The 144,179-nt window shown below is 34.1% G+C and overlaps 1 protein-coding gene across 4 annotated transcripts; it reads right to left on the bottom strand.

Moving 5' to 3' along the window:
* Positions 1 to 52,262: 52,262 nt before the first annotated feature.
* Positions 52,263 to 112,802, bottom strand: LOC146993053 (uncharacterized). 4 transcript variants are annotated; one of them, XM_085808009.1, is made up of 10 exons: positions 112,649 to 112,801; positions 88,188 to 88,230; positions 85,862 to 85,912; positions 82,706 to 82,772; positions 78,354 to 78,391; positions 75,748 to 75,802; positions 61,276 to 61,304; positions 60,453 to 60,485; positions 59,061 to 59,126; positions 52,263 to 54,114 (listed from the first exon to the last, which is right to left on the bottom strand). In XM_085808009.1, exons 1-10 carry the CDS (start codon positions 112,696 to 112,698, stop codon positions 54,100 to 54,102), a joined length of 447 nt encoding a protein of 148 aa, XP_085664135.1. In that variant the 5' UTR covers positions 112,699 to 112,801; the 3' UTR covers positions 52,263 to 54,099. The 4 variants fall into 4 exon arrangements, with proteins under 4 accessions (XP_085664135.1, XP_085664136.1, XP_085664137.1 ...); XM_085808010.1 differs by lacking the exon at positions 61,276 to 61,304 and having other exon boundaries at positions 112,649 to 112,802; XM_085808011.1 differs by lacking the exons at positions 61,276 to 61,304; positions 75,748 to 75,802 and having other exon boundaries at positions 112,649 to 112,802.
* Positions 112,803 to 144,179: the final 31,377 nt, after the last annotated feature.

The following is a 144,179-nucleotide window of genomic DNA, read 5'->3' as shown; positions in this document are numbered from 1 at the left end:
TTTTCATTACAATTATTTGGTACGTTTTCATTAGCATCATTATTTGCACAAGACAGTTTTCAAATTTATTGGCCAAAGGGAGATCAATATTGTTTTTAACTAATTTAACAGGGCGGGAGGTATTCTTCGGGAGAATCCCTAGTATCATTTATTGATCTTTTAACTCGTTTGACCGAGTTTTTTCTAGCCTTGGGCTTAAGTTTGTTATCATTGTTAGTAGTATTATAAGCATCAATAACATTACACATATTCAAAACATCAGATAAATTACGATTCCTATTAATTACATTTTCCTTAAATCGATTAACAAAACCAGGATCCAGACTACTAAAGAACTGGCACTTACCTATGCATGCAGAAATAAGTCCTTCGGCAATCGCTCTGGTCTTTCTGTAGTTTTCTTCCACAATCTGTTTCTGGGTATCATCCGTCATAATCCTTAGGCTGTTTGCACAATATCGACCTTGTGAGTTAATATCCGCTTTGATTTTGTCACGAAATTGCACACAGGCGATGTAATCTCTAGGTCCGAAATCCTCTTTATGAAGAATGTCACACCAGTTTCCACCTAATACCGAGTTACCGTAATCGATGTAATCCTCAGAGAAATTAACAATTTGCCGAGCAGCCTTTTCCATAATTTTCACACAATTATCACCTTCACTCATGATGAGTGAACAGAATTTCACAAATCACACGTTGTAGATTCGCAAAACACACTGAAAAACTTGTAATCACATGGCGATCACAGTAATCCAGGCACGAAAAAAGCACGAGTAGCCAAGCCGCCAGACGCCGCCGCAGCCCGGGCGAATAAGTGTAATATATATTTTCTTTTTAATTCTCACATTTAACTTGGATTTTCTGCCAATCAAGGGTTGAAGAGCAATTTTTGCGACAGTCGCTTTTCTGAGTGCATATTCGGAATGTTCTTTAAAGAGCAATTGTGAATCAAAATAGATACCTAAATATTTAGTGCTGTTAACCACAGGAACTTCTTGATTATTAATTTTAATGTTCACTTCAACTGGGGTGAATTTTCGATGTCGGCGAAAAAGTAGAATGTTGCTTTTAGAGGGATTAATGCTGACTCTCCATGATTTAAGGTAATACACAACGTGATTCACTGCAATTTCAAGCTTATCAACAGCAAGTTGTGGTTTCATTGATCTGGTCAATATCGCTGTATCATCAGCAAACTTAACTATTTTTGAATTAAGTGGGACGGGCATGTCATTTGTATAAATGCAAAAAAGACTGGGTCCAAGAACACTTCCTTGTGGAATTCCGCTTTTGATATATTTATTCGTAGAATAAGTGTTGTTAATTTTTACTTGAAAGGTACGGTTTCTCAGATAACTTTTTAGAAGTTTAATGAAGTTAATTGGCAGATGAGCAAGGTGTAGCTTGTAAATTAAACCATCATGCCACACCTTGTCAAATGCTTTTTCTAAATCCAAAAAACAACTTGCAATTGTATTCTTTTTAACGAATGAATCAGCGATATACTCTGTTACATTAAGCAGTTGATGAACAGTACTGTGTCCAGTTCTGAAGCCGAATTGTTCACTATTTATGGTATTTTTATCTTGAAGGTGCTTTGTAAGTCTTGTTTGTATGACCCTTTCGAAAACTTTGCCCAGCCCAGGAAGCAGACTAATTGGACGATATGAGTTAAGCTCTCTTGGATTTTTCCCCGGTTTAAGGAAAGTAACAATATTTGCATGTCTCCACTGCTGTGGAAAATAGTTTAACCTGAGACACGCATTTATGATATTAGTAGTTAGAACAATGTAGCTTTTGGGCAGAATATTTAGGATTTTATTTGAAATCCCGTCGGAACCCGGAGCTTTTCTGACTTTTAGATTTTTGATGATGTTTCATTAGGTGAGGTGGGATTAATATGCTCATTAGCAATGCGGTCCGGGAGGTGAATATTAAAATTATAAACATCCTCTTCTATTTCCTCAATGTAATAATTGTTGTTAGTAAAAGTATTTTCCAGATGGGGAGCAAGAGCTTCTGCAATATCTTTTTCAGAGTAGGCGATGCCATAATTAGTGTTAATAGAACCAATATTATAGTCTTGATTTTTACGGAGTGTTTTTGCAATTTTCCAGACAGTTCCTGGGTTAAAGTCCATGGAATCGAGGAGATCATCCCAAGAATTTGACCTATATTCAGAAATAGCTTCTTTAATTTCACGGATTTTTCTATTTAATTGGTTTTTAATAGTAGGATCAGCCGTCCTTCTCCATTGCTAGGCAGTCCTATTTTTGTCTTTGATTTTATCAATTAAGTAGTCAGGTAATTTGGGCTTCTGATATTCTTTAAAAGTAGTAGAATTGATAATAGCAGTGTTAATTCTTCTGTTGATTTTAGTGATTTGTTCTTCGATGTGTGAAATATCAGCTAAAACCGGATGTGCAGGTAGTGTTTCAAGAATTTCCTTAAATTTAGTCCAGTTAGTGATGCTTTTGAGAGGAAGTGACCTTTCATATCCATAAAATGTGAAATTGACTGGAAGGTGATCTGAACTCAGTTCATTATTGACTTTAAGATATGGAATTTGAAGAATATTTTTCGTAATGACAATGTCAAGAACATCAGCTGTACCTGTATGGTGGTGTGGTGTGGTGTATTTAATTATGGCAAAGCACACTAGGGCTATCTGCCTAAGGGGAGGGATGCCTTTCGTGGAGGACTTTCTAAGGGAAACTGGCTCGTATACACGTTACACATGGGGAAAACCACGAAAACGCCCATGCAGCCAGCCCGTTCGCGGGATTCGAACCTCGGACCGAACTACCAGTGTTCAGCGACTTTACCGCTCGGCCGCTGGTGGGCCCTGTATGGTGGTAACAGGTAGGGTGAGTAGGGCCATAAATTCTGAGATCGGTATTTAGTGCGAAACTATAGAGTATGTTACCATTAGTGTTCCTGATTCTTGAGTTCCATGAATTATGTTTGGCATTAAGGTCGCCGGCTATGACAACCGGAAAAGCGATGTTGCTAAAGCTGATGAGATCGTGACCACTGATGGTGTTCCTTGGTGGATTGTAGGCAGAGATAAAAACCACTGGTTCGTTGGTACGAGAGTGCACAATGATAGCTGTGTGTTCGATGCTGGTATTGCCGCTGAGGCTAAATGGAGTGGAGCGAAGATAATTTTTAACAAGAATCAAAGTCCCGCCTCCTCTATTATGAGAGCGGTCAGAACGATAAGTTCTAAATCCTTGTATTTTAAATTTGTCACATGCTCTGAGATGAGTTTCGTTAGCGAGAAAAATATCAATATCATGACGATAAATTTGTCACATGCTCTGAGATGAGTTTCGTTAGCGAGAAAAATATCAATATCTTGACGATTAATGTAATTAAGTATCTCGGTATTTTTATTTTTTATACCATTTGCGTTAAAATATGCGACATTTAAACTACTCGAGGCAGTGATATGATAACTAGTAACATTAATATAAGGATTAGAATTCATAGTTCATATTGCTTAAGAGTTCAAATGCTTCAAATCCGATTTGGATTTTGTCAATTAGTGATTTTGCTGTCATAAATTTCTAGAAAAGTAATTTGGCTTGGTTGAATAAGTTTTTTAGCCATAATATGAATCCGGGGGCGGAGTTTTGTGCTTCTCCTGAACTTTCTGGGTTCCGATTGGTTTGACTTGTATTATTTTCGTTGTTATTATTTTCAACATTTTGGGTTTGATTTTGAGTAGGAAGCGGCGGAAAATTTTCTAAGTCCCTTGGAGGTGGAGGTGGGTTATTTCTTCTGGTATTACGATTTTCTTCTCTTGATTTCTCTTTTATATTATCAGGGTGCATTTCACACCCACGATAAGAACTTATATGCGGACCTCCGCAAAGGGCACAGGTACCAGGTAGCTTTTTGTCTTTAGTACAAGTATACGTAGCATGATTTTGGCCGCATTTTAGGCAGCGCGTTTTATGCTTGCAGTGCGTTTTACTATGACCGTACCTTTGACAGTTGTGACACTGTGTCGGACCTGGCGTAGTTTGGAAGCTAACAACTTTAATTCCTAAATCTAGGATATGTGTAATTTTATAAATATTTTCCCCTTCAATGCTTCTTTTTACTTCCACTAAAAAGGTGGGCATTTTGACAGTTTCGCCATTAATTTTCTTGGTGAACTGCTTAACAGCTTTAACTGTGATTCCTTTTTCAGTTAACGCTTCAAAGATGTCTTCTGTTTTAGTGTGTGCTGGGAGTTTTTTAATCACAGCGCGTATGGGTTTTTCAGTTGGCAGAGGAAATGTGTGATACGGAATAGTTTTATCATCTAAGAATTTAGTGATTAATCTGTAATCATCTGAACTTTTAACTTTGATGTGTATATCAGTGCCTTTAAAGTTGCATTCCATTTGAGAAGTTAGTTTTTTAATTTCATCGCGGAGTTTTTTCCAATCGTTTACGTCCGAAATGATTATAGGAGGTATTCTATTAGCGGTTTTTCTGGGTTTAACGAATCCTTCGCTATCTTGAGAGTTCTGAGAACTGATGACTTGAACATCCATATCGTCTTCGTTAGGGAAAGCGGAATATTTATTTTTAACAGATGTGGTTGAATGATTGCTATCTTCGCTAAGATTGCGTTTGTGGTTTTTTTTTTTTTGGGGGGGGGATAGATCCATTCCTCTTTCTGTTTATCAGCAGTAGCCTTCTGAATATTATCGGGAGGTATTATGCTTTGCATATTTTGAGAATCAGTTGGTTTACTAACAGAAGATTCATTATCAATGGGAAAATTTTCATTAAGTTCATCAACATTTTTGAACATTTTCATGCCTAAGTTAAGGACTTCAGTGAGTTTACAAATTTCATCAAGAATATCAAGAGCAACAGTAACCTTTCCATTTAGAATTTGATTGCGATGCGTATTTAAGTTAATCCATAACTTATACTTATCCTCCGGAGTGCCATTATCAATAATATTGTTACGAATTTGGTATTTAAAAAGCTAATGTTAGTTCAATTATAAATTAAATGGTTTTATTTCTCGCGCAGTGCAGCGCGTGACGAATATTAAAAGAAAGCTAAGCCGGAAAAATTAAAAATACAAGAGCGCGTGCGTTAAATAAATAAATATCTCTTTTTGATTTCGAGAAAGTACTGGAAAATTCTAGCGCGTGATTTTAAAATCTTATAAAAGGAGGAAAACATCTCAGTTTGTAGTAGTTGCTTAGTTTGTTGTTGTTTAGAAAACTGCCGTTGTTGATTATAGCGAATTCGCGGATTAGCGTTCTTTAGCTGTTTTGAATTACGTTCTATTGTACATTTGAGTAGTTAAAAGTTAACTACATTTGAGTAGTTCTATTGTACTACTGTGAGATATTGTAATACTGCATGATAATTTGAGAAAATTTAAGCATTTTTTTGTTGTGATAATAATAAATTTTTGTTCATTTTGCATCGGACTTGTGCATTCATTTCATAACGAACCCGTACGCACGCAACAATATCATGAATTAAATCTCTATTCCTAAGAAAATCTAAATCCATAACAAAAACCTAAACTTTACGAGATCTTTAACGTAACTCGAAGCAAGGCATTGTTCATCAAAAGAAAACAATCGTAAGAACAAAGCTTGAAAATGCTTACCAAGAATCCGGATGCGTGAAAGACAACCAGCTCGAAGCAAATCCAAACCAAAAGTGCGATAAAAATTATTTATCGGCGGTTTATGTTTATAAATTTTTTTTAAATAAAAGCCCTAATTATAAAGGAACAAAAACTGGAAAACCAAAGAAACCGAATATATATATTGACAATCACAGATATGCTCTGGTGAAAGATCGAAATTGGAGAATGTCGACTTTCACCGGAGAATGTCAACATTCACCAAATACGTCCGTGAAAGATCGAATATTGCACTACATTCTTGTATATTCGGACCCTCACCGGTGTATGTCGACAATCACAGATATGCTCTGGTGAAAGTTGAAAAGAGAGGTTATAAAGTGCCATAATAGTTTAAGTTGTTGCAATAAATAAGATTTGAATCACATAATTTAGTAACTTTTTTATTACTGTTATTTTATTTTCTCATTTAGAACGTACTGTATAATTAAGTAAGTTTATAACTTCTATTATTTTCCTTTCTCATTTTGAATGTATTGTGTGTTTTAGGTTCTCATGTTCTTAAGTTCTTATTTCAAGTCTCAAGTGCGTTTATTCGCGACTGAATGACGGAGAAGAAAATCTAATATTGTTATATGTTCAACATTCACCATTAGTACATGGTGAATGTAGATATTGACCGGTGTAAGTCAGAAATAAGAGTATTTGGAAAATATTTCGGACATACACCAAGAGACTGTGTGAATGTTGACATTCACCGGTGAAAGTCGACATTCTCCAGATTTCACCGTAACATATATATAAATTATTATAAATAAACGCATGTATATATAGTGTTACGGATTTGGCATTTAAATAGCTAATGTTGGTAGAATTATAAATTAAATTGTTTTATTCCCCGTGCAGTGCTGCGCGTGACAAATATTATGAGAAAGCTAAGCGGAAATAATTTTAAAAAAATACAAGAGCACGTGAATTTAACATTTAATAAACAAATATCTCTTTTTGATTTCGAGAAAATACAAGAAAATTCTCGCGCATTTAAAAAGCTTATATAAGCGGCATGGAAACCTCTCAATTGGTTAGTTATTTAGTTAGTAGTTGTTTTAAGAGTTTGTTTAGAAAACTGCTCTTGTGGACTGTAGCGAACTCGTGAGTTTTCTCTCTAGCTGTTTTGAATTAAGTTCTGTTGAACGTTTGAGTAGTTAAAAGATAACAATTTCTGGGGAAATTTAAGCTTTTTTTTATAATAATAATAAATTTTGTTCATTTTTCATCGGACTTGTGCATTCAATTCATAAAGAACCCGTACGCACGCAACAATATATATAAACTATATACTAAATATGAATTAAAAATATTAACTTACCTAAAACTGGTTAAAAGGAAACATTGAAGTTAATGGTGAGGAAAGTGGTGGGAAATAGCTTTTGAAATAGTCAATCAATTCGAAAGGAGTTTCGTGTTTTTCCCGCCAAATAAATTCAGCTAAATAGGTATCCAAATGATGGCGGCTTGTCCCACGTTGTCCCTTGTTCTTTCGTTTACCTCCTCTATGACCTATGTTAGGATTAACTTGTAAAACCTACAAGGGTCGCCAGTTTTGGCGAGATATCTAGGTAGTCGTCATAGTACGTAAGTACCATCAAATCTATTGATTCTTAAGGTGAAAAAATTATGGCAGTTAGCATTGTTCCGTCGATCATGCAAATTGGCTAGAATCGAACCATGAAAGCTGGCAGAAATCCCGTCAAACGTCAAAAATTTGTCTTAGCGCACTTTTTTCAGTTTGCGTCAAAGAATGGCGAAACAAACATTATCAACATATGAAAAGAAAACATACTTTAGCAATTTAAAATGCAAATTTAGCTATAAAATAAGGAATAAGGATTACGTGATGCATTAAAAAATAAAACACTTACATTCTTCTTCAAATGCGCTATTTTCTTTTCCCGAAGTATACAGCAATCTGTTTTCGTTTAAAAAACATTAGAGAATTGTAGAGACTCGGCTTAGCGCAAACCTTGGCAGCAGCGACCATCTGGAAAACGCATATCTTTCTTATTCCCTTCAGAAAATTTTCAGCAAAATTTTGCATTCCTGCAATAATTTTACTACAATTTCTTCTATTGCTGGTAAATTAATTCCCCAAGCTCATATTTTAAAACTAATGTAAAACATGTCACGATTTATTTATAAAGACCGTTGGAACTTGGAATAGGACAAAAAAACAAGACATACGAAAATGGCGGCTCTGCTTGACTGAAGGACTGTTATCGGCATATTTGCCAGTCGTTAGGCGCATGGTTGCCAGGGTGTGGCTGAAAATTTGGCGATTTCTATTAAAGTAGTTGCATTAATACATAAGTACCTATTATACATAATATTCGTAATGCTTAGAATACATACAATTTTAAAAGAATCATGCTGTGTATTTTAAGAAAAATTAATCTTTATTAAATACAATATTACTTTTGTAGTTCCTTCGTACAATGTAACTTATAAAATTTAAAGCAGGCGCGTCTAAAAATAACAACAAAGGTATTTTGAGTACTGTTTATGCTCGTGGCGAATAAGCATTCCTCTGAAACAACATTTTGCATTATATCGAGTATAACACAATTTCAGATCGACCAAGTAATTAGTATGTTTTGCTTGCGGACGAATGAAGACATTTTTTTGGTGGAGGTAAAGCGGGATTTTTTTTAACTTACTTGTATAATGAAAATTTTAGAGTAACTCTATTTAGTAAGTACTACAGCTTAATAAATGTAATGTTCCAACTTAAAAAACATGCTGTATAATTTCCTCAAGATTAAAATAAGGTTTTGCACAGTGTAATATCTTGTTATTTAATAAATAACTATATTTATTGTTGAAGTGGCAACGCCATATTTGTATTATGTAACCGTTGCTCAGCAAGGTGAGAAATTGTTTTAAAATTAGAATTCTGAAGTTTTTCCAGCTAGTAGTTGTATGAAATTTTTGCCACAAAATAATTTTCTTGAAATTATCTATCTACGTAAAAGAAAAAGAAAATTTATGTTCTACTAAGAAGATTATCTGTTTTGTCAATTACTGCAAAATACATTACAACGGGTAATCAAATTTGAATTGCTATGCCTTGCATTTAAACAGCTTAACTTTCGATCACAAATAACTGATACTAGACACGGCTGAATCTAAAAAGAAAGGCAGTATACAGTTCTTTGCTTAAAGTTTGGCTTCACTCCTTCATTGTAGGGCAACCACCTGCCCATGTGCCGTCTTAACAAAGTGTGCAAAGTCTTAAGCAATGGCTCTATGAAACCATCCAAGCTGGAGGATCATCTGAGAATGTAGTACCCTGACACTGTTGCCATATCGTGCGATATTGCACAAATTTGCGACTTTTGACGAACCTGTGCTACTAATATTTTAGTATTTGCGAAATCTATCATTTTCTTATGCTACTTTTTGCGACTTCAAAGATTATTTTAATATATCGTAAAATGCTTTTATTTTAAAATAATTTATCAATTAAATATATATTAAAAATAGTTTATTTAGGCTTAAAATAGAAGTTGACATCTAGCAATCTTATTTAGATGTGGGCTTCCATTTTCAAGACTACACAGCCTGATGCTGGTATAACAAGAAAGGGGCTAAGGGAAGTGAAAAAAGTAAAAAGAAAGAAAAAAAATTCTTCGGGACATCTCACCACCCTCCCTAGTCCCCCGTGAATTTTGTTTTTCAGTCAGCCCCCCCCGAGCTCTGTGGTGATGATGAATCGAATCAAAGAACTTGCAGCTTGCGCGCCATATATTGGGTACCCAAAAGAGAAATAAATTCATACTCCTGATTATAATATTGCTAAGAACTAAGCAATGGAAATGACTTGAAAATGAAAGCAACGGCATTTTTCTAAATAACAAGAAAAATAAATTTAACAGTGAAAGAAAAATTCTTTAAGTAATCAGGATCTGAAACAGATCCACCACACAGAACGGAAAACTCACTAAAAAGCATGCCTCAAATAAACTGTTTACAATTAAGCAAAAAAAAATAAATTAAAAAATTAACTGCCAACTAAAAAAATTTAATACAAAAGAGCTAACAGTCTAAACGTGAGGAATCTCTTAAGAATGGATATCTGCAAATTAATTTAAAAATTGAAACTAAATTAAATGAGAATTAATTAAAAAAGAAATGGATATATAAACAACTGAAAATGAGCAATATAGTTTTAAAATTTTCGTTAAAGCTAAGTTATGTAATTAAAAAGACTAAGAATTGAATAGTCTGTAACTTACAGAACCAATAGACGGTAAATTTGTGATGACATCAGAGGTCATATGAGCCTGCGTAACTATGACGTCAAACTTCCGTGATCTCTGACGTCATTTGCCATTTTTGGAGACTTTTTGAGTCTTCTTTTGCTACTTTAGTTGAAAATTTTCTGACAACACTGTACCCCGATAAAATACTTTAAAAAAACTGAAAGAAAAACTTCAAAAGAGACCCACGGGAACAACATGCTGCCTTCGAGGTCAAAACGAAACGGTGATGTTTTGCAGGCTCATACAATATCTCACAATTTACAGCTACTGAATTTCCAACATCCGAAGAACTGTCGGCGAAAGATCGAATATTGCATTACATTCTTGTACATTCGGACCCTCACCGGTGTATGTCGACAATCACAGATATGCTCTGGTGTAGGTCGAAAACAGAGGAGTATATGTACACGCTGTCATTGCAAAAGGAAGTGTTCCGCAAATAAATGCAATTGCAAAAGCAAGGGACTCTTGTGCAATTCAAAGTGTCATAATAGTTTAAGTTGTTGCAATAAATAACATTTGAATCACATAATTTAATAAGTTTTAAACTTCTATCATTCTCCTTTCTCATTTTGAATGTACTGTGTGTTTTAAGTTCTAATATTCTGAAGTTCTTATTTTAAGTCAAAAAAGTGCGTTTTTTCGCGATTGAATTACGGAGAAGAAAATATAACTTTCTTATATGTTCAATATTCACCATTAGTACATGGTGAATGTCGACATTGACCGGTGTAAGTCAGAAATAAGAGTATTTGGAAAATATTTCGGACATACACCAAGTGACTATGTGAATGTTGACATTCACCGGTGAAAGTCGACATTCTCCAAATTTCGGTGTTTCACCGTAACATCTACATTTCGAACTTTAAGCCTAAAATGTCTCCCAAAACGCGGTTTTCGCACATGCAAAAACCATGTTTTAAACACACAATTTAAGCTAAAAATTTGAAATAAAAACAAAAAATTTATATAGCCAAAACGTAAAGTTTCTAACCAAAAATATCTGACAAGAATCCATGTACACAGCGATATGATTTAACTTTAAAAAAATCTACGAATTGCACAATCTGGACAACGAAACAAAATAGCGAACTACGCACACCACTTTTTAATAAATTAGCATAACAATATTAAATTTCAAAGAATATCATGTACACAGCATCCTGTTATCTAGGTAACGAACGAATAATCTACGAACACCTCGCTTTAATAAATTAACATAATAATAAGCTTCAAGAATACCGTGTACACAGCGTTCTGTTTAAACTTTAAAAAACATCTACGAATTGCACAATCTAGGCATTGCGCACTAATGAACAAAATAAACTAAAATAAATTTCGAACAATTAAAAAACCACAATAACGACAGAAATTCATACTAAAAAAACAATGAACATAACATTCTACTAGATTAAAAACAAGAATAAAACAAAACGCACTTACCATAAATAAATGCTTCTTCGAACAGCAGAAATACCAATTTCAAACATCACCAAAACAATTTCACCACAAGTTTGTTAAAAGCCTCTTCTCTCGTGTCAGAACAACGATGGAAAATATACCACCAAATAAAACTCCAAATTGCATTTCCTATTTTCTGTTGACAACGTCGCTTTAACCCGCCGCCACGTAATCTATTATGACATCGTAATTTTAATTTATTATTTATATGACAGCCAGACTCACTATCCACAAAGTTCATACTATGTTTCACAAATTAATGTTCAAAACCTTCTTCTAAATACTTGTCGAATTTCCAGCCAACCGAAAAAATAGTTGTACTAAAACTTTGCTAACACATCATAAATCACTTAATTACCATACGAACCAACTACACTTCGCGACAAGCTAACTTGAGAACACATACAAAGCTAGAACGACCTTTTCACAGCTTTTCACCCTGTTCTTCAAGTTATCAATGCGCAGTAAACTGCCCGCGGATATTCAATTCCTCCAATTTGCTACACATTTGGCGACTTCTTGCCAAATCCAGCGTATTTAGATAATAATCTTTTTATGCAGTGAAGCTGCAGTTGAAATTGATAGTTCATCATAGTATGAAATGTAGGGCGTGTTATTCGTTATCTTAATTTATGTGAAATATTTCACTATTATCTCAACGTGACGAATACTAATTTAATGATAATTAAAACTTGAAACCGGAAGAGCTAACAACGTATTCCTTGCAGTTTGGGTCAAATTCCGTCCCCCCCCCCAAGACCGTTCGCTTAGTTAAAAGTAAAATATATAAATTAAGAAAATCTGGTAGTAAGTTATTTTCTTTTAATTTTTAAGAGTTTATGCGGCTTTCTGCTACCAAAACAGTGAACGAGGGGAAATTTTTTATTTTTATTTTTTAAAGACGTTAATTTGATTTTAATTTGCGATTGTTTAAAAAACTCTGACAATATTTTATAGCAGACATTATGAAAATTATATCCTGTATTAATTGTCTCCTAAAATACACACGCATTTCCAGTCAGTCTCAGAAAATCACCTTTCTACAGTACGTTTTATCCTATCTTACCGATTACTGTTTAAAATCAAAAATAAAATGAATAAAAAGACTCGAAATTGAGATTTTCAGATTGCTGTCTACTAAAGAGCTTACCGTTAAAAATTTCAAGGCATTAAAAAATTTAATAATTAAATTTTATATGCTTGAAAAATGTTCTGCATTAGGTTTACGGAGAAAGCGTATATATCAATACTGAGGTTATTTCGAGTTTAGTTTCTTCAATGCTAAATCCTGTAAACATTCTTCTCCACGTCTTATAGTTAAAAAAGTTTAGAAGTAGAAAGAACATATTTTACTTCTAAAAATACGGTAGATGAGAATCCGCTGACATCTTTAGACATCCGAGGGCACAACTATTAAAGAAAAATCATATCCGGCCGTCACATATTCGTGGCAGTGTCTTGAAACATTTTAAGAACTACAAATTTTTGCCACAAAATGGCATTGCATGTGCATAGGATTTGAGATACAGTGGTGGCCAAAATTGTGGACACTTTTGGAAATTTTTATGTTTTTGAACTTTGTATGCTTATAGAAAACGTTACGTTTCACAAAATGCAAACTTGTATATATCATTTTAAAGAGAATTTATTACTGAATTCAATACAAAACACAAAATTCAATTATTTGCAATACAAAAGAAGTTAAACGATAATAGTTATCGATAGTGATGATTGCAGTGAGTTATCAGTACTTAGTAGGGTACCCTTTATTTTTGATTACAGCTTCACTTCGACGTTTCATTGAGCTGACAAGAGTTTTAAGCTCTTCTTTCGTTATTACATGATGCCAGGAAACAATTATAGCCTCAATTAGTTCCCTTTTATTTGATGGGCGCCTCATTCGGACAAGAGTTTTCAAACGGTGCCACAAATTTTCGATAGGATTGAGGTCAGAACTGTTTCCTAGCCATGACAATTTAATGCTCTTTGTACGAAACCACTCCTTCGATATTTTGGCCGTGTGGCAAGGAGCAGAATCCTGTTGAAAAATAAACAAAGCATTGTTGGGAAAGAGATCTCTGATGGAAGGTAGAAGTTTTGGTTCTAGAATAGTGTCAATGTATTTTCTGGCATTTAGGGTCCCATCGATGACATGAAGGCGGCCAATACCATCTGCTGACATGCATGACCAAATCATAACACTAACTGGGTTGAATGTTTCACAGTTGCTTGAATGCAGTCAGGATGTAGCTCTTCTCCTATTCTACGTCTTATATATTTTCGCCCATCACTACCGAATAACGATATCTTAGTTTCATCACTCCATATAACTTGTGACCACTGATCATCTGTCCAATTAATTTGTTCCTTTGCCTACTGTAGTCTTTTCTTTCGTTGCTGAAAATTAAGATAAGGCTTTTTTCGTGGAATTCTACCTCTCAGTCCAACATCTGTTAATCTTCTCCTTATTGTTCTTGAACTGACAGAAACACCAGCATCATTCAGATCACTTCTGATTGCCGCTGATGACATTTTTCTATCTTGGAGACATAGTCTTTTTATTCTTCTGTCATCAATAGATGTGGTGCACCTTTTTCGGCCTTTTCCTTCTTTGTTTTTTATTGAATTTGTCTCCTGATATCGTAAACAAAACTTTCGGACTCCAGATGTAGTCACTGAACCCCCCACCTGTCTTGCAATTTCAGCATAGGAAAGACCACTCTCTCATAACACAATAATATTACATCTTTTAGATGTCAGATCTACTCTTTTATTTGATGTCATTGCTTCTTGACTAAATATTAAACATTTTTACAAAAATTCCTACTTGTAATTGCAGTGTATAAGAAACAGGTCCTCCTTCTACAGAACAAAGTAAAATAATGAATTGTTTCAAGTGTAAACATGATGTCAGCTTCTACTAGCAGTTACTAACATTTGATTGGTTATCAGAACAAGAACAGTGATTGACCAGGAAAGCTAGACATTACAAACCACTTCATAACTGTGTTTTTTATTTATATTAAAGTACATATAACTTTTTTTGTATTGCAAATAATTGAATTTTGTGTTTTGTGTTGAATTCAGTAATAAATTCTCTTTAAAATGATATACACAAGTTTGCATTTTGCGAAACGTAACATTTTCTATAAGCATACAAAGTTCAAAAACATAAAAATTTCCAAAAGTGTCCACAATTTGAACACCACTGTACACGTAGATTTGACCTTCTACTAAAAATGAGAGAAACATGACTCAGGATTAGAAAAGAAAGCACAATCTAAACAAACACGGGGCAGCCTGTCACGTGTCGTCAGAGGTTGAGCTCTCTGTGTTATCGCCCTGTATTATATTTAAAGAAATTAAATAATGATGAATCTGCATGAATGTATGTATGTTTATCGCATTGTGATAAAACAACGATACCTAGAGCCATCCAATTTCGAATAACGTAATCCTCCTCTCAATATGGGCATCTGAAAACCAAAATTCGGAATTTGTTTTACTATCGCTTTCATATTTTGTAACAATTTAACGAATTTTTAATTAACAAACTCAACGATTTCAAAGAGAACAATGGCAACACTGTACAAAAAAATTTTTTTTTTTTTTTTTTAATCCCCAGCGTGCGACACTATGTTTTAGAGATTCTAAAAGATATGCCCATTTTAAAATTATTTTGCGATATTGCTTTTGAATTTAATTTTATGGCTTAAGTGCAAACAATGTGATATTTAATTAATAAAAGTAAGGTACAACCCCTCCTTTGGGCGTAATATAAAATCTGGAAACTTTCAGGTCTTTTTTTTTTTTTTTTTTTTTTTTTTTTTTTTAGTCCAAAGGCATTTGTTTCTGAAGGACTATTGTTTTCGTTTTGCGATTTTGCGTCGGACTCATAAACGTCGGTTCACTTTTCAAACTGTTGCCACAAAATGTTAGAGTCCTGCATTATATTTGAAGAAATTAAATAATGAAAAATCTGCATAAATGTATGTATATTTCTCGTATTGTGATAAAACAACGGTACATAGAGTCATCGAATTTTGAATAACGTAATCCTCCAACGAATATGAGCATGTGGAAGACCAAATTTGAAATTTGAAATTTGTTTTATGATCGATTTCCTATTTTTTAAAACTTTGACGAATTTTTGATTAACAAACTCAAGGATTTCAAAGCGAGCAATGGCAACGTTGTGCAGAAAAAACATTTTTATCTCCAGCGCGTGAGTCTCTGTATCGGAAATTCTAAAGATATGCTCGTTTGAAAACTATTTTGCGATATTGCTGTTGCACTGGATCTTATGGTTTAAGTGCGAGGAACATGATATTTAATAAAGAAAGGTAACACACAAAATGTTAAAAAACGCCCCCTTTGGACGTAATTTAAAATCTGAAAGATTTCAGATTTTTTTATTATTATTATTATTATTATTATTTTTTTTTTTTTTTTTTTTTTTTTTTCTCTCTTGAGCATCTGAAAAGTATAATTTCATTTACATCATCCATCTCAGAACGTGTTTAATTTGTTGATCCAATGGATTTTCTTTATCCAACAAAGCGCATATGCATCTGTTGCATTTTCAAATTCGTGTAGATTTCATTTTTATGTTACATTGCCATGATTTAGATTTCTTGGTCTGACGGTTTGCTTCATTCAGAACGGAACGTGCTTTGCTTCTAAATTAACGGAAACATAAATGTATGCTTCCTAATACTACTTGGTAAGCTGTTCTCGACAAAATACTCGTTATCAAATGGATTTCGATTCTAATCGTCTGCTTGTTGCCCCACCGTCACATATTCGTGTCATATTCGTCACATATTCGTGTCATATTCGTCACATATTCGTGTCATATTCGTCACATGTTCGTCACATATTCGTGCCAGTGTCTTAGAACATTTCAAAAACTACAACTTTTGACACAAAATGGCTTTGCACGTCCGTAGGATTTGAGATACATATAGATTTGACCTTCTAAAAATGAGATAAACATGACTCAGGATGGGAAAGGAAAGCAAACAGGGCGTGTCACGTGTTGTCAGAGGTTGAGCTCTCTGAGTGCCTGCCTTCCACTTTCCGTGAAAGATTTTGTCATTTCTGGTAAATAATATTTCTTATACTATCTTTTAATTACATTTTAAGTTTATCAATGTGTTTTGCCAATTAAAACTTTATTTAAATTTAAAATTTCTAAAGTAAGAATCGTTTAAGATTTTTCATGTAAATTAAAGAAAAAACTATTAAATTTTAAAGTACATGATAGCTTAAGTAACAATCTAAAATGGTAAAAATTATGATTTGAACTTTTTTTAATTATTTCTTTTTCCTAAAGTTAGGCTTAGCGCTGTAAAATCTCCTGTCCTGTGGAAGCGTTCCTTTAGACTCTCGTCCGTCCGGAGAGAACGTCTTAAACACAGGCGCGCCGTCTCGAAAGGGTTAAGAAGTTTGGAGCCGAAATATTTGTGTGTGTGTTATCTCAAAATTATGATGGAGCTTAGACATTGCTCGCACACTTTTAATAAATTATATAAGAAAATTCACTACCTAATAAGCTGTAAGGGAGCTACCTAATAAGCTGTATTCACTACCTAATAAGCACAATGGTTGATCTGCATATTGATTGACAAATACGCAGGAGCGGTATTGCAAAAGACTAGTAGTGTTCTTCTAAAAGATTATTTCTCGCTCTGTTCGATAGAACACCGAACGGTGTTGTGGTGTGGTGTATTTAATTATGGCAAAGCACACTAGGGCTATCTGTCTAAGAGGAGGGATGCCTTCGTGGAGGACTTTCTAAGGGAAACTGGCTCGTATACACGTTACACATGGGGAAAACCACGAAAACACCGATGCAGCCAGCCCGTTCGCGGGATTCGAACCTCGAACCGAACTACCAGTGTTCAGCGACTTTACCGCTCGGCCGCTGGTGGGCAGAACACCGAACGAAATTCTGCTAAACTGATGATTTTCAAAACGGATTATAAAATGGATTCAAAAGAGATTCAGAAGACTTTTTCGTGACATCGGTACGTACAGAGGCTTTTCGTACATTTTTTACCCTAATTACAGAAATAGTTTACCTAAAATTGTTATGTTTTAAATGACCTATTTGATATTTCTTTACTGTTTTTCTACACCGTCATTTCCACAACAATAAAGCGCTTACCATTATCGGAAGAACTCGAACATCTTTTCCAAAGTTTAATTAGGTTGTATGTCGACGTTAAGAAAGACCGCTTTTTAACCCCTTGGACTACACGATATCTGCCAATTGCGCGAGCTATAGTAAACAAGAAAATCGGTCGCGTGCCGTGCCATTCAATTGTTCAGCCGTGTACCCGAACTGGCGCAAAATGTATATTTTTCATGACATATACATTTCAGTGTAACGAAAGGAATGGTGAAATAATAAACAATGTTTAGGTACAAATAGTAATTTTAAAACATAATCAATTGTGTGTAATCGTAATCAATTGTACAGTTGAAAAACATAATTGCACGATGGATGTGATGGGTATAAGAGTTTTTTAATTCTTTATACGAAATTGTATATGAAATGTGTGAACGTAACGAAGCTTTACGGGGAACTAAAGTAACAGATCATCCAATTTCGTCAGAAATAACTGAAAAAAAAATACTGACGTTACAATCAAAGGAAAAATATTCGATGTAGAATAACTCCAATCGCTTGTTGGGCCCACCAGCGGCCGAGCGGTAAAATCGCTGAACACTGGTAGTTCGGTTCGAGGTTCGAATCTCGCGAACGGGCTGGCTGCATGGGCGTTTTCGTGGTTTTCCCCATGTGTAACGTGTATACGAGCCAGTTTCACTTAGAAAGTCCTCCACGAAGGCATCCCCCTTAGGCAGATAGCCTTCGTGTGTTTTGCCATAATTAAATACATCAGCACCAACCGCTTGTTCTAATAATACGCGGCATTTTATGCACAAATTAATCACCACGAGTCAGACACGTGGCTTTTGTTTATGACACAAATTCCTGACGACGAGTCAGACTCATGGCTTTTGTTTATGACACAAATTCCTGACGACGAGTCAGACTCATGGCTTTTGTTTATGACACAAATTCTTTACCACAAGTCAGGCTCGTGGTTATAGGCCAAAGGGTTAAAAGTCCAAAAGCTCAAAAACACATTGGTGATAGAACAGGAAATTTAGTAGGGATATGTCCTAGATACTCGTTTTTTGTTCCATTTTTTCCAGGGAAGTAACACTTGATTGCATGGAAAAACGCATACGAAGCTGTTATTCACTTACACGATTTTGTTCCAAAATTCTTGTTAAATTAGAACACATTCGCATGCTTTCTGCAGAAGAACACAGTATATTTCCGTATATACGGTAAGAATTTTAGAAACTTTTTTTTATAAAGCTAAATTAAGCTGGTCGGCTTATATACCGATACGCTTGTATCAGGAAGATATAGATACTATTCTGTTAGCCGGTCACAATTGGTAAATTCTTAAATATAGCCTTTTTTTATTTATCTAGTATATATTTATTAAGTTTGTTAAAAACTATTAACTCTAAATGAAATATATCATTAGATTTGTGAAAATGAATTATTTAATTTTCGAAACGGTTTACATTTCTGGTTTGTGTAACTCCATTGTCAAAACCACAAAATCTGACGTTGGCAAAATTTGTAACTGCTTGACTGAAAACTATCCACGTGCTTCCACCTTTCTGGATTTTGGCATCCCCGCCATTTCGAAACATTTTTTCTACACTCTTGAACTTGTTTTTTAGTTAAAGAAACCACAGATCACATATAAGACAACATAAGAACGGTAAGAATGCGTTAGCTTCATATAAGGTCACCACAATTAAAATTATCGTTTGGCGTTTTAATTTACAGCAAATGAAATCGATAATATTTCAGCCCTCTTTTCCTGGGTAGCAACATTTCTGCCGTCATTCCAGCATGATTGAATATTAAATAAATTTTTTTCTTTTGAAAAAATTTCGTCAAGTTACCACCGGTTCTGTAGATTGAATAATCTATTATAAACCCATATGCACGTAATAATACTTTTTTCAAAACGATTTTCCGAGGCGTCTCTCAAGGTTCAGTTTTAGGACCGAAATATTTTAATATTTTCATAAATGACATGCCTGTCCCACTACACTCAAGTATTTATAAATATGCTGACGATACAGTTATCTTAACCAGTTCTAGAAATCCACAAAATGCTCTTGACAAACTCCAAATGCAAGCTAATCTAATCAACAAATACTGTGAAGATTGGAAAATTAAACTTAACGCAGCTAAATGTTGTGTTGTTTTATACCGCAGATATAAGAAAAATTATCCTATTAACTACTATAAAAATAGATAATTCACCAGTTCCTGTATCAAGCTCATATAAATACTTAGGAGTGTACGTCGACAAAGCTTTAAATTTCAAGGATCATATCCAGTATACCATCAATAATGCTAATGCAGCATTCATGTCTCTTTACTTCCTGCTTGGAAGGAAATCTAAATTAAATCTAAACATCAAGAGAAAACTTTATATCACATTCATCAGACCAATTCTGCTTTATGCAGTTCCTGCATGGGCGACTGCTGGAAAAACTGAACGCCAGAAAATAAACGTCTTACAGAATAAGATTCTTCGAAGCATTACCAAAGCACCTTGGTTTGTGCGTAACGCGCAAATTCATAAGGATTTAAAGATTCTGCCGATTCGTGATCAAATACTAACTACTGCACACAACTTCTTTGAAAAAAATGAAAAACTCGCAATACCCGGCTATTAAAGAACTCACAAACTATGATCCCACTGAAGAACATGTAGTAAAAAGACCGCGAACTATCCATCCTAATGCATTATGGTGGTAGTGTACAGTATATATATATATATTATTCTACTTATTTCACATATTTTAATACTCTTCATTGAATCAAGTTTTGCTTATGTTTTGGACAATGCTCTGACAAAGCTTATGGACTTTGATTGCAACTTAGATTACTTACTTATTTTACTTATTATTTCTATTTAACCAAGAATTTATTTAGTACTGTAAAGTGCTTTATAGCAAAGACTTTGCTTACAGGGAAAAATTTTAGTTCGCGGTCTTACGACTCCTTCACTCGCTACGGCCATCTCGCATCACGTGGTGTTACTTCTACAGTCTTATTTTACGTTTTATTCAGCAATTTTATGAAACTTAGGACTTATTTTGCACCGACCACTGCTAATGACATGCCATTTAATTGCATTTAAAAAATTATATTTACTGAGTTCATCTCATGACTTCGATCTTGCCTTCGGGTGTGGTGTATTTTTCAATACACCTCTTATTTTATTATGATTACTAAGGGCCTTTGGTAAAATGTTTAACTACTGGTTAGAACTCATAGAAGTTGATGCCAGAAGAAAAGATACGATCCTAGATCCTTAGTCCACATAACGTCGAGTTTGCGGGACTGTGCTGTATGTATAAACAGCAACGCGGTAAAATGTAACGATCAACTTCCATTAAATTCCATCCAACAAGAGTGAGCTTGTGACCATTAAAACGGTCTCCAAGAATCATTATTTATGATATCCCAAAGGATATCACAAAAGAAGAGTTATTAACATCATTAAAGGCTCAAAATGAAGAACTTGACGGGGAAGGTTTAGTAGTTAAATTCCCCATTAAACAAAAGCATAAAAACCACTGGGTATGCGAGGCCACTCCAGAATTATTCAAACAACTCCTAAAAATTAAAAAAGTATGTATTAACTGGGAACGATTTAGCATCAAAGAATATTTAAGACCTACACAATGCTTTAAATGCTGCCAATTTAGGCACATCTCAAAGCAATGTCAGACGGAAGAAGCATGTGGTCATTGTGGTGAGGTGGGCCACTCTCACAAAGACTGCGATAGCTCAACTCTCAAATGTATTAATTGTGCGGAACGAAACGCCAACAACGAGCAACAATATGACGAAGGACATTCAAGCTTCGATAAAAATTGTCCATGCCGCATCTTAGAGATAGACGAACTTAAGAAACGCATAAATCATGGATAATTTACCTCAAAAGAACTATTTAAGAGCACTACAAATTAATTTAGCACGCTCTCATGTTGCAACCGCACAACTTAAAGTGCACATTTTTGACTATGATCTGGTCTTCGTGCAAGAACCATACTGTATTGACAACAAACCAGTTGGTTTCCCATTACAAACTAAAGTCATTTCAACAACCGACGGACTACCAAAGACGGCCACTGTGGTCGTAAATCCTAACCTCACGGTTCTTAACACGCTGACCACTCCAACTTTGAATATTATAAAACTGAAATTTGAACAAAGATCATTAACGATCTTTAACTGTTATAGCCCACCAATCACGGACCTTACAGACTTAACTTCTCTCCTAGACTTAGTCGATAGAAATCTATCGGATAATACAGACAATATTATCCTGGGTGATCTTAACGCTAAAAGTGAAATATGGGGTTCTCCATTTGAAGACCCTAGAGGCAGAATGGTCAGAGAATTTCTGATTTCTAGACAATTTATTATTGAAAATGACCCAAATTGTCCCCCAACATATAACTGTTCCAGAGGAAAGAGCTGGATAGACTTAACAGCAAGCCAAGGAAATATTATTCATGATTGGCGAGTTTTGGATGATTCATCGCTCAGCGATCATTGCTATGTATCTTTTGAAATTTCTCGTGACAAAAGCACAGATCAGATTATACGAAGGAAGTATAAACTGAACAAGATGGACTGGCTTACACTTAAGGAAAAGCTCAGTAGTTATTTTTCTACCTTTAATCCTCAATATGTGAAAGATACTGTTGACTTAAAAGCCTTAATAAAAACTTGGACCCAAAAGATCCAAGATATCTTCGACCAAGCAATAAAAGCAAAGGGCAAATTCCTCAACGTACAGCACAAAGAGGTCCCTTGGTGGACTCAATCGCTTAATATCATGAAGAAAAGAATTCTAGCAGAAAGAAAACGCTATCAGCGTTGTACTCAAGACGACAACTTAAGAGCTTATTATAAGACTATCTATAAGAAAGACTTAGCCAAATATAAACGAGAAATCCTCCGTTCCAAAAGAACGTGTTGGAAAAATCACTTAGAAAGCATAGATCCAAAATCTCCATTTGGCATTCATTATGATCTGGCAAAAGGAAATATATCCTTGCCTTTTCAAATCAAAGCGCTTCTTAAACCTGATAATTCTATGACTGAAACCATTGATGAGACTCTAAAATTGCTGTTGGAGCACCACTTCCCAGCTGATGACCGGAGCACAGATTCAATAGAACATAGTCAAATTAGAACTCAAATTAAGACCCGATTTGGTGCTAAACAATATCTTCCGTTCACCAGACAGGAAGTTGAATTCACGATTAAATCACTTAATTCTGGTAAAGCTCCTGGCTTGGATAACCTTCCTAAAGAAATAATTCTAGAAGCATTTTACGCCAACCCAACAGTACACACGGCATTATTCAATGAACTTCTTAGACGCGGTATCTTTCCTGAATGCTGGAAAACCGCTAAACTAGTTCTCTTTTCTAAAGAAGGCAAAAGCTTGGAACTTCCACAGGCATACAGACCAATATGTCTATTAAATACATGGAGTAAAGTTTATGACAAATTAATAACTAACAGGCTCAACTATTACCTATTTTCAAACAGCAAACTCAGTAACAGACAATATGGCTTTACGGCTGGAGTTTGTTCCACGGACGCCATTAAAGATATAATCGACACAGTTGAAAATAACCGGAAAAACAACTGCTATACGAACATTATATCTCTCGATATTAAAAGTGCCTTTAATAACGTTTGGTGGCCTTTTCTTTTACAAGAACTGAGAAATATCTCCTATGTCCAATCAACCTATATAAAGTAATAGAATCAATGCTGGAAAATAGAAAAATCATCTATGAAGCAAACAACACTTCTCTTACCCACTCTCAAGAAAAAGGCTGTGTCCAGGGATCAAACTCCGGACCACTTTTTTGGAATATTGTCATGAACACTGCACTTCAAATGGAGAGGGAGTTCAAATACAAGCTTATGCAGATGATGTACTATTTATAGTATCAGGAGCTACCCACCAACAAATCCATAATAGAGCCAACAATGCCCTGATTCAAATAACTGAATGGGCGAAGAAGAGCAAACTTAGCTTCTCCCCGGAGAAATCTAGCTCAATGTTTATTGCCGTCAAAAAGAGGGGCGCAGCATATTCAGCCCCCACAATAAAGTTGAATGGCACTACTATTAAAAGGCGCAAACAAATCAAATACCTAGGTATAATAATAGATGAATGCCTTACCTGGCTTCCACATTTGGATTACATAAAAACAAAAGTCTGCAAGATTATAAATCGGCTTATGAAATTTCCTGGCCTCTCCAAAGCAGTTATGAAGGAACTTTACAAACGAGCCATAGAAAGGACAGCTGTATACGCCTGTGCAGCTTGGTGGTTTCCACCAACTGTTAAAATGCGAAATAAAGAAAATACTATTCAAAGAGTAGCCCTACTAGCTATGACAAAATGCTACAAAACAGTTCCGACCTCAGCTCTACAGATCTTAGCCGGCCTGATTCCATTAGATATTAAATTGGATCAAGAAAGTGCAATCCAAAGAACTAAAAGAGGCTGGTCAGACTTTTCATTTGAAAATTTTCACTTCTTAAAAGAAGCCCTCGACTTTCCCAAACATAAATGGTTTACCCATCCTGCCACAATAAAGACTTGTGAATGGAACGATCATCTCCCATTAAATAGAAATTATGAATTATTTACGGATGGCTCCAAAATTGAAGATGGCACAGGAGCGGGATTTTGTGTCTATTGGAACGGCACATTAAAAGCTGAATTTTCTTTTCAACTGAACCCCAATTGTTCAGTATTCCAAGCTGAAACTCAAGCGTTGAAATCAGCTCTAAACTGGCTATTAATACACACGCATACAGCCCACATTTATACGGATAGTCAAGCCGTACTGAAATCATTGGAAAGATTTGACATTCTGAATCAAGAAATCATAGAAGTTAAAAAGCTCGTCTATCAAACTAAAGCTAAATTACATTGGATATGAGGCCATCAAGGTTACAGAGGTAACGAAAAAGCGGACGAACTCGCCAAAAAAGGCACATCTTCTGAAGTGCATCTAGACTGCAAACTTCCTCTGAGCTTCATAGTAAGAACAGCTAAAGAAAAAGCTCTCACTCTGTGGCAACATCGATGGCAAGAAGAAGATACGGGCAGATTCTTCCTAGAATACAAGATCCTTCCTAGAATCTCTGAAAAAAGACACTTCAATGATTTCTTTCTTAATCAACTGCTCTCAAATCACGGAGCCTTTCCTAGTTACTTTAATAGATTCAAACTCAAGACTCCGCCCAGTCGCTGTACATGTGGACAAGAAACAGCGGACGCACTGCATTCTTCACTGTCCGAGTTTGGACAGAAAAAGAAATGAACTTTTTCCGCAAACCTTGACTTTCGACCTTCTATGCAAATTAATTCTATGAGACAAAGGTCGCCAACTGCTTTCCAAATTTATGGAATTCCTGTATTCCAATGAGAACACAATCTATGTATAACATAAAATATTTGTGGCTTGAAAATGTATTTCTAATATTTTGATTTTCTATTATATGCTTAACTTTGTATTTTATTTTCTGTTCGAACCGTAACAAAACTTATGATATCTTTCAATTTTGGGTACTTTTCCGTTTTGCCGGCGCAAACGATAAAGTCGCCAACAATGGTACAACTGATGCCAAACGGAATACCTTCGCTAGTAACCTTTTACGCCTCATTTCCAAAACAAGTCGCAGCCATTTCTTATCAGATTGATTGTTTCTTTCAATACTGGCATACAATTACATAGAATTTTTACAAGATAGTTAAATTTATGCCCTAAGACCATTCGCGGTAATTAAATCAATTAGAATGCAATCACACCGCTCACCCGAAAATAAAGAAAAGGCAAAATCAAGGGTTAAATTCATCAATTCTTAATGAGAATGGACTAGCGAAGTAAAGCACTGCGATTTTACATGATTTCTGAGTAAGCTATTCGTACGAATTGAAATAATTCTTGCATTTAAACGTGTATTCCAAATTAAGATTTAACTTAAAATTAATGTGGATAATTACTGAATTAGATTTTTATAGCGCAGTTTACGTGATATGAGATTACTTGGGGTCATGTGATATGAATCGGCGAATCAGGATGTTGAACCATGAAAGCGTATTAATGCCTTTTTACAAATTATTGGCTTTTTACAAAATTTTAAACCATATTAAAATGTTTATGCCTTCAAAATAAAAAATTCTTAGAACTAATGTTTGTTAACAGCTTTTATGTGTATACTGTATGTTGTCGCCAACAAAATCTACTTGGCGAGATTTGCGCCGGCGAAACGGAAAAGTACCCAATTTTGGTCTTTGACACTGTTTTTGTATTATCTATAATTCTGATGTCAAAAAATTGATTGATCACTTTATTTATAATTTTTTGCAAATAAAGACTTTGGCGTGGTCAATACATCTTTCAGTTAGCGGACCTCAAAATTTGCTAGGACTCAAATTAAAAAATAACTGATTATTAAATTTATTTTCTTTAGCTTAGCTTTGGCTGACTAGTTAATATTCTTAGCCTATGGCTCCGGTGATACCTCAACACTGAGGTGCGGACTGGATATTCCATTTTTATGTTGTTACTTACGCTCACTTGTCTGACAGTAACATCAGTCCACGCCCACAAAATTCCTCTTGGCAAGAAGCGCAAGATACACCTAGCGTTGGCAACCAGTCTTGTACACCTTACAGGTAACAGTGCGACTGAGCTCAGTTCCGCCCCCCATTTTGATGGAGAGCAGCCCGGGGGGTCTCCATTCCTCTTCCCTTCCACCAAACCGCTTGTCGCATATTTAAAAAGCAGCCATGCGTTTACAAACATCTATACATTTACAAACACTATACATTTGCAAATATCCATGTCTTCTCCGGCATTCAAACCCGGGCCCTTCGGCACGGCAGTCAGCAACGCTAACCACTATACCGGTTAGGCGGCTCATAATAAATGTTGCTTTAGTATATTGCTATAGTTCTTTGTTCATAAATGTTGCCAGCTAAGCCAAAAAACTGCGGCTCGTTGTTGTGCAATGAATTAAGTTGTTGCCACACAACAATCAGCTGACATAACATTTTCTTAGTAACTATTGCGAAATCAATGCTGTCTGTATGCCCTCGTTATCTTCCAATCTGAAGAGAAGAATGCGAATTTTGCTTGCATTTAGAAGTCCAAATTAATTAAATAACATATGAACAGGATGTAATCTATGTAAAGCGCAGTGCATCTGGTTGTTGGGGGGGATTATAATTTTAAAATTTTGCCCTTTTACCAAAATTCAATAATACCGTTTCTTTTTAAAATAAAGTGCACTATAAAAGTTAATTTGAGGAAGACTAAGGAAAATTACATAGATCCCACTTTTGGCGAAACTCGTGTAATTTCTTTTATGCTTGTAATGAAGGCAAAGTTTTATTCGATTGACGAAATTCTGGCTTCGTCACGAAACCGCTTCCATTTGTTTAGTTTAGCCTTTTCAATCGCTCGAAATACTCGAGAAACGTAATCCTAAAATCAAATCGTATTCCGTATATCTCGTAGCCCTACAAAATCTTGTGACTTCAGCGGTATCTGAATGAAATACATTTAAATTAACAGCACACATCTACTATTAGTAACAATTTTAGTAACGTGAAACTTTAGTTAGAAATCAAGGTATATGATGAATTTCATTTTGTTCTTTTAAAAAAGTTAGAATTTCCTTTGCTGAAACGTACGACATATAGAATAGGGGAATTTATTTAATTTTTAATCTAAATTAACACTTTTCTCAAACTCGAGGGCTAAGGGGACGGATACCTTCGTTGAGGACTTTCTAAGGTAACAAGGAGGGTCTCATGTACAAGGGGATCGTGTACAAGTTACACATCGGGAAAACCACGAAAACGCCCATGCATCCAGTCCGTTCGCGGGATTCGAACGTCGGTTTGGTTTATTTAATTACGGCAAAGCACATTAGGGCTATCTGAATAAGAAGGGGAAGCCTTTCGTGGAGGACTTTCTAAGGGAAACTGGCTCGTATACATGTTACACACGGGGAAAACCACGAAAACGCCCAAGCCGCCAGCCCGTTCGCGGGATTCGAACCTCGGACCGAACTACCAGTGTTCAGCGACTTTACTGCTCGGCCACTGGTGGGCTCGAACGTCGAACCAAACTACCAGGGTTCGGCGATTTTACCGCTCGGTCGCTGGTGAGCCTCGTCTATATAAATACAACGGACAGCGGTTTGATACAAGCCGACAGAAATTACAGCGCTTCTAATTATCATCGATAGAGGGAGTACCTATTTATCTTCTCATGAATACCTATATAGCAAGGCAGGTGACAGGTCAGAGCAGGTCCGGACATCCGGACGGCTTACATAGACAAATCGGGTGTAGGGTTTATATTTATTTTAACTAACATTTATTTTAAGTTTAAACTATCTTTCCTGTCAAGCCTTACTTTCCCCTGGAACTGCCAATGCCAGAATATGTAAATTTGAGTAGAACGCGCAAAGATTCAAATTATCAGCGGAAGTATTCTGATTTAAATAGAAGGAAATGAGTTCGGTGTGATATTCTTACTTAGCGAGCGCGGAGGTAGTTAGCGAGAATTGAAGAACCCCGCGTTGCGGCCTATGTGCTTGGCGGGAAGTAGTGGTAATTGTTCCAGTGAGCTTCAAGCCTGCTGAATTAGCAGCGGTATTGTAACACGCGGTGAGTTAGTTATTTTAGAGAGCCTCGTAGTTAGAATCTTGTCTTTACTTTCTTTTCAGGTTATTATTTTTATTTGACTGCCAAGTTGGCACAGTCTGTAAGCGTCAAGAGGACGCAATTGTAATTTATTACGTTGAATAAAAAGGGACTTAAACCCTTCACAAGGCTCTATCTTTTATACAAGTTTTCACAGTCACCTCTTGGTTGCGTGCAAGTTGGAGGCGCGCAACGTTATATTGGCGCCCGAACACTTATCGAACTGAAATGGCCGAAAACTGGATGGAAGCCGCTGGACAACACCAAGAAATGACAACTCAGTTAGAAGGATTTGGATACCTGGTCCAGACTTTGAGAGCATCAATCAATCCAAACGTCCATTTCGACGGAAAAAATTCGGTGGCGGTATTTTTAGAAGGTCTAGAAAACCACTTTCAGCTCTACCCTGTGCCTGAGAGACAAAAAGTTGCCATCGCCACATCAGCACTAAGAGGACAGGCCGCGCTATGGTGGAAAAATATAGGCAAATTTCTTCTAGGTGAATTTGGAAGCCCGACGTATACATTTGAAAATTTCAAAAAATCGTTAGTAAAGGCCTTCCCCATAGTGAAAGACCGCGCACGGCTGGAAGCCGAACTATATAGTTTCTAGGATACAGCAGAATTGACGGACTTTATTTTACGAAAAATCAAGCTAACGGATATGCTGTATGGAAAAAAACCCGATGCGGAGATAATTGAAATAATATTACCAAGATTGTTACCCGCTGTCCAAGACTACTTTGAAATTAGAAACCCAAGCACGTTGCAGGAACTTTTCGAATTGGCGGTGAAGTTTCAAAATCGCAGAATAGCGGAAAGAGCGAGAGGGGAAACATATTCTCAAAGTACCCGAAGGAAGGAGGAAACCAGAAATGGAAATCGCTCGTATGGGGGAAAGAACTATCAAGCTAACGCATCGAAACTCGAAGGTCAAGGCCCAAAAAGAAAATTTGAAAATAAACATCCGCGTACCCAGAAGACACAGATTGAAAGGAAAGCTTTAAACGACTAGAGGGGCCTGTGAAAGGGAGGGTCCAGACCCCGGAAGTTTTAAAAAAACCCTCAAATAGACATTTAAACACGGTCATCGTAAAAAACTCACAGCTACCAATTATACAAGTCCTGGTTGGCGATGTACCAGTAGAAGCCCTCATCGATACAGGAGCAGAAGGAAATTTTATGAGTGAAAAGTTCTTCAAAAAGAATTTTTATAGGATACGACTATTTAAAACCAGAAATACGGAAGTTATAGCAGCGCAAGGAAAAACATGTCACTGCATCGGGAAATTATCATTAAACTTACAGGTAAAAGAGGAAAATCTCAAAGTATTAATTTTTGTGGTGAAACACCTGCAACACTCTCTTATTTTAGGTATGGACTTTCTAAGGGCCGCGAGGGCCAAATTAAATTTTCAAGATAGTTCCGTGGTGTTGGAGATGGACCAGAGTGTGGTGGAACCTGTGGAGACACCTGAATTGGACCTTAGCCATCTGAATGACCAGGAAAGTAAAGCAATACAGCAAGTGGTGAGTAATTTTTCTCATTTATTTTCAGAAAAACCAGGAAACTGTCAAATCGTGACTCACAAGATTCAATTAAATGCCGAAAAACCTTGTAGGACTAAACCGTATCGTTATGATAAACAAAAAGACCTAATCATCGAAGAACATATTCAGGAGATGTTAACGAATAAAATAATAACGCCCATAAATAGTGAGTACGCGAGTCCAGTCGTACTATGTAGGAAAAAGAACGAGTTTCCTCCTTCGGATAAAAGGGCTTGAAGGTTTGCTATCGATTACAGAAAACTAAATAGTATTACTAAATTTCCAGTTTACCCTTTGCCGGTTATAGACGAGATCATTAGACAGATCAAATCGACAAGATATATGTTTACTTTGGACTTAACGTCTGGCTACTATCAAATAGCTATGAGACCCGAAGATATACATAAAACCGCGTTTATAACAAAATCGGGCACTTATGCATTTTTACGCATGGCCTTTGGGTTGTGTGGGGCCCCATCAACATTCCAGAGAGCTATGGATATTGTTCTAAAGCTTGTCCTAGGAAAATCGACTTTAATCTATCTAGATGATATAATTATAAAGAGTAGTATCTTGGAACAACATATTAAAGATCTAGAAGAAGTTTTTAAATTATTAAAAGAGGCCGGTATTACAATTAACGCCTCAAAATGCAAGTTCGCAACTAAAGAACTTAAATATCTCGGTTATAAAATTTCGCAAAAGGGTATAGAAACGCAAGATTCAAAAATAAAAGCTATTAAGAATTTTCCACCGCCCAACACCGCCAAGAAACTTTCATCTTTCCTTGGATTATGTTCTTACTATCGATCTTTCATAAAAGATTTCGCTAATATTGTTGAACCACTCTTAGTAATCAAAAGAAAAAAGAGTAAGTTTACGTGGACAGCGGAAGCTAACACAGCTTTTGAAAGATTAAAAGAAGCGCTTATTAATGCCCCTGTTTTAAAATTCCCTGAGGGGGACGAAAACCTGGAAATTGCAGCAGATGCGTCAGACTATGCGGTGGGTGCGGTTCTTATGCAAAATAACCATCCGCTGGCATTTTTTAGTAAAACATTGAATCAGATACAAAGGAATTATACAGCTACAGAAAGAGAAACATTAGCCGTATTAATGGCTGTACACAAATTTCGAGTTTATTTCGGCAAATCGCCAGTAACAGTCTTTTCGGATCATGCGGCTGTTGGTAGACTTTACTCGGGGAAAAATCTAACGCCCAGGTTAATAAGATGGACTTTAAAACTCCAAGAATATAATATCACAATAAAATATAAACCGGGTAAGGAAAACAATGTAGCTGACGCACTTTCTCGTATAAAACTGGACGATGAAGGAAATGAACTTAAATGCGCTGTGTTAACTTCAAAAATTTTAGATTCTAGAGATACGGTTATTACTGAACTGAAAGCTGATCCTGAATTTGGAAATATCTATGCTTATTTGAAAGACCCCGAAAGCTTTGAGCATACAGATATCGATGCGATAAGAAATAGAGCGAAAAACTATGAAATAATAGATAATTTATTATTCTATACGAAAACAACAAACGAAAATCTTGAGTATAAGCCAGTCATCCCAGCCTCGCTTCGATTAAGCATTTTGAAGGAGTTGCACGAAAAAAAAACAGCGGGCCACCTAGGGGTCAGAAAGACTTTAAAAAGGGTACGCGAGGCGGTATATTTCCCGCAATTATACAAAATAGTAACGGCGTATGTCAGGTCCTGCAATCAATGTCAGTTAATAAATGATATTAATTACAGCCCGGCCGGGTACTTAAATAGCATTCGCGCTACATTTCCGAATGAAATTTTAGGGATAGATCTCCTTGGTCCCTTCCCCCAGAGCGAGTTAAATAAAAATCGTTTTCTTTTAGTAATAGTAGATCATTTTTCAAAATGGATAGAAATTGTTCCACTTAAACGCGCGTCAGCCAAAACAGTCGCAGATGCATTCTTACACAGATACATTTTAAAATACGGTGCACCGATAAAAGTCATTAGCGATAACGGAAAACAATTCATTAGTCAAATATTTGAAAACATATGCAATGGACTTGGCATACGCCATATCAAAATAGTTCCGTATAGACCACAGGCTAACATAGCAGAAAGAGTTAATAAAAACATTGTAAAAATAATTCGCAGTTACGTTAGCACACATCACAAGCGCTGGGATGGCTACATAAATGAATTAGCTTATGCTTTAAGAACGGCACATCATGATACTACGGGAAAAACTCCAGCAGAATTATTTTTAGGCAGAAAGTTAATTACGCCTTTAGATAAGTTATTCTTTGTGCAACAAAGAGAGCAGGAGTTTAAACAACAAGATGTGCAAAAGTTGATTGATCAGGCGCTTAAAACCTCGGATACGGCAAGAAATAGGCAGAAACATTATTATGATAGAAAACGCCGTGAAGCAGATTTTAAAGTTGGGGATAAAGTATTGAAGCGGAAATTTTCTTTATCAAGTGCCCCAGACAATTTTATGGCAAAGCTAGCTCCAAAGTTTGAAGGCCCCTATGTAATTCAGGAAATCAAAGGGGTAGTATTATATCTTAAGAACGACAGAGGGGAAATCTGTAAAGCAAGTCCCGACCAGGTGAAAAAATACTGTAATCCAAATGATTTTGAAATCCTTAAAAGTTTCTTGCAGGACTCAAGTCTAAACGAAATAGAAGGGCCAGAGACTACAACAACTATTCCACCACCCAAGAAACAGAGAACTGAAGAGAGACCTAGCACTTCTACAACCCGGACGTCGGTATCAAAAAGAAAAAATGATTTTCAAACTCCGGCGTTTAAGAAAAACAAAAATACAGATGAACCGGGTAAAGAAACCGTGGTAAAGAGAAAAACACCACCTACAAAGGATAGCAGGAGAAATTATACATCAAGGAGAACGCGCACACGGCCACAGAGTCAGGTGCCAGCAAGGCCGCCGTTCCGGAAACTGAAACGCCAACAGGAGGCACAAAAATACGAGGAACAGAAGAAATTCAAGAAGGACTCCAGACCGGAGGACGTCAGGACCGGCCGTCCCAGGGAGAAGCGGAAGGGCCAACAACCAGACGATTACTCCGTCAAGAGGCCAGCATGTAGAGGACGCAAAAGAAAAAGCAACGTGGACGACACTCGGAGATCAATAAGGAGAAGATTGACATCCATGAAACCTCTAACTTGGGATCAATTTTGCCAAAAACGGATGACGGAGTTTCAAGCATCGAAAACTCAAAGATAAGTTAAAACCTATAATTTTTTTTCTCTTTCGTTCCGAAATGTTATGCGTAAGTACGAAGTTCTATGTTTTGACGAAAGTCAATATGTCTCGGTTGAGACTTAGTTTTGTTTTACTTTATTTAGCTAAGGCAAATGTATTATTTTCTTTAAGTGTAAAAGCTAAAAACAAGCATTTTCTGTTGGTCGAAAGACTAATTCTGTTATGTTAAAGCCAAAATTTGGCCGAAGATAAAAATAACTTCGTATTCTTGTATTAATAAGAATTTTACTTTCAGTGCCGCCAGCTTGGCGAAGAATGAGTAAAGTAAAAATTTATTTTCTCTTATTCATTTTATGGTAAATTGTAAAAAGCATATGTATTAAAAATTTGTAAATGTATGTAAATACTTGAAGGTTATGTAAAAGTAGAATTTAATCTAGAAGCATAAAATTGTAGATGCTAAAAGTGAATGCTTAAAAGCAATGAAGTCAAAATTTAAGTATTAAACTGTAAAGTCATGCTTTAGAGCGAAAGCCTGCATGTTTAAAGATGAATGAGGGGGAATTTAGAATGAATGTGTTTTGTAGGGTTCTCCACCTACATTTGAATTTTTAAGAATATTAAAGTAGCTCATTGAGTTGTAGAATGTCGAGTAAGGTGTGTCTATTTGGTTGTTGAATTCTAACAAATCATGGTGGTTAGGGGAAGTGTTGTAAGACTAAAACACGAATATTCCCGTTTGACACCACACACGGTGGAGAGCCAGGGTAAAGTTAAATTAATGCTTGAAAAATTGAATGAATGTGAAGTAAGCAATAACTAAGAAAAACGAATCGTTTAAAAACAAAAATTTATTGTGTCAAGAAAGTGTAAATTATAATGTATGTAGAAAGATACTGATACTTATTCCTTCCAGATGCTGGAAGGAAAGACCAAGATTGATTGATGAAGTCCAGGAAAAGTTGCTGCTGTAAGAAGAGAGCTTTGTAACGATCAACAGAATTTTAGTATAATTGTTACATAAGATTTTTTTTTTTTTTTTTTTTTGTGTGTGTAAACGAGGTTCTCGCCAATTAGTTCAGAATTAGATAAACTTACAACAGGTCGTTTGTAGGACCTGCTTCCAAGTTTTCCAAATTCTGGCAGCGGCAAATGTAGGGTTTATATTTATTTTAACTAACATTTATTTTAAGTTTAAACTATCTTTCCTGTCAAGCCTTACTTTCCCCTGGAACTGCCAATGCCAGAATATGTAAATTTGAGTAGAACGCGCAAAGATTCAAATTATCAGCGGAAGTATTCTGATTTAAATAGAAGGAAATGAGTTCGGTGTGATATTCTTACTTAGCGAGCGCGGAGGTAGTTAGCGAGAATTGAAGAACCCCGCGTTGCGGCCTATGTGCTTGGCGGGAAGTAGTGGTAATTGTTCCAGTGAGCTTCAAGCCTGCTGAATTAGCAGCGGTATTGTAACACGCGGTGAGTTAGTTATTTTAGAGAGCCTCGTAGTTAGAATCTTGTCTTTACTTTCTTTTCAGGTTATTATTTTTATTTGACTGCCAAGTTGGCACAGTCTGTAAGCGTCAAGAGGACGCAATTGTAATTTATTACGTTGAATAAAAAGGGACTTAAACCCTTCACAAGGCTCTATCTTTTATACAAGTTTTCACAGTCACCTCTTGGTTGCGTGCAAGTTGGAGGCGCGCAACGTTATACGGGTATCGTTCGGATCTCGCAACTATCTGAAGCTACACTCAGAAAACAATACAAGGGCAAAGTACATGGGCAAAATATAGATTTTTCTGTCATGCTGAAGTAAACATTTTCCTGGCTACATCGCATGTAACACATTGCTACACAATACATTTCATAATATGCATTGCGTTGATCATTGCACTGTACTTAAGGAACATTTACAACTCAATGCTACAATTAATACGCTGTATATTCTTTTCAACATATTACGCTGAACATTATTCTTGAATATTCAACATAGATTTTGAACAACGTATAATTGATTAAGTAAGACATAACTTGATTATATAGTACATAACTTAATTATATAAGACAGAAATAAATAACTTGATACAACAGATAAATAAATTAAGAGCTCTTACATTTGCACACAGAAACATACGTTGTTTACTTTGTGCTGTACTTATAATATACAAAATGCAGATTTAAGGACACGGTACAGCCCATATTGCTTTTGATTAAATAACATGTTAAAAGTTAACTGTGGCATAGCTCTCGAGTATTTGGTTACATCCAGTAATTTTGAAGCTACTCTACCTCTAGTCAGTAGAAAGTTGCCCACCAGCGGCCGAGGGGTTAAATCGCTGAACACTGGTAGTTCGGTCCGAATCCCGCGAACGGATGCATGGTTGTTTTCGCGGTTATACCTATGTGTAACGTGTATACAAGCGAGTTGCCTTAGAAAGTCCTCTCCGAAGGCGTACCTCTTGAGACTTTGTCCTAATCATACAAACCAAATCGTAGAAAGTTATTAAAAAAAATTAATTTCAAATGCTTACTCTACTTGAAGATGAAACAAAACCATTCGAACCATATCGCTATATATCCTGCAATACAATTTTCTATAGGAGACCAGCTATTTCTTGTTCATACTTCCACTTTCTGAAAGCAAACGCACATACATCTTATTTATTTATTCACAAATAACTGAAAACTTTCACAAAACAAATATTAAACAAATATTAATTACCTCATATTCGGAATGTGAAATGAATTGCTGCGAATGACGACCCAATTCATGCAATTGATATAGAAGAAACTGGTTTTTGTCAATTAATATTTGCTTAAACGCATATTGAGCCTATAAATAAAAGGCACTTAAACCTTAAAATTCGTTCAAGAGCAATATCGCAAAATAATTTTAAATTCACCCTATCCTTTACAAGGAGGTTAGAATAGAAGGAGGGAAGGTTCAACTTAAACGGTGAAGCTTGACGGCCATGTTACTGTTATCGCTGTGACTTGCGCAAGGAAGTCTGTAATTGTAACATTTTTTTTTTTTTTTTTCCTTTTCTTTTTGAAGCTTGTCAGCTTATATTGCATATGGATGCCCAAATAGATTTTCGAAAAATATTCCTGGGATTACTGTTCTCTCGTAAGTATTGATTTTCTTTTTTTTATGTAATTTTATAAGTATGTTAAAAATATCACAATGTCATGTTGTTTTCTTTCCAGATGTGACAAAAATGACTTAATAATAATCGAAACATGTTAAATACATTTTAATGTTTTGCTTACAGCTGGTATCTTCGTTCCTTAACATACAATGATATATGCTAGGATTTAAACTGTATAATGTGAACGCTTAGATAATTCGTTTTATAATTTTCATGAAAAGTAAGAAATCAATTGTTACTATTTTTATGAATTGTGAAGGTGTTAAATAAAGCAACGCTTTTCTTTATTTATTAATTACTATTCATTCTTAAGTTTTGTGAACTGTTACGGATATAATTTGTGCATTTGATCAAGATAAACTGTTCTGTTGTTAACATGTTTTTGCATAAATTTACACATTTCTGGGCAGTATAGCGATAAATGTAAGTAAAATATTTACACAATTGAACATGTGAAAAGATATATCCAAAAATTTATATAGGTATATTTCTGTAATTCAGCTTAATTCAAGGTAATTTCTTTGAGATTCATAAATATGAAACGCGCATAAACTGAAATCATTGAATTCACATAAATCTGTTTTATTTTATTAATATTTATTTTCTTGTTGATATAAGTTCATTATTGGTTGTGAAAAGAATCGATTTAAAACTTTCATTTAAAAAAAAAAGCAACATGTTACCATTTTTTTAGATAATTATCTGTTATTAATTTCAGGTAAAAATGATTCTTTAATAAATTATAATAATATTGCGAATAAATCAGAAATATCACTTCTTAAAGAAACAATTGGAAAGTATAATACCCGAGAAGTTGCTAATAAAACCTAAGCAAATTCTTGAAATTATGCAGAATCATAATTTTTAAAGGCTTTAATGTTATGCACATGCATTTAGATTTCGAACTATTTCTTAATGATTTTCTGTACTTAGTAAATTACAGATATCATCTTTATAACTTTAAAACAAAAAACTAACAATAGCGAAGCATTTCATTATAAATTTAACATATTTTTACTGGAAAATGCATGCATAGAACAGCTTACAAATACGTACGTTTCACTGCCGTATTGCAATGTTTTGAAGTAACAAACATGGACGTTGCTTGTTCCGTGGAGTTTCATTCCCCGATAGTGGAGGAAACTGCGAACCCTCCCTCCTTCTATTCTAACCTCCTTGATCCTTTAAATAAAATGTTTTTACTGTACAACGTTGCCATGCTCGCTTTGAAATTCTTGAGTTTGTTAATCAAAAATTCGCTAAAGTTTACAAAATATGAAATCGATAATAAAATAAATTCTAAATTTAAAATTTTGTCCATATTCGCAGTAGGATTACATCTTTCAAAACTGGATGACTCTAGGTACCGTTGTTTTATCACAATGTGAGAAACATACATACATTTAAGCAGATTCTTCATTATTTAATTTTTTTTCAAATATAATACAGGGCGATAATATTTGGTGGCAACAGTTTGAAAAGTGAAACGAACGTTGAGAGTGATTCAAATTCGAAAGGTTTCAGGCTTTTTAATCTGAAAGGCTTTTTTTAATTATTTTTAGGATTAATTAATAAATCAGTTGTTTATTATTTTAATTGAAAAGTTTAAAACTGCTATCGCAGTTCTGCAGTTCTTTCCCTTTGGACTAAAAATTAATGCTAAAATTAAATTAGTTATGCAACTCTCATTAATTTCAAATTTTATTATAAAAAATTTTTTGTAATTACGTTCTCGATGAAATTTTACAATCAACCGTTTGGAAGCAGTTAAGCGGTTTAGCGTTTGGAGGCGGTTAAGAAGAAACCAAAACGTTTCGTTTGCGTTATTTGAATTTAGAGGAGGTTAAGAAGAAACCAAACGGTTTCGTTTGCGTTATTTGAATTTGCTTGATTATTGTTCAACAACCCATTTTCAAACGCATAAACTACTGTTTTGAACAGCGCAAATTAATTCAAAAATTTTGCTTAGAATTTGCAGTGCTTTTCTAGATTCGATGGATGGTTGGATTGCATCACTTTTGCTGTCAATTTCTGCAGTTCTTTAAACACATTCATAATTAGTTTTTATACAGGTTGTCTGAATAACTTTGCGAATTGACACAGATTCTAAAAATGAAAGCACACAACTTCTTTGACTGATATTTGAAACATTAGATTATAGCCTGCAGTTTCGCCGAAGCTTCTTCTACATAAATGCCATATTTTCGGGAACAGTTTTTAAAGGATTTAGAGAGCTTTGCCTTCGCATTTATGTTATATGTACGGCCTTCTAACAGAGATATCGTCTTACTTATCTCTTTCCCAGTGTTTGCATTTTCCCAAAATTCAATTATTTATTGAATATTTCCTGTGATGTCATTTGAAAGCTTTTCTAATACGCTAAAATTAAAATCTGAATGTTGGAATTTGTGGCTTAAATCTTTTCGCTTGGCATTTCGACAGGGCACATGTTAAGCATACAGGCAAATTTAAAAAAAAAAAAAAAAAAAAAAAAATGCTCCTACCAATGGTTCATTCAAATTTCAAAATTTACGTTTCTAACCTGCAGAAAGTTTGGCTTCTGTCTGTTTATTAACATAAAAATTGCTTATTAGCATGAAAATTATGCTTGTAGCATGCATGAAGGTTATTAACATGACAATTACTTTTCTTGCTCTCTCTTCAGTCTGGAAAAATTTTTCAATTCTTTTCCATTCGAAGACTTTTAAGATATGATAATAGTAAAATGCACTTCATGAACTCCTTTTATAACTCGCTGGTAACATTATCTATCCCAAAATGGAAGGTTTTGAATGTGGAGACCTTAAAAGATGGCACATCAGTTGTACTTCCACTTCTGATCATTTAGAATTCGGGAAGGAATTCTCGTTCATTTACACTGTCTCTACAGGATTTTTTTTTCCAAACTGCGTTAGCCCAGAAGGACTGTTAACCCTTTGTTGCATACAAATAATCTAGAGAAGTTAAACGAAAATGTTTGTATTTTTTCTATTTAAAATAACCTTAGTAATAATAATAATAATAATAATAATAATAAATTATTCAAATTTCGTTTTAAATAATTGCTACAGTTTGTTCACTACAGTGGACAGCATGCATATACGTACATGCATACAAATCTCTTCCCAACGATTTACGGTCATTGAAATTGAAATCATTTCCTGCCTTGTTTGCAGTGATCATTACCATCTTCTAAAGGTAAATCTACAACTGACATGTACATACAGATCTCCCAAAATACCTTCATTTCGTCGATTGTGATTGAATTCATTTTGCTACGATTTTGTAACCTGTACCTGTTGAATTCAAATGTCAAATGTTCTAGAAATTCCTTGCCAAACATAAACATTTCCTTGTTTCCTTGTGATAAGTAGTACTTGGGTTTCAATTCACTCTTTTCGGTAGATCTTTATCTACCCACTCCACAATTTTCTCAAACTGACATTTAAAATAAAATGTCTAAAATGACTAATTATGAATAAAAAATGGCAGTATAAGAAAATGTAAGCAATATTATAGAATGTTTACTATGAGAAATAGTACTAACTTGGAAACAGAAGTAGCAGCCATTTTCCAAATATCAATGCTTTACTTAGTGATGTTATACAGCCATCTATGATCCACAGTTGAAAGTTCTAATAATATAGAATGAATAAACACAGAAATGGAATCTGTTAAGGCATTTACAAAAGAATAAACAAATTTAAACTTGCGTCTACTAAAGTGGATATGATGCAACAAAGGGTTAATTTCGTTTTGGTATTTTGAGCCGATTCACGATAAGCATTGTTTCACTTTTCAAATTGTTGCCACCACATATTATCGCCCTGTGTTAAAAAAAAAAAAAAAAAAAATTTGTCTCCAGCGCGTGAGACTCTGTATCTGAAATTGTAAATATGCTCATTTTAAAATTATTTTGAGATATTGCTGTTGAACTGAATTTTATAGTTTGAGTACGTAGAACATGATATTTAATAAATAAAAGTAACATTCAAAACGTTAAAAAAACGCCCCTTTGGGCTTAATGTAAAATCATCTCTATGTCTATGTCATAACACTATTAAGAGGCAATCGGCCTAGTGCGGCCTTTACCAATATATTATAAGTAGAGTGTCTTTAAAGATGAGTTGAATCCAGTAAGATAGAACGTACTTTTTGCACCTAGTGCAGAGTCTCTAGAAAAGAAGTAAACGTGGCTCCACGATGTGAGGATCTGTTACTTGAGAATTTCTGCCGCTCGGCTATGCTTGTCTTGAGAGAAGCTGCGAATTAATCTTTATCTGCACAGTTCAGAATCATCTCAACGGCTTGAAAAGCTAGGCAAAGTTTCTGCATATTTGATTTAGCTGATTTAATTCTCTGAATTATTGTGGTTATTGATTTAATGAGAAAAAGGGTTTTCTGATCTTTGAAAATGTTAATGATTTCTGCTAAATTTTCCTGCGGGTTTTTCTGCTTAACTTTGTCACTGTAAAGGTTTTTAGGCATTTCTTGATTAGTTTGGCCTGAAACTTGAATAAATTCGGGGAAGTCATTAGTAGGAATTTCTTGTGGTTTTTCTATCTTCTCTAAATGATTGAATCTTTTTCTGTATACCTTACAACCACGATAAGAAACGTGATTTTCTTAACAGTAAATGCAAGTTGTTTTTTCATCTGGTTTTAATTTACAGGTATTGGATCTGTGGTTTTGTCCGCACTTACAGCACCTGACCTTTAAATGTAAAATCAAAAAGCATTAAGAATTTTTATTTATTTATTTATTGGTTAACATTATATGGATGAACTAGGGAAAGCTTTGATGTGGAGAAGTAGCATATTCTGTCACTGAAGAATTAGTATTTTAGGCAGTCGGATTTAATACTCAGCGCAGATGAATTTACTAAACGGTTTTTCAATTGGTTGGCATGTATTCATTTTGGTTCCAGGAAAATAGACCGTAATAAGCGGCTGAGTATACTAGCCTATGAATTTAAACAGCGGCGGATAGATACTGTTGCTGCTAAAAATGACGGATACACGTAGTCGGAGCGGGGAATGAGAAAACTAAGTTGAATTAATAACGAAGCTATAATACTACCAAATGTAGTCATTCAAATAAGTAACAATTATGCGCAAACTTATTGCTGAGTTATTAATAGTAAATTATTTATTAGTCTTTCGTCCGTTAAAAATTTTAAGTTTCTAAAGTTAAAAAAAAAAGCACAAGTTACAAAGTAAAAGCAATGGCAAATGATCTGCAAAAAAGTAAAAAATAGAAAATATATATAAAAATTAAATCAAATGGGAAACAGTCGGTAACCGAAAACAACAAAAGTTAATAAACCAAAATATTCGAACAGTAGTTTTTAGCCTAATTTTGTTTTTTATGAAAAAGTTGGAGAAAATTAGATTAATTTACATCGTTTCAGTGTCGGTGAAATTCAAGACAACGGTATTGAAAGCCATGATATCTCCAAATTTAAAACTGGAATTTTTTAACTTAAAATAATAAACATTTCATAGCTCAAATCCCAGGCGTTCCTTTCATTTCAAAGAAAATAAACTGTTAAATCTAAATTAAATCATTTTTCTATAATTTTAGAGTAAGTTAATTGAACACTTTCCAGATTCCATTCGTCTTGGTAGATTTGGGCTTAGAGAAAACTCACTTTGGGAGACCATTTTTTTTTCGCTGTACTTCTCAGTTTTAATTTCCCCAGGGTTCGTAGCCACATTTTAGTTAAAAAAATAAGCACCTATAAGCACTTTTCAAGCACATTTTAAGAAAAAAATAAGCACATTATACACAACTGCATAACCTTAAAAGAAAAATTAGACTTGTATTTTAAAATATGAGCACTGCAATATTTATTAAGAAAATGAGCATTACCTCAACCATGGAAAACAACTTTTTTTCTTCTTTTTTTTAAAATTTTAAATGACAGTTCAATTTACAGAATTAGTTTATAATGAGAGGGAAAAAAAAACTATGCAGAACTAAACTATATTACAAGATTTAATGATGAAATTTCAGTTCAAAATATAGAAAATAAATAATAATAAGCCATTTTAATTGTATTCGTTTGGCATCTAATAATAATTATTTTTCCACTCACATTAATATTTAAATAATTTAACTTAAATCAAAATTCTGAACATTTTCTAAATTTTCATTGCATAACAGTTTTCCCTTAACATTTATTCCAAGCAAAGTAATTTAAGTAAAAAAGAGGCACATTTCTGAAATCAGAAGACGTGAAATTGCTTCATGCAGTCTCCTTCAACAGTAAAAGCTTAACTAACCTGCATACTCTGAAATTGCCGAATATTCCGGATAGTAACTGGAAAAAGAGGAGTAGGGGAGATTGTAGCCGTTCTTTAGATTTCTCGGCTAAATAAATGATTTTGACATTTCGATATGTGCATCATATAAAAATAGACCACTATCAAACAAACTGAGAAATAATCTGCTTAGAAAGCACAGTAAAATTCTTTTAAGTGTTCATAAACAAATCTTGAAACGCTTGGGTTGGGTAGACCACAGAACTTTTAGTCCTATTCAATGCAGATTGGACAGTGACACACACACACACACACAAAAAAAAAAAAAAAAAAAAAAAAAAAAAAAAAAAAAAAATACATATTCTCATAATATAAGCATAACGATCATAATAAACACGAATATGAACTGACCACGCGGAACGAGAATGCAAATTATTAAAATCTTGATAGAAAGAAATTCAAACGTGTGTAGTATTTGGGTGGGAGGAAAAGAATACCGAATGTACCGGAATTTTCTACGGTTTTCGCAATTCTTAGACCAATAGAACGATGTGCACCTGTTTGTACTCTCGCGCGCACCGTAGATTACGTTAATGCAGAGAAAGGGGGAAAAGCTATTTCCGGGAGTAGGATTCACCATCTGACGTTCCATATAAGGAAGAAAAGTTGTTTATTTAGTTTCGGCTTTGGTATCATCCGTGAACCTTTAGGTTCCTTTCGAAGGGCTCCCGGACTGAAGAGTCCTATCCCTGTCGATGCTGAATCACTTTTCGAACGTTGGGAGCATAAGTGAATTCTGGCAGAGTGTCAATAAGCAGAAAATATGTCAGTAAGCAAAAAAATATGGCATAGAGTCCAGTCGATGGTGAGGTGGCGATACTTGCACTTGGGGAGAAGTAACCGGAGGCTATTTCCCAGGAATCAGGTCGATGCGATGAGAAACAAAGTTGAAGGCGGCGTCGGTGGGCGGAGAGAAGGCTGGAGGTGGTGGAGAATCATCAGGTCAGGTGGTATAGAGTAGCCAATGGCTGAGAAAGTGATTTTTTTTTTGTAAGAGAGCTGAGGGGTCTCATGCACGGGGCGCATTCATTAAAAAAAGCACTAAAAGCAAAAAATAAGCACTAAAAACAAAAAAATAAGGGCTAACAAAAAGTAAGCACCTATAATGGCCTTTATATTTTATTTTCAAATATAAGGCCTTATAAGCACTTGCAAGGACCGCTACGAACCCTGTTAGAGTCTGCTGCCATTCGGAAAAGCGTAATATATTATTCTCTCATATTTGATCTGCCTGTTAATTAATTATCTAGATTAAGATTATTAAAAACAATAGATGCAGTTATTAAAATTAAATAAAAATGCATAAAATTAATGATATATTTAATTTAAAATATTAAATATACGCTGCTGGCCATTAAAATTGCAACACCAGGAAGGAATAATCTGACGAACATCAAAATCCCAAGAGAGGAAGAAGACATTGGGATATGTAAATGTTTAGTATTATGATTTCATCGCATTTAGACAACGCAGGACGGAGAAACAACATCTGAAACACTTCATAAAAGAAAAGTTGTGCAGTGGATTTCTCATTTGGAAAGCGCTTTGTAAGATCGGGGTTTCCTCAGAATCTCCTGTTATGCCTCGAATAATAAGAATAAATGCTTACCAGCAAGTGTCGGAATTTGAGTTTTTGACAATGCAGAATAAAGAGGCACGATCGTTGCCTATCAAGAGTGTGGATTATCGTTCCATGATATCGCCCGTCGCATTGGTCGACATCCAACCACAGTCACGCGAATATGGATTCAATGAGTTGCTGAGGGTCATACTAAACGGCACGCAGAATCTCAACGCGCTTCCATGACTAACGACCAAGAAGACAGACATGTTGTGAAGTCAGCCCCGCAAAACCGTACGACCACAGACGGTCAGGGAAACGGGCATGTTTGCAGCACGCCCAGTATTCGTTCGTACGGTGCGTCGACGTTTGCAGCAGCGCGGACTATCAACACGGCGACCGTTACTTCGTCTTCCCTTGACAATGTAGACAAGACACGGCCACTCTGGTGCGCGGAACGACAAAGCTGGATACAGGAATAGTACAATGTCATCTTTTCAGACGAGTTCCAGTTCAGCGTGCAGTATTCTGTTGGCCGTATGCGTATCTCGAGGCTGCGAGAAGACCGCACGTCGCCTGCTTGCATTCGATATCGGCATAGGGGCCCTGCACCTGGTGTGATGATTTGAGCAGCCATTGGTTACACGACACGCACATCTCTGGTTCGGATCGACTTTAATTTGAACGCAAATCGATACATTTCTCGTGTCTTATACGTCCAGTGGATGTGCCCTATCTTCGAGGCCTGCCAAACGCCATCTTCCAAGAAGATAATGCAAGATCATATGTTGCAGATCGTATTCTGATCTTCCTCGATACACAGGGTCATCACATTTGATTGCTGCTCTGGTCTCCAGATTTGTCACCCATTGAAAACATTGGTCATGGGTTCCTGAGAGAATGGCACACCACCCCTCTCCAGGTAAAACGGTTGATGAAATGTGGCATAGACTTGAAGCATTATGGAATGTATGTAGATACTACAGATATTAAATCAGAAACAGGTAGTTTTAAAAAATGCGTTATTTTAATAAATATGACGCTGCTAAATTATTATCACATCTTTTAAAGATAATATAGGAATACACTTTAATTGAACTCCGAGTTAAAAAAATTGCGTTATGATTATTTTAAACATAGTCAGAATATAATTATAGAAATATTGCTTTTTATATTTGGAAAATCTTGCGTCACAAGTTGATCAATTTTCAACAGTTTGAAATTAACTCGAATCACATTCTTCTTGAATGTGTTCATTACGTCCAGAAACTTAACACACTTCCGGCCACTCTAAAGTACCTGTGTTACCACACAGGCCAAAATGTTTTCTGAATTTTTACGAACTAAAGAGAAAATTGCTGCTTTTAGGAATTCAGTTATCAATTTATATAATAAAGATGCATTTACAGTATTATTAGTATTTTATTTCAGTTTTCTCTTTTATTAAATTACTATAAGTGCTACTGTACTTTTGTTTATTTAGTTTGTTTGTGATACAACTTACTTCTTACATGGTATATTTTGTGGAACATGAAGAAATTAAAGTTAACCAAAAAAAAAAAAAAAAAAAAAAAAACTTTCAGATTTTATATTAAGGCGAAAAGGGCTTCTTTTAACGTTTTGTGTGCTGCCTTTACGTATTAATTATCACGTTCCTTGCACTTAAAACACATAAAATTCAATTCGACAGCAACATCGCAAAATATTTAAACACATCGAAACAGCATACCTTTAGCATTTCCATCACACAGTCTCGAGCGCTGGGGATAAAAATGGTGTTTTCTTTTGTACAGTGTTGCCATTGCTCGCTTTGAAATCGTAGAGTTCTGTTAATCATAAATTTGTTAAAGTTTTACAATATTTTAAATAGATAATAAAACAAATTCAAAATTCGGGCCTCTAAATGCCCATGTTCGATTGGAGGACTACGTTATTCAGAACTGGATGGTTCTAGGTACCGTTGTTTCATCACAGCGCGAGAAACATTCATGCAGATTCTTCATTACTTAGTTTCTCTAAATATAATTGATAGCGATAATTTTTGGCGGCAACAATTTGAAAAGTGAATCGACGCAAAGTGGCGTTTCGGAATTACTAGCCCTTTGGGCTAAGCAAAATATAGTCCGAAGTCAATACTTTATAAAGTTGATACTGTCCATTCATTTCGAGCATACATGATTTTTTATAAAAATGACAATTCCAATGCAAACCAGATTACATGAGACAAAGATTTTCATATATTTTCTTTATTGACATAAAAACAGAGAAACATATCGAAAGGTCTTGTTAATCATATAATAATGAAACATTTTTTTTTTTTTGGATATTAACCAGTCAATTGAACTAGGCTTGTAAATGATGAAGCTATGTAAAATCTCTTTCTTTGTGTGAATTTTGAGTGGTATGCATCGCAACCTGAATACGGAGCTCGACGATATGCATTTTATTCACAGGCGAAAGGAACGCAGCAGTTATTCATAGGAAGTACAGGGGAAGAATTCTTTGTGCTTCCTTCGAATAACTGCTCCATTTATCCGCAGCCCCAGGGATAAAATGTAGGTCGGTGGTTTTTTGCGTTCATGGAACGATAGATAAGACTTACATTTCGCACGGGGAATGCAGATTTTTGCCTGCGGGTCGCCATGTACGTCCTCAACGTGCCATTCTACGCACACATTCTATTACAAACTTGGCTTATTTCGATCCCCTTTACATTTGTGCTATATATTTTTGATTCACTCTATATAAATGAAATTTCTGGATTCGTATAATGTTATGTTTTGCTTAATTTTTGGAAGAGCGGGAAAACGAAATGAAATGGAAATATTTTAGCTAAAGCTTTTCAGTTGTCGAAAGACGAACAATTTTTCCAGCCCTTATTTTAAATCAATTCCTCACAATATTATAAAATCCGTTCGAAACAAATAAAAGATAAAAGTTTACTTGTTTGTTCTTAACCCCTTGAGTACATTTGATGTCTGAGACACGTCATTCACTTTTTCCCCCTAGGAGCGGTTGACGTGTCTAAGACGTCAAACCAAAAATTAAACTCTTGGGTACATTTGACGTCTGAGAGACGGCATTCACTGGTTTTCCCTAGGAGCGGATGACATGTCTAAAATGATATTTGAGGTTATGCACAATTCTGTTCATTTCATTGGAGCTTGTATCAGTCATAATAGAAGAGGCAATTACAGTATTTCGGTGAACATTATTTGCGATACACTGCCCCATTATGTCAAAAACAAGGAATATATTTTATGATAGTGAAAGTGACTGAGAAATCTAAAGAAGAATTGTTTAGTGATCCTGAAATTGACAATTGCAATGAAATACAAAGCGAAGGTGATGAAGACGATATCAAACTAGAAAATGATGACAATTGTAATATAATATCAAGGTTTCGAAGACGCACAAGACGTCTATCGAGCAGTGATAGTGAATCTTCTCGTGACCAGTATCAGAGGAATGAATCTGGGAAGAAGAAGGAGCCTGCATAGACTAGGTAGTAATCCTACACCTTTGGATGTTTTGAAAGAAGTCTTGAATGAAGATTTTTGGGACACTATAGTAGAAGAGACGAATAGATATGCCAGACAAGGGATAGAAAAAGAAGGTTGTGTAAAAAAAAAGGTGGTTTAGACAAATAGATATGCCAGACAAGGGATAGAAAAAGAAGGTTGTGGGAAAAAAAAAAGTGGTTTCCTGTAAGTTCTGATGAAATGAAAGCTTATATTGCATCTTGATGTTGCACATAAAGAAGCCAAAAATGCATATGTATTGGTCAAAACGATATGCAATAAGTACTCCAATTTTTGCCAGCACTATATGGCATGCGATAGGCTTTTGATATTTCAAGCTTTCTACATTTTACGGATAATGAAGATGACAGAATAAGGAAGATTAGAAATATAGTGGATTATCTAAATATTAAATTTTGTTACATTTATACTCCTAAAGTGAAGTAGCTATTGATGAATCGCAACCAAAAATTATATCCATTCCACAAGCAAAAATTTTCTCAAATAAATCCGTACACAAGGGGTTAAGTTAGTGTAAATCCTAAGGAATTATGTTTACAAATTTTATTGTTCCAGTTAATTATTATAACCTAATACTACCAGGAATAATTTTCTACCCGGATTTTAAATTTATTTCTTTTATCAAAAAACATTACAATAATTTGTTTTAGTGCTATTACAGTGTAACACTTCCCTTTACGTATATAAAAAGGATCTGATTTGTTCATTTATTATTCTAGAAGTTTCAATGAAACTTTTCAGCCTGTATTCGTTTTATTTGGAAAAGAAATTGAACTTAATATTTAGAGCTAGAAATGAATTTCGTAATGGGAAGATGCTACAAACCGGATGTCCTCATTCAGTTTTTACTCGACTTGTCGCTACACCAAATTTATGCACATTTTGTATTTTCAACATTTCATTAATTACGTAGAATTCGAATGCTAACTGGGGGAGGCTTAAAAAAAAAGCTAAAATCTAAGGTGAAAAAAAAAATAAAAAGGAAAAATTAATAGTACATCACTGCAACGGAAATTTGACACCTGCCCCCTAGTGAGGAGCTCTCTCCGTCAGTCATTTTTCAGTCGAACCCCAATTATTATGCCAATATATGAGGCTTATGTTTTATAATTTTCAAAGGACCTATACCTGAAAAGCGCCTTCTGTTGGTTATATCACAATTATTTTCTTTCAGTTTATCTCCAGCGTTATGCAAAGAGTGGACTATTCCGGCTAATACATATAAGCGTTAGGTATCAATAATATATTTAAGGCCAGCTCATTTATTTCGTAAGGTTCTTTCTACAACCTTCATTCCTTAAAATCATGTTATAATTGAGGGCATAATACATTTCTATGGCACTGATTTTTCCAAAGTTAGCGTGACTTTTTATTAAGCTAATTTTTGGATTGATTGGATCGCATTTTGGGCACAAGAAAGAAAACTTTTCGCTTAAGCGAATATATTAATATACTTAGTGATTACTTGAAGAATTACTACAATATACTGAAATAACGAAATAAAAAATTACTACAGTATACTGAAATAACAAGATAAGCAGTTACTATAATATACTGAAATAACATGATAAAAAATTACTACAGTATACTGAAATAATTTCTATGTTGTTTTGCAATCAATCAGCACTCAATGTAAAAGAACGGTGAGTTGTACGCAATAAACTTACTTAATATTTCGTGCTAAATTTGCAGGCATGAAGATAACTAAAAAAAATTCATTTCTTGTCAGGTATTAAAAGGGATTATGATATTAAAAATATTAATATTAAGGCATTAAAAATAAAAATAAAAGGCTTAATATAATATAGCAATAGTAAAAAAAGGCTTAATAAAAATGAATTATTATAAAGCTAAATATAAATTAAGAAAAAATGCCTAATATAAATTATTAATAAAAAAATGCTTAATATTGACAAATTAAATCAAACGGGGAACATATTTTTGAGTCAATTTAGACTAAAAAATATACGCTTACCGTTTGAACATTTTGATCAATGTTGTGTTAGTTAAATATAAATGTATTTTCCAAAGCTGTCACTAATATTGATCCCTGAACCAACTGATAGAACATTAAGAACTCTTTCATAATTTGAATCAAAACAGATAAATTCAAAGTGTGCAATTTTGCCATAAAAGTTCAAGTTTAAAATACTAAAATTCAAACAAAAAATACTCATAATTATTAAACTGTAAAGAGTTTTTTAATTTCATGTGCTTTTTACTTCCTTGTACGAAGTAAAAAGGAAGTATTGTAATCGCGAAAAGTTTCAGGAAACATATTTCAACAAAAATATCTATTTTGGCCACTATCGAATGCAATTTAACGGTTTTTGCATGATATCTGTATGTAAGGAGAGAATAAGACTCATTTCCTCCAAAAAAATTATAAAACTGCTTTAAAATTAATTCTGAAGAGAATTTTTCGTGGCGTCTGCACGAATGTATGTACGTACGTGCGTACCTATCTCGCATAACTCAAAAACGAGTAGCCTCAGAACGTTCAAATTTTGTATATAGGACTGCTATAACATGTACATGTGCACCTCGTATTTGGGTTGCAATCGGCCGCACCAAACGTATATAAATATATTTATATATATATTCACTCTGTTACCCGGCTCAGTGATCTCAGTTTCTTTACTCTTATATGTTTGTAAATTGCACATTTTTTGCTTTAAAAATGATTGAATTATGTTGTTTTTATATTCCGGTTAAGGTTTTTATGCCTTTAGTAAATCTGTATGCAATATGTTTAGAATTATCAACAATTCTAAAGTTGTTTAATTGCCGCTAAGCCTGTTTTTAATGGCGGCCATTGATGTTTACATTTGAAACAGGAGACTAGTGGATTTGTTGCCAATCTAGAGAAACTTAGCTTCGCAACAACAAAGATAACGCATTCATTTATTATTGCCAATTAAATCATGCTTAATTCTTTCTGGAATTTTTTCGAGGAAATAAGCGTTTGAGATTTACTTTGTAATTTTTAATATAGATATTTTGAGTTTTTATGTATTTTTGCCTTCTTGCAAAGTGAGAACTGAATTAATTAAATGAGAAATACTCAATCGTCTGTGAAAAACTGTTTCTTTTTTGTTTTGTTTGCTTAATTTCTTTTATACATAGTTCTAGCTTTAATATAGTATTTGAATAGAACATGTGGCAACGATTAGATAATTCTTTAAATGATATATACATTTTGTGCATTCTGAGTTATAATATGAATGAAATATAATACTGTTAAGTAAACCTAGCACCAGAGTGTCGCTGTGGTAAATAAAGTGAATTTTAAAGAATGCATTTATTCTATTGTGGTTTATGCGCTGTCGGCGAAGTAGGTTTAATTCAATCTAATAAGTTTAAATAAAATGCAAGAAAAAATGCATATAATTTAATATTCCCTACAAGGAATTTATGTGGTGTACACATCAGATTTTTTTGTAGGTGTTTGTTTATTCATTAATGTGTTTGTTTATATTTTTATGTGTTTTTATTTTTGTTTAACTTAAAAAGGGAAAATTCAAGCGAGTAAATTTACACAATTTAAAAATTAGAGTATGCATATATAATATTTTATCTTAAAATTCTAAAAGTTAAATGCTTAAAGTTACATAATTTGGACTTTAACTCTTTCTAGTAACGTCTTTTGCCATTTTTGTTTTTAAATATTCATTTCACTTTTTATTTATTTATTTTTGTTTGAAAAAAATCTCAATTTCAGCTTTAAAAAACTACTTAAAAATTACTAATTTATATAAGTTTTGCAATTTAAAAACCTTAGAAGTTTTGCAATTAGATAGAAAAGAATCATATACGAGGGCTATCCAGAAAGTAGATTACGTTTTGGAATAAAAAAATAAATGTTTTGGAATAAGTATAGGAAACAAATTTTATTATATACAGATGAAAGCCACACTCAAATACTACTTTTCTACATAGTCACCATACAAATTAAGGCATTTATCGTAGCGATGTACGAGCTTGGAAATTCCTTCGTCGAAAAATTCGGCCGCCTGCGCCTTCAACCACTTCGTTACCTCTTCTTGCCTTCCATCTTGCACAAAACTTGTGGTAACCAAGCTTTTCGCTGATGATTTCGTGCAACAAACTTCGCGAAATTTGTGGAAAACTCAAAGAAAGTTCCGTTATTGTGAAATTTCGATTTTCACGGACTTTAGCATCGACTTTTTCGAGAAGTTCGGCGGTCACTATGCTGGGTCTCCCACTTCGATCTTCGTCGTGAACATTGGTTCGGCCATTTTGAAATCTTATGACCCACTGACGCACTCCACCTTCAGTGATAATGTTGTCCCCATACACTTCACGAAGCTGCCGATAGATTTCTATCGGTTTACAGTTTTTTGCAGTCAGAAACCTTATTACTGAGCGCACCTCGCAGCTCGCGGGATTTTCAATTAACGCAGACATTTCAAACCGTCACAGTATCTGAACGGAGCACAGCACGAACCTCTCACTAGCATGGCTAGATGCAGACTGAGCTGCGCAACGCTCTGACCCCAAGATGGCCGCGCTAGCCCCGCCCCTAGCGGACACAGACGGAAACGTAATCTACTTCCTGGATGGCCCTCGTATTTATTACATAACAGTGAATAGTTTAAAAACAAGTAATTTAAATCAGAATCTCTCTAAATCATTTAATAGAAAAAAAGTCATATCAATCATAAAATTTGCAACTATAATACAAGTTCAAAAAATTAAGGAAAAGTCTTTTTCCAAATAATTCCTTCTCTAAAATACCGGATTTACAATCTTATTAATTCACAGTAAGGGAGGGGGGACGAGGACCATAACGAACAAAGTTTCGTTCACATCTAATACCTACAGCAAATGGTTCATTGTGTGCTGCTGCGATAATATTCACGAACAATTTTTGTAATTAAATAGTAATCATAACAATACGATATACTACGAAATCATAGTGCCACCTATTCCAACTGCGCACAGAAATACGAAAAACTAAAGCAAGTCACTATTTTTCCTTGCTGTAGTATTTCGTGAACTGAAGTGGTCCTTTCATTTATATCCATTTACAGTAAAATTTACAACATTTCCATAAATTGGTCAAACATAAACATTCAAGCATATATTACTGCAAACTGACAAAACAGCAGAGTGTGCTATGAAGGATTTCAGCAAGGGTGTGTTTCTTCGTTACATGTATACAAAAAAAAATATCTCGCTACACAAGTAATAATAACATTATTGCAAATAATATGATTTAGTATCACAAGAATAGCAGTCATTTTGGGGGGAACAATTTACTACAATATGCAAGTAAGAAACTACATTAAACAACATGGTCTCACATAACAGATCTAATTCATTAATTTTAATTAGTTTCACTAGCAAAGCTTTTGAAAATAGAACTCAAGAAGTAATAATCTCGTGTACTTTTAACTCAATTAACATCCGAGTTATAATTTATAAGTATAACATGGGCATACTATAATATATACAATCCCTTTGTTTTTAAATCATTTTCGATCTACAGCTAATGATAATTTTTGAAGCAGCTGCATGATGCCATTTTTAATAAGCAAACTATGACTCTAATGATTGCATTCTACAAAACATAGAATTTGTCATTAATAAAATAAATGTACTTTAAATAGTTTTCGACACACTTCAATCTGCTTTGCCATGAATAATTGCTTAACATTTCTTAAACAAACAATTTTTGTGTTAATATACAATAATAACAAATTTAAAATTTTGTAAAGTACTGAAGAATCATAGTAGAGGATTCATAGAATATTCCTACAAAATTCCAAGTATTCTGGAATGGTAACTTTCTCCTCTTATAGATAATACTAACAAAAGCTGTACATTGACAGCAAATTTTTCAATCAGAACTGTAATTAAAAAATGAGTTTGGACATTGTAATAAATTTTACTCTTCTCCATTTAACGCGTTTTGATTAATTCTACCCAAAAGGGCTCAAAAATTTTTCCATGGTGTCACTTCACTGGCTTTCTATGAAATATAAGCAAATTTCTGAATTATTCATACTCTATTACAAAACATACATTTTTTTACACTTCAGTTCGTGAATTTGTAATACATTTTCTGGCATTGGTCTGAAGATGTTTAACGTTTGTACACAATAAAAGAACACAAGATTGCACAGAAATAGCCTCTTCTTCTAAAATGCACATTTCACAGTTTTTTACAAAAATCTTTCTTTTTTTACTTAAACACAGTAAGTGTTTGACAGCAGTTTTTATTGCCTTATTATGTGTTCCTTTATTCTTTCTACTATGTGTTGGTCTTCAGAAAAATATGGCGACCGAAAAAAAGCTGGAATGATGGATAAGAAGCCATTGCTAAATGAACCAATGGGAGCACCCGATTTGGTAAGATCACGCCTTATCATCATTACACGATGGATCACATGTATGGCGCCATTGACAGTTTGCTCATCTGGGTGGATGATACGAGCTTGACGACCTTCCTATTCTAACAAAAGTTCACCTAAATTCAAAAGATATTTAAATACATATTTAGTCAATATTTAAATAAATATTTATTCATTCATTTAAACACATAAAACATAATATTATTGAAAGAACACTGTTAACGGAATATTGTTATTTAAATATTAGCTATCCCGAAAGCTAAACAAACATTAACAAAATTTAAATATTAGCTGTAAATTAAGATATTAGCTGAGAAGCTAAATACAGAGATATTGACTAAGTCAATATTTAAATAAGCATTTATTCATTTAAACACAAAGATCAAAATGCTATTAACAGAACACAGTTAGCGTAACATTGTTACATAACAGAACATTGTTATTTAAATATTAGTTTTCCTTATGAAAATTAAGATATTAGCTAAATTGACAGAAAACTTGGAATATCATTAGGCTTACCAGACATCCTCTTTTGACCGGAATTGACCCCATCTGATGATGTGGTACCTACGTCCCAGCCAGTCATTCAGATTTTCCCGCTTATGTGTTCAAATTTTAAAAGTCCAGAATACACATAAATGATATTAATACGAGCCCACAAGAGCTGACAACATTTTACGACACATTCTTTCTGACACTGAGGCATGGGAAAGAAGTTTTGATGAAACAGAAACTTTTATTTGGATATACAGCAGTGAATGAACAGGGTCTGAAATTGAAGCTTCGGGTGAAATTATTAATGAAGTTCTTGCAAATAATGCAGTAAGCATAGATCATCCTTTTGATGAAGTTGATGATTGTAAAGGCTTTTTGGGCTAGCTAGTTTGAAAATTTGGAACGGGATTATTTGGAAAAATAAACACTGAGAAGATGGATGGATATTTTATGGGCATTTCAAAGGAAACATTTGATGTGCACACCACATGGCTTCCTTGTAAATATTAAATTATGCACATTTTTCCTGCATTCCATTTATACTTAACCTAAAATTAAATTAAATCTACTTCATTGATAGTGCATAAAGCAAAATATAATAAATGCATTCTTTAAAATTCACTGTATTTATTTACCATAGCAAAACTCTGGCTCTAGGTTTGCTTAACAGCGTTACGTCTCATTCATTTTATAACTCAGAATGCACAAAAATTATAGCATCTGAAGAACTGCATAATTTCCCTAGTGTTCATTACGCGTAACATTTTTGTATTTGGTGGAAAGTTCTTTCAACATTCTGTCGCCTCGTCCGTGTCCAGTACTCAAATGTGTTTTTATGAAGAATGGGAAATAACTCGGCGTCTGTGACATAGTACTGATGCTTTCTTTAACAGGATAAATGAATGTACTTTTGCTTTCCACAAACAACCCATTCTAGCGATTCAGGGGCCAGTAGTCCGGTGGTTCCTTCCGAGTGGTCGTATTGGCTAGTTCACATCATTTATTAACTTCTGGTAAGTAGTTTCGATTCTTTGAAACGAAAACGAAAATGTATTTCCTACTTTGCCGTTTTGTCATTTAGCATTCCATAGAATGCCTAGGAAGTGTATGAAATATGAATAGTTTCATAGTATAATATGAATAGTTCATTGCCGGCTAGCCTGGAAATATGAATAGTTCATTGCCGGCTAGCCTGGAAATATGAATAGTTCATTGCCGGCTAGCCTGGAAATATGAATAGTTCATTGCCGGCTAGACAGGAAATACAAATAGTTCATTGCCAGCTAGCCAGGAAATATGAATAGTTCATTGCTGGCTAGCCAGGAAATACGAATAGGTCATTGCCGGCTAGCCAGGAAATATGAATAGGTCACTGCTGGCTAGCCAGGAAATATGAATAGTTCATTGCCGGCTAGTCAGGAAATATGAATAGTTCATTGCTGGCTAGCCAGGAAATACGAATATAGTTCATTGCCGGCATTGCCAGCTAGCCAGAAAATATGAACAGTTCATTGCTGGCTAGTCAGGAAATATGAATAGTTCATTGCCGGCTAGCCAGGAAATATGAATAGTTCATTGCCGGCTAGTTATAGGTATTGTATACAACTGCCTAGGCATTTTACAGAATGCTGGATTTTATACTTTGCCGGTAACATGAAAATGTAAGATACGAGTTTCATTTTTGTAGAACTACGGATTGATATTTCACGAATCAGCTTCAAGAATTAGATATAAAATATGCAAACTAAAAAATATATATATTTGTAACTCAATGCACATGCATCATATTATGTGAAAAGACGTTTATTTATAAGGCAAAAATTTTATGTAAGAGGATACTAAATAATTTTTCGAACCATTTTGAAAGACGACTAATAGAAAACAAAAAAAGGGAGCTACAGAATTCATCTGACTGCTCTACATTCAAACAAGCACTATTCTGCTGCAAATAACAAGAAATATTAAACATTCAAAAATACAATTGAAATAACCATAGTGAGCAGAGTTCATGCACATTGCTTATTCAACTAATGGAATACATTGCTCACTCCTGAATGCAGCACAAAAAGATGTGAAGTGAAGGCAGGCAAATAGGCAGCCATATTACAATTAACAAAGTGAATGCAAATTACATTGCTTAGCACAATCGAAAAATATGCACGAAGTAAACTGCTCAAAAAAGAGGGGGCACAGTTCTACATCTCCCGTTCTATGGGCCGATTGAGGAAATTCAACTTGCGTTTTTCATGTATCACAAGCTCCACTAAGGATACGCATTAGATTTATATTTAGCATTGTTCTTATATAGCTATCCTGAAACAAAATCGGACTTTCTCTCAAATGACATGCCAATTTGTTTCCATATTTCGATTCAACGACTCAAATTATGCCAAACTGGCAAGTTTTCAACAATTCGAAATTTTGTTTCATTCCAAATAAAATTCGCTCATTTTTTATGATTTATTTTTAAATATTTTTTATAAATTTTTCAAAAACATTTTTAATTATAACCTATAAAATTTTTAATACCTTCATAAAGAAGATGTATTTTTAAGCATACATGCAAAAAATTAGAGTTTTTTATTCAAAATTTCCTAAAACATACGCGAATTTATATATTGGCGCGTTTTGAAATTTGGCATATTTGTTATAAGCGATAATAACGCCAAATTTGGGTTAAGACTTTGTTACAATTATTATAAAGTATGAATGATGACTTTTTTCCCCGCTCGTGTACAATGAAAAAAGGGAAAAAATAGATTACTATAAATTAAGAAGTTTGCCAAGTGAGTTACTGTTGGAGCAAACTGAAAAAAATGTGCCAAGATAAATTTTTAAATTTCTCACCAAAAATTGCAAAATTTAATATTTAGGCATAATTTGAGTCCCAGAACCGAAATATGGAAAACAATTGGCTTGTCATTTCAGAAAAAATCTGATTTTGTGTCAAAATACCTGCATTAGAACAATGCTATATATAAATATAAGAGAACCTGCATACAATCCAAGACTTTGTTGCAAAAATTCAGTCAAAATCGAAGACACATATGTGCAAATTGCATCAAATCCAGCAAAGTTCCTCTCCCGGCCTTCACTTATATAACTGTTTGTCTGTTTACTTATGTCACAGATATACAGTCTTCCACTTAAAAAAGTATTTTAAATGAAACCAAATATTCATGTGTTGTCATTTTTAAACGTGAAATATTCTAAATTTCAAAATAAATCATTTTATATATTTCTTTGCATTTTTATTTAGGAAAATTTAGCATTCCTTATTAAAAAAAAATCTGATGTGAACAAAATATGACTTTCTTGTATGGGGTACATAATACACATTTTTTGCTGCATTTCCATTTATACTTATTTCCTCGAATTTGGGATATATTTCTCATTCATTCAGTTCTCACTTCATGGCAAGGCAAAAATACATAAAAACTCATAATATCTTCATTAAAAATTTAAATATATGAAAAAACATAAAGTTAAACTAAATTTGTTTTACTGAAACGTCCCCGTCCCAGACCCTGCGATTTAGATAATGACCTTGTTATTGGCCGGCGCTGGAATAAAAATTTATAAATTAGAAATAAGCCTACTATCCTATATTATGAAGAACTTAAGACCCCAAAATTATATATTAAATAGAATCGACTATCTTTTTATTACTTTTGAAATTTATCTGCTAAAATTTCAGATTCCACATATGTCTAAAATTTCATGTATATAAAAATTATGCTAGTATATAAAATTTATGCTAAAATTTCAGATTCCACATACCAAAGGGACTTGGCCCCTGTCACTCTTCCAGCCCTACTGTCTTCAATGGATTTAAATAAATTTGCTGGTTTTCCCATCTAGCTGAGGATTTGCAGTATAATGTTAATACGAAAAAAAAAATTAAAATCTTTCTTTGGGGAATTCCTAACAGATTCTGACTCAGACACTCATAATAAGAAATATGACTAGTATGTAGTTTAGAACTAAATAAAAAATGAAAACATTTTTCAAATGGTTAATCTGAAATATACCTTTCGTACTCAAATTATTTGCAAATCATATTGAATTTGTGTACAGAATAGAATCAACATCAGTAACAGACAGTATATTAAAAATTCTTGGCTTGCACAGAAATGTTCTGTATTTGAAAAACGTTTTTAAATTTGTTCTTATCTGAAGTTCTTAAACAGACAACTGAAATTTCAAAATTAATTTATTTTTGGTAAGTATACGACACATGAAGAAACATTAAATTTCCTGATATTTAATTATTACAAATAAAAATTGCAAGTAAATGATTACAAATTATTTATAATTACATTATTTAAACATGTACACAACAAAACCATGCTCTAAGAAACAAGAGTTAACTTCAACTTGGAAATTAAGACAAAGAACTGATGTCTAATAAAAGCTCCAAAAATAAAGTCTAATAAAAATTCTAATAACCAAGTTAATTGAAATATTAAAAGAATAGTTAAATTATGAATTAAAAAACATTCAAAATCTTAACTGAAAATGATTAACAGTTCTCTTTATAATATACACGATGATGTACAAAACTTACAGGCTTCGGACGTCGTGGACGGAGCCGGCGGCGCTGCCTTCGGCTTCTCGTCGTTGATGAGGAGTCCTTTAAAAATAGTATATAGTATATAAATATACAAATAGTATATAAATAGAAACTTTCAATAGTTACAACACATATTGCAAATATTTTATATTTGCAATTACATATAAAAAATCTTAAATAGCTGTATGCATTTTTCAGCTGAGGATGGTGGTTCGGTAAAACCATCGAAACTAGTCCTGTGAAAATTTTGTAAATATAACGCTGATTTTTGTTGTTTGACTTCTGAATTAGCTATATGCCGGTTTATATAAAATATTAACATCAAGTTAAACTGAAAACAAAATGAATTACAAAAACATTATCAGCTGCTACAAATGTATCCGAGTTTTTTAATAAACTTTGTGCGCATTTTTCATGAGCTATGTCTCTTCGATTTTGAAAGGAAAATGAAAACTGGAGCTTTAATGAATGGAACATGACTCTTGATATTATTTTGTTATTCTGTATTAATTAAGCATTCAAATAGTTTTACAGATCTGTAATTCTATATGCTTAAAATTGAAAGACATTGTGTTAAAGAAGTACCAGATATATATATATCTACGAGATCAGTGCAGCAATAATGTGCCGCTAAGATATTACATAAAAAAAACCTACAAAGATCTTCTTAGTAACAATAAATAATCAAGAAAATACCTTTCATGTCTTTTGTGTTTAATCTTTCTACTCTTTAGATGTTATAGCTGTAGAGGATGAGAAAGGCAATTGCACAAACGATGCATTATGTCAGTGTTCGTGTTTAATCTTTCTACTCTTTAGATGTTATAGCTGTAGAGGATGAGAAAGGCAGTTGCACAAACGATGCATTATGTCGGTCATTACTTAAAGTCTCAGATGAGGCTTAAACTCCGTTAGGATACAGAATAAAGTAAATCATTTTCCAAGCTGCTCACAGCTTTACAACAGCGTAAGATATTTTAAGATCTTTGAACTGACTTTCTCACACAGCTTTATAGGAAAATCTTCGGCTATTATTTTATGTTTCTTTACTGCTTCATTTCGATATACTATGAAGAACTTATCCATACACACCTCAAAATTATCTTCTATTAAAAAAAAGAAAAAGAAGATTTCTTGCAATAACCATAAAGGACATTATTTTACATTATTTAAACATTAACATAAATAATGCTCTCAAAAAGCAAGACTTAACTTCAACTGGCAAGTTAAAACTGAGGACCGATGTCTAATAAAAGCTCCTACACTAAGTTGACTACTGATAAAAAAGCTAATAACCAAGTTACATAAAATTTTACATTCATACTCTTAATTGAGAGATACTTATTCTCATTATAATATATATGAAGTATAATATACAAAACTTACTTTGGGTGGTGGGGGTGGAGGTGATTTCACACTCTGTAAAAGTAACAAATATATTTAAACTTTCAATAGTTAACGCACATATTCAAATAGTTCTTAAATTTACAATCAGATGTCAAACATTTACAGCAGTGGTTCTCAACCTTTTACCTAATTGTGCCATCTAAACAAAAATTGAAAACCTTTAGTATCACCACTACAAAGTATTACTAAATTTGTTTGGAATGCCTTCATTTATTATCGTGTCTGCACCCATGTTATGACTGGATACCAGAAAGTCTCTGCTTTCCATCCTGGCATCAACCAAAGACAAAACAAATGCATATTCTTTCTCTAAAGATGTTTATCAACAAATGATATTGACTGAAGGGAAAAAGGGAATGTTAAAAAATATATATTTTAAAGTAAGAAATGCTTTAGTTTTTGGGGAGCAGACATTGTGTGGGTCACTTTTTTTAACATAAATTATATCTGTAAAGTTGGGGTGCGAGTATTACACGAGCGTATACGGTAAATTTTCTTTAAAATTTGAAAAGAGAAACTGCTTAGATAGTATTATGATGTTCAAAGAACCACTGATGATATTCCCGTTTTATAAAAATAGAAACTTTTCCGAGTTTTAAATCTCCATACTAAAAAGAATAATAAATCTGCTAGGAATTTCCTAAACACAATACTCAAGAAAAATACTAAATTCCACTGTTAAAAATACTGCTGTAACAATGAAAATATATTTTGAATGTTTAAAATAAAAATAAATCAAAATTCATGAATTTTTTTTAAAGACATGCTTTAGAGAAATGTTGAGGGGGGAAATTGTTCTTACCTCTTCTGGCCCCCAGAGACTTGCCCTAACTTAAAAAAAAAAAAAAAAAAAAAAAAAAAAAAAAAAAAAAAAAAAAGAGAGAGAGAGAGAATTGAATTGTATGTATACAGTGCATGAATAACAAAAATGCATATTCAATAAAAAATTAACATTAACATAGAATCTAACAATGAAATGGATTTGGGGGAAAAACACTTCATTTAAAAAGTAAATAAATAAATAAAAACCAAAATTGTAAACAAATCAAAGGGTAAATTTATTTTAAATTAACAGTACTTCCTCTGTATCATCAGTTCACTCTTACTTTGACACAGATTTTTCTCCTAATTCCATTCATTTCCATTTCAAACAGAAATGGTATTGAGAGACCTTCCCTTTAATAATATCTGTTGTTACTGCATTTTTAGAATATTTATAACAAAACAATACGAAAAGCATAATATAAAGGAGAAAATCAGCATTTAGTCCTTATTTCTTAAAATGCATCTAATTAATAGTTGACTATTTGGCAATGAAATCTATCGACCTTTTAATTTCTTCCAATATTGTCATCAAAATATTGTGGGGTACTTACGAGTTCGTAGATTTGGATTTCGAATAACAACATTTGATGAAGAATGGAAACACAATTTATTAGACAGTATTACTTAGGACAGCTCCAAAAACACGTTTACAGTCACTGAAAAACTACGACAAATAACGCTAAAACAATCAGCAACACAGACTTCAGGCTATAAAGGTGAAGAAAGCCTCACGGTGAAACACCGGAGAATGGCTCCCGACTCGGTTCGTTCTCGGAACTCTACGTACTATCGAGACTATCCGAGCTATGAATCGTGATGCACTCGATGCATCAACTCACAATACTCGGACTAGACACCTCGACGTTAGAATACATCAACTCGATAGACTACGAGACACTCCTACTTCGCATACCAGCAGGGTTATATAGCTTTTGGGTTGCCTTCAAGAACATTCATGTCAAACCGGTAAGAATTTGTTCTAGAATGTTCTCCGTCAGTCCACGGCATATTGCCAACATTGTCGGCATGTGGAAGATTTTGTGCCAAGGCAACTAACCTGCTTTCCCTTGCCACTTTCTGGCAACCCTAAATCCGCCTTGCCCTATCTTACTGCAGCTGAACATTTTGTAAGAATATTAAATATATTTTCAAACATTCATTTCAACAGTTATACCAAAGTTTTAACTGAAAGCAAGTTTTCTGCTTCAAATTAACCAAAAATTTAAAGAGCACAACAAAGTATTTTTATAACATTAATCCCAAAATGAAGTTTTACAACTTTCTTAATAGTATTCACAACTCACAGCACTGCTTCTTTATTACCATTCAAAAATCAGTTAAACGTGTTCATGCGTTATACCCAAAACCTATTATAAATAGGAATGTTTGAACTTATGTTATTTATTATTAAGTTTTCATGGCTTTATTTTTTCATATTTGGGATACCAACGTTAAATGAAAAAACAAAGCTTCATTATGCTACTGAATGAATAGCAGTTTTTGAAAGATTTTCTCCATGTTTAGATAATGCATATTTAAGTAACGGAAAATGCAAATGTTCGTGTGCCTGGTTTTTCGGGCGAAGGACTATGATATTCAAAATTGGATGACTCTAGGTTACTGAGAAACATGCATACATTCATGCATATTATTCATTATTTAATGTCTTTAACGCTTTGCGGCACAGTGTGTCCGGTGTGGACACACCTAAAAACTTCCTTCTGTATGCACAGAAAAATTGAATGAAAAAGGATTTATAGGTTACTCTGAACCTTCTTTATTTATAGTAGATGGCAGCTCAACACAAACCAGCCCATATATCTTAGCCATGTTTAGTTTTAAGACCCTCATTTTTCAAAGAGATCTTCCAATTTTTTTTTTTTTAGGGTATAAAAGGAATTGTTTGAAAATAAATTTCTGTTATTCTTTTGGCTGTATGGTAATCTCCTTATTCTACATTAGTTTTAATGTTTAACCTTGAAATCTGAAATAAAATCAAACGGTAAACCCTAGGTGTGCCTAGACCGAGCTCACCGATAATCTAGGACAACTGAGAGTCTGTATTCTTTGTTTCTCTGCATCTCATCGGTCAGTTCATAGACAACAATGTTCGTTTCAGAATTCTTTTTGAAACTCTATTCAATCAGTGTGCCTACTTTGGGCACACCCACAGAATTAAACGATAAGTGCTATCTTCACAACTCTCTAGGCCTAGACTGCCGATCTTTTATTTTTTTTAATCAAAACTCCAACTTTAAAAGGTAGCGTGCTGGAAAGGGTTAATGAATATGCCAAACTTCAAAATGCGCCAAAATTTCAAAAAAGTCACGTATATATTAGGAAATTTTGAATAAAAACTTTCATTTTTTGCAGGTATTCCAATTTTGTCTCAAAATATATTTATGCTAGAAGAATGCTATATATAAATCTAATACATGTCAAGTCGCACTTTTGAGACATGGAAAACATAAGTTAAATTTCGACCATCGGTCCAATAGAGCAGAAGATATAGAACTGTCCCCCCTCCCTTTTCGGGGGGGGGGCAAGGTGTACATTAGTTAATATATAATAAAAAGCGATATTAAGAAAACCGAATAAAAATTCATGATTTCATTATATTTGAGTGCAATGAAATTCATAATGCAGTACAAAGTCCGAAATCCGGAATGGTCGGGACTTCAGCGATTCCGGATTTTTCTGGACAACAGATCATCAATTTAAATCTGGTAAGATGGCATGCAAAAATTATACAATTAAAAATATGAAATCATAATTTATGAAATAAAGAATAATTATGATCTAAAGGGTATCAAAATTTACAAAAAAAGCTCAATATTTATTTGTTTGCTTTATTAAACATTTCTTTCAATGTAAGTTGTTTAAATTTATGTTTAATGGACATCAAAACATGCTTTGCTTTGTAGATCCTTTGGCAAATCCAGAATTGGAAACTCTTTTCGACATAATCGAAAGTTCAAGCTTAGTTTTTATAAAATTCCCGTAATAATAACAGTCTGCAAAAAATAATAAGCTGGATCAAATTAGAAGATCAGGGAGCAGTGCAGTCTGCTACATTAATTGAATGATTATCTTTATTAATTAGAATCAATAAAGATAATTTTAGCCTAGCTTAATAGCGTCCATTATAGATTATTGGCTATGTATCACAAGATTGGCAACGAAAGCCAAGTTGTTTCGCTAAATTTTGTCTAGCTCCTATTGCATATTGAATTAAGCCTGAATTGTATTAGTTTAGCTATTTACTACACCTATGTTTATTTCTTGCACATGTTTCAAACTAATCCGAGTCCTGAATAAATGTTAAGGCTTTATCTAGGGCTGGGGCTCGATACCACCTGGTACAGTCTCTATGGGTTCTAAATTCTGCTACAAAGCACTTTCCTAAGTTCTAAATTTTCACCATGCGTAAACTTTGGATCCCAGTGCCTTCCCTAAATCATAAAAACTTCTCATCCCTTAATTTTGCCCCTTGGTGCTTCCCCAAATTCCAAAAATTTAGTCTTCCCTAAATTCTGTCGATGCTTCTGGGCTTATGGTGAATAACACATCAGTTATTCTTAATTAAAATAGCACTAAATGTAATCTTTTGGCCTATGAGTTTCATTAATAAAATCTATTTTTAGCATATGAAAAGAAATTTTCATTGAATTTTTTCTCGTCAACATTTCTTAGAGCATTTAAAAATCTATAATCACTGCCAAGCATAATGTTAGCATAAACGTTTGCCGTACTCTTGTTATTATTCAATTATTAATACAAAAAAAAGTTTACACATCACAGCATGAGTTATTACTGAAACTGTCATTTATTGATAAACATGCAGTGATGAAAGCAAAATATAATAAATAATGACTCGCCAGGTCGGCATCAGGGATATAAAATAGGTGAATGTTTCAGTTTGAGATGTATGCCAAGCAGATACTCAGCTACGGAGCCAATTAATCAATCTCACAAATTTATGCTTACATGATTGTTTTTCCATAACGAGGTATTTTATTTATTGCCTAAGTGAAATTAAGAATCGGAATTTTTAAGTGAAAATCTCCACACCTTTTATTATGGAAGGAAAAATCAAATGCACATGTGTAAAGCATTAATAAATAATAATAATAATAATAATAAAATGTTTGTGGCTTTGAAATCTGGCTTTTAGATCATTCCGGATAACGGACGTCCAGATTTCGGACTTTGTACTGTAAATGATAAAAAAAGTTTCATTGTGCAACAATGAACATTAACAAGTGCAGGTTTTAATGTACAAAACTTAGTACCACGTATTGGTTTCAAAAACCATATGAAATAATCACAGTAATCTACCATTAAACTAAAATGTAGACTACATATTGTGGGGTTCTGTTTATTTTTACTAATACTTATTTTACATTGTGAACCTTTCCTGAATTCCCTTAGCTTTCCCCCACATTGCAAACAAAGTAGGGTGAACGAGAGTATTTAGGATAAAAGGTTAGACGGTGTTTTTGCTATTGTGAATGCATGTTTAACCTTCCAGCATGCGCACTATGCACAAAGTTTACGACAAATTCGGTTTTTAATGCATACTTCTCGCATATGGCGGCTGAGACGTCTGAATGTCATTCTTATTTCTCCTTTCAACCCTTCCCCACATCATGGAATACGCCAACAGGAAGTCATATGACATTTTTGTTTTATTACTGGGCTTTTGCGCTATGTGGCAGCTTCTTCGTAAAAGTTACGACATGCGCATGGTTGTGGCTGAAAATTAGGAAAGTATTTTTTTCTCAAATATTTTGTAATTTTGTTATTAATTGACGTGTATTATTTTAATTTGTATAAATTTGACTCTATAATTTTTATATCGGTTTTCACAGGAAAAAAAAAAAAAAAAAAAAAGTGCAACCAGCTGATTTTGCTTGCATTCTTCAAGAATTATCTGATGAAGAAAAAGAAGACAAAGAAACCTTTGGATGCGAGAATAATAGCGATAAGTGTAAGGAAAATATAGAGATAAATAATATCAGCTGTAAATCTGAACATTATATTTCAGATGATGATAGTAATAATGATATAGAAAAATGGAAGGATGATGATATATTCCACGGGTGGCCAAAGTGCGGCTCGCGAGCCTGATATGGCACTTGCAGACAATTTGTGTGGCTCATGCATATAAAACATATGTATGAAATATGGTAAACAAACTTTTAGAAAATCTAGATGTGTCCAAAAAGAAGTAATTAATTAGTTTAGACTCTTTTTACAAAGTTATCAGGGATCTCTTTCTATTTAGAACCTCCTCCACTAATTCTATAATGATGTAAATATGAATTTGTGGCTTTTAGAAAATCTAGATGCGGCTCTCGAACATTCCTGAAATCAAACGTGCGGCTCTTACTGACATAAAGCTTGGCCAACCCTGATATATTCTATGTTAGGGAGGATAAATCTTCTAAGTGGCAAAATCAGAAGTAGACAAACTGCTCAAAGACAAACAAGATGAATATTGTGAGCGTTATCTGGTCTAAAACACTATGCCAAGGAGGTTGTAATATCTTGTTATTTAATAAATAAGTATAATTATTGTTGAAGTGGCAACGACATATTTGTATCAAACCATTACTCAGCAACGAGAGATATTGTTAAAAAAAGATTAGTATTCTGAAGATTTTACAGCTAGGAGTAGGATGAAAATTTTGCCACTTAAGAATTGTATAAAATTTGTCTAGCACCGTGAACTAGAAATAAAATTTATGTTCTACTAAGAAGATTGTCTGTTTTGTAAATTACTGCAAAATACATTACAGTCTTAATAAATTGGAGGTTCCACCGAGATACTGGAAATTAGGAGTGCAATTATCAATTTCGATGGTGCTGGTCTCCTAATCCCAGAAATTTACTGAATTTTTTAGAACAAGTTTGCTAATACCAATTGCCAAGTTTTTTTTTTATTTCAAGGAGAAATGGATGTAAGAAGTCTGCCGTTATAAAGCCAGATTTTAAGCGGATCATTCAAAGGTTATCTTCTGTGCTTCTGTAACTTACGTCTGAGCAAAAACTGTCAAAAATAGGATACTGCTGATCTCTGAAGATAAGATTAACTTTTGGTTTTCTTAAAAAAAGCTTTTATTGAATTTTAATACTTTATTTCAGAATTATAGTTTATCGTGTAAGATTTTGTTTAAAATAACTGACCCACAAATTATTCAGCTTAAATTTATAATTGATATTCGTGGTAAAGAAGTATTTTGAAATTATTATTTATGCTTTACTTTTATTTGTATTGAAATTTTATGTTGATAATTGATATGTGTAAGCCATCCCGGCATTTATATATATATATATATATATATATATAAACTGCTGAGTTTTTGAATTTGTTGCCAAGCAGGCGCGTGAAAATAGGTAGTAACGTCAAACTGACGTAGAGTGAATTGATTATACTGCAGAATTGGCAAAGTCTAAGTTCTCGCCATCCAGGCGTGTGGTAGATAGTAACGTCATCCCGACGTATTACAGATTGTATATTCTAAAAGTTGTATTGCCAAACTGGCAAAAATTGTTTTTGTTATTGCCAACCAGGCGTGGAGATAGATAGTAAAATCGTCAAACTGACGTTGGTAAAATTCCATTGTATTGCCGAACTGGCAAAGGTGTTTATATAGTTATAGCTAATGAGGCTTGTGAATAGTGAGTTAAAACGTCAACCCGACATAGTATTAAATTATTTTGTGCCAACCTGGCAAAGTTGTTTAAATAATTCTCTCCAATTGGTTAGTGTGAATTTCGTATTCGAGAAATTAAATCTCGCCAGAAATTATATATTTTTAATACAAGTACGAGCTTTTAGATTGAATTTCAAAAGGAAGCCTATTAAAAGTAACTTGTGTCAACATGTCATTCTTAGCTAGGAGTAAAAAACAGGATTTAAAAGCACTAGCAGAAGAGTTAGGTTTAACCGTGAAACCTGAATTTAAGATTGCTCAGTTGCATAAACTGATTACTGAAAGTCCCGATTATGATGAGGAGTTTACTTGAGAACTACTGGCTGCAATTAGAGGAGAAAGGGAACGAAAAGAAGAATGCGAAAGAGAAGAAAGAGAAAAGGAACGCAAAAGAGAAGAAAGAGAAAGAAGAGAAGAACACGAAAGAGAAGAAAGAGAAAAGGAACGCAAAAGGGAAGAAAGAGAAAAAGAACGCGAAAGAGAAGAAAGAGAAGAACGCGAAAGAGAAGAAAGAGAAAAGGAATGCAAAAGAGAAGAAAGAGAAAGGGAACGCGAAAGAGAAAAAAGAAAAGAAGAGCGAATTAGAGCCTTTGAGCTACAGAAACTTCAGCTGGAAGCAATGGCTGCCACAGCACAGCCGGCAGAAACTACGCAGTTACCTGAGCAGCCTTTAAAAATCAGAATTCACGATGTCATGCCACGTTTCAACCCTAAAGAAGATGAAATAAGTTTATTCCTGGTGTTATTTGAGCATCAAGCTAAAATAATGAATATACCTGCTGAAAATCAAGTGACTCAACTTATTTCATTACTGCCTCCTGACATTGTTCAGCTTATTGCTAGAGAACCAGAAGAGGAAGAGAAAAAGTATGAATATGTAAAAACTTTACTGTTACAACGATTTAAATTGACTGCAAAAAAATTTCGACAACTATTTAATAAACACCAAAAATCTACTGAAAGTACTTGGTATGATTTCTACTATGAATTAAAAAATTATTTAGAAGGATGGCTTAACAGATTAAACATTAAAACTTTTGAACAGCTAAAAGATCTCATGCTGGTTGATCAAATAAAAAAGCGTACTTCTCCTGATTTCAAAGAACATTTTATGGATCAATGGACAACCATCATTTCACCTACTGAAATGGTTAAGAAAATTTTGAAGATGTGAGAAAAACAATAAAACCGAAATTTTCTACCAATCAGACTGAGAAATTTAACAAAGGATCATTTAAACCGCGTTATGATAATTTTGTGAAAAAAATAAGAGCATCCACCTCATTTTAAGCATTCTGATAGATGGGATGATTCAAAATACAAGAAAGATCATCAGCAAAGGAATCAGTTCAAAAAAAAAAAAAAAAAAGAAAGAAAATTTATATGACAAAAGATATTGACCACGATGTTTCGAGTGTGGATCATATGAACATTTTAAGCCTCAGTGTCCTCGCTTAAAACCAAATGAAAAGGTAAATTGCGTATCTTCAAATGATGGTTTGTTAGAGACATATACAATTAACGGTTTAGTGAATGAGTATGAAATGCCTATTCTTCGAGACACAGGAGCCACTGTTGATGTTATTTCTCGGAACTACATAGATAACGCAAAAATGACTGGAGAACATGTCTGGGTACAATATCTTTTAAATGACCATTTAGTGTGTCTACCGTTAGCGGAAGTTGAAATTAATTGCGAACTTGGTCATATAAAGACAAAGGCAGCTGTTGTTACAAATGATCCAGGCAGATATGTATTGGGTAACAAAATTGCCCAATTGTTCAAAAGTAAATCATTCTTAAATTTAGGAAAAATAAATGCGGTTTTGACACGATCTCAAGTAAAAGGATCTCCTGAAGATGATCGAAGCAGAGAAATTGAAATGGAGAAACTAGAAGAATTGACGTTTATTGACACTGACGAAGATATTTTACCGCAAGCTGATGAGGAAGACAAGGAAATTAAGAAAGTGATTAATGTTAATTCAAAGGAATTAATTGAATCTCAGCATCAAAGCAGAGATCTAGCGTCATTGCTTAACGAAGCTAAAAATGAAAATTCCAGCAAGACAAATGATTTCAAAGTAAAAGAAAACGGATTGTTGGTGAAAAGGAAAATAGATAAAAATGGAAATGAAAGGGAATTAATTGTTATTCCTGAAAAATATAGGGATCAAATAAAGTCATTATGTCATGATAGCACATCTGGACATTTAGGCGTTGTGAAAACTAAAGATAGATTAACAAGATACTTTTACTGGGCTAATTGCTATAAAGAAATAGAAGAGTATGTTAAAACTTGCGATACACGTCAAAGAGTGGGAAAATCTAATGATAAAGCCAAAGCACCTTTGACTTTAGTACCAATTATTGCAGAAGTATTTTCAAAAATTAACTTTGACGCATGCGGTCCTTTACCAATAACACCGAATGGCAATAGATATTTAATTACAGCTATTTGTTTAGCTTCAAAATATCCGGATGCTGTACCTGTTCCTAATATTGGCACAACGTCAGTAATTGAAGCCGTGTTACAAATATTTAGTAGAATGGGTTTCCTGAAAGAAATACAAACTGATCAAGGTACCTCCTTTATGAGCAATCTAGCCATAAAATTTGTAGAAAAATTTGGAATAAAAGAAACTAGAAGCTCAGTACACCATCCGCAGAGCAACCCTGTTGAAAGATTTCACCGAACAATCAAACAAATTTAAAAAGTTTTATGTATCAAAGCAGCCCCTGAGTGGGAGAAGCAAGTTCCCGCAGCTCTATTTGCTTTAAGAACAATAACGCACGAGAGTACGGGATTTACACCTGCAGAATTAGTATATGGTCGAAATCTTAGAACACCTGTAACATTATTATATGAACAATGGATGAATCCTAAAGACAAAGGAAATAATGTTGTTGAAAACGTTTTTCAATTGATAAATCGGTTAAAAAGATGCAAAGAGCTGGCTACAGATAAAATGCTGGAAATGCAAACCAAAAGAAAGGTGTGGTACGATCGTAAAGCTATAAAAAGAGAATTCTCTGAAGGGGATTTAGTATTAGTTGTATCAACGAATAAACCAAACAGACTAGCAGTTGAATGGAAAGGTCCTGGGAAGGTTGAGAAGAAATTATCCAAAACTAATTATGTTGTGAGTTTCGAAGAAAAAAATGACTTTAACCAAGTCTACCATGTTAACATGCTAAAACCCTATCATAGATGAGCAGAATCGGTTAACCTTATGATTACAGAAGATCAGTCTGAAATTGATGATATGGAGGAAAATTTCCCAACAATTGACTCTGAACCAACATTGTTCGATTTTGAGGACATCAAAGAAAACAGCTCCTTAAGTGATAAGCTAAATGAACAACAGATTCAAGAATTGCATGATATGCTGCTGAAGTTTTAAAAAATCTTTTCTAATAAACCTGGAAAAACTCATTTAATAACGCATGATATTCAATTGACAGAAAACACCCCAATCCACTGTAAACCATACAGAATGTCTCCTAGACAAACGGATATATTAAAAACAGAAATTGATAAAATGCTTCAGCATAAAATAATTGAAATAGGAGATTCAGATTACACTTTTCCTATGATTTTAGTAGAAGTAGCAAGGAGGGATCCAAGACCTTGTATCGACTATAGAAAATTGAATAAATTGACTAAAACACAATTCTTCCCCTTGCCTTACATCGAACAACGAGTAGAAACGGTAGCAGGCGCAAAATATATAACTCTTTTGGATTTAACAAAGGGATACTGGCAAATACCTTTAACACCCAATGTTCAAAGATTAGCCACTTTTGTTACAAGTTTTGGCACATTTAGACCTCTACAGATGCCTTTCGGACTTAAAAATGCACCATTTTCATTTAGTAAAATGATGCCGAAATCCTTCACGGTTGTGAAAACTTTGCTGTTCCACATTTAGATGACGTGGCAATCTTTTCAAACACCTGGGAAGAACATCTAAGTCACCTGAAAGCCGTTTTGTCCAAAATAAAGGACGCTGGTTTAACTATTAAACCAATAAAATGTAAATTTGCTCAAGATAGAGTAAAATATCTAGGACATATTGTAGGTCGTGGTATAAGAATGCCAAGTGAAGTGAAAGTAAAAGCTATTCTTGATTTTCCAGTGCCATCCACAAAAAGTCAAGTCAGAGCATTTTTAGGATTAGCGGGATATTCTAATCATTACATTCCCATGTTCTCATCTATCGCAGCACCTTTAACAGAAACTTTGAAAGGAAACTTAAAGAAAGGGAAAATAAATTGGACAGAAGAGTGCACAAAAGCATTTGAAGAGCTAAAGCTCAAAGGCCTGTACTACATGCACCTGATTTCAATAAGGAGTTTATTTTGCAAACTGATGCGTCAAACTCTGGTATGGGTGTCATTTTAGCTCAAAAAGATGAACGAGACAATCAACATCCAGTATTATACCTCAGTAAGAAGTTTACAGAAACTGAAAAAAAGTACTGCACCACAGAAAAGGAATGCGCCGCCATAATATTTGCTGTAAAGAAACTTCAATGTTATTTAGACGGGCATACTAAATTCCTCATCATGACCGATCATAATCCCTTAGTTTGGCTCAAAAATAATGCGAGTCTAAATCCACGACTTATGAGATGGGCACTGGTACTACAACCCTACAATTACACGATCGTTCATCGAAGTGGTAAAAACCATAAAAATGTAGACGCATTAAGTCGTACTCCCTGGCCTGATTAAATAATTTGTTTCTCTATGTAGATAAAAAAAAATATTTTGTTCCTTCCTCTCTTCCTTAGTGTATCTTATTATGTTACATCTTGTATTTCAATTCTGTATTGTGCTGATATTGTTGTTTTGAAAAAAAAAAAAAAAAAAGTAAGGAGGGGGGAGAGGTTGTAATATCTTGTTATTTAATAAATAAGTATAATTATTGTTGAAGTGGCAACGACATATTTGTATCAAACCGTTACTCAACAACGAGAGATATTGTTAAAAAAAGATTAGTATTCTGAAGAAGGAGTAGGATGAAAATTTTGCCACTTAAGAATTGTATAAAATTTGTCTATCACTGTGAACTAGAAATAAAATTTATGTTCTATTAAGAAGATTGTCTGTTTTGTAAATTACTGCAAAATACATTACAATGTAAAGGATGAAATAGAAACATTTTTTTAAAATAGTTGATATAAATATGCTTGATGAAATTTTAGAATGTACAAATAAATATATAAGTTTGCTAAAAGATAAAATACTCGAAAGACAGAGATTGTTACATATGATGGAAATAAAAAAAGGATACCATGTAAATGCGAAAGAATTGTTCTCAAGTGATGGCACTGGAATTGAAATAGCTAACTGAGATGTACTACAAGAGATTTATTCTTTCTGAGAAGTTATCTTCGATCCGACGATAAATCAACAGGACAGACGAATATTAAAACTAGCTTGGATTTTAAAATACAGTTATTAAATAATACCTTTTAAAATTTCTATAGTAAAATACATCATTGCTTTTCCACCTGACTAATATAAGTGTTTAAAAAGAATTTACTATCATTTAAATGTGACATCATTTGTATTCTGCAATAATAAGGTTAATATTTTATGTTTTAACAAACTTATTACCAATATTCACTCATTTCTGTCCTTTTTCGTGTCAAAAATGGTATAATAACAGATGTCATAAAAAATATGGCACACACGTGCTCATGTAAAATTGCCAAGTGCATGTGCTGGAAGGTTAATGGTTTCTACCTGTAGTTAAACTTAAAAGTGGCTACGCATTCTTGCGGTTGAGTTAGTATTCTGCCTGTGTAGATTTCTGAGTCTACCTGTTAGCTTAAATTGAATCGTGTAATCTGGCACTTCTCTTTACTTTAAATTTATTGTTACTTCCTGTTTTAAGTTCTCACTGCAAGTGGCCAATATTTCTTGTAATCACGCAATTCCGAGCCAAATGTTAAATATTTTGTGAACAATAAATGGGTCTTTTATACCCTTCCCTGGTTGTGTTCATCTTCAATCACGTGAGAGAATTCGCAGGTAACAACATTTGGGTAGATCTAGTCACATTTTAAGACTTCAGCACTACTACTAAATATCCGTAATCCACAATAATTGCATTTTGATTGTTTAATATTTAAAAAAAAAAAAAAAAAAAGATAGATTTTTATTAATTGCCAACTACAGTTCTATTGCTTTTCTTTTGGTATTTATACTTCCAAACACTACATAATTCAAGTTTTATAAATATTACAGTCATATATGTTATTTGTTAGATCATTATCTCATTTTAAATAAGAATGTTGGAACTTAGGTTTTTCCACTATGAAATGCAAATAAATTAAGCACTTAGTTAAATACTGATTATAATCATTGCTATCTTTAGAACCAGTTATAGCAGTTTCGTGCTATGTCTTCTAAGTGTCGAGGTACACGAAGGTCACGAGAGAGCCCAAGGACCACTCTCATCTCGTGTCTGTCTCCGATGCAAGCACTGTGATAAGCCAACATTACGAAAATGGGCCTTTTAACCTTATATGAAATTTTCCCGTGGAGGTATTGAGAGGATTTTATTTTTATTGCTGACAATGAAGACACATCAAATGAACCATGATTTCCTAGAGGAAGAAAATGCTTGGTGTATTGAGAATACGAAAAAGCACACTAGGGCTATCTGCCTAAGGCGAGGGATAACTTCATTGAGGACTTTCTAAGGGAAACTGGCTCTTATACACGCTAAACATCGGGGAAAACCCCGAAAACGCCCATGCAGCCAGACCGTTTGCGGGATTTGAACCTCGGACCGAACTACCAAAGTTCAGCGATTTTTAACGCTCGGCTGCCGGTGGGCCTAGAAAATATTTGCTATGGCTAGTGATGGCACTGTAATACAGAACATGTTAGAGATATTCAGAATATACGTTTAGTAAGACTCGCTTCATGACATCAACATTCTCTCAAGACCCTTAAGGTATCAAAATCGTCACTTTCAGAACAATGGAATTTGATTGGAAATATGAAGTGTCATTGTTTCAGTCATTTTTAGTTTTATTTTCACGGAATAAAGCATTTACTGCCATTGTTTATTTTCTTATATTATGATTAACTTTTTCATACTATCTGTGGGATTTGACATTACATGTAATTTGTATTTTATAAGTAATTTCACTTACTTTTATTAACTCCATGTTTCTTGGCCATTAATAATTATTAATTTGGAAGTGGAAACAAGAGAGCTTATTTTACACAAACTTTTATAACCATTACAATATTAACAAAAGTCGAACAGAAAATACTGCACTAACCATTGAGTTAAAAACAGATGGAAATGACACTAAATATATATGTGGGTTCTTTAGTTTCGAAATCACAATTCATATTCAAACAAAACACATTTAATAAAACATTAATACATCTATAATATAGTTCATCTATTAATACAAAATATATAACATCGTTTATCTATTACCACGATATCTATAACATCTTATATCTATTAACATGGCAGCTATAACGTCTTACATCTCTTAATACCCCATCTATATCATCTTGCATATCCTCTCATAAAACAAAGGGGCGAGAGTTCTATCAATTTCACTCGTGCAGTCAACAGCTAAAATTTAGACAGCGCACGAGGAAAAATAATAAGCTATGGATTTAAAATCCCACATATATAAAACATTAAACTACTGTATATGCTAAAAAGAAAAAAAAATGCTATCAATTACCTGAGTTAAGAACAACTTCCGCAGAAGCCTTCACTGCTGTCACACTTTTTAGTGCCTGTCACAATTAGAATGCTGTATAAATTATTTTTGCATTGAAATAAAAACAGTTTAAGAGCAGTTTATTGCACTTCGTATAATCTCTAACATAAATATTCTTCTCTTTATCACAGTTCACACCAGTGTGCTTTTATGAGAAATCTGCACTTGTATTGATGTTTGCTTACCGGAAAAAATTCTCTCTTAACACCAGAGCTTCTGTACAGCTTTACACAATGCAAGTAACAGCCTATGGGCCACAAAAGTGGAAACATGTATAGTATAGATGCTGGTCAAGAGAAGAGAGTCTTTAAGTGCTTGATGTTCTGAGCAGAGCAAGCTACTCTATGCTGTTTTCAAGCTCTTTTTATGGCTGTGCTATCTCAGTGTTCTCAGTCTCCCGTGGATTAAACCGAATGAGTGTGCACTTAATTTTGTGCTGTGTGTGCTAATTTTCAGCTGTGACTTTGGTTATTAACATATGTGATGGAGGAGAATGAATTCCCTCCGCTCAACAAAATGGATGCTGCTGCTGCTGTTCGTAATCACGTGGTAGGGCTACCTGATGAAATACATAAATATGCAAATGCATTGCTTGATGATAACTGGATTGAATTACTAAATGAAATACTCAATCTTTAAATGATTATGTCACTGTTGCTCAACAAATTAGCATACTACAAAATGCCATTAGTCAGAGGAATTGGGATATTGATGAGATACTGGCTAGTGCTAAGACTGAAGATGAAAAACAAATGAAACTTAGTTGTTTTCATAAGAAAAAGGAATCCCCAAGGACTCGTACAACTGTTCAAAGGTAAGCATGAATCTTTTGGTGTGCTCAATTCTGAGGAATTTTTTTTTTACTAATATTGCTAATAATGTTATTTCTCTATGTGCTAAAAGTGCTAAATCAGATAAATGCAATGTTAAAACTGATGTAAATTGTGTATCTAATACTCATTGTGTTGGGAATGTTGAGAACCCTGAGCCAAAAAGGCCTTCCAAAAAATCTAAGCGCAGTGGTAATGACATACAAGAAGCTGATTTGTCAAAGATGCTGATTTGTCAATCTGCCCAGGTCTCTTGAAATGATCTTGCACTATCAATGTTGAATTTTTCCTTTTATGCTAGATTCATTTGCGAGGGTTTCAAGACATGGAGTAGAGAAAAGCACAAAATTTTAAAATGATGCATTAAATATAAATTGATCATATACTAAAATGAGGCAACATTATTAACCAATAGCAAGGAATTGGATTTTCACGAATCAACAATCTATGGCTACCAAATGGGAACAGAGGATAGCAGTAACCATTAACCCAGACATCTCTTTGCTAAACTTCTAACTTTAGACCTCATGTGCTCCTTTTCGGCTTTATCGGGCTTATTCTGGCTCATCGCATGTGAATAAGCTTGGCTTCTCTACTAAGCTTTCGTGTTTTGTTATATTATCAGATCGCATGTTTTTCCGTTATATTTGTGTATTCTGTTTATATATTACACTAGAATTATTCATAACAGGATGCTGAGATGTGAAAAGTGGAATCTATTTAACAATGAAAGTATTAAAACTCACTGGCAGTCTGCAATAAATTTGAATTCATTTAGCAAACATTAGCTGCTTCAACTTTGGCATATTCTTTGCTGTGTAACGAGTAATATGACTGGCCCAAACAATTGAAATGTCATAAATTGGGTCAATAGATATGTATATCATTTCTGTGGCGATAAATGAAAAGCTTATATATAGGCTTCGGCCCTGTGTCAGTGGCATTATGCGATCAGTTAGTAAGTGAAACGTTCAAGACTAAATACTTATTTAAACTAACTAAACAAACTAAAATACTCATTTAAATTACATAGTATCATTTTATTGTGGTTATTGATTAAGGAAGTAATATTTTAGTCGCATGCCGGCTGATGAGGTTCTGCATGCTGACTGTGGCACGCATGCTACAGGTTCGCCATCACTGGTCTATAGACATAGCCCAGGTAGAAAAGCAAAACTTTTTATAGGAAATTAGATGAATATTCATTTAGACTGACATGAGAAATATTATGTATTTTCTGTACATTTAAAAAGTGAAAAAATATGTTATATAATTGTACAAAAATATTTAATGTTCCAATCTGATTAATTTTAATAAAATTCAAAATGAAGTATATTGACAAAAAAGAAAACTTTTCTACAGCAGTTGTCTCAAACTGGTGACCTGCAGGCTGCATGTAGAAGCAGTTTCACACGGCTTGCAGAAGTATTTCCAGCAATTTAATTACCATTACTTTGAAGACAAAGTTCAATATTTAAATTTTTCAGCGTGCAGTTTTACATTATTTTACTTATCATTAAAAATAAGTACAAGAATCGGAAAAAAATTCACAATGGAACTAATTTATTTTTAGCTTATGTAAGTTAATCACTGATTCAACATACTACAATTATTTGGAATAAGAAAGATGTTTGTGTTTGTTTGATGCTATGTTTGAGGCCACTGCTCTCAGATGACAACATCAACAAAAAATCAAATGGATAATATTTAGAAAAGTTTCATGAAAATTATACATACTCCTTTTATCTGTTTTTGGAGGGCTTGGTCCCAGTAAGCTTAAAAAAAAAAAAAAAAAAAAAAATATTATTTGACATTTTAAAGGAAGATGTACTGATTTTGAGCGAAAAAAAAGCTCTTTTTGCTACTGAAATTATTTGTTTATTTGTATACATATATTTTCAGGCAAGAGCAATTGGTGACATAATAAAATTCAAAGCTGCAGAAACAACAATAAACACTCTTTTCTTTAAAGGAATGACAACTGCTGCGTTAAAGAATTAGTTATCAATATGATTTTAAGTTTTATTTTTGGGAGACTAACTGAAAAAATATATCATTATATTAATATTACTGCGACTTAAAACCAATTACAAACATCTTAAATTTTTTTTTGGGGGGGGGGGTAGAGAAACAAGCCTAATATTGTGGAAAGCCAGATAACAGCTGTTTTCTATGTTAGAAGTATATACCTTACATTATGTAAAATTCTGATAAATAGAAACACAATTTTGATAGCAAATTCTAATCTCTAAAGCAGTGGTTCCCAATCTATGTTATGTACTTCCCAGAGGCTCCTTAATCAATCCAGGAAAATAATGCTCGGCTGTTCCTCGGAATCACACCATACCAGAAATTTCTCGCTCCGATACTCAGGCCTTCCGGAATTCCCAAAATCTACTTGAAGCTTCTCAAAACTTAGTCTCAAATAAATAGATTTTTGCTGTGAGTTTTGCTGCCTGTGCTTAAATAAATACTGTATATTCTTGTGAATGTTATAAATATGGTGTATCCACCACTATCTGTTAAAAAATTTACTTTTTATTATTGCAGCCTATGGAGTATAAAATCAGGAGGGGTACAAAATAAGAATGCATGTGAAGAACACCTCTGACATAGAACATCTTTATTAATAGGAGGATGGATCCCTCTTTTTGACACACTGTATGCAACATAGAGCAGAAGCATTTGATGGAATATCAAGCCCTCTTGTGAAGCAGTACCTAATTTCGAAAGCATAACTGTAGGCAAATTTCAAGCACAAAGCTTGAACACCCAATAGCCTCTCAAATCTTTATTAAATGCTCATGCCAGAGGATGAAGGAGGGCAGATACAATATTCTATTTCATAATTATATACTTCAAAGGCCTGCTTGAAAAACCAAACCTAAAAAAGGGGACAGTGATCTTGCTACGTAGTTGATCTTCAGAGAATAACGTATAAAGGAAAGCATGGATGTGATCGGTCTGGATATTTTGAATTTCCCGTGTAAAATGACAGGTGGGCAAAACTGCAGTGGAAATCATACATAGAAGCCATCACTTTCATAACTCATAGTCAGCAAGACATAAATGATTTTCTGGGCATTCTCAAAACATAAATGCTAAATGGAATAGAAAATAGAAGATTTGGAAGGTAAAGAAGCTGCATGATTTTAACTGCACCACCCCCCCCAAAAAAAAAAAAAATCTGCTTATTCTTTACAAATTGGTGTTTAATAATAATCTAGAAATGATTAATTTGAAGAAAATGAATTAATGAAGCTGTTAATTTTAAATCTCAAAAACAACTGACAGCTGATGCTGCATCAGATGGTGAGATATCTCCAGATATTGCAACCAAAATTACAGTTTTATAAAATTTACATGTATTTATATACTTACTTAAAATAGGATTCTCTCTTTGAGGATGTTTTAAAACAGGTTTTGGATACGGATATCCATGAAATACACACGTAATCAAAACTAAAGATTCTCCAGTAGCTGCTAAGTTTAGAAGCCTTAGTGCCTTATAAATTCGCTGCTCCAAAACCAGATTTCACTTTAGTACAAAAAGGCATTTTAGTCCTTCTAAAAGCTGCTGGAGTAGCTCTCAGCATATGGTAAAACAAATCGGATGGGTCTTTGGTGACCTTGCGACAACTACCATTAAATTAAATTCTGTCACTATTCCAGACAACTATCCAATTAGGCATCAATATGATTTTACGCTCAAATTTAAACAATAAAGAAAATTTTCTGGCTTTATGCCTCAAGCGTATGACCAGATGCCAATGAATAAAGACGGCATACCCAAACTGGCAATAGTTATTTTAACTCCATGGCATTTGCTTTAGGTAATGCTGCGCAAACTATGCAAATTTTGTCAGATTTCAGTTACTATTTTCTATATATATGTATAGGATATTTTGACTGCTTCCTCATCTCTCAACGAATATGTCATTCATAAAGAGTTTTTCAAGAGATTAAAAAAGCCTAATTTGACTAGCAACCTTCCTAAATGCGCATTTGCTTCAGAACGTGCTGGCTGTATGGTCGATTTCGTGGTTTTCCCCATGTGTAATGGTATACGAGCCAGTTTCCCTTAGAAAGTCTTCCATGAAGGCATTTCTCCCTTTTGGCAGATAGCCCTTGTGTGATTTGCCATAATTAAATAATTCAATCCAATCCAAAAAATTTTTAAATATGTACAAAGTTTTTAAAGAATTTCATTCTAATCCTTCAAATACTGATTCAATTCAGAATCTGCCAATAAATCCAGAAATTCTTTTTCAGTCATTAGTGAATCATCATAAATTTCATCTCACGATTTATCACAGCATTATCTTTACTTTGATAGACTACATCAAATCTTCTCATATGGGTAACGTTTTTTGGTTGAAAATAATCAGGGGGGGGGGAAGGCAACTTATTGCTGAAATGCCTTTATAATATACTTCAAACTTCTCTTTTTAAATAGTAGATGGCAGCATATCACAAGGAGACCCAGAATTTTCATTTATGATGTGTTATTAAAATCCACTTATTTTCTATATTTTTTGGCAACGCAAAAAAAAAAAAAAAAAAAAAAAAAAATTGTTTGAAAAAAAATTCTGTATAATTTTGATGGCTGTACTCTATATCACTTGTTATATATTTTTTTACATTTTTCATACAAAAAGCATGTGCAGAATCATTAAATATAATGGGGTGTTCCATTAGTGGCAACACTGCGCCTTTAGCGATCTCATGCTATTACGCATCAGAACATCCATCTTAGGAGAAAACATCTGTTGTATATGTTTTCTATTTACATTGTTTTGGGGGAAAATTTTGTGAGTAGTTTTCAGGTGGGAATTTTATCAGCAGCTTGAGTCATCTTTACTTAGGGAAGCTGCACGAATTATTTTGCTATCGCTTTTTAGTCTCATTCCCGTTTATTTATAATAATTGTGTAGATATTTTTTGTGTGTGTATAATTTTTAGCTTATTTTTTTATTGTTAATATTAATTGCAGTTAATTTTTTTTTATTATTAATTTTCCATAAATGGCAGGAAAACTCTTTCCGAAGAGGAAAGAATTTCTTTTTCTCTTTCTTTTTACTTGGAATTCTAAACATATTGTTGCACGGAACAGAAGCCACACAAAACAAGTTTATTGTTCAAAACCTGCAAAGTTGGTTTTGTACTTTTATCAAAAAGATGCGACATGTTTTGAAAATTTCATGAAGCTACGAAATCGAAAAATGTGTAAATATTTTTGCATATACATATATTTATGTATATGCAAAAATATTTACACATTTTTCGTGAATATACATATATTTATCTCATTTATCCATATATATTCAAGAAAGTTGTGTATATCCAGAAAACCATGTATACAGCTATAATACAGTGTTTTTTTTTTTATTACTATACATAAGCTTCTACTAATTTCCGTGCTTCACTGCAATTCTCGCTTAGTCGCTCTTTTAAGAGCTCTGGTGGCGCAGTGTTCCACCTCATGGAACACCCACAGAATTGAAACGGTAAGTACAATTTTTACAAAATTTTATCTGTATACTCCTTTAGGCGTAGATAGACTGCATACAAATTTTCTTGTTGAAATACCGATTTTAAAGTGTAGTGCACCACAAAGAACTATGAATTTATTTTGCTAGCCTAATTTATTTCACATTGCTAGTCTTCAGTATTACATGAACTTAAATCAAAAGATAAAATTTCTGCTGATAGCCAAGAAGCCACAGAATTTTAAAACACGAACACCAGACATGCCTTTTGTTCACAGAAATTAGAATTTTTTAGAAAAATAAGTTTGCTTAAATTTTCTTGAACCTCAGTTCTTATTTCATAAATGAGGCAATAACTTGCTTGTCTCTAGGACAAATACATCCTCAGAAGAGGGAAATAATCAAAAATTGTATAAATTCATTAACAGATGGTTTCAGTGCATTTCAAACATCATTATATTCAAACATTTATAATCATTACAAGATTAACAAAAGCCAAACAGAAAATAATGCACCTTGATTGTGATAAAAAAGAAGAAAAACTAAATATATATAAAACATTAAATTACTACATATGCCAAAAAAATTACTATTAATTACCTAGGGAGGCTGCACATTGGAGCATGCCCTCCGCCTCTTTACAGAGAGTTTTAATCTTTTCAAGATTCTGAAAAGGATTAAAATCAGAATTAGAGCGCTGCATATACATACTATATATTTACATTTAAATAAACATATACATTTAAATAAATTTTTTTTTACATTTAAATAAAAACTTCAGTGAATTTGAAAGCATTTTATTATACTTCATATGATTTCTAACACATATATTCTTTGCTTTGTAATAGTTTACACCACTGCACTTTTATGGAAAACCTGTACATGTATTTGTGTTTGCTTACCAAAAAGCAATCCTAAAAAGAGTTTTGCTCATACCAGGGCTTCTGTACAGCATTAGACAATGCTAGTAATAGCTTGCAGGCCAAAGAAACTGGAAACTTATATAGTACAGATTCTGATCAACAGAAGATAATTTTTCAAAACAAACTGCATTTCAAACCAATTCATTAAAGCGTTGTTTCCTGAGCAGTTCTGAAATAAAATTCATTACTCCAGATAATGGAAAGACAGGCATAGGAAGCTGATTAAAATACAAATTATCTCATAAAATGAATGATTCTTACAAAAACCTGCACACTTCTATTATTTATTGTAGTAACAGCAGATTTTTTAGTCTTTCATCGCAGAATCCAGGGTCAAAAGTATTTTGCATTAAAACCTCATATGATGAGCCATACCAAGATGGAAGGCTCACCAGCAGCCGAGCGGTAAAATCGCTGAACACTGGTAGTTCGATCCGAGGTCCGAATCCCGCGAACGAGCTGGCTGCATGGGCATTTTCGTGGTTTTCCCCATGTGTAACGTGTATATGAGCCAGTTCCCCTTAGAAAGTCCTCCACGAAGGCATCCCTCCCCTTAGGCAGATAACCCTAGTGTGCTTTGCCGTATTCTCAACACACCACACCACCAAGATGGAAAGCCAGTATCAACTGATAATACCATCCAACATTCAAGTAAACTAAAGAGGTAGCCTCCGAATTTGGCTGAATTGGTTCCAAGAGATAGAACGCATTTATAGACATATTGATCAACATCATTAACAAGTTCAAACTTCAAAAGAATGACCCTTATTTGCTAATAATGGTACCTCTGAACAGGTAATAAACTGCCACATTGCAAAGAAAGCTTCCAATGGCTATAACAAGAAGCTTATGCAAAGAATTTACATAGGTCTTTTCCATGTGTGGAGTAGGATTGAAGATACTGGACTTAAAAACTCTGAGACTGGACAAATGCACAGTCAAGCTTTCTTCCCCAAGAAATCCAGATTTAGCCCAGAGACAGCTAATCCATGACTGCTGACATGGAGAGAAGGCAACACTCAAACACAATCTAAAAAACAACTTGTTTAGCTGAAAGTAGCATGTTTGTTTCAGGATATACGGATGTACTGATTTCTACTTCATTCAGAATGAATCTCCTCCCTGATGGTCCAAATGTGCAAAACAGAAATTCTTAAAACTTTGATAATGCCCTGCACTGCTGCCAACAGTGATTCCATCTTTTTTATACATGAAACTGGCCAAGTTCATGAACTTCAATACATACGGAGCAAATAACAGGACATATGTAATGGTGCTCAGATCAGAATCCATCAGAAAATTAAAGAATAATATTCTTACGAACTGCATCTACTGCTTTTATATAGCTTATTTTGTTAACCCTTTGCACTCACCAGCAACTCGAGCATGATTTAGCTTTGCCAAATTGAATTTGCAGATAGCGTCTTCCCTTCCAATTTTCTTTTTGCATATGTATTGGTTTCACAATTTCACAAGTTTCACAATTCATTAGTGAAAAACAGTTTAAAAAAATCTATTGGTTGTTTTATGTTAGAAACTATTCATGTTTCTGTGGCCATGAATTTGGTATAAATAAGCATAAATTGTACGCTTTGGCCAGGTATAAATTGTACGCTTGGAGGCACTTCGTCGTAGTCTCCACAAAGTACTCATGTTGAACTACTTGCACCTTCCACAGGTTCACTTTCAACTTCTCTTTTAACATCACTCTCAACTTCCCTGTCACTCTCTATAATTCTAATTTTCCGTCCTCTCACACCTCTTACTGCATCACTGTCTTCTCCACTGGATTCGTTCGTTTCGCGGCGGACTCTGTCGGAAATCGCTGCAAGTTGGTCATCCAAAGCAGCAAAATCGAATTTGTCCGAACTCGAGCTGATCTGATCTTCCTCCATATTTTTAGGGTAAAACACTATTTAATTACTATATTTACTACCAAGACTGTTTCAAGCGAATGCTATGCTGAGACTAACTAAACTGAGCTAAGATTTGGCAACAATGTCAGTGGAGCCTAGTCCATGAAAAGACTTCCAAGAAAAATATCTTATCTCACATCGTAAGTAAGGAGATTGCGTTACAAAAGACCATAGTGTCGTAGCAGCGTCGTTCGATTTATGACTTCAAATCACTTGGGTGCCGCAGCAGCGCCGCTCGAGCTACTAACCAAGTTAAATTAAATTTTAAGAAAATCTTTAGTTGAATTATGAATTTAAAAATCAGGAAAACTCAGATAAGCGGCACTTGGCGCAATTTTTTCCGCCATCTTGAATCGTTATATCCTTGGGAGGAATTTTTTGACGCCTAGAGGGAAATGACATCAAAAGGCACCTTTCTGAAAATTTCCTCTCAACCCAGAATAAATATTGTGGAAAAATACTTTCTTCTTAATATCTGCATATACTTGCAGAACCTTACTACATATTAACATACTGTAGAAATGCACTTATTTTGGATAAAATAAGATGCTGTATGGATTCTATAGAAAAAAATTTTCATTTAGCATTTTAGACTCAAAACACACAGATTTGTAGAAATCCCCATTAGTGATGCTGAAGGTTTATAAACAATTTACAGTTACAATTCTACTTTTGCGGTCACCCAGAGAGATATTTATACAAAAAATGGAATAGTGTTGAAGATTAATGCAGTTTTAGTGTTAAAAATTCCAATTCACACTGGTGTGTTTAATATATTTTGTCAAACAATTTTTGGCATTAAGAGTGTGTTGTGAAATATGTAAAAAAATATTGTTATCATTAAATACAAGGTGTCTAAAATGCTATCAGATTAGAACCATCATTTACTTCCAATTCTGTTGCAAAAAATAACTTACTTGGAGCACTGAGGCAGGAGACTCTGCCCTTTTTCTCTTTTTCCTGTTGCCCTATAAAAGTAACAAATATATTTAGAAACAACTATTACAATAGTTAGTGCATAAATTACAAATAATTCTTATATTTACAATCACATATCAAAACCTTGAGATTACAACATGACATTTATGTTTATGCTGCTATATTGAGATCACACATTCATAAAATCACACAATTGTATTGCCATTTCAAAAACTGAGTTTCTCTTACTAATAGAATGGCATGCAAAACACATCTCTAAATCACAAAACTAAATAAAACAAAGGAATTCATAATTTTAAATAAATATCAGTAAACTATTTAAATATATAAAAGCAACATTTTAAAAACTCTCACCACATAGAATCCTGCAGTTTTTCATTGCAGTTACAGAAAACCTAACTGCAGTTAAAAACATCATTGCATAATCTTCGAGATATGTATAAACAAGATATGATGGAAATTCTGAAGATTTAGTTTCATATAATCAACATTAGTCTTCAAAATATGTTGTGTCCCATATATAGAACCTTTTACAATGTAAGAAATACGAGGGCCATCCAGGAAGTAGATTACGTTTCCGTCTGTGTCCGCTAGGGGCGGGGCTAGCGCGGCCATCTTGGGGTCAGAGCGTTGCGCAGCTCAGTCTGCATCTAGCCATGCTAGTGAGAGGTTCGTGCTGTGCTCCGTTCAGATACTGTGACGGTTTGAAATGTCTGCGTTAATTGAAAATCCCGCGAGCTGCGAGGTGCGCTCAGTAATAAGGTTTCTGACTGCAAAAAACTGTAAACCGATAGAAATCTATCGGCAGCTTCGTGAAGTGTATGGGGACAACATTATCACTGAAGATGGAGTGCGTCAGTGGGTCATAAGATTTCAAAATGGCCGAACCAATGTTCACGACGAAGATCGAAGTGGGAGACCCAGCATAGTGACCGCCGAACTTCTCGAAAAAGTCGATGCTAAAGTCCGTGAAAATCGAAATTTCACAATAACGGAACTTTCTTTGAGTTTTCCACAAATTTCGCGAAGTTTGTTGCACGAAATCATCAGCGAAAAGCTTGGTTACCACAAGTTTTGTGCAAGATGGATTCCAAAAATCTTGACAGAGGACCACAAAAATCAGCGAATGGCTGCAGCGTTGAACTTTTTGGACGCTTACCATAAGGATGGTGACTCTTTACTCGATCGCATCGTTACTGGTGACGAAACATGAGTGAAACATGTGAACTGTGAAACGAAATTGCAATCAATGCAGTGGGGGCACACAAGTTCTCCCCAAAAACCCAAGAAATGCATGCAAACAATGTCGGCAAGGAAGATGATGGCAACTGTTTTTTGGGACAGAAAAGGTGTAATTTTGGTGGACTTCCTGGAAAGAGGCACTACAATAAACTCTCAAAGGTATTGCCAAACTCTCCAAAAACTCAGAAGAGCAATTCAAAACAAGCGCAGAGGAATGTTGAGCTCTAAGATCTTGTTGATTCACGACAACGCCCGGCCCCACACGGCAAATGTCACTCGTAAAGTTCTTGAATCTTTTAAGTGGGAGTTGTTTCCTCATCCGCCGTACAGTCCCGACCTGGCACCGAGCGACTTCCACCTATTCCCAGCAATGAAGAAGTGGCTGGCTATGCAGCGTTTTGATGACGACGCACAGCTGCAAGAAGAGGTAACGAAGTGGTTGAAGGCGCAGGCGTCCGAATTTTTCGACGAAGGAATTTCCAAGCTCGTACATCGCTACGATAAATGCCTTAATTTGTATGGTGACTATGTAGAAAAGTAGTATTTGAGTGTAGCTTTCATCTGTATATAATAAAATTTGTTTCCTATACTTTGTTTATTTTTTTATTCCAAAACGTAATCTACTTTCTGGATAGCCCTCGTATGAGCAGAATAAATACTGTGGAAACATATTTTGGATAAAATGAGATGCTGTATGGATTCTATAGAAAAAATTTATCATTTAGCATTTTAGAGTCAAAGCACACAGATTTGTAGAAATTCCCATTAATGATGCTTCAAGTTTATAAATAACATTTACAGTTACAACTCTACTTTTGTGGTCACCCAGAGAGATATTTATACAAAAAATGGAATAGTATTGAAGATTAATGTAGTTTTAGTGTTATAAATTCCAATTCCCATTGGTGTGTTTAATGTATTTTGTCAAACAATTTTTGGCATTAATAGTGTGTTGTGAAATATGTAAAAAAAATATCGTTATCATTAAATACAAGATGTCTAAAATGCTACCAGATTAGAACCATTATTTACTTCTAGTTCTGTTGCAAAAAAATAACTTACTTGAGGCAATGGAGCAGCAGCTTCTGTTCTCTTCCTTTTCATGCTGCCATATAAAAGTAACAAACGTATTTAGAAACAACTAACAGAATAGTTAGTGTGCATATTACAAACATTTCCTATATTTACAATCACATATCAAAACCTAGAGAATGCTGCATGCAAGTTTTAAGAGTGCACTGACATCAAGTAAAACTAATATAAACTATGAAAAAATTATGAGTTGCTGGAAATGAATTTTTCGAGTTCAACAGTTTCGTGCACATTTATGGTGAGCCATGTATGTCAGATTTTGTTATACTATCCTACATTACGAAGAACTTAAGACCCCAGAATTATGAATTAAAGAGAATTTACTATAAATACATTTAATATTTCCAAAATTTATCCCCTAAAATTTCAAATTTCATACGAAATTGATACCCTATGTATCATTCATTTGCATATTCCAATATTGAGATTCTATTCAAAAGAACATGAAATTCTTATACATTATTATACTAGATATGTGCAATATATTGCACTTCATATAACTTCTTATACACATATTGTTTGCTTTGAAATAGTTTACACCAGTTTGCTTTTACCAAAAGCTTCACTTTTATTTGACTTTGCTTACTAGAAGAAATCCGAAAAAGAGCTTCACTTACACCAGGGCTTCTGCACAGCATCACACGATGCAAGTAGAGCCTATGGGCCACAAAAACTGGACACTTACATACTGGAGATGTTGGTCAACAGAAGAGAATTTTTCAAATTATATTTTATTTCAAACCAGTTCACTAAAGCGTTGTTTACTAAACTGCCTTGAAATAAAATTAATTATTCTGGATAACAAAAAGGCAGGCACAGAAGGCTGTTTCAAATGCAGATTAACAATGAAGACACTTTTTTTAATGTGAGATGAAAGTCTCCTAAAATGAGTGTTTCTTTTAAACCTGTATACATGTACCATTTATTGTAGTGACAGCAGACTTTACTAAAAGACTCTCTTACTAAAAGAATGGCATGCAAAATACATCTCTAAATCCCAAAACTAAATAAAATAAAGAAATTCACAATTTTAAATAAATATCAGTAATTAATCCGTACTCGTCGGGACTTGAGCGATTCTGGATTATCGATTTTTCCGGATTATAGATCATCAGTTTAAATCTGGTAAGATGGCATGCAGAAATTATAAAATTAAAAATACGAAACCGTAATTTATGAAATAAAGAACAATTATGATCTAAAAGGTATCAAAATTTACATAAAAAAAAAAAAAAAAAAAAAAAAAAAAAAAAAAAAAAAAAAAAGCTTATTATTTATTTGTTTACTTTATTAAACATTTCTTTCAATGTAAGTCGTTTAAGTTGCTTCTTTTTTTATGTGATAATACATTCTCTTTAATTCTATAAACAGACATAATTTCTTGTTCACTTACAAAGTTCTGCTGTATAAGTCCTATAATTGCTGTGTCGAGAATACCGACTAATTTGTCAATCGAAATTTTTTTGTTTTCAATTTTTTCGGCGTTAAAGATAAACAAAGGATATGCATTTATCCATTTTTTGCAGCAATTCCACTTTTTGTTTAATGGACTTCGAAACATACTTTCGCTTTGTAGATCCTTTACATATTAGTAAATATATATCAGAAATTCTATTTGACATAATCGAAAATTCAAGCTTACTTTTATAAAATTGCTCTAATAGTCTGCAAAAAATAATAAGCCGAATCCAATTCAAAGATTAAGGAACAACGTAATCTGCAACATTAACTGAATTAGATAATTTTAGCTTAGCTTATACCGTCCGTTATACATTAAACGCGCATTCGTAAACGTATTTTGTGCACGCGCGTATTCGCCGCCGTAAAGGTCTTACACGCATGCGTCACTAAGACGCATGCGCAAAAAGTTTGTAGCTTTGAGGTCCGGATTATAGATCATTCCGGATTATGGGTGTCCGAATTAACGACTTTTGACTGTACTTTCTTTTTAATTCTGTAGACAGACATAATCTCTTGTTCAGTTACATTGTTGAAGTCCTGTAACTGCTGTTTTGAGACTTCCAACTAACTTGTCAATCGAAATTTTCTCGTTTTCAGTAACTTATCTGTCCCTTTCTTCACTATCGGTAGCGGTAATTTCTGGATCTAGAACCATACTACAGATTTCGCTATTCATTAATTGATTGATGATTGAGAAGCATTGTCATCACAATAAGAAACTTCTTTTATATCATCTTCATTTATTACCGCTTCTCCACATTTCTTTACAAAATCTGTTAATTCGAAAATTTCACCTTTGCTTTGCTATATCTGAAAACCTTTAAAATTCGCGGCTATTATCATTAAATTTAGCTATCCTTCACTATACATATTTGGCTATGCATCATGAGCTTGGCGACTAATGACACGTCGTTCCATTAAATTTTATCTTGCTTCTATCATGCACTGAGACAATTAAGCCTGCATTGTATTAGTTTAGTTATCTATTATACTTATGTCTATTTCTTGCACATGCACATTATCAGAGTTCTGAATAAATATGTCCTAAATTCTGCAACCCAGTGTGACCATACGAGTCCTGCGCTGGTTCCGGGTTTATGTGAATACCAAATCAGTTATTCTTAATTCAAAGAGCCCTAAATGTAATCTTTGGGTTAACAAAATCTATTTTTAGCATATGGAAAGAAATTTTTGGTAAATTTTTCCTCATCAACAATTTTTAGCACAACTGAAATCAAGCGTAATGTCAACATATAAGGTCACCACACTCTTTTATTATTCAAATACTAAAAAAAATATTTTTTTTAGGTATTGCTATGAGTCATTACTCAAGTAGATAACGAGTACTGCGAGTCATTAGTCAAGTAGATGTTTAGATAAACATGTGGTAATGAAAGGAAAGTATAATAAATAATGATTTGCCAGGTGTGCATCAGATCTATGATGTACCTATGCAGAATGTTTCGGTTTGAGATGTGTGCCAAGCAAATACGCAGCAACGGAGCCAAATTACTGATCATACAAATTTATGCTAAATTGATTGTTTCTTCAGTAACAAGGTATTTTATTTGGTGTGGAAGTGAAATTAAGAATTGGGACTCTCCAGATGTTTTATTATACACGGAGGGGGAAATCAAATGCGCATGCGTAAAGCCTACGAGAAAAATTTTATTGATGGTTGATGGTTTTGATTTTCTTGATGGTTTGTGGCTTTGAGGTCCGGATTTTAGCTCATTCCAGATAATGGACGTCCAGATTTTGAACTTTGTACGATACCACTCAGGTGTGGCAGAAACTCCATTAGGATTTACTTATTTGCACATCTTCAGGGAAAAGGGGGCCCATTGTTATACTAAGCTAAGAGGGATGCGGTTTCCCTTGCATGTACTACTGGACCCAAAACACCCAGTTCAGTTTGGGGGAAAAAATACAGTTTATGCTTTTGCATGATAATTTAATACTTGCATACAAATATTTTAATAAAAATGTGTAAAGTTAGCCATAATTAAATACATTAGTGTGATGGTTGAGACTGAATTTTATATGAAAATTTTTGATATATTTGGTTAAAGTTAGTTGTTGATATTCATAACACAGATTGCAAGTGTTGATCTGTCACTTTATTTCTTAATTTTGACTTCATTAGATTCATAAGAGAAAATGTTTGTTCACACATATATATATGCTACCAAACATGATAGCACATCTGCTTGCATTATTTTTTAAGTGCAAAAATTCGGCAGGTGGAGTTCTACAAAAGTCCAGAATATCTAAATCATGGAATCTGGATTTGCATAAGTCAGAAGTTTGTACATCGATAAGTTCTGATTGAACATCTTCTGGAGCTTCTTCGACTACAATGGAGCCCTGAACAGTTTAAATTTAATCTTATGCAATTCAAAGTCTGTAAATCACTTTACAAAAAAAATAAGCAGCCTTTCCAGTTGTTTATCAGGAAAATTTTCTTTTAGCTTCTTCAGGTACAGAAAATTGACAAAATTTTGACAGCCAAGCTGCTTTGAGAACAGCTGGAGTTTTAGTTTGAAAGCAGATACTGCTTGTTAGGTGATTGATGAACTAGTTTTTTTCCCATCAATTTTGTGTTTAGGTCATTCAGATGGGCTCTCGCATCAACTAAAAATGCTAAGTCGCACTTGAAAGATGGTTCCTTTACAGTGGCGTAGCTAGGGTGGTGCAAGGGGAGACATCTGTCCCCGGGCGCAACATCCAAAGGGCGCCAAATTGATGCTATGAAATTTTCTAATGAAATGTTTTCCATTCTTGGCACACAGAAAGGGGCGCAAATTCTTCAATTTTCCCCAGGCGCTGGAAACCCTAGCTACGCCCCTGTTCCTTTAAAAACCTAGTTTGTTTCCCATTTTCATCAAGGGATAGTATTATTTCATCAATCAAATCAGCAACCCTTTTCAAAGCCTCTCTACGGCTCAACCATCATACTTTAGAGTTCCCCGGGCGCTGGAAACCCTAGCTACGCCCTTTTCCTTTAAAAACCTAGTTTGTTTCCCATTTTCATCAAGGGATAGTATTATTTCATCAATCAAATCAGCAATCCTTTTCAAAGCTCTCTACGGCTCAACCATCATACTTCAGAGTAATATATGAGATCACTATGTGGTGCATCTGTATGTTCTAGGATTTCCTTAAATTGCTTGTGGTTTAAAGCATGCCAGTGAATAAAATTTATTGTATCGCTCACTACTTTCATTAGGCGGTCAAATCCTAGTTCTTTCGCGCATAGCTCTTCTTGGTGTATGATAGAATAATATGAAAGCAAATCTTTTCCTCTATCATCCTCTCAGTAGACTCCCCTAACTTTATTCCCTAGTTTATCCCCTAAGATTTCAGATTCAAAACAAAAATGATACCTTATGTGCCATTTACGTGCATATTGCTATATTGAGCTTCTATTCAAAAGTAAATAAAATTTATTTCAAAGTCTTTATTATTTTCTCTCAAATTAAAAAAAAGCATTTTGATGTCATAATGGTAACTATCCACCGATCATCAAATCACACATCTGTATTGTTATTTCCCAAAACTGAGTTTCTTTTTCTAAAAGAATGGCATGGAAAACATGTCTCTAAATCGCAAAACTAATTAAACAAATGAACTCATAATTTTAAATACATATAGGTAAAATATTAGAGTCTACAATAATACAAGAAATGAACTTGCGAAATACTGTATGAAATAAAGATTAACCGATGTATGAAATATTTACTAGATTAAAAACCATTCTACATCTATTTTCTTGCTTGGACAATGTTCTTTCTTTATTACTTGTTCCGCATACCTGTCAGTTTCTATTGATAGTATTTCCCAAAAGTTCACATTCAATACTTCTTCAAAAACCTCTAATGGTTTGGATTAGCACCTAGTTTTGCATAATCAGAGGGTTTACACCAGGTATTCCTGTAAATTTTTTTATTTCAGGCACATTATCTATTTCCTTCCAACACCATTCTTCCGATGATTTGTCTGCGATTCCAGAAGGTTCACAATCATCATCACTTATTAGTCGCCTAACACGTTTTCGCTTTCTTGGTAATATTTCACTATTATTATCTTCATTATCAGTATCAGGTAAGTGTACACTTATTTCTTCTGATTCTTCATAATCGCTCCAATCACCTTTACCTTCATAGTCTGCAAAACTCTTATCTATTATGGTATTTACTATACAACACATTTTTGCGTTATTTTTCCGTTTCACCGGCGCAAACCTCGCCAAGCAGACTTTATTGCTTTATTGGCAACAACACACAGTATACACATAAAAAATGTCAGCAAATGTTAGTTCTAAGATGTTTTTTTTATCTTGAATGCATAAATAAAAAATATTTAAATATTGAATTTTGGAACAATATTGAAAGAACTTTTCATACCATTTAACTGAAGTTAATTCTTCACACCAACCATAAATAAATCTTACACACTTCATGAAACTCAACACTCCGCGACTTTATCGCTTGTGCCAGCGAAATGGAAATTTGCGCCAGCCAAACGGAAAAGTACCATTTTTCCTTTACAGAAATATATATTGACCGATGCTCACACTAAATTTTTACAAGAATGAAATCTTACAGACTAACAACAATTTGGGCGTGACTTGTACCAAGAAATTCTATGTAACAACATGTGATAGGATCTGTGATATTTCCACAAGTAAAAAAGGTGTTGCCAAATTCAGTACACTAGAAATTTTAAACTAAATTAATTATCATATTCAACAGTATGCATGACGAGTGTAGCTCGTCATTGTGCGATATGGCATGAAAAACCAATGACGAGCTTGACTCGTCATTTTACCGGAAGGGGTTAAGCTTTTCATGTAGGCACAAAGGCTCAACAGCGGCCAAGTGGTAAAAAGGCTAAACACCGTTAGCTCGGTCCGGGGTTCACATTCCGATGGAAAGGCTGACAGCATGGGCACTTTCGTGGTTTTCCCCTTGCTTTCTAAATGCTGTTTAAATTTGCTTCATTCAAAGTTTTTGTATATAAATAATTACGGTAAATTAAAATGAACTGTTTTTTAAGTGTTTACAGTTGCTTTTGTAACAGACAGCACCACTACTTTTTCCAGTCACACAGTTGGACGTGCCGTCCGCCAACGTAACAGCTAATTAAAAATATTCAGAACTACCTTTCAAATCTGCATGATCTGATTTATTCTTATTTAATGTTAATATTTTATTTATTTATTTATTTTTTATTTTTTTTTTTTTACGTTTTGCAAAATATTTATTTCTTGTGCTGTGTTTTATATTACGGATAAGAAAATTTTCAGTGTGTGGATATACAAGTGTGAATTTCTTTTATTAAATTAGCTGGTTTAAGTATTTCACTGAATTACTTGGTATTAATATAACTGAAAGTGAGCTCCTAAATGTCATGGATATAGATTATATCAAGAACTTCGTGCATATAGTGAATGAAACACACCCGATTTTGTCCTGCTATATTTAGTTGTCAAAATCTATTTTAAACAATTGTTGTAGGCACAGCATTAAAAAGTCTGATGTGTAGACCACATGACTTCCCTTGCACGGAATATTAAATTATGAGCACTTTTTTGGCTGCATTTCATTGAAACTTATTTCCTCGAATCTTTTTAAATTAAATAGATTTCTCTTTAAATTAATTCAGTTCTCACTTCGCAACAAGACAAAAATACAGAAAACCTCAAAATAGCTTTATTAAAAATTGCAAAATATAGAGAAACTTAAAACACCAAATACAATTAAAACAAAAAAAACAATTTTTACAATTAAAATTATTGTTTCTATGCAAAAACAAGTAGTTACACCAGCAAGCAAGAAGGCAGATTTTTCGGTGCACAAAACTGAGTTTACTTTGGGTCCCACTCGGCAAAAAGACACTAAAGGTGCAGAAACGGACTTAACTCACTATTTTGCTAAGTTTCAAATGCAAACAAATATGGCAGCTATAGTAAAAAAAAATTAGGTTTAACCGCACTTAAAAAACTTTTATATAGCTAATAATTCTACAACTATTGCATGCAGATTAACTAAAGGCATAAGAACTTTAACTGGAAGATAAGAACAACATAATTCAACCATTTTTAAAGCAAAATATGCACAATTTACCAACATATAAAAATAATTTTTTAAAAAATGAGCTCACGCAGCTGAGTAACAAAGTGGGTATATTTGCATATTTATATATGTTTGGTGCAGCCGAATTCAACCAAAAAGGTAGGTGCACAACTACATGTTATATCATATACAAAATTTCAACGTTTTGAGTCTACTCATTTTTGATTTATGCGAGTTACATACATACATACGTACGTACGTCCAGACATCGCAAAAAAATCTGTCCTGAATCCATTTTAAATCCTTTTTGCAACCCGTTTTGGAAAAAAGAGTCCTTTATTCTGTTCTTACCTACAGATGTCACGCAAAAACATCCTTCATTGTATCCGATAGCAGTTAATATTTGGGTATTTTCATTGAAATATCATACTCGAAAATTTTTATGATTGCGACACTTCTTACAAAAGTGCAACTTACTTCGTACAACAACTTCGTTCATTGACCGTCTCATTATTTACAACTTACTTCGTACAAGGAAGTAAAAAAGTGAGTTCCCAAATATCCTAATTTTCTCAAATAATCAGCAAATAATTAATTTTAGTCCTTTTGTTCTTTCATATTATAATAGTTTATCATTTATCAGTACAAAAACTGAGGTAATTAAAAATTTAACTTTTTAGATATTTTTAGTATTTTTTCATTAATGTTATAAGGTATTTTCTCCCTCCTTTCTGCATGCCTTCATAATGTAACCATAGCTCACTCGGCGTGTATTCGAGAGGTGTAGGTTCGAGTCCCGGCGACGCCTTTGCACATTCTTCACACCTCCTGCCTTAAAATAACCTAATGACTCTACAGTGGTGCCCGAACTAAAACGTGGTGAGCGTTGATTCTTCACAACCAGGATTTAACGATCGGGTTCCCTAATCTCCATTCGCCCTTTATAAGGGATAATGTATTTTCTCTTTCCTTCCAGCATGTCTTTGTGGTGTGATGGTCAGCATACTCGGCGCGTATTCGAAAGGTTCAGGTTCGAGTCCTGGCAAAAGACATCGCTCATTTTCAAAAATATCTCTCGGCGTATTATAAAAAAGTAACCTAATAGGTTCTAAAATGTAATTAATGAAAATCATTTCAACCCAAAATAGAATTTGCATTAGTGAATTTTAGTTAATAATAGTGCCCCCCTCTATTCTGAATATTATTGGAAAAATTTAAAGATCAAATTTGATAGTATCTTAAGATGGTTTTGCAGTCGGAAAACAAACTCATATTGATTCATCCTTTTTTTTCTTTACAAATGCCGAATATCTGTTTGCAAGTTCAATCTGTTTTCAAATCAAATGCCGAATATCTGTTTTCTATTTGAACTTGATCAAATAGTGTGTTAGTGTTTAATTCAAAAGATAATATTATGCACTGATTAACATTTCCTCTAACTTTTAATTAAGGTTGCCTATGAGCAACCCCTTTAATTCTGACTCGCAGCTTTTATTTTTAGGCCAGAATATGAATGTCGGAGGGTTAAGGATATTAAATTTAAACAACGGGATTTCTTTTGAAGCACTGCGACATGACAATGTTTAATAATCTTAGCATCGTTAAGAATAATTTTCTGGGTTCTCATATTGAAATTTTCCCAGAGTATTAAAAGTTGTAAATGAAAACGTAAGCGTATTATTATAAAGGAAAATGTAGCCGAAAACTGCTGCGACTGCTATTTAACTCTAAGGAGGGGTTATCAGAGAGAAAATGAGAATTAATATAGATTAAAATTGCATTTTAGGTAGTTATTACTGATTATAATAGATTGCAATATTTGAATATGAATTCTTTGAATATTTAAGAAAAAAATTATGACTGCGAAAATAGAAAAATATTTTCTTGGATTGTTTCCTTTCTCATAGAATGCGGATGAATTCTGTTTTACTTAATGAAAACTAAAATTTATTTGCTAATTAATCTGTCCTCTGTGAAGACTTTACTTCAGTGATCTCTATTAATTTGCCATTTGTTTTTCTTAATTTAAATGCTTCAAGAATAATTAGAAAAGGACCTAATTCTCTTCTTGCCCTTAAATTCTTCATTTGTAAAACTGCATTTTCAGCTATAATCATGTGAAATAATTCTCTAAATATAATTCAGTGCAGACAAAATAAGACATATAAACAGCTTGGAAATGGGATCACCACTGAGATTCTGTTTTAGAAATATGATGAAGCTTACGAAAAATCTAGGAAGCGAAGTAATTCCATACCATATTTTATAATTTTTTATCAATGATCAACCTGTAAATATAATTTAATAATTTAACGTGTATGTATATGTTACCGTGAAAGACCGAAATTGGAGAATATCGACTTTCACCGGAGAATGACAACATTTACCAAATACATCGGTGAAAGATCGAATATTGCATTACATTCTTGTACATTCGGACCCTCATCGGTGTATGTCGACAATCACAGATATGCTCTGGTGTAGGTCGAAAAGAGAGTTAAAAAAAAAGTCATAAAAGTTTAAGTTGTTGCAATAAATAAGATTTGAGTCACATAATTTAGTAAGTTTTTTATTACTATTATTTTATTTTCTCATTCAGAACGCACTGTATAATCAAGTAAGTTTTTGACTTCTATTATTTTCCTTTCTCATTTTGAATGTATTGTGTGTTTTAAATTCTTATGTTCTTATTTTAAGTCTCAAGTGCGTTTTTTCGCGACTGAATTACGGTAAAGAAAATATCATATTCTTATATGTTCAACATTCACCGGTGAAAGTCGACATTCTCCAGATTTCAGTGTTTCACCGTAACGTATGTTCTACATGTAAATATTATAATATATATATGCATGTATATGTGAGGAGAAGGTTCATTAGCGGCTGAGCGGTAAAGCTGCTGAACATTGATAGTTTGGTCCGGAGTTCACATTCCGGTGAACAGATTGGCTGTATGGGCGTTTACATGGTTTTCCCCATGTGTGACGCATATACGATCCAGTTTTGCTTAGAAAGTGCTCCACAGAGGCATCCTTACCCTTAGGCAGATAGCCGTCGAGTGCTTTGCTATATTTAAATAAACCACAACAAACCATATAAGTAATTTAAAAATCGCTATATTTTATATATGCTTACAAAATGGTATATATATGTAATTAAAAATTTTCTAATTGCTTCAGAACCTAACATTTATATAGATATTATATACATATATATACATTAATGAACATTGTATATTTAAAATTTTTTTCTTTGATATTTTATACCTTGTAGAGACATTAGGTATTTTTTTCTGGAAGCAGGCAAGATGAAAAATTAACAACGCCTTTGCCGGGAATCGAACCACGGACCTCTGACAATACCGGCTCAGCGTGCAGAACCACTACACTACGAAGGCAGGAGAAATACCTTATAACCTTGTTCCATATTTTGTTGCATTTATTTATGCCTATATACATACATATAAAAAAAATAACAATAGGCTAAAAATTAAAAACAAAATTTTTAAACCCGTCCTGTGCTATAGCTGCAGGATTGAAGTAAAATAAACTTAAAGCATCTAAAGTTAGAATTAAATTGGAATCAAAGCAAGGCAATTCCTCGCCAATATTAATAATTGCAACTGCATATAAGAGGTTTAACTTAATATCTAAACATTTGAAAATTAAAATAAGAATTTATTAGTAGAACAAACTCAAAAAATAAAAATGCGAAAAGGAAAAATATAAAAATTAATTAGATGCTATAAGTTCATATATATATAATTAAGAATTCCACATTAACTAACACGAATATAACCAAAAACTGCATCAATAATGCACAGTTCAGTAAGATTAACTGCACTCTTAAGAATTTTCTGCAGTCTAGTTTGCGTTACTTTATTCATAAGTCCCTAATCAAAATCAATTAAGTGTTTACGCAGCGTTAGAAAATTAACTAAAAGTGCAGTGACCGCAATGTATTTGCAATTTGGTAAACGATCCTTAGACGTGAAAAGGTCGAAAGCCACTTGTGTTTAGACTTTTCAGATACTTCGTACACATGTAACATAGCATTCGAAATGCAAATCTGGGTATTTACACTATAGATTTATTGATGTAACAAATATGCACCTTTCTACTCCCATGCCTTTAAAAAAAAAAGAAAAAAAAAAAAAAAGATGCTATTTGCCTTACAGTTTATCATTGAATAATCCATTCCTATTGTACAAAATTGCATTCATACATAGAATTAAACTTGTTTTCCTCTCCATAAAATTGAATGCGGAGAAGTTAGATGTTTTAAACGACACCTACATTTTCCCATGCCTCCAAAGCGAGCTGTGTCACGTCCTTTTTCGGCACTTTCCATCTTTAAGTTTGTTTGTAATTTATGACTATGTTTGTAATTAAGACCCCTGCGATATAAATGGCCAGTTCAACCCCCTATCAGATATTCTCAAACTGCCTCTTCGGAACAGAAAAAGCAAATAAACGAGAGTCCACTTTCAAAACTACTTGAGGAAAGAAATATTATATCTTATGATGGGCCCCAGACCCAGGATGCTACATTGCCCCCCCTTTTCACTTCTCTGGAGATCCACTCACTGCGCCCACTGCAAGAAGATATGCTAGCTGCTGGCCTTATCCATTAGTAAAAATAGAGGGCTGAATCATGACAGGTAATGATTTTTGAAATCGAGGCCTGACCCCAAGGAAAAAGATTTCGATTCACCATTGTAGATGCAATTTAAAGTCAGGGTTTGCGATTATTATTCAATTAGAATATTACTCAATTTTTAGCTAATTACATGTCGCATAATTTTTTTTCCTCATTTGATTTCAATTAAAGGTATCGGTATTTGCACAGGAAACAATTGTTTAATTTTGTATTTAACTCTGAATAGGAAAACACAAAAATTATAACTAGTAAAAATTAAGAGGTTTACTTAAAAATTATATTAAATTAAAAAAATCTAATGGATCCTATAGCCACGTGATTTGGATTTAAACATTTAATATACAATGAACCTTCTTGCGGCAGCTTCTTTCAAAAATCAGCAGCATTTCCCAGAAATAAACACTTGTCATGTAGTCACAACTCAAACTTGGAATTTTCTGTAGCAATTTTAGTCACATCTTAAGAAGCATAAAATTAACTTTAGACCCAAACTCAGTCACATCATCATAATAGTGGATTTGAGTTCTGAATTATTCATGGGGAACAGGACAACCATTTAAATCTCAAGAACCCTCAAAAAAATATTAAAAAGTTCAAGTCAAGAATTTGTATGCTAAATTAAATACTGTTAAATAAAACAAGTTCAAAAACATCATTAACCAACATATAGACGGAAAAGAATTATATCAGACTTATTGTGTTAACATGTGGTAGTTCTAATTTATGGTTAAGACAAGATAAGCATCATCATTTACATACTTAACACACTCTTAGGATTACTGATTCTGACTCTGCCAGTCAATTATGAAAAATGAAGATACAAATATTTCAAACTAAATGATCCTGCTTACATTTACAATTACAGAAGTGATCTTAATGGATAAAGCTTGTACAGCCATTATGTCCTACATTATATAAAGTGCAGAACCAAAACATTTTAAAGAGTACCCTATCACCTAAAGGGGAATAAAATGTTATGGTTTTGAACGTGACGTGTCTACACAAGCCTGATTTCATCATCTACTACAACGTTTTAAAAAGGTGAGTAATGTTCTGTATGCTAAGCTTGTACTGTGTGCATTAAATGATGCCTAAACAATATATTTTATAACCTTTAAAACATAAACCAACTGCAGTAACACATTATTAAATAATATGACAAAGGTAGGTTAGGTTATTTTAAGTTATTAAAATCTTAAAAAAAACCCACAATTTTCCCAAAGGCTAGTTTCGCCAACATTAGGGCTTTTAGATTTCAGAAACAACCAATACTACTTGCCGATTTTTTTCAAGCAGAAACCAAGAGTTACCCTACAGTTAAGATCAGCCTGATGTCTGATTATACTTACATAATGTAATGATCAGTGTAATGTTAAAATTTACAGTTTTTCTGAATTAAGATATCTTTTGTCATCCACAGAAAAAATAATGAAAGTTTTATAAAATGTGTTCAACTGTAGCTTACTCATTAAACAACATATCGATATAGAGTACGAACTGATGGTAAAAATAGAATCGAAATAGAGTATGAATTGAGAAATTTTTAAGTAGTGAATAAAAGCTTTTACTGATCAAAGTACTTTAAATCCGGATAAACTCGGTAATGTACCGTAGATCGAAATAAAATTAAATTAGACGTAAATATTAATTGATTAAACACAGCTTGAACCCTGATGTAAACATCTACAAATATCTCCATTAGATTAAGATAATTCAGATCAGATGGTGTTTAATAAAATTAATAAAAAATACAATTCAGGTGTAATAAAACTTAATAAGAAAAATTATTCTGAAAATCACTAAAGGTGAAAAGATGGAATTAGCACAATTTAAGTTTAATTCACTCAATGAAATTTATTTATTTCTGGGAAACATTTTCCTTAATAAAGGCTAAAAATTGAAAACTGGAAGATTTGATCTACCAAGAGACAAGAAGAAAAACCAGAGTTGGCAGCTGTGGTTTATGAATATAAAAAACTATTTTTATTCGAATCCTGGTATATACCAACATTTCTGTACTCTTTTTTTTTTTTTTGTTTAATTTATAAAGTAAGTTAAAAAGCAATCTAAATAAAAATATATATGCATTTTTCCAAGTACCAAGGAAGGGCATGATTGGAATGATCTTCTAGCAATGGTGAAAGGCGTGGAATAGGGCAAAATAGGTTGAGAACCACAATGTTAGATCTTTTAAGTACTAGTAAAAAAAAAAAAAAAAGAAGTTTGAAGCTTTCCAGGGCATTCAATTATTATTAAATTAAATTTGTTTACATCTAATTAGAATTTCGATACACTTCCGCAAAGAACCCGGCAAATGCAAACATCCCCAACTTTGCCGATAATAGTTCAAACCTGGTAATCCGGCAGATTCAACCTATTCGCTTGTACGAAGGTTGCAATCATTACTCTAACGTTCATTTTGTTGAATTATCCCCATCGTTGTTCGCATTTGCCGATTTAAATTATTCTTCACTTATTTATTATTTTTTTTTTGTATTTTCCCGTTATTATTTATGAACTTTTAATAAATACATAGAAATATTTTCATATAATTAAGGAAGTTTTCAGTGACAGATGCTAGTTCGTGGAAGAAAATATGGTGGAAGGGGGTTAATGGTAATTGGTAACATGGCTGTTAACGTAGCGTTAAGCACGCAGAATCATGAGGTTTCCAAACGATAAAATATTTTGACTTCATGGGCCACCAAAATATGCATTTAAAATAATTAATTAAGTAATGTTTTTATTATTGGTTATGGTCATAATGAGAAAAACAATATTTATGGCTTAAAACTTCAACCAGATAATATATTGTTAATGCACAATTAGATGATTCAACTGAAATAAAAAAGTATTATTTATTCTCTAAAATGACGGAATAGTTTTATGGATACCCAAAGTCATCAAAATTAGCAAACCACTACTTGTGTAATGAATCCTAGTGCAAATGACTCTTCAAAAGTAATAAAATGTACAATTTTCTAGTTTTATTAACAATGCTACTGAACAGAATTTCAGTACTGAAAATTATTGGTACTGTCAAATATACTATGAAAGACAGGCAGTTGTTTCAACATAAAATGCTTTAAACTGTTTACAAGTACATTAAAAAAATAACACTGAAAAACTGTTTATGTAAAATGGATGTATTAAAAGTCAAGCATTCATTAATTTATTACAGGCACATGGCTCTTACTGAACTAAGACTGTCACTGAATGATTGTTTGGAATCGACATTTCTTGCTGTCTGAAACCTACTTCACCTATTTTAGAATGATGTAAACATGCAGTTGTGGCTCTCACTGACCTAAAGTTTGGCCACTCCCGATCGATTATATACGTCTACTGTATTTATACCTATTATACTAAAAAATGAAAAAAAAAAAAAAAAAAAAAAAAGACATTTGTAGTAGAAATATTAGTATTCTATATGAATTATGGAAAGTACATGTAATGAATAATACCGTGACCAAACACTTAAAAAAAAGAATAGATTAAGTGTTTCCTACCTCGATACTTGAGAAAGCAATCCTGCCACACAACACATAGTTAACTTTTGATTACATGATAGTCAAAAGTCGTTAATCCGGACACCCATAATCCGGACCTCAAAGCTACAAAATTTCTGCGCAGGCGTCAATGCGTAATGGGTTCACACATGCGCATAGGTGTTTACGCATGCGCGTAATACCTTTACGCGTACGCACATGCATGTGCGCATGCGCGTTTAATGTATAATGGAGGGTATAAGCTAAAATTATCTATTTCAGTTAATGTTGCAGATTGCGTTGTTCCTTAATCATCTAATTGGATCCGGCTTACTATTTTTTGCAGACTGTTAAAACAATTTTATAAAAGTAAGCTTGAACTTTCGATTATGTCAAAAGGAATTTCCGATTCTGGAGCTGGTGAAGTATCTACAAAGCGAAAGCATGTTTTGTTTTGGCAATGTATCATAAGACTGCGAAAGTATTTTCAAACAAAAAGTGGAATCGCCGCAAAAAAAAAAAAAAAAAAAAAAAAAAAAATGGATAAAAACATATCCTTTGTTTCCCTAACCATTCTGAAATCTGTTTATCAATTTCACGCTGCCCTGCGCACGTGGGGGGGGGACGACGCGGCGTGCAATGAACTGGAAGTTGATCTGTCAGCACTATACTTATCTTCAGAGCAGATGTTTTTATTTTATTCGGCTTATAATTCCTTACTAAATGTAGTATTTCATCTCGATGTACTCCGTCTTTGATATGATATAAATCAAATTCCTCGTCATTATAAATATCACGAATACACATCAAATAGTTTTCTGGTTGCAATTTTCTAATTTCGACTATGTGTAATGTATGCTTTACGCATGCGCGAGTTTAAAGAAATGTTTAATAAAGTAAACAAATAAGTATAAAGCTATTTTTGTTTATATTTTGATACCCATTAGATCATAATTGCTCTTTATTTCATAAATTACGGTTTCATATTTTTAATTTTATAATTTCTGCATGCCCTCTTACCAGATTTAAGTTGATGATCTATAATCCGGAAAAACCGATAATCCGGAATCGCCGAAGTCCCGACGAGTCCGGATTAGACTTTTGACTGTATTACATATTTAGTCCTACCAGTGGTTAAGAGGGCTGAATAGTGGTAGTTCAATCTCGTCTCAAATCCTGAAAAACGAGCTGGCTGGGCAGGTTATTATTTTTTTTTTTGCACGTATTTTGTGACATTTTCGTGGTTTTCCTCAAGTGGTGTAAATATGAGCCTATTTACCCTAGAAAAAATTCACAAAAGCATGCCTTTTTCAGCTAGCCCTCGCATGCTTTGCACATTGAATTAAATAAACACACAAACCCTTCTTATTTTTAAAATGATAAAGTTATTAAGTTCACATTACATGCAACGAAGCTTTTTAAAAGCTAGGATACTTTCTTTAACAATTACAGTGCTAATTAGTGCTGTACTTCTCAGTTATATGTGAAATAACATCTCAGTGTCACTGCTTGTGACACATTTATTTCACGTAAGTCTTCTTATGCAATCATATGCATGAAATAAACAAAACAGATGGCATGAAAAACCTAATCCATACATCCTTGGTGACTGATATTTAACATAGTTTTTATGCTGCATCTGTGAATTACACAGTTAAATTTGACTGAGTGAAATTGTGACTAAATTTCAGAAGACTTTGATAAAATTATGGTGTGAAAATTTAAAAGTGAAATTAAAATCAGATACATTGAACAGAACAATCAGAAAAGAAATGTTGTCCATAAATATATTAATAATAATTAATGATAAAATAGACATTCAAAATATTCATATAATAAATATATACAATTAGTGTAATTAATATGCATTTACAAATGATCTTAACTTGGACCATATTTGCAAGTTTTATAATGTTGTTAAATGTGGACTTTAAATAAAATTTTTAGCAGCATACATCATTTGGGTTTGTTTAAATTATGGAAAAACATGGGAGAGATATCTGCCTAAGAGGAAAGATGCCTTCAAGGAGGTCTTTCTGAAGGGAACTGGTTTGAATCCACGTTACATATTGAGAATACCATGAAAACAATCATACAACTTGCCCATTAGTTGGTTAACCAAACTACCAGACACTTTACTGTTTGGCTGCTGATGAGGTGTATATCAGTTGCAAAGCAGCGAACAAAAAATAATATATTCTTTGGTTCCTGTTACGAGTTACATGCAAAAAAGCAAGTCTTAATAAAAATGAATATGCCAAATTTAAAGTGAATATGTTGGGTGTTTTTTTTTTTTTTTTTTTTTTTTTTTTTGTGCAATACATGAGCATATGCATAAAATTTTAAAAATGAGTCAGAGCAGAATATAATTTATTACTAAAAAACCTTTTATGTAATCAGTTGCAATTAAGTTTCTATTTAAATGAGAATACGTATTGATTTCATTTATGTGATAATAATGGAATTTCAATCATAGTTTTGGAAGTACTTTAAAATTATGCAATGAAGATATTAATCGTAAATTCACAATTTCTTTAGAAACTGCACTGTTAAAAACATAAATATTTTGGAATTTTATAATACTGAAAGATATTCAAAGACAGGTATCAAGTTTCCCAAGAAATTGCCAAGAAAAAGGGTCATTATTACAAAGCTCAATATTACATGATTATTCTACTTCCGTTAGGCTTTATATATTGTTTTCTGTGCTAACTTGAATTCAATACAAATTTATTTTCGTATATTGTGTTTAACCGGTTAATTTTGAATTTTCACTTCCATATGCTTAATATATTGTTTTCTCGGCTAACGTGAATTTATGTTACTTATTCTTTAATTAGTTTGATTATATTCATTAAATATCACATTTACGCGGCTTACTTCCATGTGTTTTAATATCTCATAACTGACGCCGATCAACCATAGGTGAACTTGGCGAGTAAAACAGCAAACGGCGCCAACGGGTTCTCTGCGGATGAAAACCCAAAATTTCTAAATAAATCAAACACATTCATGAAAACAAGCAATTTCAAAAGTCATTATAATAACAGTAGTCAAGAAAGCATAAAGTTACGAGTAAGAAATCTCTAACAAAGTTAAAGATCATCCATATAATCCAATTGCTATATTAATCAAAATAAATAAGAAATTCAGTACAAAGTCAGAAATCTGGACGTCCATTATCCGAAATTATCTAAAATCCGGACCTCAAAACCACCAATAGCCTTTTTCTCCTAGGTTTTACGCATGCACATTTGATTCCACCCCCCTTCCGCACATAATAAAATATCTGGAGAGTGTCAATTCTTAACTTCACTTTGACACTAAATGAAATACCTTGTTATTGAAGAAACAAACCTTTTAGCATAAATATGTACGATCAGGATCAGTAATTTGGTTTCATTGCTGCGTATCTGCTTTTTGGTACACATCTCAAACCAAAACATTCCACATAGATACATCGTTGATCTGACGCCAACCTGAGGAATCATTATTTATTATACTTTCCTCTCATCACCGCATGTTTATCAAAACATGACAACTTCAGTAATGACTCATGTAGGGATGCCTAAACAATTTTTTTTGTTAGTAATTGAATAATAAAGGAGTATGGTAACCTTATATGTTGACATTACGCTTGACGATGATTACAGATTTAAGTTAAATGTGCTAAAAAACGTTTACGAGGAAACATTTACCAAACATTTCTTTCCATTAGATTTCGTTGATGATACTCATAGACCCAAAGATTAAATTTATGGCTATTTGAATTAAGAATAACTGATTTGGGTACTTTTCCGTTTTGCCGGCGCAAGTGATAAAGTCGCCAATAATGGTACAACCGATGCCAAACGGAACATTCTTGCTGGTAACCTTTTAAGCCTCATTTTCAAAACAAGTCGCAGCTTTTTCTTATCAGATTGATTGTTTCTTTCAATACTGGCATATAATTACATAGAATTTTTATCAGATAGTTCAGTTTTATGTCTAAGGCCATTTTCGGTAATAAAGTTAATTAGGATGCAATCACAGTGCTTACCCGAAGCCGAAAATATAGAAAAGGTAAAGTCAAGGGTTAAATTCATCAATTCTAACGAGAATGCATTAGCAAAGTAAAGCACTGCAGTTTTACATAATTTCTGAGTAAGCTATTCGCACGAATTGAAATATTTCTTGCATTTAAACTTGTGTTCCAAATTAAGATTTAACTTGAAATTAATGTAGATAATTACTGAGAGCATTAGATTTTTGTAGAGTAGTTTACGTGAGATGAGATCGCTTGGGGTCACGTGATATAAACCGGCGGATCAGAATGTTGAACCGTGAAAGCATAGTAAATTCTTAAATTAATGTGTTTTTACAAATTTATTGTCTTTATTTATTGGCTTTTTATAAAATTTTAAGCGATATTAAAATGTTTATGTCTTCAAAAAAAGAATTCTTAGAACTAACATTTTTTTAACATTTTTTATGTGTATACTGTATGTTGTCGCCAATAAAGACTACTTGGCGAGATTTGCGCCGGCGAAACGGAAAAGTACCCTGATTTGTTATTCACATAAACCCAAAACCAGCGCCAGGGGTCGGATGGCCACACAGACTTGGAGAATTTAGGACCCACAGAGACTGCATCAAGGCAGTAAGATATCCGGCGCCGGCCCTCAGTAAGGCTTAAATGCATGTGGGAATTTATTTATTCAGAACTATAATAAGCCTTAAGGACGTGCAAGAAATAGACATAAGTATAATATATAACAAAACTAATATAATTCAGGCATAATTGTCTCAGCGCGCAATAGAAGAAAGATAAAATTTAACGGAACAATTTGTCGTTAGTCGCCAAGCTCATGATGCATAGCCAAATATGTACAGTGAAGGATAGCTAAATTTGATGATGATAGCCACTAATTTTCAAGGTTTTCAGATATAGCAAAACGGTAAAAGTTTACAATTGGGTGCCCCTTGTTTATTGGCGATTCTTTCTTGACGCCAAGATCAACGCCAGGAAGACACAATTTCAAGATGGCCGCTACAAAAACCATGATAAGGTTAGGTTTGGTTAAGTAATTTAATTATGGCAAAGTCTCGAGGGCTATCTGCCTAAGGGGAGGGATGCCTTCATGGAGGACTTTCTAAGGAAAACTGGCTCGTATACACGTTACACATGGGGAAAACGACGAAAACACACATGCAGCCAGCCCGTTCGTGGGATTTGAACCTCGGATCGAACTACCAGTGTTCAGCGACTCTACCGCTCGGCCGCTGGTTGGCCAAAACCAAAATAAGAAGTCAAAGAGCTGCACAAGATCTGTGTCCATGTACACATCGATCTGTTTTTACTTGAAAAAACATCCTAAAATTGCACAAACTAAACATTGCGCACTGCCTTAAATATGTCCATGTACACATCAATCTATTTTCATTTAAATAAAATCGGGAAGTTAAAACAAAGTTTAAACTATCGTGGTAACCAGAAGTGAGGTTTCACGGCCAAAATTTTAAAAAAATTGTCGCCAATCGAAGGGGCACCCAATTCTACACTAGAGCCAGGAAAACAAAGGTAAAATTTTCCAATTAACGGATTTTATAAAGAAATGTGGATAAGGTGTAAAAAATGAGGATGATATAAAAGAAGTTTTTCAGGTTGATCTTTGGATTATGGTAACTTGGCGAAAATTTGGTGACCAACTCTGCTACAGCAACCCTCTATTTTTTTTTTTTCCCGCCGCCATTTTGTCTTCACGAAGTAAAGACATGTTTCTTTTCTTATTATTTACTCAACACTTTTTCCAACAATCTATTAGCCGAATTACACTTATGCTAGAAATTTTATGTAACAAAACTGCTTAATCATGACAAATATTAACTGCAAAATTGGGAAAACGTGCACAATCGCAAACTCCTTGCGCGTTTTTCAGAATAGCACATACATATAAACCATTTACACGTCGACTTATTTTTACTTAAAAAAACATCCCAGAATTGCACAAAAATGGCATTGCGCACACTCTTCACTATATCCATGTACACTGCTTTTTTGTCATAAATTAGAAAATTTCACGAAAATGCATTAAAATTTTGTGAATCTTTAAATCCGGTAAAAAGCACATATATGAAATTACCTGATCGTGAAAAAGTATATACCCTTTCCAAGAATGAACATTTCCACGTATAAAATAAATAAAATATCCAAAAGCTTTTACCTCTAAATTATCTATTATATTATGAACGTCACCAACGAATTTATACGCAAACATTAAAAATAGTTACAAATACTTAGTGTCAAATATTTAAATTATTTTCATACACGTTTACTTCAACTGAAACGTATACCAAATTCCTACAAACATAAAAGTCACAAAATAACTATCATTTAATTAAAATATAACTAAACCATGTACACGTCGACTTATTTTTACTTAAAAAAAATCCCAGAATTGCACAAAAATGGCATTGCGCACACCCTTCACTATATCCACGTACACTGCTTTTTTCTCATAAATTAGAAAAATTTCACGAAAATGCATGAAAATTTTGTGAATCTTTAAATTTGGTAAAAAGGACATATATGAAATTACCTGATCGCGAAAAAGTATATACCAAGGATAGACATTTGCACGTATAAAATAAATAAAATATCCAAAAACTTTTACCTCTAAATTATCTATTATAAACATCACCAATGAATTTATAACAAAACATTAAAAATGATTACAAATAGTTAGTGTCAAATACTTAAATTCTTTCCATGCACATTTACTTCTACTCAAACATATTCCAAAATACTACAAACATATAACTCTCAAAATCACGATCATTAAATTAAAAAACACTACTTGAAATATAAATAAGCACATACATTAAATTAATAAAAATTAGCTTACAATCCTAATTACTTTAAACTAAATCAGTGCTAATAACAATTTTCCAATAATACCATATTAATTTATTTACTCCTTACAGTTAGAACAATGCATAAAAATAATAACTTCAAATAATTAAAAATACTAACTTACCTAATCTTCTACAGAATCTTGAGTGCATGGCGGATCACAAAATGTCCATTTTCACCAGGTTTCTTGCACCGCCATTCAAACTATCTGTAATATCCTTCCTTTCACACAATCTCATTTCATTCCCACATATTGGACATTCATACTTATCCGCAATTAAGCAATTCTTTTCAATTACACATAAACGTAATAAAAATTTCGGATTTACTTTATATACGGCCATGGAATCCAAATATTAAACAACACTGTTTCACAGAACATAGAATGAAACTACTCCTATAAAGTACAGCAGATATTTTTACAATATACCCCCTTCTCCGATTAAAGACACAGTCATTCGTCCATTAATGTCACATGACATATCTCATGATCTCTCATTTCTCTCACACAAAATAATGCGTAATCGGAACTGAAAACTTTTCACATTATTCCCAAAGTCCTAGGTAGTAACCTTTATCGCCTCCAAAATGTCGCCAAACTACCTGTTACCATATTTCAAAGATCAGCTGTTTTTCATTGTGATGACAATGCAGTAAAAGTATAGTTTAGGGTACCCCTTGGCGAAACTTGGTGGTACATGGATACCCATGTTTCTTTTCTTTTTATCTACTGAACAGTTCTTCCAACAATCTAATAGCCAAATTACACTTATGCTAGAAATTTTATCTAACAAAACTGCTTAATCATGACAAATATTCACTGCAAAATTGGGAAAAAGTGCACAATACCATACTCCTTACGCGTTTTTCAAAATAACACATACACATAAACCATGTACACGTCGACTTATTTTTACTTAAAAAAACATCCCAGAATTACACAAAAATGGCATTGTGCACACTCTTAACTATATCCATGTACACTACTTTTTTCTCATAAATTAGAAAAATTTCACAAAAATACATGACAATTTTCTGAATCTTTAAACCCGGTAAAAAGAACATATATGAAATTACCTGATAGCGAAAAAGTATATACCCTTTCCAAACATGAACATTTCCACGTATAAAATAAATAAAATATCCAAAAACTTTTACCTCTAAATTAAGGAACACTGTTTAACACAACACAGAATAAAGCCAAATACAAAATTTCCAGATTTTTTCCCCCCTTTTCCGATTAAAGAACCGTAATTCGTCCATTAATATCACATGACATATCCCACGATCTCTCATTTCCCTCAGACAAAATAATGCGTAATCGGAACTGAGTACTGCTCACATTATTACCAAAGTCCCAGGTAGTAACCTTTATCACCTGCAAAATGTCGCTAAACTACCAGTTACCATACTCTAAAGATCAGCCGAATAATGGTCAACTTAACTGTGATATGAAGAAAATACGATCAGCCTATTTTTGAACTTATACTTTACATCTGGATTTATTATAAAATGAAGACTAAGAAAACGCATAATTCAAGGAAACTAACATTTTATACTTTTAGTTTCGCACATTTAAATATTCTGGCACTTTTTTAGGAAACTACACATATTAGATTACATTTGGATATCAAACATTTTACTTTACTTGTATACTGAATTTCTATGTACAAATGGATCACGAATATAAATATTTTCGCTCTAGTGTAGAATTGAGTGCCCCTTCGCTTCGCGACAATTTTTTAAAAATTTTGGCGATGAAACCTCATTTCTGGTTACCATGATAGTTTTAACTTTGTTTTAGCTTCCTGATTTTATTTAAATGTATGAAAAAAATATATATAAGTGAATACATACAAAGCAAGCCTTTTGAAGCGTTCTTCTTCATCAACCGCTTCCATATCCATTCAAGTCTCGGAACTTTTAAAAACCAAAGCACACAGTAAACTACGCATTTGTTCTTTGGCGCTACCAGAACCAGCGAATCAGCTTTACGTTGCAACGCAGTGTTGCCAAATCGCGCAATTTTTGACAAAACTGTGCTGCCAAAATTCATGTTCTTGGGTTTTTGGGAAATTTTCGCTGCTCTTTCTTAAACCCACATATGTTAAAATAACTTTTCTATTAAAATTAATTTATAATAAAAAGATTTTGCCCCCCCAGATGGTATAGTGTTTAGGAGCCACTCGAATTTTTCATTATTTAATTTCTTCAAATATAATGCAAGACTCTAACATTTGGTGGCAACAGTTTGAAAAGTGAAACGGACATTTATAGTGATTCAACGCAAAATCGCAAAACGAAAACAATTGTCCTTAAGCCCCTTTGGATTAATAATTTAATAAGTTCATTATAAGGTAGAATTTTTATGGCAACAGTGATGTTTTGTTTACATATGCTTTTCTGTCTCAGCGTGATAACGCACGGCTATTCCTTTATATATATATATATATATATATATATATATATATGTTTAGAATTCTAAATAAAGAGGTTTGTTGTTAATTAAAAAGGTTTTCTTTGCGAAATATATTTCCATTCGTCCGAAGTTATTAAAATAAGTTCAGAAATTGATTAATTTGAAACAGGAACAAAGGCGGGAGCCCACTTATTTGTTGCCTCCATAATAAATTAACCACCGCTTCTGGTTTTAGCAGTGGTCAACGTCTAATGACGGATTGGACCCGACATTGGAGTAACATAACAACTATTTTAGCAACTTAACAACTTAAACCCTACATACAGCAGGTCCTAAGGTCATACAGTAGCTACGACGGAAATGAGCACCTCTATTTGGTGTTGTTCTGTTATCAGGACCGAATTCAGATATAGCTGAAAGCTGACGATATAATGAAAAACTGAGAGCGTAGACAGACAGACGTGTTGTTTGGCACCCACTATAAGTCTTTCTGGCCACAGGAGGAAAAATCAAGTTTAGGTGCGAACACGGAGGTTAGATAGATGGAGTAAGGCAAAAAGAGCATATATTCAGAATTTCCAATATACAATCTTGTACGCTGGAGATCAAAATGTCCCCCCCCCCGTATAGAGTATTGCCATTGCTTTCTTTGAAATCATTGAGTTTGTGAATCAAAAATCCGTTAAAGTTTTACAAAATATGAAGTAGATAATAAAAAAATTCCAAATTTGGGCCTCCAGATGTCCATATTCGAGTGGAGGACTACGCTATTCAAAATTTGATGTCTGTAGGTACCATTCTTTTTTCACAGTACGAGAAACATGCAGATTCCTCATTATTTAATTTCTTTGAATGTAATACAAGGCCTTGGGCAAATTTTGGGGCAAAAATTCGAAAAGTGAAACACCGTTTATAGTGAACCAACGCAAAATGCCAAAATGAAATTAATAGCCCTTCTGGGCAAATTGCCCCTTTGGTCTAAAATATATATATGTGTAAGAATATTTGGCAGTTTTCGGATATTTGGAATATTTGGCAGTTTTCGCTCTTGGCGACCTGGCTACGGCGGCCGGTGGGGGAGATCACCGCCAAACCCGGCTACCGACCCCGACAACTTTCTGCTGACGTTTAGGTTACTGTAAGGCTCTATAGGAGCCTTAGGTTACTGTAGAATCCGGAGTAACGGGAGGGATTTAGGGAAAACTTCTGAGGGCTCATATTGAAGGTCACGTGACCATTTTACTTCGCTTCTGCTGCGTGGATAACGTGACCATTTTACCATATGCGCAATAGGCATATTTTCAGCATGGTAACCTTCGTCGCTTGGCCGAACGAAGAACATCTATGTATGTTTGGCTTGGCGATGATTTGAGATTTCTATGATTCGTAAGTCAAGTCAAAGAATTGAGTGAAGTGTTGTGGAATGCGTGAAATTCCGTCACTTTGTGCCCAATTATGCGAGCATTTCTTTGCTAGGTGCTTAAAAAAACATACGGGGTGCGCATTGTGCACAAATATATGAGAATTTATTTACTGGGGACTTAAAAACCGTATAGGGAAATAGACGTTATCTTTTTTTCGCTTGTGTTGATGATGTTTTCGAGTTGCCTAAATTAATGTTGTAGCAATTACATGTGTTTTTGTATCATGCAATAATCAGTTAACCGTATTTTACATTTATTTCCAAATGTATTTTTGTTTTATATTTCATCTTATATTATTTGTTTTATATTTCATCTTATATTATACCGTTATCAACATTTTTTTTTTTAAATTCATGCTTTCCTTAAAGGCATGTCTCATCCTAAGCAAATAACTCTCCAGTCCTTTGACATAATCAATTAATTTAACCTCATTTTACAATTTTTTTATTTCATATTTACAGGTATCATAAAAGATCTTGGCAAATAATTCTTGAGAGCTTAACATAATTAATTTAATCTCATTTATCATAAAAGTTCATCTTTTAACAGGCATTCAGCAAAATAACATACTGTGGTCCTTTCTTTTCATATTGATTACATTATCTTACCTTAGTAGTAATTCAAAAAGTATAGGTATTACTTTCAGGTAAAGAAGTTGTTAACAAAAAATTAGCAATGAGTTAAAATAAATTTCTGGTGATTCAACATACCTCATTCAGTCGTGTTTTTCACTAGTGTGAAATTTCTTTAAAAATTCTTTGTTATTTTTAATGGCATCGAAAAATGCACTGCAGTTTTTGTTCACTATTAATGTTGCAGCTTACTACAACCTTTGGTTCAGCCATTTTACTTCTTTCTGCAAACCATATCACGTTCATTAATGAGAATACTCTTTGGACTGGTGTGGATGTGTTTGGCATCCTTGGAAATGTATTCTATTATTTGAATGGAACTGAGCAATGAAGTGTATTTTTCAATGAAACGACTGAAAACATGTATCCATAAATATGCATTTTATAATTGGCTCACCAAAAAGCTTTTGAAATCATTAATTCTTCGAAAAATAGATCCGTGTTAATTGTATAATGTGCGACATTTTCATTAATTTTTTTTAATCTGAAGCTTCAGTTTGATATCGTGTTAATTCACTGTTGTTTATATAAATAAAAGAGTCAGCTCCGCCAAAACTGTTGTCTCATAGCTCAGTGTAAGCAAAACATCTATCATAAAATGTAAACTTTTGTACGATTAATAATTCATCATTTTGTAGTATTCTAAAATTCTACATTTCAATTTCATTGGCAATATCAGTTGCAGTTGCTTTTGTACTTTCCTTAATAGATAATTTTGTTAAATAATTTAAGTTGCCTTTGCACAAACCACAAATAGTACATTTCACTACAATCATTGTCATCTCTGCAAGGTGTTCTTGTGAAATAAAATAAGATTTCAGTCCTTTGTAGATTTCAAGAATTTTGCAATAGTTGGAAGTAGTAAAAGAAAACGGTTGTTGTTATGTTGAAGATCCTTTTTCACATTCTACATCTACAAATTCGCAGAACTCTTTAGTTATAGTGACTCAAACCATACAAATGTGGAAATACATTTGTTTACTTTATTAAACATTTCTTTCAATGTAAGTTGTTTAAGTTGCTTCGTTTCATGTGACTATACTTTCTCTTTAATTCTATTAAACAGACATAATTTCTTGTTTAGTTACAAAGTTCCGCTGTTCAAGTCCTATAATTGCTGTCAATAATTGCTGTCTATAATTTTCGTTTTCAATAAACTCTGCGTCACTTTCTTCACTATCGGAAACGAATTATAATGACGTCGAACTTTATTTAAATCATATCAAAGACGGAGTACATCGAGATGAAATACTACATTTAGTAGGGAATTATAAGCCAAATAAAATGAAAACATCTGCCCTGAAGATAAGGATAGTGCTGACAGATCAACTTCCAATTCATTGCGCGTCGCGTCGTTTCCCTCCCACAGCAGAGTAGAGTGAAATTGATAAACATATTTCGGAATGATTAGATAATCAAAGGATATGCCTTTATCCATTTTTTGCAGCAATTCCACTTTCTGTTCCACTTCTGTTAATGGATTTCGAAACGTACTTTCGCTTTGTAGATTCTTTACATATTAGTAAATATATATCGGAAATTCTATTTGACATAATCGAAAGTTCAAGCTTACTTTTATAAAATTGCTCTAACAGTCTGCAAAAAATAATAAGCCGGATCCAATTCGAAGATTAAGGAACAACGCAATCTGCAACATTAACTGAATTAGATAATTTATACCGTCCGTTATACATTAAACGCGCATGCGCACACTCATATTCGTAGCCGTAAAGGTCTTACGCGCACGCGTAAACGCAATTCTGCCTTTGTAGATGTTACCTTCCATACTAATGACGCTAAATATAAAAAAATCAGTAACACCATAACTAACTTCAAACTTCTTATTCAGGCTTAACTTCTGCAACGTGGAATTTAGTGGAATAACATGTCTTCAGCTGATCTGATGATGCATCGCCAATCCTGTATAACGGACAGCAGCCAATAACGCCACCGAAGCTTGTCACTGCGCATGCGTGAAGCAAGTTCACTGCTAGGGCGAGACGCTACTAATAAATAATAATGTTAAATGCGAATTAAAACGGATAATTAAATAAATGCTAAATTATTAATGCAAATAGACGAATTCTAATACATACATTGTTCGGAATTGGAGTTTCAATAAAAGAAGATAAAAACGGATAATTAAATATAATAACAAGATTAATTATTCTTACATATATTGTTCGGAATTGGAGTTTCAATAAAAGAAGATTAAAACGGATAGTTAAATATAATAATAAGATTATTTTTATATGTTTTTCTCTTTTGCTTTTCAATTTTATTTTTAGAATTAAAACGGATAATTAAATAAATGATAAATAAATTATTAATGTAAATGTAAAAAAATTACCCCAACTGAGTGCAAAAAAATTGCTCCACCTAGAGTGCAAAAAAAATTGCTGGGGTGGGAAAAAATTGTCCAAACTAGGGTGCAAAAAAGGGTGCAAAAAATTGCCCCAAGTAAGGTGGAAAAAATTGCCCGAACTGGGGTGGAAAAAAATTGCCCCAACTGGGGTGGAAAAAAAATTGTCCAACTGGGGGTGGGAAAAAAATTGCCCCAACTAGGGTGGGAAAAAATTTCCCCAACTGGGGGTGGGAAAAATTGCCCCAACTGGGGTGGGAAAAAATTGCCCCAACTGGGGTGGGAAAAAATTGCCCCAACTAGGGTGGGAAAAAATTGCCCCAACTGGGGTGGGAAAAAATTGCCCCAACTAGTTATCTAGACCCGAAGACATACATAAAACCGCGTTTATAACAAAATCGGGCACTTATGCATTTTTACGCATGTCCTTTGGGTTGTGTAGGGCCCCATCAACATTCCAGAGAGCTATGGACATTGTTCTAAAGCTTGTCCTAGGAAAATCGACTTTAATCTATCTAGATGATATAATTATAAAGAGTAGTATCTTGGAACAACATATTAAAGATCTAGAAGAAGTTTTTAAATTATTAAAAGAGGCCGGTCTTACAATTAACGCCTTAAAATGCAAGTTCGCAACTAAAGACTTAAATATCTGTGTTAAAAATTTCGCAAAAGAGTATAGAAACTCAAGATTCAAAAATAAAAGCAATCAAGAATTTCCCACCTCCCAACACCGCCAAGAAAATTTCTTCTTTCCTTGGGTTATGTTCTTATTATCGGCCATTCATAAAAGATTTTGCTAATATTGTTGAACCCTTGTTAGTAATTAAAAGAAAGAAAAGTAAATTCATGTGGACAGCAGAAGCAAATACCGCATTCGAAAGGTTAAAAGAAGCGCTTATCAATGCCCCTGTTTTGAAATTCCCGGAGGGGGACGAAAACCTGGAAATTGCAGCAGATGCGTCGGACTATGGTGTGGGTGTGGTTCTTATGCAAAATGGCCATCCTTTGGCAATTTTTAGTAAAACGTTGAATCATACACAAAGGAATTATACAGCTACAGAGAGAGAAACATTAGCCGTATTAATGGCTGTACACAAATTTCGAGTTTATTTCGGCAAAGCGCCTGTAACAGTCTTTTCGAATCATGCGGCTGTTGGTAGACTTTACTCGGGGAAAAACCTAACGCCCAGGTTAATAAGATGGGCGTTAAAACTCCAAGAATATAATCTCATAATCAAATATAAACCGGGTAAGGAAAACAATGTAGCTGACGCACTTTCTCGTATAAAACTGGACGATGAAGGCAATGAACTTAAATGCGCTGTGTTGACTTCAAAAAATTTTAGATTCTAGAGATACAATTATTGCTGAATTGAAAGCTGATCCTGAATTTGGAAGTATCTATGCGTATTTGAAAGACCCCGAAAGCTTTGAACACACAGATATCGATGAGATAAGAAATAGAGCAGAAAACTATGAAATAATAGATAATTTATTATTTTATACGAAAACAACAAACGAAAATCTGGAATACAAACCAGTCATCCCAGCCTCGCTTCGTATAAGCATTTTGATGGAATTACACGACGCGAAAACAGCGGGTCATTTAGGGGTCAGAAAGGCTTTAAAAAGGGTACGCGAAGCGGTATATTTCCCGCAAATATACAAAATAGTAACTGCGTATGTCAGGTCCTGCAATAAATGTCAGTTAATAAATGATATTAATTACAGCCCGGCCGGTACATTCGCGCTACATTTCCGAATGAAATTTTAGGCAAAGATCTTCTTGGTCCTTTCCTCCAGTGAGTTAAATAAAAATCGTTTTCTTTTAGTAATTGTAGATCATTTTTCAAAATGGCCAGAAATTCTTCCACTTAAACGCGCGTCAGCCAAAACAGTCGCAGATGCATTCTTACACAGATACATTACACAGATACATAAATACGGTGCACCGAAAAAAGTACATAGCGATAACGGTAAACAATTCGTTAGCCAAATATTTGAAAACATATGCACTGGACTTGGCATACGCCATATCAAAATGGTTCCGTATAGACCACAGGCAAACATAGCAGAAGGAGTTAATAAAAACATTGTAAAAATAAATCCAAGTTATGTTAGCACACATCACAAGCGCTGGGATGGCTACATAAATATGTTAGCTTATGCTTTAAGAACGGCAAATCACGATACTACGGGAAAACCCCAGCAGAATTATTTTTAGGACGAAAGTTAATTACGCCATTAGATAAATTATTCTTTGTGCAACAAAGAGACCAAGAATTTAAACAGAAAGATGTGCAAACACTTATTGACCAGGCGGTTAAAAGATCGGATACGGCAAGAAATAGGCAAAAGTTATACTATGATAGAAAACGCCGTGAAGCAGATTTTAAAGTTCGAGATAAAGTGTTGAAGCGGAAATTTTCTTTATCAAGTGCCCCAGACAATTTTACTGCAAAGTTAGCTCCAAAATTTGAAGGCCCTATGTAATTCAGGAAATCAAGGGAGTCGTATTGTACCTTAACAACGAGAGAGGGGAAATCTGTAAAGCAAGTCCCGACCAGGTGAAAAATATTATAATCAAAATGATTTTGAAATCCTTGAAAGTTTCTTGCAGGACTCAAGCGTAAAAGAAGTAGAAGGTCCAGAAATAACGTCACCCGTTCCACAACCCAAGAAGCAGAGAACAAGAAGAGAAACCTAGCCGTTCTATAAGTCATGCGACGGTACCGAAAAGAAGAAATGAAAACGTCAGACTCCAGCATTTAAGAAATACAAGAAAGCAAAGCCGCCGCGTAAAGACACTTTGGTAAAGAGGAAAACACCACTTACAACTTATCGCAGTAGAAATTCTGCATCGAGGAGAATGCTTCCATGGCCAGAGAGTCAGGTGCAAACAAGGCCGCCGTTCCCGAGGACGAAAAGACGGCAGGAGGAACGAAAAGACCACCACCAACAGAAGAAATCCAAGCACGATTCCAGACCGGAGGACGCCAAGACCAGCCGTCCAGGGGCAAAACGGAAAAGACAGCAACCCGACGACTACCACTCCAAGAGGCCAGCATGCAGAGGGCGAAAAAGAAGAAGCAACGTGGACGACACTCGAAGGACCCTAAGGAGACGACTGACGTCGATGAAATCTATAACATGGGAGCAGTTCTGCCAGAAGAGGATGTCGGAGTTACAATCATCGAAAACTCAAAGATAAGTTAAAATCTTCTATAACATTTTTTTTCTTTTGTTCCGAAATGTTATGCGTAAATACAAAGTTCTATGTTTTGACGGAAGTCAATGTGTCTCGGTTGAGATTTAGTTTTATTTTACTTTATTTAGCTAAGGCAAAAGTATTATTTTCTTTAAGTATAAAATCTAGGAAGAAGCAGTTTCTGTTGGTCGAAAGACTAATTTTTTTATGTTAAAGCCAAAATTTGGCCGAAGATAAAAATAACTTCGTATTCTTGTATTAATAACAACTTTAGTTTCAGTGCCTCCAGCTTGGCGAAGAATGAGTAAAGTAAAAATTTATTTTTCTCTTATTCATTTTATGGTAAATTGTAAAAATCATATGTATTAGAATTTTGTAAATATACGTAACTGCTTGAAAGTTATGTAAAAGTAGAATTTAGTCTAGAAGCATAAAATTTTAGATGCTAAAAGTAAATGCACAAAAGCAATGAATTCAAATTTAAGTATTAAACTGTAGATAAAATCATGCTTTAGAGCGAAAGCCTGCATGTCTAAAGATAAATGAGGGGGAATTTAGAATGAATGTGTTTTGTAGGGTTCTCCACCTACACTTGAATTTTAAGAATGTTAAAGTAGCTCATCGAGTTGTATAATGTCGAGTAAGGTGTGTCTATTTGGTCGTTGAATTCTAACAAATCATTGTGGTTAGGAGAAGAAGTTTGCAATACTAAAACACGAATATTCCCGTTTGACACCACACATGGTGGAGAGCCAGGGTAAAGTTAAATTCATGTTTGAATACTTGAATGAATGTGAATTAAGCAGTAACTAAGGAAAATAAATCGTTCAAAAACAAAAACTTATTCAGTGTCAAGAAAGTGTAAATTATAATGTATTTAGAAAGATACTGATACTTATTCCTTCCAGATACTGGAAGGAAGAGAACAGATTGATTGCTGAAGTCCGGGAAAGGTTGCTGTAAGAAGAGAGAATTAAATAAGTATCTACAGAAATTTGTTCTACCTTTTGTGAGATAACAGATTTTTTTTATGTCAACGAGGCTCTTAAAATTTAGATCAGAATTGTGGAAACTTTCCAATAGGTCGTTTCTAGGACCTGCTTCCAAGTTTTCCAAATTCTGGCAGCGGCAAATGTAGGGTTTATATTTATTTTAACTAATATTTATTTTAAGTTTAAACTATCTTTCCTGTTAAGCCTTACTTTCCCCTGGAATTGCCAATGCCAGAGTATGTAAATTTTAGTAGAACGCGCAAAGGATTCAAATTGTCAGCGGAAGTAATCTGAGTTAAATAGAAGGGAAACGAGTTCGAAAGTGTGTTTCTTGCTGCACGAGCGTGGAGGTGGCTAGTTAGAAATTGAAGAACCACGCGTTTAGGTTCTTGTTGTTAATTTTTCAACGTAATATTCAGAAGTTTGCTGAATTATCAGCGGTATCTTAGAACGCGGTGAGGTTAGTTACGTATAGAGAGCCTCGTAGTTAGTCACTTGTTATTATTCTTTTTTTAGTTTTTTATTTTTATTTTACCGCCGGGTCGGCGTAGTTTGCGAGCGTCAAGAGCACGCATTTGTAATTTCTAAAGTTGAATAAAAAGGGATTTAAACCCTTCTCAAGAATTTGTCTACTTTCCAGTTGTTAGCAGTCACCACTATTGTTGCGTGCAGGTTGGAAGCGCGCAACATTACAAGGGATATCATTAATTATACTTTGCATTATCATTAATTATACTTTGCTTTCCAGAATTTTTTTGTTTTTTGTTTTCTTTTGTGTTCTTTGTTGCTCATTTCACTGATTTTAAGATACTGAAAAGTTTTGAGTGATTTTTTTAGGAAACAAAGTTCTTAACCTCCTTTATACCATTTGAGTTCTTAAGATTTTGCAAAGGGAAGTTGGTTAATTTATTTATTAAGATCATTAATATTTGTATTAAGGGATATTGCTTATTTCATGGTAATTTTGTTATACGTAATAACTTTTTTTTATGAAGTTGTTCTGCAGAGTAAAATTCTACGCTGTTTTAAAGTTTCAAGTTTGGTGTTTCTTTCAGCCATTTTCCCGGTACATTTAAAAGCCAGACGAAGGCTGGCAGCTAAGCTGCTAGTATTCTGTACAAGCTTGATATAAAACTTGTTTTATTAGATTTCCCTCCTTTTCCAACAGCACAAAGTTTCGAGATCTGGACTCATCCATTGGGCTAATAACTGATTTAGCCACTACAATATTATTACTACTTTCTAATGAACCTTTTTCTAGATTTCTTCATTTCTTCTATAACCCGTTCTCCCTTTTTGTCCTCCTCACTTAAAAACTAACTTCTAAATCTCTCTTTAAAGAACTACCAGTAGGATTCTTATTCTTCTGGCCTTCCCTCCGTGCTGTATTCGGTTAGTTATTGGGATGTATACCTGTGCAATCTTTAATGAAGCTCCAACACTTTTACCTGTACATGTCTGTACCTAAATGAAACTGGTTCGTTTTGATGTTATACTAGCGAAACACCAAAAAAAAAAAATCTTGATTTAAATGATGATGATTTAAATAATTTAGCTGGTATTTTAAGGATGAGGATTTATACTAACTGCTGATGATTTTTTATTTACGTTATCGTGATTATATGTTATAGTGATGAAGAATGTGATTAAATGAGTATGATGGTAATAAAACTTTAGGTGATAGTACTTTGTATTCAGGTGATTTTATTATTTGACGACTTCAATGATGATGGTGTATATGATATATAGTTTCGATTGATTAGTATGGAATGATGATGTGATTTGTGTGATGGTGATTTATTTTATTCTGACGATGGTGATAGAGATACGATGGTTTAAAATCATGATGTGTTTTGTGTGGTGAGGAATATTTAGATGATTTTGATGATGATATAGATTTGGCTAATGACGATTTTATAGCGGATATGATAGTGATTTATACTAACAGAACTGCAAGTGCCTCTCTCTCGGTCGCGGAATAGTTTCTTTGTGTTTGATTTAAAATTCGGCTAAAAATGCCACGGGCTGCTGATTTCGCAAAAGTAGCGCTCCTACCGCATAATCCGAAGCATCCGCTGAAATTTCTAAATTCTCATCCTTTTCAGGAAATTTCAACACAGGGGCTTCCGTTAATGCTTGTTTTAATTTTTCGAAAGCACTATTGACTTCGGCCGTCCATTAGAATCTCGCCTTTTTCCTTTTTAATTTTAACAATGGTTCAGCAATAGCTGCAAAATCTTTTATAAAGGACCTATAATATGAACAATGTCCTAGAAAAGAAGAGAGCTTCTTCGCCGTGTTTGGAGTCAGATACTTTTGTACAGCGATTATTTTTGATTCGTCTGTCTCTATTCCTTTCTGAGATATTTTGTAACCTAAATATTTTAATTCAGGGGCTGCAAATTTGCACTTTTTGACATTAACTTTTAGACCGGCTTCATTTAATAAAGAAAACACCTGTCTTAAATCCTGTACATGTTGGTCGAGATTATCACTAGTAATAATGATATCCTCTAAATAGATAAATGTGGACTTTCCATGAACAGGCCTTAACACAATACATCGCTGAAATGTTGCCGGTGCCCCTGAAAGGCCAAACGGCATACGCAGAAATGCATAAGTGCCAGACTTGGTTATAAAAGCAGTCTTAGGCACGTCCTCAGGCCTAACCCCTATTTGAAAATAACCAGTCGTTAAGTCTAAAGTCGTCATATATTTGGTGGATGTTATGTTCCTTAGAATTTCTTCAATAATAGGTAACGGATATACCAGATATTTAGTTATGGAGTTTAATTTACGGTAGTCAATTGCGAATCTCCACCTTTTTGGATGTGTCAATGGATAGTCATTATTTTTCTTACATAAAACCACCGGGCTAGCAAAACTACTTGAGATGGGCGTTATGATCTTTTTACGTAGCATATCCGTGATATGCCATTCTATAATTTTTTCCTTATTCTTATCATACCGGTATGCTTTGTGGCGAACTGGCATTGAATCTCCGGTGTCAACACTATGGTTAGTAACCTGAGTAAATCCTGGAATATCACTAAATAACGAAGCAAATTCACTTACCACATGTCGGATTCTTCGTTGCTCTTCATTAGGCAGGTGGTCAAGGTTTAACATCGGCGGTTCAGCCTTTTCTTCACGAACTAGTTTCATTGTCAGCTTAAGGGACGCTTCATTAAAATCTAGCGTTGCTTGTGCCTCTGAAAGAAAATCTATTCCTAAGATAATATGTGCTTGCAGATTCTTTACTATGAAAAACATAACCTTTACTTGTTCGTCCTTGATACGGACATACAGCGGTAATTTACCTATACACTTACATCTTTCTCCTTGTGCAGCTAACACTGTCGTATTATCCGAATTATATATACGATATTTACGAAAATACTTCCTAAAAAAATCTTCTGCCACACAGGAACACTGCGCGCCTGTATCCAGGAGTGCGGTGGCTGGGATATTATTCACCAACACTTCAATCTTCGGAAGAGTCAAATTTTTCACCATTACTGTATTTAACTTGAAGGAAGAGGGGTTTTCGTGGCCTTCGGATTTCCGCACCCTCCCGTCAGCAGAAATCCGTTTTAGTTTAAATTATTTTTCATTTCCGTGCTTTCCTTCTTTTTCCACTGGCCTTGAGACTTTTTTCCTGGATTGCTATTGAACTGTCGACGTTCCCCGGCTGTTTTTGAATGCTCGGGTTTCCTTGCCCACTGATTCGCTTTGCTTCCGTAGCCGTGTGCTTGAGTTTGCTGTAGTCTTGGCGCACCAAATTGGTTTCGCTGTTGATAATGGCGTCTTCTTTCAATGTCCGCCGTTCTTCTACTTTCAAACTGGATTGCTAGCTCAAATAACTTTTCCAGTGTAGTCGGATTTCTTAATTCAATAAAGTCTTGCACTTGGGGCAGTAACCTCGGCAAAATCACTTGAATTATCTCAGGATACGGACGGTTTCCATACAAGATTTTGAAGACGTGAATTTTTCTTAAAATACAGCTTGAGAGATTTTCGATTCTTTGCTGATATATGCTGAAAAGTTCCGTTTCTAATTTCGCACGATCCCTTACGACAGGGAAGGCTTTTACTAGGGCAGTCTTGAAATTCTCGTAAGTACAGGTGGGACTTCCTGCTTGACCCAAGAGACTTCTGCCTATACATATCAACCAATTAAGCGCTTGGCCCCTCAAAGCGCTGGTAGCTAAGGTATCTTTTTGAAATTCGTGCACGGGGTAGAGCATGAAGTGGTCATCCAATTTTTCCAAAAAACTGGTTACCGGTGAGTTTCCATTAAATGTTGCTTCTGGTTTCATCGAAGCGCGCATGGTCTGGACGATGTAACCAAATCTTTCCAGGGCGGCAGCTGGCATTTCTGGATTTTGAGCCGCTTCTGCAGGCAGCACAGGTTCTTCTTGAAACTCGGCCATGGTTATTCTTCTTCGTTGGGCGCCACTCTCAGGTTCAATGTTCCGTCTTACTTTCTTCGGGAATATGCAAGGACCTGACTCGGAACAGAGAGCTTACTAAAGCTATGTTCAATAACTGTGGGAAGTAGACAGGATACACAAGAAAGGTATACAAAACCCTTTATTTTTCTCTCTTTACAATAATTTCCGTACTTCGGAATACAAAGACCCACTACTTGTGGTCTAAACGTAAGAATATAAAAATATTTAACTAAACTCTAACTTAACTTTGGAATAATAAACGTGGAAGATTGGCCTTATATTAACAGGAAGCCGTATGTAGTACTGATAACTGTTAACACTACAATACGTTTAAAAATTATCACGAGGATTAAACCTCTGGCCTGGAAGGCAACCAGCAACTGAGTAAAACTTCTAAGGTAAGCGGCCTGCTTCGACTAACTCCATCCTCTCTCTCGCTTGGCAAAAAGCCACATCTTAAGTACTTGGCGTTCGCCACACAAATTTTGCATAAATAAGTTAACGCTTTTAATTCTGGCCGGAAGTAGAAAATAAGAAGTGATAGTAAAGATTTAAAATAAAATAAACGTTAGTAAAACTTAAGATCCTTACATAGGTGATGCAAAACCATTTGCAGGTATAACTGACGCCAAACCATATGGTTCATTAAATATAGAAAAAATTGAGTGTGTTGGACATATTCAAAAACGAATGGGAATATGGCTACGCAAATTAAAACTTGAAAGAAAAAAAGTAAAATTAAATGACGGTAAAATCTGTCTGGGAAAGGGAGACTAACAGATAAGTTAATAAATGAAATAACTTCGTATTATGGTAATGCGATTAGAGAATATAATGAGTCTGTTAGTGATATCAGAAATGCCATTTGGGCAATTTACTACCACAAAATATCGAGTGATGAAAAGCCGATTCATGACGTTTGTCCTGCAAATGAAACCACATGGTGCAAATACAATATAGCTAAGCAAAATAAAGCTGATTATAAGCATATAAATTCTGAACCAGTCGCTGTAATGGAGGCAATAAAGCCAGTTTTTATAGATTTGTCACAACCTTCGTTATTGAGACGTTGCCTTGGCGGCAAAACACAAAATACTAATGAATCATTTAATTCCTTAATTTGGAAATTTTGTACAAAGACATGTCGTGCTGGTAGTAGGATAGTTCAAATTGCTGGAAATGAAGCAGTAATTGCTTTTAACGAAAGGTCTGTTGGTAGACATTCTGTAATGAATGAGCTACAGCTTTTTAGAAGTAAGTTTTCTATTGAAGGATTTTTACAAATTGATAACAAGAGAATAGATAACGCAGAAAAGAAAGTGGTTATGTAAAAATAAATTTTTGTGCAAATATGCTACATGTATTTTAATATACGGCTATCATTCTGTCATGGTAATGTATATAGCAAGGTAAATTTAACGTGTTTCATACTAACAAAAGCTTCTGCAATTTATTAGGATTTATACTTTTTAAATGTATTTTCAAAATAAATATACTATGCACTTTATTATTAGAAAGTTATATACTGAAGTATTGGCATTAAAACTCAAATTTCTTAAAATACGGTTTTTCGCAGTTGTATACATAGCATTTAAAGTATGCTAAAGTTACATTGTGGAAGAACTATTAAATGTTTTATAAGTTTGATATACAGTAATATATTACAGAGAACTTGAGCTAAGACATTTGGCTATAAGTAAATTCTTATTTGTAAGGAAGTTTTAGTTTTATCATTCTTAGTCGATATGTTATACTTCGATGAATGTAGCAGTTTAGCATACAATTTCAAATAAGTCGTAAAGGATTTTTTCCCACCTATGTTTAAATAATATTGCATAATATGATACATATCATATGCTTAAATGCTTGAAAGTACTTAACTGATGTGGTTATGTAAAAATAAATTATTTGTTCAAATATGCTACACGTATTTTAATACACGGCTATCATTCTGTCATGGTATTTTATATAGTATGGTAATTTTAATGTGTTTCATATTGACAAAAGCTTATGCAATTTATTAGGATTTATACATTTTAAATATATCATTTCGAAAATAAATATACTATGCACTTTATTATTAGAAAGTTGTATACTGAAATATTTGCATCAAAACTCGATTTTCTTAAAATGCATTTTTTCCCAGTTGTATACATATCATTTAGAGTATGCTAAAGTTACTCTGTGGAAGAACTATTAAATGATTTATATGTTTGATATACAATAATACATTACAGAGAACTTTACCTGAAACATTTGCCTATAAGTAAGTTCCAATTTGTAAGAAAAATTTTAGTTGTATCATTGATAGCGTAGAAGTTTCAAATCATTTTTAGTTGATATGTTATACTTTGATGATGGCAGCTTATTTTACATTAATTATGCTTATACCAACTATTCGAAATTGTATAATATTAAAATATCTCTCAGAAAATAAGCATTTTATATATTTTATAACAAGAGAAGTATTTAAAAAAATATTTACATTAAAACTTGATTATCTCAAAACATAAATTTTCACTGCTGCGCGCATGATATTTTAAAAACGGTTCTTGGTACACACTTTAAATTTAATGGACTTCTTTATATGAGTATTATCATCTAACTGAACCAAAAAATATATTGAATATTTTAATAGTCAGAAGTTTTACGCATGGAAATATTAAAAATTCTTTATTAAAATGCATTGTATAAATTTAGTTCTAAATAAAATGAGAATTTAACATGAAATTCTTAAGATTTTTGGTTCACAGTAGTCTTTAGATGCTATACAAGCTGTATATTAGCTATGAAGTTAAAATATATAACAGAATGTTTTAAATTGTGCACGCAAAGTGGGAATATTGCGTGAACATATAAAAAATTACCTCACAAAGAAGATTAAATTATAAAAACATTTGTGGCAACACAAAATATTTGCTTACTAATTCAGCTGTGCTATGTAGTCAGCTGTAAAAAACTGGAAGTAATAGCTTTAAAAATAAATATGCTATCCCAATTCTTACAACAGGATCATATTCAGAGATTTTGAGGGTTTTAAGGTGTACGAGACCCCTTAACGTAGTTCAATGGAGAACGTGATGCAACCACTTCTCATTCCCCAATGACTTTAGCTTTGGCACTTACGTTTCAACCGTCACCGGAATGACGGCCTTGATAATTCAACGAAAGAACATATTATTAGTACTCATTTCGTGCTCTTAACGTTCTTAGCATATTTCATAATGCCTTACCGGAAATTTCTGTTTTCAGCTATAATCCTGGAAGGAAAAGTTCTGTTCATGCTGGTTCTATCATCTCGACTTGAGGTTTTGGATGATGGTAAATTTCTCATGTATCGATTGTTATACAAAGGGAACTCTATTTGTATGCCTCATGATTGAAAAGTCCATTATTGCCACCAACCATAACCGAAATCTGAAAGGATTTTATGTGGGACTTCTCAATATCTGGCAATCTCTGGCAAATTCCGCTCAACATCCACGATTTGTTTTCGTGACTTCTTGCTGATTAGCAGCATTATCTTCTGTGTCCTAATGTGTTCTGCAGTTCTTTCGTAAGTGTTCATCACCACTGCAGTTCTAGCATACTAAGGTCGCTTTCGTCTGACGTCTGTTCCGCTTTACTTAAGTGGGTAGACTGCCTGGACGAGCTGTCACTTGTCCACTAGCTTCTGGGTTGGAGTAGTTCCGATTGGGCAATGGTGTGTGCAAGTTTCTGAAAGGACTGCTACGTGTTTCATGGCGTACACTCTAGGCATTTTTTAAATCCTTGAGATCCACTATTCGCAGTTGTTTCTATACCTCAGGTTCCCGTATGCCACCGAGGAAGTATTTCATGGATTGTACTTCACGTATTTCTGTTGAGCAGTCAAAAAAGGAGAGATGGGAGAGCATTTCGATATCAGTGGCGAGCTTCTGGATTATTTTGGTGAGCTTCTGCTATCGAGATATTAACTGCAGCCTTCTGTAGCCTTTTAAACACTTCTTAGTAGAGCTTTCGCGTACCGGGTACAGCATCAAAATCTAGCCTCTGGGTTTCTAGAAGAGTGGGACCGATATCGTCTTCTTCTATTCTCAGAGAAGCTGCGAAATTACAGGTTTGTCTTCGGAATCCTACCCATTTCCATTTGGAGCTATACAGAACTGAGCCTTGTACATATGCCAAATGTTTTTTCCATCACACGTGGAAAGCATGAGAAATGGGTCGGAAAACATAGGTACCAATTTAAAGGTATCAGAATCGTTTCCAGTTGTCATTGTGAATGTGTTAAAGCTGTCAGATTCTTTGGCGACAACAGCAGAAACTCTGTCATCGATTTGTTGTTCGACATCAGAAACTCTTCCTTTGATTTGTAGTTTGACAGCATTAACTCTTTCTTTGATTTGCTGTTTGACAGCAGAAACACGTTCTCCAGTTTCTCTAACTCTCCTTTCGACCATGTTATTTCTGCTTTCAAAATCCTCGAAAATCTTCTACTGTTGTCTTTTATTTCTTCTTGAGAGGCTTAAGTATCAATTTTGGATAGATTCCATCTTTCCTTGAACTGGTATTATTTCCCCTTTCCCTCTTTTGTTGGACGCATTTATCTCTTCTGTAAAGGAATCAACCTCTCCTTTTATATCTTCTTGGAACGCAGCAAAGACTGTCACAAGCTGCCTCAGATGCTCCTCAATTGTTCTTGTCTCTAGCATCTGTCCTACTTCTAACACCCAAAATTGTTCCTGGCATAAAGGTTCGTAAAGCATGCGGAAGAGCTGGTAGCTTGTTAGAAATTATTTGTCTCGAAAAAACACTGAACAATTCTGGAGTTTTTCGAAAAGTACGAGTAAAAAAATATAATTCCAAAAATATACGAAATATAAAAGAACACTGCTAGTAGTTATCACTTTAAAGTGCTGAGAATGATGAAGAAAATACGATGAAAAGCGCACGTAAAGAGCGAACATAAATCTGTCAATACTCCTTACTCTATGCTGAACTGCAAAGTTCAGAACTGAAGTTCATTCTGGTCTTATCTCATTTTCTAACTCTCCATACCAAAAGCCCGAAACTGACAAAACTGTTGGACGTTCGAAATTTTGGAAGAGAAAACAAATGAAGCCACAAGGAAAAATCTACATGGCTTATAATGATTGTCACATTAAAAAAACTATAAACTGTATTTACAGTGGTACCTCGATATACAAATGCCCCAACATACGAGTGTTTTGAGACAGGAGCTACCGAGAGAGCGATGTTTTTGCTTTGAGACGAGAGCAAGATTTGAGATACGAGGAATCGCACACTACACCGCTGTACACGACCGCAACATGCGCGCGCATGTAGGTGTCGTGTGCAGCGTCTAACAGTTTCTCCCACCTCAGACTAGTCCTCAGTCTGGTGCTTGTTTCTCTCGTTTTGGAAGCATTTTTGATAAGTTGGGTTCGCGTTTTTTGCTTTTTGTACATTTAGAAAACATTATCATATTTATTTTTATAACCCTGGGTCCAAAGAAGATGATGATGTCTATTGAATTAAAGCGTTAAATAATAGAAAACCATGAGCAAGGTGTGCGAGTAATTGACTTGGGGAGGATGTACGGGCGTAACACATCAATGATATTTACTGTGCTTAAACAAAAGGAGTTGATAAAGAATAACGCCAACTAAGGGCGTTACAATAATTTTTAAGCTCCGACCTCTCTCCGTCAAGACATGGAGAAACTACTGATGGTGTGAGTGAGAGAGAAGCAGCTTCAAGGAGGAACCTTAACACAAAGCATCATATGTGAGAAGGCACTATTACGAGTTATTTACGAGCGATTTACGGTTATTTTCTACAGAAGATCCCACACACTTCTACAAACGTGGAATCGGAAGACCCGTTTAAAGCCAGTCGGGGCTGGTTTGACAACTTTAGGGAAAGGACCGACCTTCACTCCGTCGTCAGGCATGGTGAGGCAGCAAATCCGGATGTAAAGGCAGCTGATGTTTACATCAAAATGATTTCCGAACAGATAGTAGCCAAAGGATACATCCCCCCCCAGCAAGTCCTCAACTGTGACGAGACAGGGCTTTCTGGAAAAGGATGCCGAATAGAACTTACATAACGGCAGAGGAGAAGATGCCAGGTCACAAACCCATTAAAAATAGATTAAATCTAGCAATTTGCGTCAATGCGAGTGGCGACTGTAAAATCAAGCCTCCGCTAGTATACCATTCGGAAAACCCCAGAGGCTTTAAGTCATATAATATTTTAAAAGAAAACCTGCCAGTTATAATTTTAAGAAGATATGTGGAGGGCAAATCCGAAGTCGTGGGACAGAATGAACTTCTTTGTGGAGTGGATAATTCTAGTGTTCTGTTCTGGTGTTGGCCTCGACAATGCCCCTACTCACCCATCAAATCTCGAAGATGATTTACTCGAAGAGTTCAAGTATATAAAATTTCCCTACCTACCACCCAACACCACTCCTATCCTGCAGCCCATGGATCAGCAGGAGATTTCTAATTTTAAGAATTTGTACACCAAGCACATTTTTCGCCGCTGCTTTGAGGTGACAGAGAACACAAACCTTACCATTCGAGAGTTCTGGAAAAACCACTTTAACATCGTGATGTGCCTAAGAATTATTGTTCAGGCCTGGCTGGGTGTTACAACGTCTGCATGGAAGAAGCTGTGGCCTGAGGCTGTAGCTGAAAGAGAATTCGAAGGATTGGAAACCAAAGTGTCAGTGGTAGAGGAGCTTGTTTCTCTCGGAAAATCCATGAGTCTGGAGGTGAAGGAGAGAGACGTGAACGAACTCGTAGAGGAAAAGTCTCAGGAGCTGACAACCGAGGAGTTACACGATCTGCATTTGCAGGAGCATACGGTGGTTCAACGAAAAATAATTTTCCAAGAGGAGCCAGAGATGGAGGAGGTTATCCCTACAAGAGATATAAAAGAGATCTTGAGAATGTGGGATAAAGTTGTAGAGTTCGTGGATAAAAGTCACCGCGAAAAAGTTGCAACTAGTCCTAAATCGGAGTTGTTCAACGAAACTTGCCTAACTCGATTCCGCAATACCTTGACAGGTAGGAAGAAACAAACCTCCTTGGACAGTTTTTTTAAACGATCTGCGGGTGAAAATGAGCAGATCATGACAAAAAGAGCGAAGACCAGTGACAAAAATTAAGCGCTTCCGTAGGCACTTTTTCTTTTAATTAATTTTTTATAGAATATGTATTTGTTATTTATAAATAAATGTTTCTTCTTGTTTTTGAATAAGAAACTACATTTTTCTTATTCAAAAACACTTAAAAAAACAGCTGAGGTCGTGTTTTGGGAGCTGGAACGGATTAATGGCATTTCGATTACTTTCAATGCGGAAAATTGCTTTGAGATACGAGCAAGGTTACGAAGCATATTAAACTCGTTTGTCGAGGTACCACTGTACTTAATTATATAATCGTTAGCAAGCAGATAGTAATAAATAATTTTAAAACTGTGCTGCTATCAATATACAAATTATGTTGACTAGTATAATTAATTTAGAATTATGCGAATACATATAATATAAGATGATGTATGTTACTATAGATACGTGTTAATATAATACATATATAAGTCTGTGCATATATATGAAATCCTAATTCTTTTTATACCAGTTAACAGTTAGAATTACTGAACAACCATGAAAGGTTCCCCAAGAATGAAATATGGTGTAACAATGAACACTTAGTTTAGAAATTCGATTCTATTATATATTGTTGTAAAAGTCATTGTAAGAGTGAAAATTCTTCATTCTGCCTTAATGCGATTTTTTGCGTTTAATGCGTTGTTTGGTGATTTTATGATCCCGAATTATATTGATGTGATATATTAATACTGCATTTGTAGATATACGTTTTTTGAGAAACGAGTCAAGGCGATTGATTTTTTGTAAAAATTTGGATTTATCCTTATTTTATTGACGTGCACCAGCACTGAATTGAGAATGGCTTGTGCTATGCTTCGATGGATGAAGAAGCGTTTGTAAGTAATGAATATTATGAACGTTTGAACATATTTAAATGAACAGTATTAAAAGTATATATTTACTTATACCATATACTAATAGTTTATGGTAAATTTTTCATTATAAATCTCATGACAGTTTCATTTCTCATTCTATTGCATTTCTATAGCAGTACATAAATTTTGTGGTTTACATATTGTAGATTGCATCAGTTTTACAGCGCAATTTATTCCTCGGTATGTTACTTGTAGTGTTATTAGAAATTCCATTATTTTTGTATTTTTTCTGCAATTGGTAGTATCTGATTAGGAAATTTATGTTTTATTTCAAGATATATATGAAGTTGGTAATATCAAGTGTTAAATAAACGTTGTTATTCGGGCAATAGCGTTAGCTTTATCGATATAGATAAATGCAATTCCTATTTCTTAAATACTCAAGATATAAAGACACACTCGAATAGTAGATTCACTCACTTTACGTTTTTTAAGGGTTATATATATACATTAAGGGCGTGTTCAAAACAACCATTGACGAGTAGTCTTGGCGTAATTCGTATTCATACCAAGATTATCCATTTCTCAAGGCAATAATTTTTGTTATTTTTGCTAAACCGTTTACGAAAATATAATTTTCCGAATCCTGAACTCTTATGCCTGGAAAGGCAGATTTTAAGATATTTGTTTTGCAAAATTCAAAATTCGTATTTTTAAAAATTTATTTTACGCAAAATTCGTATTTTTAAAACACTGATGTATATGTTCTTTTTTTAAAATTCTGCCAGTATATAACATTATATAAAATTCTTGTGTTATCACCATTTATAGTTGTCGCTTGCTGTACAGCCTGCTGAATACATTTTACTTTCTAGGTATCTACAATTACATCATGTTGTTTCGGTACGAACAGGGGCGAAGTATTCATCACTTAGATACATTTAAAGATAATTAATTAATTTTTTCTGATTTTGATATCTATAATATATAGACAGGATTACTGATAAGAAATTTAAGAAATTAGTAAATGAAGAAGTAAATAGAAAAATTTCTTTCAGGTATTGTGAGATGTCAATATAAACTTCATACATTTTACTAGGGGACTGTTGACAAAGCAAAATCTTTACTATATAAGTCTACGAGCTCTACATATACAGTGTGTTGCTCAAAGTAAACTTCCTGCATTGGGAAGAGTACTACGTGTATGTCGTGATGCGTTCATGCGAAGCTTGTTTCCTCGTATGAGCTCTGCCTCTTCGAACCGAAATTGTCCGTAATCTGCAGCGTCTTGAGTTGTTTATGCAGCTTCTTGAGCTGTTCTGGTATTTCCTGTCGAATCTGACGATGACGCGGACAGTCTTACATCCTTCGTTTACTTGCGACTTCTTCCCGTCATCGCGCATATTCTTTTGACGTTCCGCTTGCCTAATGGGCCTCCGTTTCGCTTCTGCTTACCTTTCCGGAGCACGCAGTGATTCTTGGTTTTCTGAATGTCTTTTGCGTCTGCTACTAGTTTCTGATACAGTTTGAGCAAGCGAAGTTTCTTGAGTTGTTGCTTGTCTGCTGGAACTCCTATTCGTTTCTTCTTCAGTTTCTTGAATGCGTAACCTTTCTTGTCACTATGCTTGCCTTCTGAGTTTCTAGTTGTATCTTCATTCATTTTTGAAGCATGCAAGTTTTCTTCTACTTGCCTGCTGAGTCTCCTAGTGCTTTTTACTTCATTTTTTCTGTAGCTCGCTGTAACATTTGTGCTGTCTTCTTGCGTTCAGACATTTTAGTAAATTGAAAAAAAAAATTATGTAACTGTAGTAAAGTAACATTGCATCTAAAATATGTTAAATACCTACAGAAGTTTAAACTTCTACTCAGAAAGGAAGTATACAATAAAAGAAATTAAATTTTTATAAATAAAATTAGAATAGCATAAAATGCATAGAAACATTTCATTATGAAGAAAATGTATTCATTCTTTCCAAGCAACCAGCGATTCGTAAATAAATTTTTCTTGCCCAGTCAGGAAACAAAGAACTTTGACACTTGGGGTAATACATTTGAAATTATGATTTAAATTTATTTTAATATAACAAATTTGCAAAATCTCAATAGAAGAATTAACGTAGCGATAGCATATCGTGTCACGTATCTAAAGGTGAACCATAAAAGTTGCCAAAAGCAGCTATTCATTTAAAATACTGAAATTAACGAAATATTTTTCGACATACAGTGACGTTATATGGAATCACGTGCTTTCCTCAACTTAGAATATAACCGTAAATAATAACAATAAGTTTCGAGTTTGGCAATACTATTTATTACATATTTTTTTAACTTAAAAATTTCTCTTAAACAATACGATTTGAGAGTGAGAAGAGCCATCATTTTTCTAAATAAAGCAATTTGATCTCCAGCGCTTTCCGAAATTTTATATGACATCTCGAGTGACAGTCGTAGGAAGATAACAATAGTCGAAAAGTTTTACCAAGAATTTTTGAAATCCGAGGGTACCTCCTTCTAAACTCAAATCTCCCCCCCCCGTTCCGGAGGATATGATGTTATGAAGAAAAAAAAACAAAGACGCAAAATCCCACATATATTTAAACTGCTGATTCCTGTTTACAATATTCAATTTCCTTTAAAAACATTAAGCTTCATTTAAATAAAAGGAAAATAAATTCACACATTTTCCCTAGCTTTCAAGCTTTTATTGTATTTTTAAATATTCTTTTTGTCACTGTTGCGCAAGTTTTCCGCGACGTCATTAGGAGCCGTAGGTCGAAAACATATAAGAATCATTGCTGTAAATAATGATCATATGATAAATTGCATACATATGCGATTCTTTTGATTACAATTTGAGTACAATTCTTTATACATCAGCTAGTATGCCCCTTTATGTAACGACAAGAATTATTTTCAATGATTATCCGATGAGAATGATTCTTTACAATGATTATTTGATGACAATGATCATTTGCAAAGAATATTAAAAGCCGATGACTACGATTACTTAAATAGAATATGCATGTCTTCGATCACGTCACTATTGTATATCGCTATACTTCTGGGGTTGGGGGGGTGTTGTGTATTGTACTACGGCCCTGTAATTAAGCGTTTTAAATGACATCAAAAACGTTAGTAAAACTTAGGATCCTTACATACTACCCGCCAGAGTTAATTAGTTTGAAACTGAGGTCTAAAACGACCTTGTTGAAAACTTTTAGCTCTAGAATCTAACGCGAGGCCAATCTTTTACAAACATTTCTCTCTAGGGACTAGATATTAAAAAGTCGTTTTTACATTATCATCTCTATGGACAAGTATTTTCATCTGTACTGCATCTATAAACAGGAGTTTCTTAGTTGAAATATGGTTCCTTATGGAAGGAAAACTAGTTTAATGAAATGTTACACAATCAAAAGGCAAGTAACATGAATATTTATATTTCTCCTTTAAAATTCTTATTTCATTCATGACGTTATTTAATTATCTCCCCGTGCTCTCTGACTTGTGTTGTAAAGAAAAACACCAAACACGAGCGTGTCTATGTACAAGTGTTCAACACTACCGCCTGCAATCAAAACACTAACGTCTTAAAATTCAACATAACAAAACCTCAGAACACACCTTATATTCATCTCTAAACCCTGAGGTACTATTCTGAAAAGTGGCTAACTCTGAAGTGTAGCGTCAGAGAGCCTAACTACATTCATTCAACCTTTATCACATATTCACAATAATTTGCTCATTTTACAGTCACACGAATAAGTTAAAATTTTTGGCATTACTCTAATATTTTTACTTTTAACATATCACAATATTTCTTAACTTTTAAGATAACAGTTCACATTGTATATAAGGACATATTAACATGCCGTTAATTTTACGCATTTTAAAACATACATTAGTAGTACATTGTTAACTTCTATTCTTTTCCAAGCAAGTGCCAATTCTTCTGCATTGAAATTCTACATTTCAAAAGTCTTTCAGATTAAAACTTCTTTCTTGCCAGAATATTTTAAATAAAATTTTATATAATAATTTTTACAATTTTCTTAAGGTACCTTTCTCAAAGATTATCAATGCTTTTTCAATATTCAAGTATTTACACATTCCTATTATACATTAATTTTAGTTTTACTCGCGAGTAATTGAAAAACAATACTAAAATAGGTAACAACTCCTTTCTCGCCTTTTTGGCGATAAAGGTAGGACTCACATGAGGTAAAAATTCTTGAATTCTGCCACTTGCAGTAAGATTGAAAAATTAACTTATGGTTTCAAAGTAACATAAAGTTTTACTTATCTTTGTGATATTCAGACATTCTTTTTTCTGCCCAGTCCTGGAAGGTGGCGAAGACTACGGTCTGGTTGATCTTCCTTCTTGTGCGGGTTCGCCCTTCGGTTCCTTCCTCCATGAGCTTTCTTTTTCTTCCAGTTCGGTCACCCTTGAAGACCGTTTTTTTAGCATCTGCCTGTGGTCTCGGCCGTTTGATGGCAGCTGGTCTTGGCGGAACCCTGACAACTGTCTCTCGTTGTTGCCTGGATCTCGTTGCTGGCTGTTCAAATTTTTCCTGCGTCTTTGCATCTGCAGCTGGTCTTCCTTCATCAATTCTTCGACATTTGCTGCGTAGACTCCTATCCGATGGGTAGATCTTCTGTTTTGGAGCCGTGTTATAGTTGCTGTCATTTCTCCTGGCTTTCTTTGCATTAGTCGTACTTCTCCATTCTTCATTCTGGGGGTGGTTGTGCCCTCTCTTCTCTGGTCGGTGGAACGACTTCTTTTTCTTGTTACCTTCAGTTTTCCAACGGGGGAACATTCTTTTCAATTGCTCCTGTCTACTAATGGCTTGCCCTTGGGATTGTCGTTGTTCCACCTCCGGAGCTTGTGCCTGCCGTGTCGGATCCTGCAAAAGATCTTGAAATATTGGCATTTTATTACGGTTATAAAATGGTTTTATCTGGTCTACGTTTGCGGTGCAGGTTTCATCATTCCTGGCTTTTAACACCACTAAGCCTGAGTTACTTTTTCTATGACATATGGTCCTTCAAATCGTGGATAAAATTTGGCAGTTTTATCTTCTGGTGCTAAAGAAAGTTAATGCTTAATTTTTAACACTTCATCTCCTACTTTATAAGTTACTCCCCGTCGTTTCATATCATAATAAAGCTTCTGTTTTCTCTGTGCTCCTTCAGTGTTCTTTTTTGCTTCTTTAATTTATTTTTCTATATTGCCCATTTTAAATTCTGGGGGTCTTTGTTGAACATAAAATAATTTATCTAACGGCGTTATAATCTTTCTGCCTAAAAATAACTCAGCAGGAGTTTTGCCCGTCGTATCATGTTTTGCGGTCCTAAGGGCGAAACCTAATTCATTGACATAGTTAACTCAGCTTTTATGAAAATTTTTAACATAACTACGGACAATTTCCATTATATTTCTATTGACTCGTTCCGCTATATTTGATTGCGGCCGATACGGGACCATTTTTAAATGACGTATGCCCAGTTTTTGGCACATGTCTTCAAATATATTACTTACAAATTGAGGACCATTATCCGATATTACTTTTAGGGGCGCCCCGTATTTTAAAATATATTTATTTAAAATAGAATCAGTAACTAATTTCGAGGAGGCTCGTTTTAAGGGAACAATTTCGATTCACTTACTAAAATGATCAACCATAACAAGGAGATAGCCACTTTTATTTAACTGACTTTTTGGGAAAGGGCCCAATAAATCGATGTCAATTATTTCATTTGGAAATTCCGATTTAATACTATTTAGAAACCCGGCCGGGCGTAAATTAATATAATTAACTGCTTGACATGTTGGGCAGGACTGGACATACGCCCTTGTTAACTTTTGCAGCTCAGGAAAATAAACTGCTTCGCGTACGCGTTGGATGGTTTTTTGAATACCAGCATGAGAAGCTAAAGGGGAGTCGTGTAACTCCTGCAGTATATTTAATCTAAGACTAGCTGGGATAACAGGTCGAAATTCGTTGTTGGAATTCGTAGTTTTTGTATAAAATAATAGACCATCTATTAGTTCGTAATGGGCCGCCCTATTTCTTATCGCCACAATATATTGGTGGCTAAAATTTTCAGGATCCTTTAAATAATCATAAATATTTTTAAATTCAGGATCCTTACTCAGTTCGGTTATCACAGTTTCTCGGGAATGTAACTTACATGCTGTGAGCATTGCCACCTTTACAGTATTACCTTCTTCATCTATTTTTATTCTGGATAGGGCATCTGCTACGATATTTTCCTTTCCGGGGCGTGTGTTTAATTACCAGATTATACTCTTGTAACTTTAGTGCCCATTTTATTAACCTTGGGGATAAGTTTTTCCCTGAGTACAATCTAGTTCCCGCCGCATGATCAGAATACACTGTTATTGGACCTTTCCAAAATAGACTCGGAACTTTTGCACTGTTAACAGAACTGCAAGTGCCTCTCTCTCAGTCGCGGAATAATTTCTTTGTGTTTGATTTAAAGTTCTACTAAAAAATGCCACGGGCGGCTGATTTTGCGAAAGTACCGCTCCTAGCGCATAATCCGAAGCATCCACTGAAATTTCTAAATTCTCATCGTTTTCAGGAAATTTCAAAACAGGGGCTTGCGTTAATGCTTGCTTTAATTTTTCGAAAGCACTATTGGCTTCGGCCGTCCACGAGAATCTTACCTTTTTCCTTTTTAATTTTAACAATGGTTCAACAATAGCTGCAAAATCTTTTATAAAACTCTAACTTCAATCTTTGGAAGAGTCAAATTTTTCACAATAACTGTATTTAACTTGAAGAAAGAGGGCTTTTCTTGGCCTTCGGATTTCCGCACCCTCCCGTCAGCAGAAATCCGTTTTAGTTTAAATTTTCTTTCTTCCTTTCCATGCCTTCCTTGTTTTTCCGCTGGCCTTCAGACTTTTTTTCTGGCTTACTTTTGAACTGTCGACGTTCGCCGGTTGTTTTTGGATACTCAGGTTTCCTTGCCCTCTGATTCGATTTGCTTCCGTAGCCGTGTTCTTGCCTTTGCTGTGGTCTTGGCGCGCCAAATTGGCTTCGTTGCTCATACAGGCGTCTTCATTCGATGTCCGCCGTTCTTCTACTTTCAAACTGGATTGTTAGCTCAAATAACTTTTCCAGTGTAGTCGGATTCCCTAATTAAATAAAGTCTTGTACTTGGGGAACTAAACTCGGCAAAATCACTTGGATTATCTCAGGATCCGGACGGTTTCCATACAAGAGTTTAAAGACGTGAATTTTTCTTAAAATAAAGGTGGAAAGATTTTCGATTCGTTGCTGGTATATGCTGAAGAGTTCCGTTTCTAAACTTGTACGATCTCTTACGACAGGGAAGGCTTTTACTAAGGCAGTCTTAAAATTTTCGTAAGTATAGGTGGGACTTCCCGCTTGACCCAAGAGGCTTCTGCCTATACATTTGAACCAATTAAGCGCTTGGCCCCTCAAAGCGCTGGTAGCTAAGGTGACTTTACGGAACTCATGAACTGGATACAGCATGAAGTGGTCATCCAATTTTCCCAAAAAACTGGTTACCGGTGAGTTTCCATTAAATGTTGCTTCTGGTTTCATCGATGCGCGCATTGTCTGTACGATGTACCCAAATCCTTCCAGGGCGGCAGCTGGCATTTCTGGATTCTGAGCCGCTTCTGCAGGCACCACAGGTTCTTCTTGAAACTCGGCCATGGTTATTCTTCTTCGTCGGGCGCCAATATCAGGACTTGTATTCCTCTTTACTTGCTTTGGAAACATGAACTATCCTGACTCGGAACAGGGAGCTTACTCAAGCTATGTTTACTAAATTACGTGATTCAAATCTTATTTATTGCAACAACTTAAACTGTTATGACACTTTCAATTGCACAAGAGGCCCTTGCTTTTACAACTGCATTTATTTGTGGAACACTTCCTTTTGCAATAATAGTGTGTACATATACTCCGCTCTTTTCAATCTACACCAGAGCATATCTGTGATTATCGACATACACCGGTGAGGGTCCGAATGTAGAAGAATGTAATGCAATATTTGATCTTTCACCGACGTATTTGGTGAATGTTGACATTCTCCGGTGAATGTCGATATTCTCCAATTTCGGTCTTTCACGGTAATATATGTTTATAAGATTATATATATATATATATTGTTTATATATATATATATATTGTTTATATATATATATATAATCGTTTATTGCAATGCATTGTCGGAAACGCTTTCCTGGCCCATAGTGACGAGAGACAACACAAGAAAAATAGGGTACGAACATTGTAAAGATATTTGTTTATTTTCCTTAGCGCAGCAGAAACCAAGGAATAAGAACAAAAGCAGGGGATCGCCATCAAAGAAAGTATTCGAAAGTTCCTTCGGAACGTATCCTAAACATGGGTTTGGTAGGGATAGTCCAGTGCATTGTTCAGCAAGATCACGAGACCTAACTTGCATTATCAGTTCGTCTCGGGGTACTTCAACACATAAGTGCACGAAACCCCAGTTAGAAGTCCAACAGGAACTTGTGGCACATATTGTGGCAGGTGCTGGGAAAGTCCTGGGGATGCACGGTATTTTCCAGAACATCTCATGTTCGATGTGCGAGAGATGGAATACCTGTAACAGGGTGCAGGTCGTAATTTCGAACACCTTTTTTGAGGTCCATAAGTATCTAATTTTGTTCCTACTTTTTAATTTATCTTGTGCTAAGCATAACTGGTGTCCGATCTTTCGTGTGTTTTGTGTTGTTTGCACCGGCCAGGAAAGTGTTTTCGGCCATGTTTTGCCATTTAATTTTTCGTCATCGTAGTCTCTCTCATATATGTGTATAATTACTTATGACTCAAGTGTTGCTACTATATGATGACATTTACAAACACGGTGTTTAAAATGCTACATATTCCCATCCGAAAATATCTTTTTCTTTATCTCTTGCCCTTCAAATAAGATATATGTGTCCTTCATTGCAAAATTACCTGGAACTTTAATTTTTCTTTTTTCGAGGACAATGGAGAACATATTTCATTATAGGCAGCTGTCAATATTCAAACATCAAATTGTAAAAGCCATTAAAGTGTGGCCGAGATGATCAGAAGGGCTAAATTCGCATAAGGATTTAGGAAATAAATTTTGAAAGATTTTGTAAATTTTCCTTCAATAAATTTAATGCAACAGGCAAAAGAAATTACAGGGAACAATAAATATAGGAGAAAACAGGTATATCTTTTCCTAATTTACTTTGATTTGATTGATTTCTTTCTTTCTTCCTGTATAAATAAATAAACTTTAAGAATGCAACTGAAGAATGAGAATAAAAGTTTCAATTGAAAACAAATGGTGGCAAAAATCCTAGTGCGGCTCTGCTGGACTACGAAAAAGACCAGTAATATGATCCGAATTTGGAATAACGAGAGAAAATTTGAAATCTGTGCAGAGACGACTCGTTAAAATACAGGTTTTGCTGATTCAGAAAGAACGTTACGTGTATATCTTCTAAAATGCTTTTTCCATCCTTTGTTTGTAGTTGTTTCCCTTTTCATAAATTTCCTTTTTTCCTCCTATTTTGCAATTTTCGTCATTGTTTCCCTCTGTTTTTAAGCCACCTGTTTATTATTTCTGTTATTATTATTGCAAATTATGTAAAAATTAAGTAAGGAAAAGTAAGGCACTGAAACTTTGCAAATTATTACGCTCTACGTGAGATTCATGGAGGCCGCTTATTGCATACAAATAACGCAAAGTACTTTAACTTATCTGCTTGGCTTTAGGTCAGAACAACGAAAACAACAAATTCACCCTTTGTAGAAAACAATTCTTCCAGGCAATAATCTACGGGGAATTTTTTCCCTATGAAACTGAGCCAAAAGTGTTATATAGTATCTAAATATGGAAGTGTTGTACATGTTAAA

Source organism: Stegodyphus dumicola, chromosome X1 (genome assembly GCF_044657685.1).
Source record: "Stegodyphus dumicola isolate Sdum_Otavi_A_Nest chromosome X1, ASM4465768v1".
Classification (NCBI taxonomy): Eukaryota; Metazoa; Arthropoda; class Arachnida; order Araneae; family Eresidae; genus Stegodyphus; species Stegodyphus dumicola.
This window is presented reverse-complemented; position numbering and strand designations above follow the sequence as displayed.

Bases quoted from the DNA above. Each gene is read 5' to 3' on its own strand.
- LOC146993053 (XM_085808009.1), bottom strand. From the start codon at position 112,698: ATGGATATGGAAGCGGTTGATGAAGAAGAACGCTTCAAAAGGCTTGCT. The intron at 78,392-82,705 runs GTAATTAATAGT...TTTTTTTTTAAG, and splicing joins CCAATGTGCAGCCTCCCTAG to CTTACTGGGACCAAGCCCTC. The intron at 59,127-60,452 runs GTAAGTTTTGTA...CTATTTTTAAAG, and splicing joins CTCCACCCCCACCACCCAAA to GACTCCTCATCAACGACGAG.